General features: G+C 40.8%; 7 protein-coding genes across 7 annotated transcripts in view; 3 read left to right on the forward strand and 4 right to left on the reverse strand.

Annotated features, from left to right (window-relative positions):
• The window catches only part of frem3 (Fras1 related extracellular matrix 3), a 36,471-nt gene extending 11,326 nt beyond the window's left edge, over positions 1 to 25,145 (forward strand). The window contains exons 3-24 of the mRNA XM_030788145.1: positions 8,180 to 8,326; positions 9,348 to 9,578; positions 9,906 to 10,031; positions 10,432 to 10,683; positions 13,855 to 14,004; positions 14,222 to 14,431; positions 14,905 to 15,102; positions 15,432 to 15,596; positions 15,870 to 16,052; positions 16,377 to 16,507; positions 17,466 to 17,624; positions 18,018 to 18,321; positions 18,745 to 18,876; positions 19,254 to 19,585; positions 20,087 to 20,279; positions 20,594 to 20,698; positions 21,180 to 21,307; positions 21,947 to 22,081; positions 22,795 to 22,921; positions 23,360 to 23,547; positions 23,924 to 24,070; positions 24,585 to 25,145. Of these exons, the coding sequence (XP_030644005.1) occupies positions 8,180 to 8,326; positions 9,348 to 9,578; positions 9,906 to 10,031; positions 10,432 to 10,683; positions 13,855 to 14,004; positions 14,222 to 14,431; positions 14,905 to 15,102; positions 15,432 to 15,596; positions 15,870 to 16,052; positions 16,377 to 16,507; positions 17,466 to 17,624; positions 18,018 to 18,321; positions 18,745 to 18,876; positions 19,254 to 19,585; positions 20,087 to 20,279; positions 20,594 to 20,698; positions 21,180 to 21,307; positions 21,947 to 22,081; positions 22,795 to 22,921; positions 23,360 to 23,547; positions 23,924 to 24,070; positions 24,585 to 25,145 (4,304 nt within the window). The remainder of the gene's footprint in view (positions 1 to 8,179; positions 8,327 to 9,347; positions 9,579 to 9,905; positions 10,032 to 10,431; positions 10,684 to 13,854; positions 14,005 to 14,221; positions 14,432 to 14,904; positions 15,103 to 15,431; positions 15,597 to 15,869; positions 16,053 to 16,376; positions 16,508 to 17,465; positions 17,625 to 18,017; positions 18,322 to 18,744; positions 18,877 to 19,253; positions 19,586 to 20,086; positions 20,280 to 20,593; positions 20,699 to 21,179; positions 21,308 to 21,946; positions 22,082 to 22,794; positions 22,922 to 23,359; positions 23,548 to 23,923; positions 24,071 to 24,584) is intronic.
• A 3,838-nt stretch (positions 25,146 to 28,983) lies between these two features.
• Positions 28,984 to 44,667, reverse strand: LOC115824151 (probable E3 ubiquitin-protein ligase HERC4). The gene is made up of 21 exons (XM_030788257.1): positions 44,454 to 44,667; positions 44,226 to 44,340; positions 44,059 to 44,135; positions 43,613 to 43,834; positions 41,839 to 41,930; positions 41,455 to 41,585; positions 41,058 to 41,185; positions 40,611 to 40,684; positions 40,278 to 40,402; positions 40,057 to 40,116; positions 39,796 to 39,901; positions 39,498 to 39,690; positions 39,252 to 39,412; positions 33,110 to 33,202; positions 32,808 to 32,951; positions 32,160 to 32,326; positions 32,016 to 32,079; positions 31,875 to 31,933; positions 31,365 to 31,548; positions 31,155 to 31,254; positions 28,984 to 29,198 (listed from the first exon to the last, which is right to left on the reverse strand). Exons 1-21 carry the CDS (start codon positions 44,665 to 44,667, stop codon positions 28,984 to 28,986), a joined length of 2,724 nt encoding a protein of 907 aa, XP_030644117.1.
• A 1,809-nt stretch (positions 44,668 to 46,476) lies between these two features.
• LOC115824152 (probable E3 ubiquitin-protein ligase HERC3) lies at positions 46,477 to 56,773 on the reverse strand. Its single transcript, XM_030788258.1, has 20 exons — positions 56,536 to 56,773; positions 56,331 to 56,445; positions 56,161 to 56,231; positions 55,731 to 55,952; positions 55,365 to 55,456; positions 54,728 to 54,858; positions 54,326 to 54,453; positions 53,969 to 54,042; positions 53,608 to 53,732; positions 53,386 to 53,445; positions 53,182 to 53,287; positions 52,886 to 53,078; positions 52,642 to 52,802; positions 48,688 to 48,831; positions 48,079 to 48,245; positions 47,936 to 47,999; positions 47,792 to 47,850; positions 47,298 to 47,481; positions 47,068 to 47,167; positions 46,477 to 46,691 (listed from the first exon to the last, which is right to left on the reverse strand). Exons 1-20 carry the CDS (start codon positions 56,771 to 56,773, stop codon positions 46,477 to 46,479), a joined length of 2,649 nt encoding a protein of 882 aa, XP_030644118.1.
• A 1,989-nt stretch (positions 56,774 to 58,762) lies between these two features.
• Positions 58,763 to 67,551, reverse strand: LOC115824153 (probable E3 ubiquitin-protein ligase HERC3). The gene is made up of 24 exons (XM_030788259.1): positions 67,338 to 67,551; positions 67,103 to 67,226; positions 66,920 to 66,996; positions 66,505 to 66,726; positions 66,231 to 66,322; positions 65,879 to 66,009; positions 65,215 to 65,342; positions 65,011 to 65,084; positions 64,772 to 64,890; positions 64,395 to 64,454; positions 64,175 to 64,280; positions 63,763 to 63,955; positions 63,511 to 63,668; positions 63,298 to 63,375; positions 62,857 to 62,943; positions 62,682 to 62,768; positions 62,443 to 62,541; positions 62,188 to 62,328; positions 61,409 to 61,575; positions 60,951 to 61,014; positions 60,647 to 60,717; positions 60,315 to 60,498; positions 60,050 to 60,152; positions 58,763 to 59,063 (listed from the first exon to the last, which is right to left on the reverse strand). Exons 1-24 carry the CDS (start codon positions 67,549 to 67,551, stop codon positions 58,855 to 58,857), a joined length of 2,988 nt encoding a protein of 995 aa, XP_030644119.1. The 3' UTR covers positions 58,763 to 58,854.
• A 2,038-nt stretch (positions 67,552 to 69,589) lies between these two features.
• Positions 69,590 to 80,582, reverse strand: LOC115824154 (probable E3 ubiquitin-protein ligase HERC4). Its single transcript, XM_030788260.1, has 23 exons — positions 80,348 to 80,582; positions 77,838 to 77,988; positions 77,491 to 77,573; positions 77,043 to 77,270; positions 76,738 to 76,829; positions 76,438 to 76,565; positions 76,179 to 76,330; positions 75,971 to 76,026; positions 75,683 to 75,783; positions 75,525 to 75,584; positions 75,311 to 75,413; positions 74,910 to 75,090; positions 74,518 to 74,669; positions 74,261 to 74,392; positions 73,988 to 74,086; positions 73,588 to 73,761; positions 73,077 to 73,217; positions 72,814 to 72,980; positions 72,485 to 72,555; positions 71,763 to 71,829; positions 70,721 to 70,904; positions 70,110 to 70,212; positions 69,590 to 69,837 (listed from the first exon to the last, which is right to left on the reverse strand). The coding sequence occupies exons 1-23, from the start codon at positions 80,580 to 80,582 to the stop codon at positions 69,590 to 69,592; spliced, it is 3,108 nt and encodes a 1,035-aa protein (XP_030644120.1).
• A 743-nt stretch (positions 80,583 to 81,325) lies between these two features.
• ppm1kb (protein phosphatase, Mg2+/Mn2+ dependent 1Kb) lies at positions 81,326 to 89,152 on the forward strand. The gene is made up of 7 exons (XM_030787916.1): positions 81,326 to 81,459; positions 82,593 to 83,223; positions 83,346 to 83,446; positions 85,358 to 85,523; positions 86,183 to 86,327; positions 86,659 to 86,793; positions 88,911 to 89,152. The coding sequence occupies exons 2-7, from the start codon at positions 82,781 to 82,783 to the stop codon at positions 89,040 to 89,042; spliced, it is 1,122 nt and encodes a 373-aa protein (XP_030643776.1). The 5' UTR covers positions 81,326 to 81,459; positions 82,593 to 82,780; the 3' UTR covers positions 89,043 to 89,152.
• Positions 89,153 to 96,711: 7,559 nt separating this feature from the next.
• LOC115823992 (ATP-binding cassette sub-family G member 2-like) lies at positions 96,712 to 111,946 on the forward strand. Its single transcript, XM_030788049.1, has 15 exons — positions 96,712 to 96,923; positions 99,779 to 99,838; positions 100,113 to 100,227; positions 100,654 to 100,806; positions 102,457 to 102,614; positions 103,050 to 103,201; positions 103,869 to 103,970; positions 104,376 to 104,626; positions 106,535 to 106,617; positions 108,200 to 108,289; positions 108,673 to 108,797; positions 109,838 to 109,992; positions 110,449 to 110,538; positions 111,045 to 111,154; positions 111,799 to 111,946. The coding sequence occupies exons 1-15, from the start codon at positions 96,712 to 96,714 to the stop codon at positions 111,944 to 111,946; spliced, it is 2,004 nt and encodes a 667-aa protein (XP_030643909.1).
• The last annotated feature ends 554 nt before the right edge of the window (positions 111,947 to 112,500 follow it).

Here is a 112,500-nt window from a genome sequence, read left to right on the forward strand (position 1 = left end):
TGGGGGCTCGCGCAGACAGGTGTGTGTTTGTGTGTGTGTGTGTGTGTGTGTGTGTGTGTGTGTGTGTGTGTGTGTGAGATCTGCTCGCGGATCTCCTTTCAAAGTCGCCTCGACGCCCTGCCGTAATCCAAACCCATCCCCAGATAGCCTGATAACCCCGAGGCTTCCTCCCCACTCACAGAAGCCCTGGGGTAGACTGGCATTTTTCTTCTAAAAAAAAAAAAAAAAAAAAAAGGAAGGAAGAAAGAAAGAAAGAAAGAAAGAAAGAAAGAAAGAGAGAGAGAGAGAGAGAGAGAGAGTGGCTAGAGTGGCTGGATTACATTTGGTTGCTTCCACAGGGCAAATTCACTGTAAGAGTTTAATTTTGGATTAAGTAAAATGTTAGCATGAGAGTATGCATGTGCCTTTTGCACAAATGAATTTAACAATGTACTGGGTGCAAAATAACTCTGAAACTGTCTTGGAATTGGCTTTGGATAAAAGCGTCTGCTAAATGAATAAATGTAATTGTAACATCACATAAACTTATATGCAGAACTCCTCATCAACTTGTACCAGTATGCTGTGTAGTGGTGGTTGGAAAGGAACCGACCAGCATTTCAAAGAAGAAAAATAACCGTATGCATGGAATGACCAACACATGAACTTTATAATCGGGGGACTAAGCAGTGAAGTTTTGTGTACTGTCAGTCCTTAAGCTTTAATAAGCTTACTATATATTTGCCTCAGATGAATGAACTGGGTCACGCAGGACAGTAGCAGCACCCCCCCCTCCCCCCTCCCCCCAGCGGAGTACAGTCCTCCTTCCTCATGAGCCCTGGTTCCTGCCCTTCCTAACTGTGTTTTCTGATCTAACCTGTCAGTTGTGTCAACAGCCGCCGCAGGATTTACTGTCCCGTGGTGCCAAAGACTGCTCTTAAAGGCTGGAGCCTCCTCTCTGTCCGACTGGCAAAAGGGGTAGATTTATGGGATTGTGTGAGTGTGAGGGATGGGATGATGTACGGCCGCGAGGTTATTCTTATCATCCGCATATGGCAAAGCTGTTTCAGCGCTCTGGGACCTGTCACCGTGATGCTCGCTCTCTCTCTCTCTCTCTCTCTCTCTCTCTCTGTCACACATACACACACACGCATAGACACATGCTGCAACTCTCAGTTTCTCATATCTTGATTCTTACTGTGGTTCGTGCTGCTCTTTTGCTCTCTTCCTTGTTCATATCTCTGTCTTGTTCTCTCCATTGTCATGGGTGAGGTTTGTCTCTTTGCCTTGGTTTTTTTTTTTTCACCCCCACCCCCTTCATCTCCCTCCTCATCACTCACTTTCTCCCTCCCTCTCCCTTTTTTCCCCACACCCCCTTTCTGCCCATACTCCTATAAGAATCCTGACCCCCACCTCCCATCCCCACCCCCACCCCCGGGCCGTTTTTGGTCATTCCAGTTCGTGCTTCTGTGTCGTTCTCACAGGGTGACACAAGTGTCTAGTGGCGTTACCGGTGTCAAAGGGGACATGTTCGGCCTGTCACTCAGTCATTTTTCAATCTCCCCCCCCCCCCTCCTCCGCAGTCTCTCCACCAAAAGCTTGACTACATATCCGTCCTGTGGATACTTACACTACACAGCAATGTCCAGTGGGGCTGGAGGCACTAATGTTACTACCTCCTCTCAAGAAAAAAAAAAAAAAAAAAAAGAATCCTACCCTATGGAATGCTTGAAATCCCTTGAGGAAGCTAAGTTTAGCTTTGCGCTCCAACTAACTGACTCCAAGGGATGGAAGAAGAGCAAAGTGCTTTTCGAGATGGATGGATGAGTGTCTTTGATAGATCCACGAACATACCCTTAAAACTTTTAAAAGGGATCAGCCAGAGACTGGACACACACTGCACCAGCTGACCATCATGAGGTCATGTGAAGTTTTTTAATAAAGGTCATGTGACTTTTAATCGAGGTCAGTGTGCCTAGCCATGTTTGGGATGCTTCTCGCACCACGTGGCGGGATGTGGCGCGTATATAAATGGAAAGACAAACGAAGAAAAGGAATAACCATCATCCCTGTCACTCAGATGGAGGGATAAACTTAGCCGAACGGTGTTGCACAGCCTTGCATCATGCCGCGGGCTGTGAAGTGCGTCGGCCTCCTGTTTAGTTATCCCTCCTTAGCCCCCCTCCGGGCCCGAATTCACATACGGGGTTATAAAAAGACCCAGAGAAGAGTGTTAGCCAAAAGGTCACACTCTTTCTGTGTTTCTGTTGGTTCCCAGTACTTAGAGAGAGAGAGAGAGAGAAACACTTGTCTGCAGTACATTATCATCAATAAACCAGTAAAACTGAGATACACAATATGGCTATCAAAGACGGGAGAGGTACTTTAAAGTAAAGTAAATTGCAAGCTCAAGAAAATAGTTCATGTCAAATGTAACTTTTCCGCAAAATAGTTTGTCTTTCTTTTTGTCTGCTGTTGTTATTACTACTAGTTTTAGAACATGTCGTTTTATCGTTATCCGATATATATATCGCAGAAAACAGAAAAGATGGGCACCTGAACATTCTCCAAAATTAATCTCGCCATAGTTCTAGCAAAATTAGTTCGTTTCCTCAAGGAGTTATTGTATTGATACTGGAATATGCACATATAGTTACTGAGAACAACCAAATACGTCTGATAACATAGGAGCGACAGATTAAGTTACATCTCCATTATGTCCTCAATCCTAGGTGTTTACATGAGACCATCTTGAGAATCTTAGCAAATGTGTCCACTGGGTACTATTAAAATGGCAATGGTAAATTAGACTGACCTGAACATGCTAAGGTTACAGTACCGCAAATGAAGCCAAAGGGGGCCATGTCATTTAAGGATGGCTGCACCTCTGGCCATGCTGTAAACCATTCCCGTGCCCATGAAAACGTGAAAAGCTGTAGCCCTGCTACTGTTGATATACTGGCGAGCTAATTTGAAAGATTAGCATAAATCATAGAGGTTAATTTATTAAGGAGTTGAATGGGGCGTCAAATCGTAATGTCTCACCTATAAAGCATTTCATCCCAGAAGAGTTATATCGACAGTTTGAAACGTAAAGGTAATTGGAACCGCCACGGTCAACATCCAGCCTAAATGTTAGTTGTAAAGCCTGCTGTAAATTTATTCATAAATCAAATCGCGTGTAGGTCGCTCCGACTTCTATTCCTGTAGCTTTATTAAAGTTCCGGGCGACCTGGACCATGCGGAATGTGGCTATTCGTCAGCCAAGCATTCTCTCCTGCACGTTATTGCACTCATAAATATCTAAGGACACCCAGGGCAGTCTTCTGTGACCCCTTTACGATGCCTTGGTCTATTCATCCAGTTAGCTCCAGTGTTCTAGTACATTACTAACGCATCATTTGATGCAGGAGTTTACGACCAAACTAAGGAAAAGCTTTGTGTTTTGCGTTTCCAGTCCATATATATATATATCCACTGAAAGTGTTAGCATTATTGCTCTGCCTTTTCTTATTTTGTGTTATGAGCAAACTGCCTCATCCGAGAACGCATCCACCTTTGGTTTACTTGTTCATACCTTGAATTGACTTGAATCCTCTTTGGGTTCCTGAGAGGAAAGAGAAAGAAACCATGACAGTGGGGTTTTTAGGCCACCCAGACGGTGCCTGCTGTCTGTCTCAGTTGTTCCCCCTACAGGGAACAAAAGCTGACGTGAGGAGGGAGGAAAGGGAGGTGAGGGAGTGAATGAGTGTGTGCTCCGATACAGCTGTCAGAATCTGAAAAACTCAGGGAGAGCATGCCGTGAGAAAGGGGAGAGAAAGAGGGATCTTTTGCCAAATGTTCATACGGCTTGGGTCCACAGTGCGACCCCTTCCCTTGCCCCCTTGTCAAATAGCCACTGTAAACCAGCAGCTGTCAGTCATACTGGGTTGTAAAGCCATTTAGTCAATATCTCCAAGTTAATGGCCGGGCTGACAGAAAAGACCACGCTAAAAACAAGGCTTGATCTCAACAATAGATTCAAATATCTCTGCCTACACAGATCTTTCTGAACCACCATAATGTCCCTCAACATCGAAACATCCATTGTAAGGACCATTTATGCGTTTAGGGATTCAATTACACCGGAGGGCATCTGACTGTTTAAGCAGCAGCTTAATGCCTTGTTTCAAACTGTGAGAACCTAGCAATACCTAAGCACAGTCAGGTAGACAACTCATCACTAGTCAGCTGCTATTTATCAGTTACTCCAAAGGCTTGCACAGTAAAAATGGACACTGAACCTTTGCTTGGCAATACTGGGATTTTTAAAAGGCTATAACAAACAGCTTTTGGTTAGGCATGGGATTTTCTTCTCTGGCGACGGCAGCAGTACGTGCTGTGGGAGTGTTTGTCACTCTATCTGGTCACTCAGGATAGAGGGGTTAATGTTTTCAGCAGCTTTTTTTTATTTGATCCGCGTCGGTAATCCAACTCTGGTTTTTTAACACCCCTGGAGTCAGGCGGCTTAATTATAGACTAGATCTATTATTCATCCTGCTGTTTGGCAAATCTGCCTTTCAGTTTAGCTCTTGATTTATGACATTCACATGCGTGCTTAATAGCTGCAACCAGCTTCTGTTCAACTTTAAATCTATCCCACACCTGAACTGATCTCATGATTGAAAATTGATTCATTAATTTGATATTTGTTGAGGAACTTTCTTGTTATACCACAGAAAATGTATTGTCCTGTGTAAATTTGAGGAAGTTGTTCATAATCTCTCTGGTAGGTATAATGTACCAGATGAATGCCACTGAGACACTTAAAACCCAAAGGTGATTGTTAGATACAAGACTTAAGGGTTTTTTGTGCAAGCTGAGTTTCTATGATAATCCTCCCTGATACCATCTCACTAAACTCAATATCAGCTCACACTAATCTGGACAGTCTGCCTGGAAAAAGTCCCCGCCTCATGTATAGATACTTGACTCTGTGCTCTGCCTGTAAAACATATTCAGATGAAACAATTGTCCAGGACATTTGGATTCACTACTGGGATTCTTAAAACCAGAGGTGCCCAAATCCTGTCTTTGAGGGCCAAAGTCCCACTGCTGTTCTGTGCAACCAACTACACAGGGTCTGTCATTGGCTGAAGAGCACACTCACCTGTTTTTCAGCTAAAAATCAGCCTCAAATTAAGAGGTGAGACCAAAAAGCAGCAGGCTTTTGGCCCTTCAGGACTGAATGTGGGCACCTCTGCCTTAAACAATGTGTCTAAATTCTGCACTCAAGAGAGAATTCTATATGTGAGACTCTGGTGTGAATTCCCTTATTTTAGTTTTCAAGGTAAATGCGGAATAAAGTTAAAAAATTCAGATGAGTGTACATGCTACACCCATAAGACACATGAGAAAAGTTTGTCATTCACTCACAAACTAAATCAAAACGCTGAATCAAACACATTCAACTTGTCTTTGTCGTCACATGAATTGTCCTTAATGGTTTAAATAAATAAATAAATAAATAAATACTTGACAAATCTAGGGCAGACAAAACCAAATATGATAAATGTTTTCTGTGTTTTAGTCACAGCTGTCGGATGCCCATGCTTGGTAAAGCTCCATAATCAGGTCTGCAGGGAGAAGGGCAAAGAGCTGTGTGCAGTGTTGGGATTTACTATTTGTTTAGAAGTTAAACACTCATTCTCTGCAGGAAATGTACGTTGGAAACTCTGGAAAACATCTTGTTTCCTGGGATAAGGATGGGATAGAATTGTGCATGGTATAGAATTGTGATTTGGTTTTGGTTTTTGTATATGTCTGAACATATACTGTAGTTCTTTCTTAAATGATAGAATTTAAAGGGGATCTTTTTTTCTCAATTTTATCTTTAATCACTCTCAACAATTACAATAACAAAAATGTACCACATTAGGACAATGAAACACTGATGTTTTAAATAGTACATTCTTACATATGCTCTATATGCTACTACCAGGTCTTTCAAGGGAAGCACTTTAGGGAGAACCCCACTCCTGTGCATCACTGGTCTGTAGAGACAGTTCACAGCCATGGTGAATGCCGTTCAGTCCCATTTTGTGACAGGGAGTGCCTTGGGTTCATGTTTACATGGGGGTGTCAGGATGTAGGCCCCATCCCTTCCCTCGGTTCCCATTCATTTGCTTATTTTCATTCTCTAATGTCACATAGCAGAAACCTAGAGGCACCGTGGTTCAAATGACCAGGATGCTGGTTGGCTATCAGTACGAACATATCAATGAGCCGTATTTTGCTTTGTCTTCAATACTAATTTTTTTCCTTTGTAACCATGTCAGGTGTTTTGTCGCATCTCTTTAAACCTGCGCTACCTTCTGATACCCTCAGACCATGCGTATGTTTATTGTAGGACACCTGATTCATACTGTCGGCCAATCATCTTTTGACAGGCTGAATCAGAAGTGCTGCTCCCGGAAGAGGACATACACACCTATATGTTTGAATACACAAGGAATAATTTGAGAAAAACTCAAAACATCATGTAGTTACCATTATCCATACTTCACAAATTTCTTCTGCTGAACACAGTAGTGAGAAATGGTCAATTTCAGCCCTATGTCCTCAAAGGATTATCCTCAGACGTTTGCAGAGGATTTGAGTTTAATGTGAAAAGGCTTTTCTGACATTGACCTGACAGGTGCTGCTTCACTCCCACAAGGTTGCCCCACAAGGTCAGGTTAACTAACTTCAGTCATTGCGATAATCGTTATTCGGGTTCTATTGGCTTCTCCAGGTCTTCCAACCTTGACAAATGAGGAGACCTGGTCAAAGGTCATTATATTAACCAGGCTGGCGGCGGCTTTCTGACATGTTTCTGAGGTGTAAAGGACAAGGCCATTGCTAATCCCAGCTAAAGAAATTCAGAGTAGCTGGAGTAAAGGGAATAATTAAGACATGACTGATGACTTTTTTTAAGGGTAATATGAGTCATGAGACAGTAAGGCTTAAGGGTGGCACTAGGGTAAATGATCATTGATTGCAGAGAGCAAAAAGTTTACCCCACTATTGTGGACTTAATAGGATGTGTCTGTGTAACACGTTCCTGAATTATATATAGTTATCTTTTGAATGTCCCTTAACTTTACTCTCTTAAATTGCTCAGTTCTAAAAAAAAAAAAAACACTTAGAAATAACTGGGTAAAACCCTAACAAGATAAAACCAACAGCTAGTCACTGATAGCCACTTTTGACTTTTGACTCATCAACTGTTGTTCTGTCTGAGTGAATGATTTGTAGGGATTTTGTCAAGTTACTAAAGATGAAAATACCATGGCTGTTCTTATTTGATCTTCAATTCCAGTAGTTCTGTTGGCTTTCACTTTTTCCTTACCATTTAAGAGCTAAATTATACATGAGAACATGTTACTGGTAGGAATAAAACACAGAGGGACTTCTGTTTTCAAGGGGCAGAGAAGGTTGAATGGCTTTGCTACCTTGAGTTAAAGCGTGACAGTCATGGTAAAAAGCAGGGTTGGGAAAGGGTTAGGACCAAGACATGAGGTCAGAGTGACATCCAAGGTCTCCTGCTGTTTCTGTCATGGTTGTTGATCACAGTGGTAATTGAGCCAGTCCCAACCCTGCCCCCCTCAACACCCCACCTAAGTCTCTGCCGTCTGGACTTCAGAAACTAACCTGCCACCTGGGCTTTCTCAACCTCTTCCCTTCCAACCCATCCATCTATGAAAGGGAGGTGGGCCGAAAGACCTTTCCCTCTTCCTATAACCATGGCTCTTTCTACCCTTTTTAAAGTCTTTACCCTCAAGAATTAAGATCTTATACTGGACCTCCAGAATTTGATCACCCAGTCTAGATTTAACCTATTGAACTCCTTTTGTCTTAGAAAGCCGGTCTGGCATTATTAGTTGAGGATGGAGATTTGGGGAGATTAAGCTTTTAGAAGGAACAAGAGTCAAAGAGAATAGCCTGGAAATTAGAATCAGAGTTTTTAAAGCACCTCCACAACAGGGAATTGAGGAAAGACCTGGCATGTGGTATTGAGTTACCCACCACTTCTTTTGTTGGTATTTCCCTTTCCATTTCTGGGGCTCAGAGAAAACAAATCTAAGCTAGGGAAAGGTAATTGGCTCATGTTTCTTTTGGCGACTGAATGCAGTCTGTTTTTCTCTGCTTCCGGATTCATGCTTTGTCTGTATTTCAACAGGAGGAAACAAACTGAAACCGCAGCCATTCCGGCTCAACTGGGCCTGGATCTCTCTGGAACGAGAGTACTACCTGGTAGATGAGGATGCAAAGTTCCTGGAAGTGACACTCAAGCGAAGGGGATTCCTAGGAGAGACCTCCTTTGTCAGTAAGTATTGTCATGCTACTAAATAAATTCATCCAGTCCCTATTTATGAACTTGTTGAATTCATTAGCAACTTAAGATTCCGGGGCCCAGGCACTTATCCAAAGCCACCAGTTCCTTTGACAATTTCAGTTTCATTTTTTGGTTGTTTGTTTTCGTCGCCTGAACTCTCTCTTTGTAATCACCATCTGGGCTCAAGCACATCGTTTAGGGTCAGTGCTGGATCACGACTTTCTCAAAAAAAGAAAAAGTCCAGTGAAGACACCTTGTAGTTTAGTTCTTGCATGGTTTTATTGGAATGATTAGTGACAGTTTCAGAGGTGGACTTTAATCACTCATTTCGCAGAGGGGCATTTTGTTAAGTTATTCTTCACAGATCTGACAGTTAAGCCCCAGTTGGCTTTGGGTAGGGGAGGGGTGAGAATTTTTCTGCCTTGGTACTCCTAATATTTAAACACATAATACAGCTCTTCCTGTTACCTTCTCAATTGACTAGTGTTGGACTCTCTGTCTACTGGTTAAATAGGTTAAACTGACTGGTCAAACAGTGGAGGAAGTTTGTCTAACCTTCATGACCCTGACCAACCTAACAAACAAACAAACAAACAAACAAAAAAGGCAAACGCTTAAGACATTCTTTGGCGTTTACATCACAAGGACAACACATAGGGATGGAAGAGCCTGAACAGAACAAAAGAGGGTTGATTGTTGAAAAAAAAGGGAAAAAAAACTGTTGTGGATTCTCGTAAATCTTGTATCAATAATTAGGAAGTTCTGAATATAGCCTCTCTTTTTACATCTTACACTACATTGTAGTACCTCTTTCTACTACTTTGTAAAACAGTGAGCAAATAAGTGTAAGGCGAGCTGATCCCGCTAATTCCTTTCTGAGGGTCTCCACACAGAAAACCACTTGATGCTGTAACAAAGCCATGGTTTCCAAACTTCAGCTTGGTTCAATATTCAATTCTGGAATGCTATCTATTGTGGGTGCTGTCATGCTGGACTGTTTGTTTGTTTCCAGGTATCGCCACTAAGGATGGAACGGCAGAAAAGGACAAAGACTTCCGGGGAAAAGCCCAAAAACAGGTTCAGTTCAACCCGGGCCAAACCACAGCCACCTGGCGGGTCAAGATCTTCACTGACCAGGAGTTTGAGACCTCCGAGACTTTTGAGATCCAGCTGTCCGAGCCGGTGATGGCTGTCCTCGAGTACCCAGACACTGCTACGGTGGAGATCATAGATCCCGGTGATGGTACGTCCGGTGGCAGTCAATCTTTGGATCTGTCAGTCATTCTAAAGGCTGAATGTCCAACTTCCTATGACAAAATACAAAAACAAATCGCTGTAGGTTTGCAACAGCTCCCAAGGAGAGAAGTGCTAGCAGTGTCTGTAACAACTTTTATAGCAACAAACATTGTAAATAATAAGTAGTGTGTAATTAGTGGTGGCAATAGCACTGACGTAACAACACCTTGAATTCTTTATATAAAAGAGTTCGGGCATAGAACACAGGAAGACAAAACACATCATAGCAACAATATCAACTTTAGTTACATCACATACTCATATTTCCTTGCAGAGTCCATGGTCTACATCCCTGAGGCAGAATACCAGATTGAGGAGGACATCGGTGAGCTCTTGGTCCCAGTACGTAGGTCTGGAGATGCTAGTCAAGAACTCATGGTCATCTGTCACACACAGCAAGGTGAGAACTACATCAGAAAGGATTTTTTTTTTTTTTTTTTTTTTACATAAGACGGCCTTTATTTATCACCAAATGATTCTTCCCAACTTTTGTAACAGCAGGATAGTCCCAGGTAATTGCAGAAAATACTGCATCTACATTCTTTTCAGATTGCATTTATTTAATTGCCCTTTGACCCCAGGGTCACCACACAGTCCCTTTTCTCTTTGTCCTTCTAAACTGTCATTTGGACCTGCAAGTTAGTGCAGGTATTTGGGTCATTCTTCTGGGAAGCCTGACCATATGGTCTATTCAAAACGTCGAGTATTCTGAACAGCCACCTTGTTAATCATTCATTCATCAACTTAGACAGAAGTGGAGAAGCAGAGTTTAAGTCTGTTCCTTTACATCCTCTCTTTAGGCAGTGCTACAGGAACCATCCCTAGCACCGTCCTGTCTTACTCAGACTATATCACACGTCCTGAGGACCACACTAGCGTCCTGCGCTTCGACAAGGACGAGCGGGAAAAGACCTGTCGGATCATCATCATCGATGACTCGCTCTATGAAGAGGACGAGAGCTTTAACGTATCTCTCAGCATGCCCATGGGGGGCCAGCTGGGATCCAGTTTCCCCAGTGCCAAAGTGGTTATCCTGGCTGACAGTGATGATGGTGAGTGGAGGTTCTTCAGGGACCCATGGTAAACTGAGTTCTAGTCTTACTGCGTAGTTTGGATTTCATACAGGTTAACATGTTAATTTAGCTTCTGTTCGCGTAATTGCAAACATATCACTGCTGAGGTAACTGAGCCGAATGACTTGGATACATCAGAAAGAGAAGCATTCAGGTGCTTTGACACACTTGCTGAGTGTCTCAGTGCAGTGAGTCTGCCCAATGATGGTAGTATCATCACTTTTCTATTGTGGTTTGTGGAAAAGCTCTTAATGTTTTGTCTGTGTACTTGCATATTTGTGATATAGACTGTGGGCTGGCCTTCTGTTATATGCTCTGGGACCCATAGCATGAGACGTTCAAAGTCATGAAATTGGGGAGAGTGGTTAAGAGAACATCTAGACAGGTGTGCTTCTCAGGTAAAAAAAAAAGAGGAAGAAGAAGAAGAAGAAGAGGAAGAAAAACACATTGTGAATTCATCTTAGTATCTAAAAAAGGTGATGTTGACAAAAAGGAAAAAACTACAAAAGAACAGTTAAAAATCCAATAGCACAGTCTTTGGTGGAATAATGAAGAACTCTCATCTAGATACGTTTTTAGGCATCTTCCCTCACTTAAAATGGTCTCCTTAGCTATGCTCCTTTCCTTAAACCCGGCACCCCACCCCATCCTTTCCAATGTCATCTGTGGAATAAAAGAGCTATTGATGGGACCACTGAAGCCATAATCATTCCCAAAGACATGAGATGGATGAAAGAAAAAGTAAGAGAGAGCCAGGGGAGAATCAAAGGAAAGATAAGAGACAGGAAGGAGAGAGAGAGAGAGAGAGAGAGAGAGAGAGAGAGAGCGAGAGCGATCGCTCTTGGTTGATTTGTCCGTCTCCAAACTCAGCACTAACACAAAAGATTCTGTGTTTTCAAGCCCTATAGAATCTACTGTAGTGAGTACAATGGACAGCCCTAAATTGCTGTTACATGCTGTTAAAAAGGATTGTGTTTCTTGCTGTAGGAAAAGTAGTCCCTTTCCACTTAATCACCAGCAGTATATTTGAGAAACTTAATCGCATTCTGTTTGGAGATAGAGATGAGACTTTTGCTTCTACCATATTACTATATGGTTCCAACACTGATTTTGATGCTGGTCCAGAACAAACGAATTTCAAAGTAAACTAATTGTTAATGTATTTAAATTTAAATTAATATTTCAACCAGCTAATGTACAATTTCAAGTATGATTGAAAAACTTGATTTAGGAAATTCCAAGACATAGTTTGTTAATGTGGTTAAAACACATTTCCAGCACGAAAAGTAAATTGAGATTTATTATAAGCATTAAATCTATAGCTATGTCACGTGTATCGTTTAATATAGTACCAGATACATAATAGGTACAAAACAATGGTCAGTATGTGCATGTATTCTCTCTCAGTCTGTATGCCAGTCGCAGATGGCTGTGCCGTTAGAGTGATGAGAGTCGCTCGGGCTGTCACTGGTTTTTGTTTAACACGTCACAAATCTTTTCATAACTCGGGGAATTTAAAAACCACCCTCTACCTCCCCTATCTATGGGACACAAAAGCCATTCGTCGTCTTACGTTCCGCGTTTGTGATGACTCCTTTTGGCTTTGGCCTCACCTTACCCCTCCCCGTTCCGTCTTCCATCTCTCCCTTTATTTGGACGCTCTTTGAAGACATTGTGACGCTTCCAAATAGTCCACGTCTGACTCTGCGGTTGTACCAAAAAAAAAAACTATCAGCAGCAGCTCGGTAACCCGATAGACCAAAACAAAATAAACGGAGCATAAACAGAGACCAGAGTGGATGCCGTGACTACCCACAATCCTCTGTCAAGATAGATAAAAGGGCTAATCGGTGCAGTTTGTCTTGGCATGTTTTCATTTGATGACGTTCTTTTGTGTACATATGTCAAACTGCAGGTGCTATGGTTGATTTTACAAAGGATGGATGTAATTTTCTGTGCTTTCTAAACTTGTCTTAGTGACTATATAAAGTAACATCTTCTCTAACACCTGTGACTGTTCCAAGTTCAAAGGACATTTACCCTAGATATTTATATGATACAAATAAAACTTCAAGATCATAACCAATTGGTGATTCGGATAGCAGCATTTTTAAAACTGTAAAAATTAGATTTTTTTTTCCTGTTGGTGGAATTTACTCACATTCTAAACTGGTAAATTGGTTACCTCAGCGTTTTCCCTCTTCTCTACTGTATTGCTCATCTCAGTGACAGACACGAAAAGGGTAAACTCCCCACCCTGGTAATTAGCAGCACAACCCCCAGAGGACTTATTTATGTATAAATGATCTGTATACATTCCCAGACTTCACTTGTCCATCGAGACAAGAGACTATTCATTCACACAATGTGATCAACCATTGTGCACAAACTTCTTGGTGGTCCTGTGTGTGTGTGTGTGTGTGTGTGTGTGTGTGCCAGTACAGACATGTGTGTGCGTGTGTCTGTGTGTGTGTGTGTGTCTGTGTGGGAGGTGGGAGAGAGACAGAGACAGCGAAAGAGAGTGTTTGTCAGTCTGTGTGTGCTCATGTATATGTGGTTGGCCAGACCTGTGGTTTGAAAGTGAGCCAAAATCCGGCTTTTTTGTTGTGCTGGAATTATCTTATGGTGGGCTCCCCGTGTTTTGTTTTTTAAGGGGTTTTGCACTCTCTCTGTCTCTGTCTGTCTCTCTCTCTCTTTCCTCTACTTCTACTCCATCTCAAATGGAATGAAATTAAAAAAAGAAAAAGCAAGTGTATTGGTGGTGGTCGTGGTTGGGAACTTATGTAGTGTACTTAAACAGCACATTTGCAAAGTTTTTATTGTTCATCTTTATGTTCTCATCTCAAATGAACTATATAGGTATTGCGTTGCAGCATTCCACAGGCTATGATAGTAAAGTTTCAAAATGTGTGTCCTCTTATAGCTGGAAGCAGTGATAGATTTGTCTTTCCCCTTTAAGGTAAAGACTTTTGGTTGTGTCAAGTCCTGAGTTCAGTGGATCAGACTTACTGAGCCGGATCAAAGACATTCTGTGCAGAGACTTCCTGACCTTAAATTAAAAGCTGTAAAAGAATGAGGTGGACACTAAGTAAAACTGGGCACGTGTTCAAACGCGTGGAATCTCTCTCTCTCTCTTTCTCTCTTCCCCAGAGCCATCGCTGTACTTTGGAGAGCCCGAGTACACGGTCGATGAGAGTGCTGGGTACGTGGAGGTGAGAGTGTGGCGAACGGGAACTGACCTTTCCAAAATGGCCTCCGTCACCGTCCGTTCCCGAAAGAGTGACCCCACCTCAGCGGAGGGTAAGAATCTTAGTCAGACCGGGGTAAAGAAAATTTATTTTATAAAATTATTTTATTTATTTTCGTTTGATTTTGTTTTCTACATAATAGAATTTGATTTATTACAAACACATTATTCTTAGGAAAGAATGGGAGTTAATGGGCAAATGAGAGATTCTGTTATCACCTTAACTTCATTGCTCCCAGTCAGCAGGGAATTTTCTCTCTCTCTGTCCAGCGGGTATCGATTACGTGGGTATCAGTCGGAATTTGGACTTTGCCCCGGGGGTCACCATGCAGACATTTCGCGTGACCATTCTGGATGACCTTGGCCAGCCACAGCTAGAGGGACCAGAGACATTTGAACTGGTCCTAAGAATGCCAATGAATGCCGTACTGGGAGAGCCCAGTAAAACCATCATCACCATCAATGACACGGTCACTGATGGTGAGTCTCTAACACATACACTCACACACAAAGAAAAACACAGTCACACTCATAAACGCAGATAGAAAAACACACACACGCAGACACACTGCAACAGAGCAATGCCATGTAAACAAACTAAAACCACCACTGATTTGGAGGTGACTTTGTTTGTCTTTGAAAAGCAAATTTCCCTTTGGAATCTGAAGTCTGATCAGATTGGTTTACAAAGATATTTTTGCTAACAGATATGGGGTCAATTCCTATTAATTTGCTGACTCTCATTCATTCATAATTATTGGCATTGTAGTGGCTGATTCCAGAACAGTTGTCAGAGCTAAATGCTAATAAGACCAATGTTCTGACACTGTATTGGCTAATACTGGATCAGTTGTAAGAGTCAAATGATAATAAGACCAATGTGCTGACACTGTACTGGCTGATCCTGGATCAGTTGCTGGAAGGAAATGTTAACGAGACCAATGTACCGACAGTCCCGAAGGTGCAATTCAAAGAGGCGGAGTATCAGGTGGATGAGAGCGACGGACAGGTGCGTGCGATCGTGTACCGCAGTGGAGACATCAGCCAGAGGTCCACAGTCCGCTGCTACACCCGACAAGGCTCCGCCCAGGTCATGATGGACTATGAGGAACGGCCCAATACTGACGCCTCCATCATCGCTTTCCTGCCCGGTCAGTCTCTCCACCTCTGTCTGTCTGTCTGTTCATCAGTCTGTCTTTTCATCCACCCGAAATGTACCTGTGCAGTTAGTGCATTCATTCATCTCTCTGTCAGTCCATCCATCTATTCATACCTCTCTGCCTGATTCATGCATCATTCATCTCTCTTTCAGTAATGCCCCTCCAAATGAACTTACAGTTTTCTTGTTTGTTCTCACATTGTTTGTACGTGTGTGTGTCTGTGTCTTTCTCTCTCTCTCTCTTTCTGTGTGTGTGTGTGTGTGTGTGTGCGCGTGCATGTGCATGTGTGCGTGCGTGCGTGCGTGTGTGTTTTCACACAGGCGAGAGTGAGAAGCCCTGTGTGGTGACTCTGATGGACGATTCTCTCCATGAGGATGATGAGGAATTCCGGCTTATACTGGGAACACCGAAGAGCAAGTCCCCATACGGAGCTGCACTGGGAGAACAGAAAGAGGCACTGGTTACCATCACTGACCAGAAAGACAGTCAGTATAACACTACGCACTTGTCTCTACTTCTTTTGTCATGTCTTCTTCTCTCTCTTTTTCTTTGTCTCTTTCTTTCTCTCTCTTCTTTCTTTCTGTCCCACTCCTGTCCTTTCCTTCCTGGTGAGAACTGGGTGGCCTTCTCATTCCCCCATCACTCCCAGAAACACACTACTGAAATGGTGCATTAAATGCATTTGCTGAACAATGTGTGTGTGTGTGTGTGTGTGTGTGTGTGTGCGCCTGTGTGCGTGTGTGTTTTCTCCCTTTTAGAGCCCATTATCAGATTCTCTGAGATTAAATACAGTGTGCGGGAGCCTCAGGTTCCGGGGGAGATTGCCGTGGTGAAGATCCCGGTGTTGCGTCAGGGTGACACCTCCAAGGTGTCCGTAGTTAGGGTCCACACCAAAGATGGCTCCGCCACGTCTGGAGAGGACTACAACCCCCTGTCTCAGGGTGAGTAGATTAACACACAAAGACAACAATCTCCATAAAGCACTGGGCTTATATGAGCAACTAGCATATAATGGCCATATGGTTACATTGGTTAAAAAAAAAAAAGACTTTGCCTTTAAATAGAAATGGATGACATTAGAATAAAGACTTGGATGATTCATAATAAAAATATTGGTACATTTTCTATGTTTTCTCGATTAAAAAAAACCCCACTGAATTTTCAATCAAAGGGCAGCCCTAAATGTGTGTGTGTGTGTGCCTGTGTGTGCGTCTATGGTCTGTGCATGTGTGTATGCCTGTGTGTGTGTGTCTGTTATCTTGCAGATGTGGAGTTTAAGGAAGGAGAGACAGAACACGTTGTGGAGGTGCAGGTTTTGTATGACGGGCAGAGGGAGATTCGTGAGGCCTTCTCTGTCCACATGAAACCTGACGAATACATGGTGGCCGAAATACAGGTCAGAGATCACACACAACCACTCACATATAAATACACACACACACACACACACACAAACTCATGCATGAGCACACGCACGCGCACACACACACATATATATACACATATCTCATTCACACAAAAAGTCATCCATTCTGCATGCAAATACACACACACACACACACACACACACACACATATACACTCAGGTGCACACACACACAAACACAAGTATGGAAGCAGAACACACTTTATCTCTCACACACACACATATATCTCATTTGCAGATCACACACACACACACACAAGCACACACACACACACACACACACACACACACACACACACACACACAAACACAAGTATGGAAGCAGAACACACTTTATCTCTCACACACACACACATATATCTCATTTGCAGATCACGCACACACACAAGCACACACACCCACACTCGTGCATGCAAATACACACTCTCACACACACACCACACACACACACACAAATTTAACACGCCTGTCCTTTCCATGCTCAAATAGCCAGACGGCAGCTGTCTCTGTCAGCGACCTGCAGTCTCTGACTCCTCCAGCCTGCTTGGGTTTCTGCCCACTGTCTCCTCTGTGTCCCTGTGGGTTCACTGCCCTACAAAACTCACATTTATGACATATGAACTAACTCAGGACCAACGGAAACTGCACCATTTCTCTACACTACATACTCTTCCTTACAAAGGAGTTTGTTTTTGTTGGGGTTTTTTTTGTTGTTGTTGTTATTGTTGTTGTTTGAAAACAATGGTTGCACTGACAAAATAACAGTGTATTGATATACATACAGTATATTGACATGTATATGAACTGCTACCACAAGTAATGTTTTTTTTTCTTTCGCTTGGTCATTGTTGTGCCTTGTTCGTCTCGATGAGGTTACGTGTTTTATTTATTCGGGGTCATTGTTCTCTCTCTCTCTCTCTCTGTTCAGATGAATAAGGCTGTGGTCTACATTGAAGAAATGGACAGTGTAGCTGACGTCACCTTCCCAGCAATACCTCAGGTCGTGTCTCTGCTCCATTACGACGACACGGTGCGAGCGAAAGAGAACCCCCACCCGCCCAACGGTTACCCCGTTGTGTGTGTAACGGTGAGACGCCCTCCACCACACACACACACACACACACACACACACGCCTCAATGTGACGGATCCATACCAAAAAAATCAAGATTTCTGACCTTAATAAATACCCTCATACTACTCTGTGTCTGTGAAAAATAGGAGCCACATGGCTATTGCATTACTATTTCACAACTGGCAAAGCATGAAGACAGTTTAAACTTTTAAATTATTCTAAAATATGAATGTATCAATCGGAACATTGAAAACACTTCTATTTGACCGTTCAGAATGACACTCTAAAGGGGTTTGAATTCACTTCTACTGTAGATTAGTTTATAAGATGTGAATTTGCGTAATGTGTGTGTAATGGATATTTAACTTACAGCGTTTTTTCCTCTTTTCTCACACGCTCTTGCCAGGCATGCAACCCCAAATATTTTGACTTTGATAAGACAGGCTCGATCTGCACCGTGGAGAACATCAATGACACTCTGACTCAATACCGATGGCTCGTTAGCGCCCCCACGGGGTCAGACGGCGTCACAAGCCCCATGCGTGAGGTGGACACCAACACGTTCTTCACCAACACCAAGTCCATCACGCTGGACTCCATCTACTTCCAGGCTGGTTCTCGGGTCCAGTGCGCTGCCCGGGCCTTCAACGCCAATGGAGACGCTGGCCTCGAGCTCAGCTCGCCCATCGTCTCCATCAGTCAGGAGGAAGGTGAGGGGACGGACAGAGGCGTTTTGATCCACTGGTTTCAGTGGTGAAACTGGCATGCAGTGGGGTTTTTTTTGGCAACGTGTCAGTTAAAGATGCTGTCAGGATTTACCTGTGTAATTTGTGACAGCAGACGTTAGTGACCTTGTTTGTGGCGGAATTTGATGTGAAGTTCACATCGTGCATGGCTGAGTGTGATGTTTTATTTATGAGAATTTTAGATCCAGATTGGATTTACGTTTTTCACTTTTATTTTCCATCCAGTGTTGCCTTGACTTGTAGTTCCCTAGATATCACACAGTTTAAATCAAGCAAGTGCAGTTGTGTTGTCTTGTGTTAATTATACCAGACATAGCACATTATACGTATGACACTTTGTGATTATGAGTTTGAGTCTTGACTGAATCGTGTGTTGTCTCTCCGTAGGTCTTTGTCAGCCTCGTATCCCTGGTACAGTTGGAGCGGAACCATTCTCAGCCAAAATCCGATACACCGGCCCAGACGATCCCGATTACCCCAACCTCATTAAACTCACTGTCACTATGCCACATATGGATGGTAAGTCACTGCTTCGGCTACACGGGGAATCTTAACACGTGGCAGACATACTGTTATAATACATATAAGACTTACTTCAAAAGGTTCCTCACATTTACTATAGGTGAGGATATTTTGTTATTGGGTATCAAGGACACAATGAACATCTTTTTTGAGTTCTTTGCTTTCTTTGTCGTTTGAGTAAAAGAGTGAATGGTAACATTACACCTTCTTTTTAACAGTGTTTTATCGTCATAGAAAATTACATTCTTGTTCCGTGTCTCCTGCTAGCCTCTCAGCTCCTCTGTGTAACTGAGGCCAAACTCAAGATCTGCTGAACTGAGTGAACCTGGAAGATTTCAGGCTATGTTTAACATGGTTTCTCTCAAAAACCCCAGGTATGCTGCCGATCATTTCCACACGCCCTCTCTCCAACTTCGAACTGACACTGAGTCCGGACGGCACTCGGGTGGGGAACCACCGCTGCTCCAACCTGCTGGACTTCAACGAGATCCAAACGGGCCACGGGTTCATCACAGTCGCCACCAAAAACCCAGAGATCATCGGAGAGACGTCGCCGTACCAGTACAACATGGCTATGCGCAGTGCTAACTCTCTACGTTTCTATAGAAACCTTAATCTGGAGGCGTGTCTATGGGAGTTTAGCAGTTACTACCACATGAGCGAACTTCTCAGTGTCTGCGGGGGAACCATCGGAACAGACGGACAGGTAAACGCCCAAATATGGACATCCAGAGGGGGACTGGGAATGATGGATTTCAGTGTAGACCATAAGTATGAAATAAACCGATGTCTGTCTTTCTTCTTGGGGTGCAGAAACAATTGAGCCCTGAGCTCTGCGTGTTTTGTAGTGAATTGCTTTTACATGATGGTGAGAATGATCACCTCTTTTGCCTCGATTAAGATAAATACATTTTAATATGAATGAACTACAGTCCATACGATATTTACACAATTCATGTCAGATCATAGAGCTGGTCTTATATAGTATCAGGGTGTCAAGTGAGCCCAGTTGGGAGACTGACGATTGAGATATTTGGTAAACCTTGCGTTCTTAACTCTCTCTCTGATGCCTAATCAGTACCGCTGACTCATGAGCGCCTCCATCAGGCCTGACAGTGTCGGTGTGGTTGGTCAGAATCAGACGCAGTTGCCTATGCCACTCATTGGACCATACCACTGAATCTTTGTATCATCTGTACGTTTGTAGGTCCTGAACCTGGTTCAGTCCTATGTGACCCTGAGGGTCCCTCTCTTCGTCTCCTACGTGTTTCATTCTCCCGTCGCTGTGGGTGGCTGGCAGCACTTTGACCTGCAGTCTGAGCTGCGTCTCACTTTTGTGTATGACACTGCCATCTTGTGGCAGGATGGAATTGGCAGCCCTCCTGAGGCTGAGCTGCAAGGTAACACTATTCTGTCACTACACTACTGACATCTACTGGATGTCAGTGAGTACTGCAAATAATGCATGAATTATTTCACAGTTACTCGGTAGCATAACTGATAGTTTATGCACTCAAGATTACATTTCTGAAGATTTTGTATAATAGCCCTATCAGATCACTGAAACCTGTCCAAAGTAAGTATGATAATGATGTAAACTGTAGCACTGATTCCCATACACGTGTGTCTGACATACTGTAGATATGTTTTCTGACACCTGTTGACAATATGGTGCTAAATTGCCATGCGAAATGTGAACCCAAATCTCCTTTAGGTGCCATGTATCCCACCAGCATGAGGATAAATGAAGAAGGCCGTCTGGTGGTCAACTTCAAGACAGAGGCTCGTTTCAGGGGCCAGTTTGTCATGTCCCACCCAGGTATAAAAGCTCTGACTGATTGACAGGTCTCCTGACCAATAGGTCATCATCACTCTTACTGGGTTGCACTTCTCTCTGGAACCGTATCCATTTCAGCAGCTATTTTTGGACTGCAGCTTAACGAGCGTGACCTTCCTGTGTGTCGGAAATCAGGTCACTCTATCCAATCAGTGAAACTCAAGATAATTTATAACACTGGATAAGTGTCCAGTATGTGTATTAAGGTTGAATGTAACATAGTATGATTGTTTTTTAAAAATATTTACAGTGACAAAATAGCACTTTTTTAATGTAATGTATGAAATTATTTAGATCTAGTTGTATGTCCCCCACAGCCAAAAGACATTCAATGAGCACATGGTGCTTTCCGTTAATGTTAAAGATGAGAAGTTACGTTAAGGATCATCATTCGTTTGCTTCAACTCTGATTTGGTTTGTTGTCTGTGTGTTTTCTGACCTCCTTGCCTCCGCTCCCCTGTAGCATCCACCCTGTCGTCCATGGTGATGTCGGCAGACCACCCGGGCCTGACGTTCACGCTGTCATTGGTCAGAACTGAGCCCACTTACAACCAGCCACTCCAACAGTGGAGCTTCGTCTCCGACTTTGCTGTGAGTGATGAGACAATACTTTCCTGTGCTTTCACTCACTGCCTTGGTTATTGTTTAAACCAATGATATTTCAGAAAGACATGAAGACAGATTGTGAGCAGAACTTAATTATGAATGGAGATCTTATGCTGCTTTGTATTTCCCCGTGAAAAAATGAATGCTATTTTGTTAAACGTTTAATTTAGATACGTAGATGAGTGTGTCATATTGTGTACCATAGCTGTAGTTCAGAGATTATAGTTTGTGTTTGCTATGTGCAGACTAGGGATTAAGGATGGTGCGTTGTATTAAAGTTGTAAATTAGAGAAGGAAACCTAGTTTATTTTATCTGAAACTGCAGGTAAGAGATTGAAGGTGATATTTTTTTACTGTGTCTGTAGGTGTGGGCATTCGTGTGGTTTTGTATTTGTCTCTGGATGAAAGATTAAATCCAGGCTGTTTTCTGTGTGTGTAAAGAAGAGATTAAAGATAGTGTATTTTGTGTGTATTTTGTCTGCGTAGAGATTCATGCTTTTTTTGTGTGTCTGTAGATCAAAGATTAAATCGTGTGTGTGTGTGTGTGTGTGTGTGTGTGTGTGTGTGTGTGTGTGTGTGTGTGTGTGTGTGTGCGTGTGTGTGCGCGCGTGCGTGTGTGTATAGGTGAGGGATTACTCGGGCACCTACACAGTGAAGTTGATTCCTTGCAGCGCGGCACCAAATGGAGAGTTCAGCATTCCGCCCGTCTGTCATCCACGCGAGCCTCTCACCTTCGACATCGACATCCGCTTCCAACAGGTCTGTTGACTTAACCACCATTCATAATGACGACACGTACCCCACTCTACCCAGATGACAACGTTTTCCTGCATCTTTAAAATGCACAGACGTTACTCGAAAACCAAAATCCGCTTAATGTGATTAATGTATGACTTATGTGGTGAAACTTAATGCGAGGAGAAGAGGAACAAAAATAGGTTAACTGATAGCTTCAGATTTCATTTACCATTACAGAAAAAAAAACGGAGCAACAAAATGACCTCAACAGTAATATTTAGATCTAGATTTCATAACCACAGCCCTGTTGACTCACTCTGTGTATTTACAGAGATAAGTCACCTTTATCAGGTAGGATTTAGAGCCATTACTGAGAGGTTCAGATAGAGTTCTGTGATAATTTAATGACTCACTGAACACAATCTTTCCCTGAATCAGAAGATACAGGGCATGACTGATATGATATAAATGATACTGTTTGGTTATATGATCTCTGTTACATCTATTAACTCCCTCTCTGTCTGTCTCTGTCTCTCTACTATCACTCATTATTTCTCTGTCTCTCTCTCTCTGTCTATCTCTGTGTCTGTCTCTCTCTCTCCCTACTGTCACTCATTATTTCTCTCTCTCTCACACACACACATACACACACACACACACATTCTCCCTCTCTCTCTCACACACACACACATTCTCTCTCTCTCTCTCTCTCTCTCTCTCTCTCTCTCTCTCAGGTGAGTGACCCAGTAGCGGCAGAGTTCAGCCTGAACACTCAGATGTTCTTGCTGTCTAAGAGAGAGCTTTGGCTGTCTGACGGGTCCATGGGTTTCGGTGAAGGCACAGACGCAGCTTTCTCTGAAGGTATCAGACACCTCACTCGCTATTTGGATTTATAAGAACTCATTTCATATCATTAGAACATTTGAACAAGCTTTCATCACATGATGATGAATTCTCACAGAACATTATACTTGACCAGACTGTTTCCTAGTAGTTTACAATGTTTTAGTACTTAACTGATTATCCAGTAAACTGTTTAAGTATTTAACTGATTTTTTGGGGGGTGAGGAAGATGACTCATTGCTTCTCAAGGAATGAAAACATGTTTCAGACACACTTGTGACTGAAAATTAATCGCTACATCATCTGGCATTCATCATTTATGTTCAAGTTATGAACTTACTCATGACCCTGTTGCTCAGTTTACCTCATCAGCATACACGACACTTGATATATACTAAAGCTAGAGGTTGGTTTATATCTAGGCCTATATCAGCATCTATGGGTTTTTATCTCTAGGTTCAACCATATATGGGCGTGTGATGGTGGACCCCGTGCAGAACCTTGGCGACTCGTTTTCCTGCGGCATAGAGAAGGTTTTCCTGTGCACAGGAACCGATGGTTACGTGCCCAAATACAACCCAACAAACAAAGAATACGGCTGCCTGGCAGATGCCCCGTCTCTGCTCTACAGATTCAAAATCCTGGTACCACATGTCTCCGTCTCACTCATTCTCTCTCTCTCTCTCTCTCTCTCTCACACACACACTAATCCCTCAGTCTTGGTAAAGCTTCCTCTTAAGTTCACTTGAATATTTTACCTAATATGGGCAAGACTGTAGAGTCAGTGCAAACTCCAAGGGTCTTAGTTACGGCATATTGGTTTACCATAAAAGACAACAGTGAAGTTATTCATTTGACTTAATGTGTTTTAATCTTCAATTTTATTTTTTGTTTATTTTTGAAGTTATTAAACCTGTATCTGTAAAGGTAAAAAAAATGGAGAGATAATTTAGCTGCTGTGACCTGTGTATTTAATTGTAAATGTGTGTGTGTGTGTGTGTGTCTCTGTGTTTCCCCCAGGACAAAGCCCAGCCGGAGACTCAGGCCACCACTTTTGGAGACGTACAGTTTGATGCCACGTTGGCAGTGGATACGCCTGGAGCGCTACCCTTGGTCAGGCAGACTGGATCAGACGGCTTCACCCTGTCTTCATCTCCTCTGTTCCAGGTCAGAACATCACTGTCCTCCACACCATACATACAGTATATTACCAAATTATAGATTAAAAAATATTTACTGTTGTGAGAAATTAGGGTCCTAATGTTTGCATAGTCTGTGTCGAAAGTCATAGAGTTATCAGAACTCAGAATATTAAGGTTCCGAATTGTTCATTTGTCGATGAGTTTTATCGATGCATGTAAGGATGTATTTAACCAACTTTTCATCTTTTTACTGTCAAGTCCCTGTTGCTTTACAGGAGTTATATAAACGGAGGTTTGATGCACCTCACTAGTTAAGGTTCAAGATTCTAGCAGTTAGCATCCTCAACTGGAAGCAATGGGAACTTATGGGACCTTTACTGGCATGTCTATGCAGTAGACTTATTTCAGACACAGTGGTAAAAGGATGAAAGCTTTGTTAATCTATCCTGTCACTTCAAGTTCATTATAAAACCTGCAATCAAGCGAAGTAGAGAGTATTCGGTGAAAAACGCAAAGCCTTCTTTCTTCATCACCTTCAGGTCGCTGCCGGTCGGGAATGGTTCATCCATACCATCTATACGGTCCGTTCCCGGGAAAATGCAAACCGCAGCATTGGGAAGAGAAGCTTGGAGTACCACCACAGCTTGTCTTCGGTCCAGTCTCCAGAATCCGGAGCTCTTAGCCGTCGCCGCCGCGCGGTACCTGACCCAGAAGCCTTCGACATCGGCACCGAGAACAACCGCGGTACCAACATTCAGCATATCGCTCTGGATCGCTCGGACCGGCTCCGGGTCAGCCAGCGCCAACCGTGGAGTCGCGAGGGCTACGTAGAGCGCCCCCTGGTGGAGGGAAGCCTCGGCAAAGACCCCGGGGCCGATTCAACTCTCCCAGCTGGCATGCCCACGCTTCTGGGCGTGGCAGGGTTACTGCTCCTGGTGTGCCTGGTAGTGGTCCTTGTGGTTGTCTTACTTCGACGCAGAAGACGGGAGAAAGAATTCCCGCCTTACTCCACCTCCTCCTGCTCTGCTTACAGGGGCAACAGCAGCCACAACAAAGCGTTGGCAAATGGGGGATACGGCACAGACAGCTCTGAGGTTTAAACCCTGTCCAAACCAAGGCTCAACATTAGACCCAAGTCCCCACCATCTGCTGATCTGAAAAGGCATTAATACGGTCCCATTCAACCCACAATATGTTGCCTCCAACTACCAGTGAGCACTAAAGTAACCCTGAAGACAACCCAGACATCAGTTTTCAGACAGACAATCTAAAACGAAGGCTGAAAGTTGACCGGCCTCCTGGCACAATCCGAGTTCAGAAGCTTGTATGGGTGACGTGGACACGCCATCGAGCGCCTCCCGCACCCTCCTCACCTCTCCATGGCTAGATTTAAAATGGGTCTGAGCCGCCCGTCAACAGTGTTGTGTCTTTTCACAGTGTAGAGTGAATCTGTGCTTTGCTGCTAGTTCACATCCAGCTTTAGGGCTCAGCTTGAGTCTGTTAGGCTTTGAATCTGATACTGCTGACGCGCTGTCACCGTGGTTACCAAATTCTAGAGACTTGTGCTTATACTACGTTTAAAAGAAACAAAAGTTAAAAAAAAAAAAAAAAAGTTTTCTAATCTCATTCAGCAAACATAGCATCTGTAAAGTGACCTCAGGTAGCAGCAGCGTAGCAAAGCAGGCCTTCAATTTTTTTTTTTTTTTTTTTTTTTTACCTGTACTGAGTAAGGTAACTCAGTCAGGAATATTCTTCTCTGTTTTCTTTAAGAGAGGCAGTGTTCCCACAATGTCTGTTTTCTTGCAAATCTGTAAAACAGTCCTTTGTGTATTTGTGTGCGTATGTCTGTGTGTGTTAAACGGTAATCTAAATATGTAGATGTAGGAGATGGCTTGTTCAAACATTTCTATGATAAATTTGTGTCTTTTTTTTTTTTTTTTGTAATATTAATTATTGATGCACTGCTGTGTTCTAGATCACAAGTCAGTGTTCCCATGACGACAGACCATAGATGTGGTGCTATGCAAAGGGATTGTAAACGTGTCATTTTTAGTCACTCACGTGCGTGATTATTCAGAATGTAATGTAGTTTTTATACATTTTTTTTCTTTCAGGACTTAAAAAAATGTGGTTCAAAATCACACCGATGAGCATACGTTAACTCTAATGTCTATATATGTGCCTGCATATTTAAAAGCGTGTCAACACGAGAGATTATACACACGTAAGGTTGTAATCCAACCTGATGAAACTTGAAAAGTTGTGAACCACCCGTTTATTACGAGGCAAGTGATTTTTCAGATGAAATGTCTGGTTAAATGAGGATTTCTTTCGTTGTTGTTGTTTTTTTTTCTTTTTAAACGTGTCAAGTGTTTTCACTGCACAGCATAGGTGTCAAGTCCGTACCACTGATACCACTGAATGATGTCAGTTCACTGTTAAATGTATGAAATTTTAACTGCTAGATATAAAAGTACTTTTTTTTCTGAGCAGTGTCATCATGTCAAAATACAACCCTCTCCCTGGACGTAATCTTACTTATTCAATGGCTACTTGCCCAATAAATGAATTGTTTTCCACAACACATTGTTTAATTGGTTCCATCAAATGTTATTACACAGACTGTCCTCAAGTTACTGCTGGGGTTCATTCTGAGGACTGTGTGATACATTGTTGTCATTTTGAGTCAGAAATCCTTTTTTATTAGGTGAATCGTAATATAAACAATTTACATGCATGGATACTAAAAACATTGTTCTTGCTTTTGTTGGTTTGCTTTGTTTTACCAATTCACACAAAATTGACTGAATTCATGTTAAAACAATACTAAAATAATTAGTAAAAATGTTTCAGGTAAGTTACAGATGATGGCGGCACAGTTCAAGCAATGCAATGGTTCCAATTTAAAGACTTCGCAAAGAGTAACTGGAAAGACGGGAGTAATTTTACAAACTGGAGATTAGGTTTTAAATGAACAGAAATCGGGTGAACACAAAACTTAACAGAACTGAGAACAGGTGCAACACATGACTGAACAACTAAGTTAACCGACGAGGTCTTTACAAATAATAAAGTAAACACAGTACAGTAATTAGAAAATGAAATACAGTGAACAAAACGCAAGACTGAACTGAGACCCACACATTAAAAAATTTGGTTGCCTTGCGAAAGAATGGCCAGCCAATGTTACTGTACAGTTAATGGAGCTGTGGTCATGGACTCAAAAATACTATAATAAGGTTACTGGGACAGCAACTGTAAGTCAGAGCGCTCATAAAATGCATACATCGCAAGTTGAGGGCAGTCTGTATTTACAAAAGTCATCAATTAATCAATACACAACTCCACTTTCAACGACTTAGAAACCAAACTGATCGCATTAACAATCACAAGGCAGCCTTAAACATTAAATGCACATGCTGCCTCAACTATAACATGTTTAGCACTAGGTGTCGCTATTTTACCAACATCTACATGGTGTGACCACACTGTTTACATGAATTTCGTGCAGTAACTTCATTAGAGGTGAAATAGCCGTAAAGTCATTAAAAACTAAAACTGTTCCATGACAGTACAGAACTGAGTACTCAGCAATGTTGAATTCTAATCACTGTTGCTTCATATTGGTGCTATATCCACATTACAGTTTGCTTTGTCCTCATAAACAGATGTTATCTTATTGAGATGAGAAAACAGACATTTCACACATGCTCATTATATGTACACACACACATGGAGAGAGAGAGAGAGAGAGAGAGAGAGAGAGAGAGAGAGAGAGAGAGAGAGAGAGAGAGAGAGAGGGAACAGTTCAAGCCATGAGAGCACAGTACTGTGTACATTTCTGTCTTTAGAAGATTGTCATAATGGACCCAAGTGAATCAGGTGAACATTTTCTGTCATTTGTTGTAGAATTGTGGCCTTTTTAAATCACACATTATTAAGCTTTTATTAGTTGTGTTAAAAATTAAAACAAGGAAACAAAAAGCAGTAACATATTACCCTTAAAGAGCATAAAGACAGAGAGGATTGTCTGCTTTTAGAACTCATTTCCTGTTTGAAGGTTGATTTGAATCTAATTGGATTTAGATTTAATGTTAACCGCTTTCGATTAATCCCAAACTCATGTTGATGTAAGTAAACAGTACATGTAGTTGTGTGTTTGAAATGTATGAATATGATACAAATGACATACAACAGATGATGCAATTCACATTTTGGGCAATTGTAATGTTACAATGTGTCTAACAATTGTTAGTGATTATACAGTATGGCCATATTTACATTTAAAAACGTACTGAGTGTGGTAAGTGATTTTGACAACAAATTACATTCATAGCCACAATATAGTGCTTCATCTTAAAGTCTAACAAAACAAGCTATTCAAAATGTCCCAAAATAACTTCATTATTCTCATGGAATCCATAAGAAAATACGTAGTCCTATCCCATGAACACAGACATTAGTTCCAAAAGTGCATGGCATTCACCAAAAAAACCCCAACATGGTAGAAAAGGCAAAAGCAAAACAAAGATTCAAAACACATTATCAGTTACCTTGAACTGCTAATTAACTCAAAGCCCTGACTACTAACACTATGTTAAATTACTCATGACTGCTGCTATAATGATGATTGTCTACATGCAAACCATCTTCATACTCCAATTTCCTTGTCATTTGTCAGACAGTCTCTCTGCCATAAAGGCAAGAGAAGTCATCTGCTGACCAGTGTTAGTGATGTGAACTTTGTGGTGCTGGTTTTTGAAGCTTTGTTTGCACTCAGAAGATGCACATTTCTTTAAAAAAATGGCCAAAGAAACTCTAACTTTCTGCAAACTGAGTATAAAAGGTCATTAGATAAAACCTCATCGATGCAGAAACACAGAATCACATGACAAAATGCACTTAATATTACAAATTCAACTTCTGATGTTAAAAAAATTACTCCATTCCAAATTCATTGCAGTGGGTAATAGCATTGATAAGTTTGTCACGTAAACTGGTCACGTTGCTGTAGTTAGGAAGACGTAAAATCCTAAAGCAAGTTTGACCCACGGGGTGATGTTCATCTGGGTCAGGCAGTACCCACTTGCAAATTCGCAAACCCATTTTAGACAGACCTCCTACTGGCAGGAGATGAGTTCCGAAGACAAATTCTGATAAAACAGAACAAAATATTTAGTCAGAAATCAAATTTTTAAAACATACCACATTATATATGGGTGTTTGATCTGTTTTACATGTCCAGGGTGTCATACATAGATAAGTAGTAAATAGTCTAAAAAATATATGGTTTACATTGGTAATCACATTGCTTAGATTAACCAGTAAGAGAGGCTGGACACATGCACAAAAACTCAGGTCCTCCCTCTGAAAACAGCAGGTAAGGGAAACAGATAAATTAAAACTACACAAAGTAACAGCACTTAACCAAGAACTCAGAGCAACAAGGTACTCTTTCTCTCTTTCTCTCTCAACAAAGCATTCAAGGGCTCAGTCCTAACAAACAACCAAACACAAAATTTCACCAAACAGAAGTTAGCAGTATATGTCCAAACTTAAGACCAGGGTAAATTACCAGAACACAGGTGTGACTGGGAAGAAAGGGAACAAAAACAGGTGCAACCAATAACTGAATTAAAAACAAACTGAAACAAATGAAATAGAACACAGGCTAAGACAATGAAGACTTAACCCCAAATGGCCAGCAGAGGGGGAGAGTGAGAGCCAGGGTATGACAGCATCAAAATGCTCATATGGTGTGACTGTCCAGTACATGTTTTCATCTGTTCACATTTGAGTAAATCCAAGAAAATGTAAATAATTCCAAATTTTTAAGTTTAACATGTACAAACAGTCCCTGCATAATATTGGGGTTAACACTGGTTGAATAGATTTGAACTGAGAAAGGTATTATATGGTGTGACAGTACATTATAAGCGATATTAGAAGGAATTATTTGTGTAGAAAAGGTCATTTCTCATCCAAGGAAAACATATCATATCTGAAGTACATCATAAAGAGAAGAAGTGAGGTTTTCCATGACTTCTTCATTAGGCGGCACTTTTTTCAGAGCTCACAGTCGATTTTTGATATCTTCTGATGTGATACTAATCACACAAAAATGCTCAAATAATTTTGTTTTTGTATTTGTCATGGATAGATTAAGCATTACTGGCATGTGGAACTAGGTGTGCTCCAAGGATGCTAGCTGATTTCAGTTTGGCCTCAGATTGACTGAACTGCATGATGTAAAATTTTTTCACTAAGTCATATGTATCATCGAGATGTCACATGCAAAGGGAACAAGAAAATACAGGGAAAGAATTAATGCTGAGTTTGCAAGGAGAGAAGAAGTCATCACAGAAAGAAGGAGACTGATCAGGGCTGTCAGTACAGGACAAAGAATATTTTTAGAGAAAAGCAATGGACTCAAACTACTTAAATTTTTCCTTTTGCACCATTTTATGTATTTCCTGTTCTCAGAGGCCTAACTGCCAGTTCTCTTGGTTTAATTCATCTATCCTGGGTGTTTTATTTCTGCCTGATGTTAAAAGCTATTAGCTTATGAAAGCTTTTGGATACAATTTTTTTTCACATCCAGTCAAAAGAATTTTCTTTTATTTATATTTTGTTCTGTCAAATTCAATCTAAAAATAAATAAATTTATAAATAAAATCAACACATGCACAAATAAATATGCTTAATCGAAGCTTGGATTTCAGCAGACTGATGGCTGAAAAATACTAAGCAATGTGCTTACTTTAGGAAAATATGTCCGTTTGCTAGTTTTAATAGAATATACAATGTCACACCATATGGCAGTTTTAGGCTTTCATCTTGAAAAACATGAGAAAATTTAGTTTAAAATACAAAAAAAGCAATTGTCATGTGCTTTTCTGAGTAGCTAAGAGTACAAGAGTATGTACATACAACTACATATTTTTTTGTCTTATTCCTGAGGACTGTTTTTTTCAATTCTTCATACTTAAATTTCAACCTTGTGTGTGTGTGTGTGTGTGGATGAATGGATAGATAGATAGATAGATAGATAGATAGATAGATAGATAGATAGATAGATAGATAGATAGATAGATAGATAGATCACTTACTCAAAAACAGCTTCTTTTGGTCTTCCGTAAGCTCAAAGAAGACTTCCCAAAAATTCTGAATAACTTCCTCAGTCGGTGTAAAATTTTCATAGGTTACATTCTGTGCAAGAGAAGTGACAGATAATGGATGACGACAATAGATGAAACACCCCCCCCCCCCCCCCCCCCCCCCCCCCAGGAAAATAGACAAATATTTAATATATTAAGCACCTCCTTCAGTTGCGCCCACTTGTACTCAGTGTTGCCATAGAGAACAGCCATGAGCTCCTCTGGAAGAAACACTTTCCATGCGTCAATGGGACAACCCTGAGAAAAGCCTCTTGAAAAGTTTTCAAACTGCTGCTTCACTGACTTGTGAAAAACAAAGTCAATGTAAAGGTCCACATACTCCTGCCTGTGAATGATAACAGCAGATATTTTTCAGTGTTCAAGTATATTAAAGTTAGTAATTCAAAGCCATTAACCTTCCTAACTGCTAAACTAAAAAGTGCCAAGTGAGTTCCAAAGAACTAAAGCAAAACTTGCCACAACAGAAACGGTGTTGCACTAACTGGATGAGAATATGGTAGACATTACAACTATTGTTTTTACAGTGTTGTCCTAAAGCTCAAATGTAACAGCAATTCTCCAATATAAACCAATAGTGAAAGAATCTGAGAGGCCACCTGAACATGATAGTAGTGGAAAGACCACTAACATCGAGGACAATGGGTAAAATACCTGTTGACTTTGGTTACTGGGATCTGAGCTCCATTTAGAACAACCTCATGGCCTCTGACCTGAAAGAAATGAGGTTAAAAATGTATATGCGTCCCAAAGTGAGTACACTTTTCCTTCAAATGGCCAAAAATCTAGACGTACAGTGAAATCCAAATAGAGTTCTGGCACAACCTCTTCATCTTCCTCAAGTAACACATTTAAAGTCCTGTTTTGTGAAAAAAAAGAGAATTTTCAGTTTCAAGCACACTGAGTAAGTCTAGAAAAGGGAGATTATCATCAGTGTACCTGGCTTCAATGGGAAATAGCTCCTCCAGGTCTTGCAGAGTTGGTTTCTGACCCAGGAGCATTTTGAAAAGTGCCAAAGGAAAGCCAAAGTTCATCAAACAGTTATTGTACAAGGCCATCCCACAGAGAACGCCAAACAAGTAGACTTCATCTGTAGTGCCGCAGTCCTGGGAACAGGTTGAAGGAGCCGTAAACACCTAGAACTTCCCTAAACAGCTTCACCAAGATGTCTGACAACTAATTTTGATGGTCAAATTTACAAATTGAGCTATTTGAATAACTGGGCCCTATCCCAGTTATTTAGAGTACCCCCTTTCCTTTTGACCTTGTTCCCTTCATTAACAGTACAAGTAGCAATTTTGATGATGACTCCGTAAGTTGCTTACATGATGTTTGCTTGATACTGCACAAAAGAGGAGGTAAATGCTAAAAGCAATAAGAGTCCTGAGGCAGGGCCTGGTACTTATTTGATTCAGGTCTGATTTGTTTATAAATTTACTCAACCAGGAAGGAGCACAGATCAGTTTCCCTAACTAAATAGTTTGTCGCATCGCTGTTTTTTTTATTCACGTCTTGCAAGTTGTAAACATTTGTAAGGAAACAAAACTCAAGGATTTCATAGTTGTTCTTGTTCCAGTTAAAACACACCTCTGAAGTGAACCAGGGAAGACCGGATTCCTCAGAGATTTCCACAATCTTGGGTTGTGCAGTCAAGATATCCTCAGCAATGAGAGTGAAGAATTCCAGTGACACAGCTCCATCATCAATCCCAGCCTCCCCTTTAAATTTTACCTAAACACAAGAAATGTGAACAAGAAAACAGCGTTATTAAAATCATTGCATGAATGGGGTTTTTTCTAAATTGTATCTAAAAAGGAGGAACAAGAGTCAAATTAAAATGTTTAAGTGTTCAAATTTAACCTGTGTTTAAATTTAAGTGTTTAACCAACCTTCAGTGGAGCCCCTGGTTTGAAGGCATTTTTTCGCAGTGACTGAAAAGTATCTCCCAGTAAAGATTTCCTGTTCACTGTCAATGTATTAATCTGAAATAAGGACTTGAGAAAAAACACATTGGATGTGATTAGAATCATAGTCCGAAAGTGTTTCTTATTCAGCTTTCAAAATGAGTCGAAATGTGCAATCATTTTGCTAAATTACTGTCACTTGCACAAATGAATTAATATGAATAGTTCACATAATATATGCCATGGTATAGGGTAAAAAAAATCATTCAAAACATCTCTTTCCATTATAATTCTGCACCTCCTGAATTTTGTGCGTTCATATCAGGATCTGAATTTCCATTCCTTACAGTAACTCCACAAATCAAGCAGTGCCAAGACAACTGTTAGGAGAAGAAATGCTGGGTACTCAACTAGCACCTATTCTAAACAAATCAACGCTCGCAGTTTAGGTAAATACAAGAACTAATCTCATTAAGACCAGTCCCCTAACCTGATACCACCCTACATGTTGTGTATAGTGTGTAAGTATGCCTGTCGATGCGTGTGTGAGTATTTAACTAAAGAGATGCTTGCAGGACTACACGGCCAAACCTGGGGAATGTGGGTGGCGTCTCCAAAAGGCTGTTCCAAGGCGCCTTGATGTTTGTTTGTCGCTTGGCCAAGCCCAAGCTGTACCTTCGCAGTACAGTTGTGGTGGTAACAATCCAACAAATGGGCGAAATATTGTTAAAAAGACTTCAACAAAACAAAATTGTCCACCCAGAGGGGAATAACAGAAAAGAGTAAGAATACGCAGTGCACCAGTATGGTGCCCATATAAGTTCACAGCAAACCATTTAAAGAGTACTCAAGCTCCTCTTTCTCGTGAGAACTCGCCAGGTCCCTTCTTACAGATACAGCAAAACCCAGGTCGGCAGCACCCTCCAACATCTCATGTGTTTGTCAGTGCCTCTCTCTACTCCATTACTATCATATCCTAACAACAATATAAGGCAATATAACATAACAATATAATATAACAATAACAGAACTCGATTCATCCACAGTTGCTAACTGACAATAAGAGGCTTAACAGACATCAGCCTGAAAGCTGTTCACCACAGTGTAGGTCTGGCATCTCAGGTGCACCACCACTTCTGTGCACATCTGTAAATTTATATCATCACCACAGCGCAAAAAAACAAACAAACAAACAAACAAAGAACAAATGCACTACCGACTGCGACACTAGGCATGCTATGGTGCTAAACTAACTGTCACCACAAAACAGCATGCCACACTCATACTAACAAACAGCTGTCATTGTCTACAGAGCGAGACATGAAGACAATTTCGCCAACCAATGGTACACAACATCAAAATGACCCAAACTAACAACAAAGCTAAATAAGTTACAATGCTAACCTAACAGCTACCATAGCATTACAGTATTAAACCAACAAGCAGCACATGCACTTGACAAGTCTGTAGCCTAGCTGACCTGCAAACAAGCTTGAACCAAAGGGACACAAGACCCACTTCATCCAAACACTGCTACCAAATTAAGCCATTTATGTCACTCCACAAGTAGACAAAGAAACCAATGATACAACAATAGCAAAACTGCTAACTAGCAAGACCTACAGAGGCACAACAAGCACCAGGTTGCAGAGCAACACATTCAAACCACTGAGACAAGAAAAAAGCTCTTGTAGAGTTTTGGTTTCTTCCCCTCTCAACCATGGCCAAAAACAGCCCTGCTCTGCCTCCTCAGCCAACTCCTTCATTGTTTTTGTCTGCTTTGCTCCCGATGTCCTTTCGTAGGCACTGAATATATATGTCCTCGACTCAACCATTTCACCTTCTCTGGAGAGATAGGCTAACTGCCCTCCATCCATCCTTGCCTGCACTTGGCCGCCAGCTCTGCGTATTTCTCTCTTTTTCTCATGGGCTGCCTTCACACCTTCTTCCGACTGGACATTCAGTTCCATTATTATGACTGTTGCAGACTATATCTCAATATCTGGCCTTGGTGGGGTGATGGTGATTTTAGTGGGAAACTGGAGCTGCCAGTTGAGGACTACTCTCATGGTCCAGTTGTTTCCAAGGACCATGATGTCTTCACGTTTCCTCCATGAGACGCCCTGTGCTACCCCTCCTTGATTGACACAGTGCATCATAGATGTGTGTTGAGTGCACCTGGGGAAACCTAGGACACATGCCTTTTGGCAACATGTGTCTATGTAGCCATTCTCTAGGAGGTAGTAGGACAAGTCTCCTCAACACCACAGAAAAGAATTTCTTCCCCTGCACGTTCAGCAGAGAAATGCTTCTGAATTGGTTGACGTTACAAAACTCCTGCTCCTTGGAGATAAGGATGGTCTCTGATAGGATAAACTGATTCTTCCAGGCAACTCTGATCAAGTTTTAACGTTACTTTAAATTCATGGGTCACTTCTCATATACTTTGCATAATATGTCTTTTACTCCAAGGGCTGAGGCAGACCTTGCTTTTCCTTCCCATCTGCTTCATCTCACTTAGATAAGGAAGTGCAGTGTTGAACTGTGAATTTGGCTGAGCTGGACTGTGTGAATTTGGCTGAGTGTGGACCCTACCCTGGGGGGCCTAGTAGGATGCTCCTTTGCAGATTTCTGGTGCCTAATGCACTCTTTAAGTTCCTCTCCTCTGCTCTTCTTCTTCTTCAATGGGTTCCTGACATACTTGAAGGGATTTGTGAAAAACATGGCCCTCTCTTTCTCCTTGCTTTTTTTTCTCTGCTTCCAGATCCACACAGCCCTCCTCAAGTGCCCCAGAGTGACTTCATTCCTTTCTTCTCATGTTGATCTGTCTTCTGCCATGCACTCCTGAGTAACTGTTGTGCTTTCACCAGCTGCAACTCAGCCTCTATTCCATCTAATAATGATCTTTCCAACCCTGAGAATAAATATACTAGCAAACCAGTTTAAAAATAAGCATTTAACCAACCTCCGGTAGTTCCCCTTGGTTGAAGACATTGTTTTGCAGTAACTGGAAAGGGTCCCTCTGTAAAGTCCGTGTGTTTGCTCTCAGCGTATTACTCTACAAGAAGAATATGAGGAAAAGATCAGTTAAATGTGATTATAATCATGGTTTGTGAGTGTTTTCTTGCTCAGTTCTCAAAATAAATTTAGACACAGGTGCAAAGTTATTGCCATTTGTACTGTCATTATTGTCAATTAATATTTCCCACTGAGGAAGTTCATTAAAAATCCGGTTTGTCAAAGTCATTGGTTAAATAACGTTCTTATTTTCCTCTGAAAAGGAGGAGTAGCGGTGAAATTAAAAGTTTAAGAGTATTTAACCCACCCTTAGTGGAGCCCCTTGGTTGAGGACGTTGTTTTGTAGGGACTGAAGAGTGCCCCTCGGTAAAATCTGTCTGTTCACTCTCTGTGTGTTAGTCTGAAATAAGAACTTCACAAAAGACACATTGGTTGTGATTATAATTATAGTCCAAGAGTTCTTATTCATCTTTCAAAATGAATAAAGCTGTGTAGTCAATTGTTTCACGAAATTGCTATCATTTTTGTGAATTAATAGTACATGTATCATATATGCTGCGCTATTGGGTAGAAAGTATTAAAAACATGATGTCTTTCCAAAATGATGCTGCACTTGCTGAATTTTGCAAATTTGTTTTGTTTTGGGGTTTTTTTTGCATATTTTATACATGGCATGCTGTAACAACCTTGCCTCCTCCCTCGCTGGTTTCAGCCATTCCACTCTCAGCGTCACCGGTTTACTAATCACCGGTCTGATCACCCTCCCTCTGCACAACTGTCCTCACTTTAGTTCCCGATTATACATCTCACTATTTAAACCCCTCCGTCGGATCAGTCAGTGCGAAGTCTACACCTTCCCTGTGTTTACTGGGCCGTCTTGTGTTTCCTGTTCCAAAGTTTGCTTGCCTACCTGTTAACCCGTTTGCACTCTTTCTTTGGTCCCCTGTTAACCCTGTTTGAGTTGAGCCTCTTTCTGTTTGTTTTATTTATCATTAAAAAGCTTCAGTTTTCCGCACTTGTGTTGAGCACCGTTGTCACATGCTGACACATGCTCTTCTAACTCAAATTGTAAGATCAACGATCTTACAAGATAACAGTTTACATAGGCAAATTAAGGGGATTTCAGTGTGTTCATTTTTTTTTATTATTTTCCATAATAAACATAATGAAAACAAACAAATTAAAAATTTAAGAGCGTTAAACATACCCTCAGTGGATCACTTTGGCTGAGGATTATGTTTTGCAGTGACAGAAAAGCATTCCTCAAAATCTGTATGTTCGTCAGTGTGTTATTCTGAGGGAAATGTTTAGAAAAGATTGGACAAAATTATAATAATTTTCTTATTCAGCTTTCAGAATGAATTGAAAATTAAGTTATTGTCATTTTTTTGCCCTTTTTGTCAATTAATAACACACATGATCTGCACTACAGACATTCACTACAAACTTTTAAAAAAATGTCCCTCAAGATTGATTTTGTAACAACTGTTCTTCTTTTGTTTGATTGCTTGCTTGCTTGTGTGTTTTGGTCTATAATGTAAGAATATCTCTGCATATTTTAACAGAGGTATTCTTACAAGTTGTCATAATTTAAAATGTGAAATCTAGGACCTAGGTCATAAGAAAGTATGTCCACTTTTACTGCTGTTTGCTTAACGAACTATTACTAATTTTTGCATTCACATTATAGCCTGTTTCATCTTTAAAGAAATTATGTAATTTATACTGTGGTACATTTCCATTAATCTCCTTTTACATTCATGATTAAACCAATAAATGTGACTGCACGTAATATTTTTTTAATGTAACTAAAGATGAAATGAAAACAGATACATTTTACAGGGTTTTGTGAGAGAGTAAAAGATGAGGGTATATTCCTTATGGAGTACCTACCTGTGTAGAGAGACAGTGTAATCTGAGAAGAGCACATTTTCCACTCATGTTGAAGATGCAAGGAAAGGGCCTCAAATGAAGTAATGCATTCTGAAGTTTAAAAAAAAAAAACAAAATAAAAGGAGAAATTGACCAAATAAATTCAGAGATGGAAGATGTTAAAAAATATCAAAAGCTAAAGATTTTGTGAAACAACATACCTCATACTGCTGTATCTGCTGACTTTTTGAAGCTTCCCATTCTAGGTCTTGGAACAAGTTAAAACGCAGGTCCCTCATCATGACGTTTAGCTATGGAGAGAATAGGAGAAGAAAGGTTGTATGTTCTTGTAACTGTGTTGCATAAACACAGTAAGATTCAATTAATAAAAAGTGTGTGTGTGTTTGTGTGTTTAAAAACATGTCTACTGGTTTTCATTATTATGATTTACACACTTTTCATGTTTGCACACCTTTCCATCTATGTGCCCTTACCAGTTACCTCATTCGATTTAATCTTCAGCGCTTTATTATGTGTGAGTCTGAATCCTTACACTTACCATTTCATGGTAATTATTTTGCAGTTTTTCCAATAAATGAAAATTTACATGTTTCAAACTTACAAAATATGCTGTCCTCTGCGTATTCTGAACTTGCTTTAGAAACAAAATTTCTAGGTTATAAAAAGCTGCTTAAAGGTTGAACGGTTTTGTCTATGCTCAGGCATGATGTTTTATGGCAAATTCACTGTCATCGTGATATTTTAATCATCTCAGATGACTGAATAGTCACTCGCTAACCATAGACAACAACACTTAAATTGTTTTAGAGTGTTGGTGTGAAAATCAGCAAAAAATTACACACAAGACACAGGCTTACACAATGGAGCCTTTTATCTTTAATTCTTGTATTTTAATATGGTAAGAAAAGGAAAAAAGTAACAATTTATATCTATTAAAAAAGCCTCGTTATTCCAGATATGATGGGATTTTAACACAGTGAAATTTGATATATTACAAAAAATGACATATCTCTCCTCATTTGCAATATTGATGTACGTTGCACAATACTTACATATTGGAAGATAAAATCAAGTTCTTTTATATGGAAATGGTTGGTTTCAATTCTTTGGTAGTGTGAGCAGCAGGACTGAAAAAAAATAATTGGTAAGCAGTGATTACTACACTGCAATCAATGCATTAACTTTTGGTTTATCTTTAATGGTTGGTCTTATTTACCTCATACACTTTCTGCAGAACCTTCAGAGTTTTCTCCAGAGAGCTTGACCATTTGAGATGACCACTCATAGTCATGTCCAAAAGAAAGTTATGAGACTGGAGGCGAAATGTCTTAACTAGGTTTTCCAAGAAGAAGTCAGGTAGTCTGGACCAGTAATTTTCTGTTGGAATTGCACATTACATGAAGATAATACCTGTGTTCATATTAGAGGGAAATCTGATAGGAAATCTGGCAGTTGTTCTTACCTAGGACCTTCAGCCAATCAGGATGCAGGTTGAGAATGGCTGAGGCCAGTGACACAGTGAGGTCAGTCCCAAGATGATGCTTGCGTAGAACCCTCAGGAGTTCAGGTAAGATGAGGTAAACTCTCAGAGCCTCCACTCCAGCAGGACGAGGATTCAGAGAAGGAAGCAGCTTGTGCTCAACCACCTTTTTGACCTGAAGCAAACGGACCAGGTAAGGTTTACTGTTATTAGCATGGGCTGTTATTTCCCCACTCAAAAGAGAAAATATGCTACACCGTTTTCAGTGACAGTATAATACCTCAGATAAGACTTTCTTCTTTTTAGCCAGCTTCTCAAACGCAAGACGTGCCAAAGACAAATCCAGACCATCATACTCCACTGAGGACTGGAAATGCTTGTCACAACTATTAAAAAAAAACCCAAATGTGTCAACTGACAAGAGCAAAGTGTGGAAACCCTCTTCTCAGTGAAACACAGTTATACTAATTTTTCTTATAATATTCAATACATTGCACTTTGTAGTTAAATGTGAAGGCAAATAAGAGGATGCAATTTGTACCTTTTCTCAAGGAAGCTTCCGTTTACACATGCCTCTGACGAAAATATGTTGTTTATTTCCCTGCAATTTAAAAAATGCTTTTTGTTTCATGTATTAGTCAACTTTTGAACTGAACTGTTCAAAACTTGTCAGATTAACGTTGTATTAATCACAGTTATGTTAGAAGTCACCAGAAAGGTCTCTTACAAACACATGAAAGGGAGATATAATTATGGATTTACCTCTGGATTCTGTTCCATGTCTGAGTATCACATTCTGAAATCCAGCTGTCAATCAAGTCGTCATCTAACCTCACTATATGACCATCTGAGAGGGCTTTGGCATTGGTTAAGCCTGTTTCAGATCTCTGTGCAAAAGAATCCATGGTTTTCCACTGTTATCAAAGTTGTTTAGAAACCGTTAAGTGGAATTCATGTAATATTAACAGAGAATAAGGGGAGAACTTTCTTAACTATTCAGTAACCTCTTCTTTCTCCGCTCATTTGACAGGCTCCTTCCTTCACTGTAATTCACATATACTATTGTTTAAAAGTCTCAAGCTGTCAGAATCTTACCATTTGCTGGCACAGGGCAAAGGAGTTGTTCCCTCCAGCACAAATTCTCTCAAGTGACCTGTTGAACTTGTGTTCTAATAAGGAGTACACCAAAAATTAGTAAGTTTCCAAACAACATAGAATAATTAATAGTAAAGTAAAAGATAAGTACAATAAGATTTTTTTTTTTTTTTTTTAGTTCACAAAACTGATTCCACTACTTCTAAATTTAAAGCATTATTACTATTCTTACATTTCATGAAATGTCATGCCAGTGCTGTGGGTACAGAGTCCCACAAAAAGTTATAGTAATAATGCAACTACAATAATCTATATGTACAGTCTATATTGCCTGATTATTCACAGATCCCCTGATTTTGTTCCAATAAACAGTTTATCATGATCAAGGCAGGACTGCTGATCACAACACTGATTTATATCATAAGATTACAGATAAAATGTCTTTACCTGTTGACAGGTGAACGGGTAGAGGCACACACTGGTTGGTTCTCTGTCCGTTTCCCAGCTGTCCTTGCTCTCCACATCCAAAAGAGTAAATTTTCTCTGATGATTCGATGAATGCTAATGTGTGGTGCCTTAAGTTAAAGCATATGAAAAGAGTTTGTTTGAGTATTGGCGTTTAAAATTACATTATATTAATTATAAAATTCTTGATTTTCTTTATTGCAGTGAAACACAGTGCAATAAAGCTTATTCCAGTGGTGCCGTATATTAAAATACATAGGCTATATTATAAAATGGCAGTGCCATGTTTGATTACAGCACTGATGTTGGCTTTTGCAACTCTAATACACTGTCAATATGACTGTAAAAGACAAAACAATATTTGAAAATTATAAAGTACCTTCCACAGGCTATTTGAGACACTTTTGAACTCCACAGTTCAGCCACAATTCGAGGTCGAAGTTCATCTCTGAGTGAGTTATGTCCAAGCTGTCCATAAGAACCCGATCCAAACGTGAACACTAAACCTCCCTGAAAAAAATTGAAAAGTTGAATCACCATGAAAGTGTACTTTGAATGCATCTTTGCACCTGGATCTCATGTCTTTCACCTGATCGCTTAATGTACAACTTTTAATTATTGATAACTTCATCGCCATGTATTCTAATATTTTAAGTAAAAAAAAAAAAAAATCGGACCTTTTTAGAATTTTTTAATGACTTTATTAGCAGTCTTATTTGAAGGGACATCTACTGGTGTGAGAAATATGGAGAAAAAATACAACCTTTGTCAGAGTGGCTGTGTGCCCCCCCCCACATGAGATGAGGATGATTTTCTTTAAGTTCAAGCTGCTCACATTGATGGGAACGTCCCTGTCTGTGAAAAGACATTAAGAGTATCTCTGGTCCATTCCAAAGGTTTTGATTATTATTTTAAGAAATTGGTTCCAAGCTGCCAATTGGCTTGGACCAGTCTGCCTGAATGGTTCTCTTTCCCTTTGCAGTTACTGTATTGTACCTGTAGTTTCTACTAGGGGTTGCACAGAGCACTCAAGCATTCACATCCATTCTCGAGTTTCTGCACAACATCGAGCACTCATTAATCGTGTGATGCTAGATCTCACGCGCACTCGATTTCCAGTTAGAGCCCTTGGCAAACATGAGGAAGGATGCCGACAGCAGAAAAGTGTGACTCAGTTGGTTGTTTGTTGTATTTCATTCCTCACACAACAGGCGACCCAGCTCCTGGTCCAAGCGCTTGTCATCTCCCGTCTGGACTACTGCAATGTTCTACTGGCTGGCTTGCCAACCTGCGCCATCAGGCCGCTCCAGCTCGTACTTACTGCGCTCCACTGGCTTCCGGTAGCTGCCTGCATTCAGTTCAAGACACTGGTGCTGGCCTACCAGGCCACAAGAGGCTCCGCCCCATCATACCTTCAGTCCCTTATAACTCTGTATACCCCTACTACAACTCTCCGCTCTACGACCTCATGGTCAACTGACAGTCCCCTCACTTCGGGAACCCAGCAGCCGCTCCTCCCGACCACGCCTCTTCTCTGCTATTGCCCCGCAGTGGTGGAACGACCTCCCTCATACAGTTAGGACTGTGGAATCTCTTATCATCTTCTGCAGGAAACTGAAAACCCACCTCTTCAGAACCCACCTGTCCCCCACTGTGTAACCTCCCTTTCCAAAAAAAAAAACAAAACCTTGTTTTGTATCTGTGTTTGTCAAAGTATTCCAGGGGCGCAATACGAAGGAGTAAATTGACGCTCAGTCTTATTGTGATCTCTGTTCATGAGGTATTAGTAATCCGACTGATGCACTGATTGTAAGTCGCTTAAAAGCGTCTGCCAAATAACAAAATTGCAAAATTTTCATGATGCAACAATTGTGAGTTGTGGACGGATTTCTCAAGGATGGCTCTAACATCCAGTTTGTCATATAATAGACTACGCTACTACACTACCGCGGCTAAACAAATCAATGCAAATATGACTACTTTCATTTTTAAGTCAGTTAGGTTTACTATTGATGACCAGGTTTCACCGAATTTACGAGGAAAAAGACAAAAAAGAAAAAAAAAAAAAACAGCTGCTATATCTGTAACACAATAAGAACGCTTAGGCTACGTCCGCACTAAATGGCTGAAGACGCAGATTTTATGTTTAAAAAAACACTTTGTTGACCGAACTTTCTATCTTGGGCTACTGTAGAATATGGTAACAATAACGTTAATATAGTCGGTATCACCAATACTTAATCCCCAGCCCCAGTACTCAAGAACTCGAGTTTTTCAGGAAAGGAGTTCTCGAGTCGTAAAATTATGCGCTCGTGCAACCCCTAGTTTCTACTCCATAATAATACGCTAACACAAAACAGAGTTGTGCCGTGTATGCTAAACAAATTCCATTTTCAATAAAAATAAGTACAACACCCTCTAATAGGCCTAAGTGGACACTGACCACGTTATACTGAACTGCTTACAAAGATGTTTACAGTAATATTACATATAAGTCACGATTTTTAAACGTTTTTTCCTGACAAACTTTGAGAGACCTGTGTTGTCTCCGAGGCCCAGCTGTCCGGCGTTGTTTTTCCCCCAGCCAAAAACAGCTCCAGAGAGAGACAGGGCAAAGCTGTGGTCTCCTCCAGCACTGATCTGAACCAAGGGGATCCCTGACAGAGAACTGAGGAGCTTTGGAGACTGAGTGCTGGGCTCATCCTTCCCCAAACCCAGCTGACCACTGGAGTTCTGACCCCATGTAAACACGTGACCATCTGGGTGGATAACAGGAAGACAACAATGTCAGGCTACAGCTAATGAAGTAAAATTAATCTGAAAGTAATTGCTTAATTCAATTTATGACAAAGAAGTTGCACTTTTAAAGGTGCACTGATACTCTGTGAGAGAAAGGTGATGAGTCACCTGAAACTAATGATACTTTGAAAACAGTTCAAGTTTATACTCATTACTGTGGTGTTCTGATAAACAGCATAAATACCATTTGTTAGTGCAATTGAATGGTGGTCTCCACATGCAACCCGAGTCACCTGTTTATCACAGAGCTGTGGTAATGACCTAAGGTTGAAGGAGAATAATCTGATTTACATAATGAATTGATTTAATGGAAAGTAACATAAATGCCGGATTAAGAGGGGACCAACTCACCTGGGGACATTTAGTTTATCTATCCAGAGGACTTTGCCATCGTAAGACACAAGGACGGCGTGAGACTCCCCACAGCTGAGGGCTTTTATCTTGACCGTTTTCCAGTCCAAGTGCTCTGAGTTGACGAAATGAAACGACACGAAAATTTCTGCTTATAAAATTTGTCGTTACATAAGAAAAAGCAGAATCCGACCCAATAAATTATCAATCGTATCAAAACACACATACGTAGTTTCCCGTCTTGTGCGGATCCATCACCCTGAAATCTGATGAAGGAAACATTTCCATCGCCGCGTATGAAACCGACAAGTTTACACCCGATTGCTACATCTTGTATGCTGGATTTGGGGCACAAGTAGCGAATTCCTGCGTTTGTGGTTTGCAGGCTGTGCGGTTTAACTAAACCGTAGCCCGGTCGAGTATCCGCCCCCCAATAGTACATCCCCATTGTCGGAGAACTTGAGATCTTTTAGTTGCATAGAATTACTTCAGTGCCAGTCCAAAAATGATTTACCGATGCTGCTGTGACGGTGACTGACAGGTACGCTCTGACGTCTCTTATGAGAGGATCCCTGTAGCTTTTCAATATGAAACAGTGAAACGTTTATAACGGTCACAGTCCAGATTTATTGGAGCAGCGGATAAGGCACTGAGAATACTCGTGTTTCAGTATCCTTTTCCGCAAACATGAAACTTGCCCTGCGTTTCACGAAACGAAACTAAACTTTTCGACTAAATCACATTGCTCCGCTCGAGTTCGCGGCAATAACACAATCAAGGTTTCGTTTCATGAAGTACACTTTACGTTTCTAAAACCGGTTTTCAAAATAGACAGCAATTTTATAGCGTTCTTAAACGTATAACTCTCGCGGACACAGAGGATTGTTAAATGCAACACGTTTGTTATGTTTGGACTGATGCCATGCGTTTGTTTACACAAAGAGTAAAGTTACTTTTATATTTCCAGCCGGTGAGCTGTGACAGATCATGTGAATAGTCTGTGGTATGGTAAGAGTGAAAGTGCAGGAAAGTGAGAAGAAAATGATGCACATCAGATATCTATATAGTGAAGGCTACATTCTGAAGTTAGTGCTAATCAGCTTTGGGGTCAGCCAATAGCAATGGAAACAAGTTTAGCATGAGCTAAGATAAGCACACATGACAACAGTTGCTGCTGTCTTTTTTGTGGGTTGCCAGCTATGTTGTCTGTAGTGCCAAGCAACACGAGGCAATGGCACCTGAGAAAAACGGTAGGAAGGATATCTTTCAAGAACAACTTCAGTTCGAGACCAAGAGTGGATAAATAATCTTTAACAGCCACCATGAATGTGTTAACAGCATTATAAAGAGTAGGGATATTTGTAGCATTTAAAGTGCACATGGAACAATGAAACATTCAGACATAGAATCCTAAACTATTTGCAGTTAATACAATTAACAAAACACATATTATAGAAATCCAAAAACTGGCTCATCTGTTGACTGATTTTGGGTAACTGATGTCACACATTTTTTATTCGTGTGCTGATATTTTTATTTTTCACTTTAAAAAAAGAAAAAAGAAAAGAAACAGTCTTTAAAAGTGCAAAGTGTTTTGACCTAGCTAGTATTATTACTCCTGAATATAAATGACAGTGGTACTGACATTGGAATGCATACAGTAATGTGATATTTAACAGCATATTAGATCAATGGTCCCAGTATAGTCTGATTTTCTTATCATGGAATCTGAGAAAATATATAATCCTTTCCCATAAAGACAGAAGCATCAGATTTAAATTTTTAAAAGTTCACAGCATGTAGCTACATATCCAACAAAAGCTATCGAGAAAAGATAAAGAAAGGTTCCAAAGTGCTAAACCAAACTTAGTTTAATGCAAGCATTTCATAAATTATCTTAAATTGTTGATTAAATTAAGCTACAAAATATCTTAAATTATTAGCTGTTCCAGTAATGATGAGTGTCCACATTAACAAAAAAACAAAACAAAACACATTTGTCCCCAGTTCTGTGATAATTTATCGGGAAAACCAAAATTATCCCAAACCTCTGGAACAGATGCAACAGAAGTTGTCCGTTGATTAGCTATGTTTTTACAATCACATATATACATTAAAACACATATTTACAATACACATGCTTCTTTCTGCATACACATATTCAAGGAGTTCATAAAATAAACTTCGACTTTTAAGAAATAAATTAAACCGAAATCAACCCAAAGAGCACTATAAGATAACAAAAAAAAGTTTACTCCATTCCAAATTCATTGCAGTGGGTAATAGCATTGATAAGTTTGTCATGTAAACTTCTGATGTTACTGTAGTTAGGAAGACGTAATCTCCCAAAGCAACATTCACCCTTAGGGTGATGTTCATCTGGGTCAGGGAGAACCCACTTGGAAATCCTCAATTGCCTTTTGGACAGGCCTCCTACTGGCAGCAGATACGTTCCAAAGATGAATTCTGAAAAAATGGGATAAAATGAAACAGGGGACACAAAATGCATGAGGCCAGGCAATAGAAATACACTGAGACCCAAACAATAACAAATACAACCAGCCAGTGTAATTGTACAGCAGATGGAATGCTTGTCATTAGACATCACAACTAGATGTCACCACTCATAAAGAAAAATAAAATGAGATTAATGGGATGGTAATTGTAAGTCCAAAAGTAAAGGACAGCCTGTAATATATATATATATGATGTGTGTGTGTGTGTGTGTGTGTGTGTGTGTGTGTTTTATTTATTGTCTCTTATTACAAATAACAACTCATTATTGATATTCATTACTGATATGAACTCTCCTTGTGCATTTTTTGTACTGAGGCAGACTCACTCATAAACAGCTTCTTTTGGTCTTTCGTAAGCTCAAAGAAGACTTTCCAAAAATTCTGGATAACCTCCTCAGTCGGTATAAAACCTTCATAGGCTACATTCTGTACCAGGGAAATAACAAACCAATCGTTCGTACAAAACAGACAACTATCGTTCAAGAAATGACAGGAAAAGAGAAGCGGAACAGGTAAATGCACAGTAGTTAAAAAAAAAAATAAAAAATTTTAGGACCTCCTTCAGTAGCTCCCACTTGTACTCAGTGTTGCCATAGAGAACAGCCATGAGCTCCTCTGGAAGAAACACTTTCCATGTGTCAATGGGACAACCCTGAGAAAAGCCTCTTGAAAAGTCTTCAAACTGCTGCTTCACTGACTTGTGAAAAACAAAGTCAATGTAAAGGTCCACATACTCTTGCCTGTGAATGATAACAGCAGATATTTTTCAGTGTTCAGGATGTAAATGAATGCTACTGATGATAGCTCATAAATCGCTAAACCTAAAACTACAGTCAATTGCAAAAAACTACAGTAATATTTGCCACAAAAGATATGCTGTTGCTGTAACTGGCTGACACTTTGTCCTTTAGTGGGCCTTAGAACTCCTGGTTTTCGTAACAGTCCTAGCCAAAAGTCAAATTTAACTGTAATTCATTCATTTGAATCAATAATTCAGGTCTGGGAGACTGCTTTAACATCTGGGAGCATTAAGGACAATGGATAAAGTACCTGTTGACCTTGGTTACTGGGATCTGAGCTCCATTTGGAATAACCTCATGGCCTCTGACCTGTAAGAAATGAGGTTTAAAATGTATATGCGTCCCAAAGTGAGTTCCCCTCTCCTTCAAAGGGCCAAATGTTACAGTTACTTACAGTGAAATTCAAGTAGAGCTCTGTCACACCCTCTTCATCTTCCTCAAGTAACACATTTAAAGTCCTGTTTTGTGAAAAAAAGAGAATTTTCAGTTTCAAGCACACTGAGTAAGTCTAGAAAAGGGAGATTATCATCAGTGTACCTGGCTTCAATGGGAAATGGCTCCTCCAGGTCTTGCAGAGTTGGCTTCTGACCCAGGAGCATTTTGAAAAGTGCCAAAGGAAAGCCAAAGTTCATCAAACAGTTATTGTACAAGGCCATCCCACAGAGAACGCCAAACAAGTAGACTTCATCTGTAGTGCCACAGTCCTGGGAACAGGTTGAAAGAGCCGTAAACATGTAGACCTTTGAGAGGTTGCTGTTTACCTCTAGCTGCAGTTGTTATGTTATAAACAGATAATTGTATCAGATTTGGGTCAAATTGAATATTTTTAAACAATTTGTATGATTGGCCTCTGACATCGTTATTTTCAACATATATGTATTCATGTGATGTCTAATATTGCTTTGGCAAACTCAGTCTTTTTAGAACTCAGACAATGGAGTTTGGTAAACCAGCATGAAATTTAACAAAAAAAAAAGAAAAACAATTGAAGTTTTGCTGCTGGGCCCAGTCATTAAAATACATACTTGACCCAGGTTTGGTTCATGAACTCAAAACTCCAGGGAGTATAGCAAACTCACATGCCCTAAACAAAAATTCCTTTAACCCTAGCTTTTGAACTTCTCTGCTGTTCAGATTAAAACGCACATCTGAAGTGAACCAGGCAAAACCGGAATCTTCAGAGATTTCCGCTATCTTGGGTTGTGCAGTCAAGATATCCTTAGCAAGGAGAGTGAAGAATTCCAGTGACAAAGCCCTCCAATCAATTCCAGGTTCCCCATCAAATACCACCTAAATACACACACAAACACACATGCACATGTGCACGCACGCACGCACACACGCACACACACACACACACACAAAATTTTATGAGAATAAGTGTTAACATATACATTTTTCCAAAACCCTTAAGGTTTCACCTAAGCACAATAAATGAATAAATAAATAAATAAAAACAAAGTCATTAGAGTCATTGAATAAATATGTTTCAGCTCAATGGGCCTCATGCAAGAACATTTTTGCACACTGTATTACTGAATGTTCAAATAACTTAATTCTGTTTAGTTGTGTAAACTTAATGTCCTACTGACCCGAAAAGTTCTACTGATTTAAAAAATTTTGAGTTGTTATAACAATTTTGAGTCATGTAAACTAAAAACTTTTAATTAATTTCAGATCTCTTTTGGATGAAGTAATATGAACTCCAGATTATTAAGTCACTTAAGAGGCACCTCCACTTACATTAGACCTGGTGAACTTTCTACAGCGACTGAAAAGAGCTTTTAAAAAAGAGAACCGTCCCTACAGTCACCATTACAGCTAATTTGCATTTGATACAGTGCCTGACTGACAAGCCACTGGTGCGAAGCTACCATCTGTGCAATAATGACTGAGTGCCTTTAAGTCAGAATCTCACCTCTGTACGAAGATATCAGGACATAACCATCTTTAACTAAACCTCGGATATCTGGCACTGTTTCTGTGGCTGTGTGAGCAGGCCGGTGACTGAAAAGAACGTCACCAGCTCCCAGAGACAACAACCTAATTCTGGGTCAGAGTCTTGTAAGCAAAACATGAAACAGGCAATGTTTTAACTTAACCTTTAAGTTCTGTTGCCTTAATTTCATTTTAAATGAATTATTACATCATTAGTGCATATTACTAAAAAATTTGTAAGTTGATATAATAAGTACTTTGATTTAACTTCAGTTAAATAGTACAAGCAATTGTAACTTTTAAAAAAATTAGCTCTGAAAACTTCTCACTTTAGTGTTCTTCTCCTTCCCCCCCTCTGACTCTCAGGTTCAGCCTCGCATCGCAGCCTGCTTAGCTGACATTGCCTCCTGGATGTCCGCTAACCACCTCAAACTCAACCTGGAGAAAACTGAGCTTCTGTTTTTTCCTGCAAAGAACTCCCCAACGATTGACACTGCAATCACCATCGAGGGATCTGTGGTGTTCCCCATCTCAGCAGCCAAAAACCTAGGCGTAACCCTCGACAACCAGCTGACCTACTCCGGTCACATCGCGGGAGTAACTCGATCCTGCAGATTCTCCCTATACAATATCAAGAGAATCCGCCCATTCCTCACACAAGAGGCGACCCAGCTCCTGGTCCAAGCTCTTGTCATCTCCCGCCTGGACTACTGCAACGTCCTACTGGCTGGCTTACCGACCTGCGCCATCATGCCGCTCCAGCTCGTGCAGAACGCCGCTGCACGCCTGGTCTTCAACCTCCCGAAGGACTCTCATGTCACTCCACTGCTTACTGCGCTTCACTGGCTTCCGGTAGCTGCCCGCATCCAATTCAAGACACTGGTACTGGCCTACCAGGCAACAAGAGGCTCCGCCCCATCATACCTTCAGTCCCTAATAACTCCGTATACCATTACTAGAACCCTCCGCTCTATGACCTCTGGTCAGCTGACAGTCCCCTCACTTCGGGAACCCAGCAGCCGCTCCTCCCGACCACGCCTCTTCTCTGCTATTGCCCCTCGGTGGTGGAACGACCTCCCTCATACAGTTAGGACTGTGGAATCCCTCACCATCTTCCGCAAGAAACTGAAAACCCACCTCTTCAGAACCCACCTATCCCCCTAAGCCTAACCCCCCTTCCTTAAAAAAAAAAAAAAAAAAACTATGTATCTATGTTTGTCTAAGAATTCCAGGGGCGCAATACGAAGGAGTAAATTGATGCTCAGTCTTTTTAGCGATGTCTGCTTATGAGGTATTAGGAATCCGACTGATGCACTGATTGTTAGTCGCTTTGACTAAAAGCGTCTGCTAAATGCTAAATTGTAAATTGTAGTTAATTAACTTAATTTTACACCAATCAGTTGCTTTCATTTTTTTAAGTTCTGCTAACTTATTCAGGTTTACAGTGTATTCTTATCTTAAATTCCTCTTAGCTTTTTTTTCATACGGTGGGCTCGTACGAGAGTGCCACGTCAGATTCTAACTCCTAACTTCAGATAACTGTGTAAATGACCCTTCGTAAACATGATGAATGCCACCTGTGCATAATTCGGTGCGCGTTCATGAGAATTGTAAATTAGCATAATTAACACCCCAATACCATATAAGGCTAAAGACACCCTCTCTTCCAAAGGCCTGACGCACTAAGGCATCCAAAAGAGATAAGTCAGCCATGACGCCACTGGTTACATTTCCCGTTGACCTTATCACATACAGAGACAAATTAACCTTCTACTAGAGTATAATTTAAGTCGTTTTGCAGTTTGAGATGTTCATATTGATATTGTACTGTTATACAATAGCATCAATAGCCAAGTTAAATTAATGATGATATCGTTAGGCTACATGAATAAATTTAGAATTATATTAATTTGAATTGTAGAGCCAAACAGGATAATGTCAAAATAGTTATGAATACAAGATCGTCAAACTCAAAATTGCTTCAAAGTAATGAAATATGAAATCAACTAGTGAGAAATTTAGGTCTGGACCACTCGTAAATTGTGTTTGTGCTAAAGAGAAAATTCAAAATGCGAAATTATCTCCTAAATCATTCGTACAAGCCACTTAAGAATTGATCTGTTCCTTCAAGAGGTTCTTGCATGAGGCCCAATATTACCTGAAAAGGAAGAATCAGCATTAAATCAAAAAAAAAAAAAAAAAAGAATATTTAACCAACCTTCAGTGAAGCCCATCCGTTGAGGACATTGTTTCGCAGTGACTGAAAAGCATCCCTCAGTAAAGTCTGTCTGTTCACTGTTAGTGTGTATCTCCCATAGAAAACCTTAAGAAAAGACACATTGGAGATAATCACAAGCATGTAACACAAAGTAACATGATGACATCTAAAGACTTTTGTGAAAATGTAAACTTTTCATTATGCACTAACAACATCATTACTTATGTATGATAAGGGATGTGGAGGTTTGTGAAAATTCAGTTGCTCAGAATAAACCTATACCTGTTAATCAGTTTGGTTTTGATTTTTGCTATTTGTTTGTATTATGATACATCCTTACAAATAGCACTAATATAGTTTGAGAAATCATGGTTTACATTATATAATTATATTTAATTGAATTTAATTAACCCACACTCATTTGTTCGTGCTCAAACCTGAGAAGAGCACTTTTGTCCTCCAAGTTAAAGATGCAGGAAAATGGCTTCAAATGAGTTATGATGTCCTAAAATATAAAAGAAAAAAAAGCATGAGTAAAATAGAACTGCAGTCAAATTGCAGTTGTTTCTAAAATGTAACTGGGTTCAGAGAGGTTTGAAAGGACGATACCTTGTAACGTTCTATCTTTGAGCGTTCATACAGATAAAAGTGGCGCGGTGTGTAAAGGAGTGAATTCAGCTGTAGAATGAAATTGTTGTAGAATGAAAATTTTTCTGTTTAAAGGACAAAAGTGACATTTCTCCTTATTTTCAATATTAGCACATGTTGCATGATACTAACCTTAGTAAAGATGGAACTGACTTCTTTTACTTGGAAATGTCTGGCTGCAATTTTTTGGTGGTTTAGGCAGGTGGACTTAACATAAAAAATAAAAACCCATTATTAGTACTCTGCAGTTAATATAGTCACTTTATGCAGTCACATCAATGGTTGGTCTTATTTACCTCATACACTTTCTGCAGAACCTTCAGAGTTTTCTCCAGAGAGCTTGACCATCTGAGATGACCACTCATAGTCATGTCCAAAAGAAAGTTATGAGACTGGAGGTGAAATGTCTTAACTAGGTTTTCCAGGAAGACGTCAGGGAGTCTGGACCAGTAGTGACCTTTTGGAATCGCACATTGTGTGAGAACAATACCTGTGTTCATATCAGAGAAAAATCTAAAAACTTACAAAAGTTGTTCTTACCCAGGACCTTCAGCCAATCAGGTTTCAGGCTGAGAATGGCTGAGGCCAGTGCCACAGTGAGGTCAGTCCCAAGATAATGTTCGTGTAGAACCCTCAGGAGTTCAGGTAAGATGAGGTAAACTCTCAGAGCCTCCACTCCAGCAGGACGAGGATTCAGAGAAGGAAGCAGCTTGTGTTCAACCACCTTTTTGACCTGAAGCAAACGGACCAGGTAAAGTGTACTGTTATTAGCATGGGCTGTTAATTCCCCGACGTAAACAAAATATGCTACACAGTTTTCAGTGGCAGCGTGATACCTCAGATAAGACCTTCTCCTTTTTAGCCAACTTCTCAAACGCAAGACGTGCCAAGGACAGATCCAGACCATAATACTCCACTGATGACTGGAAGTGTTTGTCACAACTATTAAGAAAAACAAATGTGTCAAACAAAAGATTTCATGAAAGCCAAATAAGGGAAAATAGGAGAAATCAAAGATGAATCAGAAATAAACTTTGTACCTTGTCTCAATAAAACTCCCATTAACACATGCTGCCGATGAGAAGATTTTTTTTATTTCCCTGCAGTTAAAAACATTTCTTTTGGTTTAATGTATCAGCTGAATCTCACATGGATTCTTAAATTAGTGTTGTGCAAATTATACATCAATCAAATCCAACACAAACAAATTGCCAAAACTGTCTCTGACAAACATTTAAAGTGAGATGGAATCATGATGTTACCATCGGATGCTTTTCCATGCCTTAGAGTCACATTCAGAAATCCACCTGTCAATCATCTTGTCATCTAGTGTCACTATATGACTATTTGAGGAGGCTTTGGGATTGGTTAATCCTTTTTCAGATCCCTGTGCAAAAGAGTCCATGATATTCTCCACTGTTATCAAAGCTATTTATAGCTCGTTAATAAGCGGAATTCATGTAACATTAACAGTGAATCTTTTCTGAAGTATTCAGTGTTGTGTCTTTATTTAAAGAATATGCAAAGTGTGTTCACGAACTCATTTGACTCGTTTGACAGGTTCCTTCCTTCACTGTAATTCACATCTACTATTGTTTAAGTCTCAAGCTGTCAGAATCTTACCATTTGCTGGCACAGGGCAAAGGAATGGTTCCCTCCAGCACGAATTCTCTCAACTGACCCATTTTGATTGTGCTCTGATGAAAAAATCAGTCAGAAATTAGTACATTTCTAAACAGAGCACGGTAAGTTACAAAACAGAAGTCAAAGAAAAGGGCAGTAAGCAGTAATTTCATTAATGGAATCCTGCCTCAAAGATGAGCAAATTGGGATGAACACAACAGAGACTGTCTATATCTACAGTCTGTATTCACAGATCTGATAATTTGTTCAGATTATTAAAAGGTTGGTGTTGATCAAGGCAGGACTGTTGATCACAACACTGATTATATCATAAGATTACAGATAAAATGTGTTTACCTGTTGACAGGTGAACGGGTAGAGGCACACACTGGTTGGTTTTCTGACCGTTTCCCAGCTGTCCTTGCTCTCCACATCCAAAAGAGTAAATTTTCTGTGATGATCTGACGAATGCTAATGTGTGGTGCCTTCAGTTAAATCATATGAAAAGTGTGTTCATGAGAATCGACCTCGAGGATTACATCCATGATTATGTTGTTCAGCATTAACAATGAAACACACTGCAATGAAGTCTATTCCCGTGGTGCCGTGTATTAAAATACATATGCTTCACCACAGAGCACAACGTAATCATACATGGCAAGGCAAATAAAGACTTTTGCATCCTAATGCACTGACGAAGCTACAGGAAAAAAACAAAAACTATTATTACAAAAACTATTAAATAAGATTATAAAGTACCTTCCACAGGCTATTTGAGACACTTTTGAACCCCAGAGTTCAGCCACAATTTGAGGTCGAAGTTCATCTCTGAGTGAGTTATGTCCAAGCTGTCCATAAGAACCTGATCCAAATGTGAACACCAAACCTCCCTGAAAAAAATATAATAGATGGATTTAATTTCTTTCAGCTTTTGATCATTTAAAACATTTAGGTCTTTCATGACTGATGGAATGCATTGTATTTCAATAAATATCTTATGTTAGAAATTGTCAGCCATCATTCTCCTAGACTTATTGATGGATTTCTGAAATGAATGTTTATAGGAATACAGTAACAAATTATACTGTTGGAACTGAGGGTGTGTGTGTGTGTGTGTGTGTGTGTGTGTGTGTGTGTGTTTTAAAGCTGTTATCTCTGGTCACAGTGCATGTTGTGTTTTTGGAGTTAAACATATACTCTTACTACCAAAAGTCTTACAGACTCTCGTCAGGTTTCTTATCTGACTTTATATTTGTTCTTAATTCATATGCTTTTTCTTTTAAAAAGAAATATCTTACAAAAGTTTTAAAGGATAATATTCTTCCAAGGGACTTGTAACACCATACTATGTAATCAGCACTATCTGACGCATCTATCACATTAACCAAAACACAACCTTTGTCAGAGTGGCTGTGTGCTCCTCCCCACAGGAGATGAAGATGATTTTCTTTAAGTTCAAGCTGCTCACATTGACGGGAACATCCCTGTCTGTGGGAAGCCAAGAAGGGCATTCATTCAAAGTGTTGCAAATCTATCAAGCCTGTGGTTTCTGTGTCCAAGTTTGACTCTGACACCCAACTGAGCAATAATGTGAATGCAAAATATAAATTTCTCCAACCAGAAACATGTTTCTAAAAGTCTTTAAATGCATGTTTATATGTCTGTTACACAGAACTGCCTGCACATATGTTTTCATTCTTATTAAATAACATATAACCCAGTATTATCCCACAGTATTTCTGAAACAAATATGATGAGAGACCTGTGTTGTCTCCGAGGGCCAGCTGTCCGGCGTTGTTTTTCCCCCAGCCAAAAACAGCTCCAGAGAGAGACAGGGCAAAGCTGTGGTCTCCTCCAGCACTGATCTGAACCAAGGGGATCCCTGACAGAGAACTGAGGAGCTTTGGAGACTGAGTGCTGGGCTCATCCTTCCCCAAGCCCAGCTGACCACTGGAGTTCTGACCCCATGTAAACAACTGACCATCTAGGTGGGAGACAGGAAGACAATAACGTCAGCCTACAGCTGATGAAGTAAAATGAATCCAAAAGTAATTACTGTGACCAAGAAGCTACACTTTTAATGGTGCAGCTCTGTCAGAGAAATATGATGAACCACTTGAAATTAACGATACTTCGAAAACAGTTCAGTTTTATGCTGATTGCAATGACATCTGAGTAAACAGCATTAATACCATGTGTAAGCACTACTGAATGGTGGTCTCCACATGCGACCTGAGTCACCTGTTTGTCACGCAGCTGAGATCTGGAGATCAGGGAAAAATATTAGTGTGTATATAACGTATTTAGTTGATGGCAAACTACCTAAGTAGGGGGACCACTGGATTAAGAGGAGACGACTCACCTGGGGACATTTAGTTCATCTACACACAGGACTTTACCGTCGTAAGAAACAAGGACGGCTTGAGACTCTTGACAGCTGAGGGCTTTTATCTTGTCTTTTTTCAAGTCCAAGTGCTCTGAATAAATGAAATTAAATTGAAAACTTTTATAGTACAGTAATAGCAAACACTGTTATTTTAAATGTAAGCATTTAAAAACGTACATACTTAGTCTCCCTGCCAGAGCGAGTCCGTCACCCTGGCATCTGATGACAGAAACAGTTCCGTCGCCGCGTATAAAGCCGACCAGTTTCTTCCCAACTGCCACATTCTGAATTTTAGATTTGGAGCACACAAGGTGGATTCCTGTATTTGTGGTTTGTAGGCTGCCATGTTTAACCAAACCGAAGCCCGGTCTTGCATCCGCGCCCCAATAGTACATCAGCATCGTCTGAGCAGTAGACATGTCCTTCTAACCTCATAGAGTTACTTTAACAAGGGGTACTGAGATATTTACCAGTAGCGCCGAAGTCTATCATGAAAGGATCCGAGACGTTTTCAAGTATGAAACGCAGTTAAAAACAGAAGGAGGTTTGTCTTTAATGGTCTAATTTGTTCAAGCACACAATGCCTATCAGGCAACTGTCTCTGCTTTTTTGTATGTCATGTTTCGGTGTCCTCTGCCGTAAACGTGAAATTTGCACGACTTCCCGCGAAACGAAACCAAAATATTCAACCGGATTGCATTGCCCCGCTTCATTTTAAGGGATTAAACAGACAAAGAAGGCGATGATGACTTGAATGGGGCGCCCTACAATGTTGTATAACGCTTTCCAACACAACTCTCTCGGTCGACTGGACAAATACATGTCGCGTATTTATCAAGTAGGAAATAAGGTCTTCCGTTTGTTTACACAGCTGAGGGTAGATACCTTTCGTATTCCCAGCTGGTGAGAGGTCAAGGATCACGTGAATAATCTTTTGGTGCGGGTGGAGTGAAACAAATGAACGGTAGTACGCTGGTTTTAAATGTTTTATTATTCCTTGCACAGTAATACATTTACGACCCTAAAATTCAAAATATAATAGAGCCAATCGATGGAGAGAAAGAAATTAAAAACAAACAAACAAACAAAAAAAAAGGCCGGGTCTCAAGTAATGGCCGAGTCAAATTAAAGTCGGGGTGGCCGTCTGTTTGGGCAAATAAAGCCCGGTTCCAAATATAGGGTGGGTAAGGACAAAAAAAAAATTACAGAAAGGCTCAGGTGTTAAATTCTTCAAATTTACACAGCATTATTTACATCAGTCCAACAACATACGACCACTCTGTTGCTCACCACTCAGTTTATCAGTTTAACTTTATAACAGAATACCGACAGTGTTCTAACTCACATGGATTGTGGTCTCTGTAAGACTATGTGTGTTAATGGCCCATTACTAGTATTCAGGGACATCGCTGCCAAAACTCTGTCTTTCCTATTTCCAATGCGTTATTTCATCATCTCTTTGAGTTATTTCATATAACAGGACATCTTAACGGTACTTGGAAAAAGTCACGGAAGGGAAAATATGTCTGATTTTAGATGGCGTAGCGACGGTAGGGACATGTTGGCTGGTGAGCTGAAAACAAATTTTACCTTTAAATCTGTCATTATTTCAACCTGTTCACTGTTTATCTTCATTGATTAACAATAAAATAGATAAATCACAGAATAATCAGCACTAATCGATGTAAATATAGTAAGTTATTACCAATTTCATTTTGTGATAGAATTACTGTTCTTTGCAAACTATTGCATCACTTTCGATATCCACAGATGGTTTTAATCTGTCGGTAATTGTGCTCTTCGTTCTCTCTCTAAATTCAGGTAGGCTAATATTGGTAACATTAAAATGATCTGCGAAAATTCTGCAGGTTGAATGCTCAGGAAACATCCACTTTTCTGCAGTCATAGTAACGCATAAAATAATATGTCTCTAATAGTAGCCTGTCTCAGATAAAGGCCTTGTTCTTTCCTCAGCTGAGGTAAATAAAGGCCCCAGCCACTATTTGTGCATTTACAGTAATCACTTTACTGAGTAAGACTGTTGCCATTCTTATTAACATAACTACTACATCCACTGGACATAGATTTGGAAGCATTAATAATAATTTAAATAAATTAAAAAAAAAATCTTGATTCCACTATATAAAGAGTATTTCCAGCAACAGGAGTGTGCTATGCTTTGGACATGCGGTGCAGGTATTTGTGAGCATTATGCATAGAATACAGCACCCCATAGCACAGCTTTAAACAGGATTGGCCTGACATGACCACAAAGATCCAGACCAGCTTTATGCAAGGTTAGTGCTTCCCAAAGCTTGTTGCTTAAGGAAACTTATCTAAAACCCCAATGATACTGGAGGATCAATGCCCAAGTAACAGTTGGTTAATGTCCTGTGGACCAACACATCCACAACGTTCTTTTACCCACTGTCCTCTGAGGCCCACCATATCCTGAGAGCTCTTATTACTAAACAAAAGTGTCTCAACTCCACGTGCTTTGTTACTCCCAGAAGCCTCTCTTGTGCTCTAGAGCCTCCTTGAGTTTGGTCCTGAGTGTTTCTTTGGACTGGTATCTTGGGAGATCGAGAATGGAGTGGCAGGTGAGGGCTTCTGGCAGGTGCTCCTGGGTGAAGTTAATCCGGAAACGCACCCTCATCTTGATCTGCTTCATGCCCAGGATAGGTACGCGATCGTATCCTGTTAGGAACACTGGAGATTTGGAGAGAGAGGCTTGTGTCCATCAGTGTATTTTCAAATAAGGGCAGAACTGTTTGTCTAATATAATACAAAGAGTTCTATTTTTTTTAAGTAAATTTGTTTTGTTTTTTTTTTAATTTTGGGGGCATACATGTTCTACATTATTTGTCTAGAACACGTATGCCAATTTGTCGAGAACATGTAGGAGTGAATAATTAATTGGTAATCCATTTTAGAATAATTGTACGTTCACACTGGAAGCAGCAAGAGTGTTAAAATTCACTTTGGCCGCCCTGCCAATAATGCTGTTGAACGCTGTGGACACTCTGACGTAGATGAAATAGGCGGATACAAGTTCATTCGAAAAGCTTGGTCTTGCAAACTTTTTTTAAAGCGGCCACAAAGCAAACAAATGTGTATGTTTGTGCCGACTGACCACAGGAGAAATGAAAAATTACAGTGACATGTTTGGTGACAAAATAAACTAACAAAATAAACTAGTTAAAAGCCATTTGTGTGGTGTGACTTTTGTGTTGACGCTAAGTGCTAAGTCAAGTTTCAACCAGCAGTTTACAGGACACATTGACAAACCTTGGTCTTTAATTAACATTAATATAAATTTGTGTGTAGCTTGCATTAAAGTAACTGTGGTCCTGGTCCTTGATTTAAGTTTAGTGGGAACTAATGTTTGGTGGGAACAATAGGTTACACCATTGTGTTTTCTAGAATTCTCCAGAGCGGAGCACTTCTAGATTCCGATTGGTTACCACCTAACCATGTCATAGCTCATTACCATAAAGTTAACTGAACTTTAACTTTATTCTGACACCCACACCACCCAAGACACTCCACAGACAGATGCTAGCTCACATAGAAAATGAAAGACTTCTGGTTGCTTTGATGCTCTCACCGTTCCCAGTGTGAACGTAGGGTAATTGATTGAGCTTGCTGGGTGAATGTGACATCTGTGGAGAGAAACCTTGAAACATTGAACTTACAGAGAAATTTTTTCTTTTCTTCGTGAGAGAGTTCTTCAAACACCTCCCAAAACATGGTGATGGTTTGATCCCCAGCATGATATCCATCTTCATACTGCACATTCTGCATTTAAAAAAGTAGCAAATTATTAAGTAAAGTTATAGAAACCTGACAGGTTTTTTTGTTTGTTTTGTTTGTTTTTTTTGGTATAACAATTCCTCTGAAACCCAGATCTGGACTGAGACTAGAACCTCAAATTCAGTTGTAAAATATGTCATGGTTGACCTTTTTGAAAGTCTCCCAGTCGTAATCCTCCTTGCCCAGTATTAGTCCCATCAGCTCCTCCGGCAGGAAAACTTCCACAAACTCCCTGTCACACACTTTGAAGAATCCCCTCTTGAACTCCTCAAACACTCTCTCCACTGACTTGTTCAGTGCATAGTCCACATAACTATTGACAAACTCAGTCCTGTGGAAAATATATGCAAAAAAGGTGATATCAGTAACTTTATTTTAATATTTAAGATACGTTATTCACAATCAGCTATGTGCCACAGTTCTAGTTGAAAGGTCAAAGGTTAAGTTTAGAATGTCATTGCAGAGAGTTTATGTCATACTTGTTCGCACTTGTGACGACCCTCCCTGGTTCACTCAGATCAAGTTCCACGTCTGCACCATCCCACACCACCTTATGGAAAAAAATCAAACACTGAATTAGATCAACCCTCCCCTGGAAAAAAAATACTAAATTGTTAGGTAACTTCAGTGAATGGGATCGTTGGTCAGATTCCTTATTTTACAAAATGACAGCGAAACATCCACACACAAAAAAATTATACATGCAAGACATAAAAAAACTCATACTCATAAAAAAAACCTGAAACCTGTATAAAGCACTTCAAAGAACACCAAGATACTCACAGTGAAACTCATGTACATGTTCTCAGCATCATCATCTGCGTAGTCCAGAAGATACTGTAAGCTCCTAAAAATGTCAGCGGTCGGGATAATTAGTCTATTAGGGCCTAACAGATTGATCTACTGTTTCGACTGATTAAATGAACAACCTTTACAAACATCATAATATTTGTTCTATAATAATTACATTTTATTTTAAAATTTAGGTTAAGTATAATCAATTTTTATGAATAAAGCTGGTCTCTGGGTAGCAGATAGCTAAGAGCTACTTGTTGGTTCCAAACCACAACTAAATGTGAAATAGAGAATGCTTTTATAAGCACAAGGACATTGTGCGTGAGATCTAAATTCCTTTATCAATGATCATAATTAGTAATAATTTCTTATGAAATTCTGTGTCTTATGAAATTCTGTTTTAATGTGATCCATCGAGCAGCCTATTCTGATTGGCTGGTGCTTACTTTCCAACATCAGGGCTGAACTCCTTGAAGTCCTCCAGCGATGGTTTCACATCCAGAAGTTTCTTAAACAGAGCCAGAGGGAAAGGCAGGTGCACCACACTGTTGTTGTAGAAGGCCAGGCCACACAGGATCCCAAACAAGAAATAATCCTCCTCTTGTCGTCTAGGCTGGGTAAGTTTGTGGATAAAGTCAAACCCATGGTTTATTTCAACATTAAACTCTCTTCTCAATTTACCATCATATACGACCGACATCTGGGTATTAAAGGTTAATATCTGACCTGGAATTATGAAAATCACTGTAATTATCTGAGTCTTGACCCCACAAAAGTTAATGCTTGGAATATTTCCTGTTTCTAAATATGTGACTATTTCTATAAAAGTTATACACTGTTTGGAAATTGAACATTAAATGATCTTAAAGCCTAAATTTTCACCACTTTTGTTCTTATTCATTGCACTGCTGCACCCTAGCTTCAAAACATGTTTAAAACTATCACATGACTCTGATGGACTCAATCATTGGGTGAGTCAACACACTTTTACTGGTTTATTATGTTATCCATCACATAATGTATCCTTCCCGGGACTGCTGAAAGCAAGGGTTGCTCCTTCAATGTCAGATCCTTTCTAGAGCATTATTCAGCTGTGAGGCTTGTATTCATCCTGGTCTGCTAATTATGGTTTAATCTTTATTTTGGAAAGATTTTTATAGGCTATTTCACAAATATGTCTTCACTGAGTTGGGTATGCTTGTCCTAGAGTGAACCTTTGCCTTACTGTAGGAGGAAACCAGATCAGCGCCCGGTTGTCGTTGTACATGAACATTTCAGAGCTTGGTTTCAAGAGCTCATCAAACAAGTTCAGAAAGAAGTCTCTCTTGTTGACGTCCGACCTTTTCATGTCATCAACGTATTGCACCTGCATTCAAGGAAGAAAGGACAAATTTCCTCACAATGTGCCAAAAATGGCTATCTTGGTAACTTGTTTGTTACTCAGTTGTTAGAAATCTTTTTCTTGTAAATAGAAACTCACCATCAGCACCCCCTTCAGGAGATGTTCATTAGCATGTCTCAGCTGGTCAAAGGAGTCTTCCAGCAATGCCGTTCTCCTTAATATCATCGGAAAGCCCCCCTAATTTAACATGAAAATTTCCATAGTATAGGCCACAGAACAAGGACTGGAGTATATATTCTATGTAAACTACATAACATTTGTTGCTGCTCAGATGTTTGATAAAAACATGTATGTGTATTAGGGTACAAACTACTTACCCTGTTTTGAAAGTGATTCTTCAGAAGTGCACATTTAGCCTCCAGGTCAAAGATACAAGGACTTGACATCAGTCGCCATATGGTGTTCTGCAGTCCAGTGTAAACAAAGAGTGTCATGCATCTTAATTTCAAATACAGTCTTAAGAGTTCTTAAGACTTCAGGAGGAGTACATACCTCGTATAATTGTTTAGACGTCTGCATCGCTGTAATATGTGGAGACCAAACAAGTTGGCGTTCCAGGTCATCAAGTAAAGTCTGCAGCTAAGAAGAATGCAGACAAATGAATGATTACCAGTTGAGTTACTACCACAGGTGTATTTCAGTTTAAAAAAATTAAACAATTGATGTTAAAAGCCCAGGACATTGCAGCTGCCCCTCTGAAGGGCTGCATTCCTCCAGGACTTTGTTCAAGTTCTACTCTAACACTCTTGTGTGTAGTATTCCCGAGACTACGCAGAGCTTCGATTAACTGAATTAATTGTGTGTGTTGCTGTAAATGTTTGCACACAACACAGCCATCCAGGTGGAGGTTTGCCATCTTCTGGATATAGTATTGTCAGTTGAGACCTCAAAACAGGCTTCATAAACCATTCTGCATTTCTTCAAAGTACTCACCACCTCAAAGAGGAAATTGACTTCGTGAATGTGGAACCATCTGGAAATTTTTTCTTTTTGGTGAGTGTTGCATCCAACCTATTCACAAAAGAGACAGGACACCAGCATACACACCTGTCTTTAATGCAGATTAACATGAATGCATCTTCTATAAGAAAAAAAGCAGTGTTTTTTTGTTACATGTCTGTTTAAATAAAAGTCCATTATGTTTACCTTGTAGATTCTTTGTAGAACCTGCACAGTTTTCTGCAGACCTCCATCTTGAGCAAAGTTTCCAGAAACAATCTGGGTCAGACATTTTGCAGAAACTCTGCGAAACATCTTCACCAGGGTTTTGAAGGATGAATCTGAAAGCTTGGACCAGAACCTCTCTACGGGGCAGAAAAAATGATGCATCAAAACATACACTCATTTTCATCAATCACCACTGTATTTCAAGGAGTTCACAGTGAATCAGTGTCTCACCCAGGACCTTCAGCCATTCAGGATCCAGGCTGAGAATGGCCGAGGCCAGTGCCACAGTGAGGTCAGTCCCAAGCTGATGTTTGCGTAGAACCCTCAGGAGTTCAGGTAAGATGAGGTAAACTCTCAGAGCCTCCACTCCGGCAGGAGAAGGATTCAGGGAAGGGACCAGCATCAGTTCAACCACCTTTTCAACCTGAGGCAGTTTAGATAAAGTTTACTGTTATTACATAGGCTGTTAATTGCCATAAATATCATAAGAAAATATTGTAAGAAATTGTGCTACTTGGTTTTCAGGGCCTCGAAATAACACCTCCTGCTTTTCAACAAGTTTTTTCATTAATAGTCAATGGAAACAGCAGCATTTGCTATAAAGCTGACAAATAACAAAAAAAAGTGTTACTGTGTTCCTCACCTCTGATAACACTTTGTTGCTTTCGGCAAGCTTCTCAAAACCAAGACGCACTGAGGGCAAATCCAGACCGGAACACTCCTCTGATGTCCGATAGTGTTCATCACAACTATAGGCAAAAGCAAGAATAAATCTTTAGATATAGGAATCTATGGGAACTGTTTTTTTATAGCACGTTGTCAGTGTTGTGCAACTGATTTTAATTGGATTTTAAGTCCATTACCTTTTCTTCAAAAAACTTCCGTTTAAACATGCTGCAGACGAAAAGATGTGTTTGATTTCCCTACAGGTTGAAAACAAACAAACAAACAAAACATTTTAACAGGAAAAAAGGTCACAGATCTGAAAAGGGGAGACTGGCAGAGGAAACATGGTAAGTTGGAGGATGAACATGTACATCCTGATATGTTGAGGGTTTTCTCACAGTGTTCAGATAGATAAGAAAACTGATGGTTTGATCATGAGCCAACACTATGAACATTTACATGTATTCAATGAGCAGACTCAAATTAATGTCTTGGAAATCTAGCTTCCAGTACATAGGGACTTCAACATTAAATGAAAGCAAATGTTAATATTTTACTGGAAATTATCACTTGCCTCTTGGTCACTTTCCATGACTTTGAATCCTCTCCTGATACCCATCTGTCAATCATGTCCTTGTCCAGTGTTAGCAAGGCCTTACTGTGCAATGCATTGTTCATGTCTCCCTCTGATCCCTTCACACACACACACACACACACACACACACACACACTTTGTCAACTGGCGGGCACAACTTCAATAAATGGTCATGATGCAAATGAGAAAAAAGTCATTGTTCTACGTTCGTGTCTTACCAGAGGAGTGTAAAGAGCGATAGAAGTATCCCCTCCAGCGAGAATTCTGAGAGAACCCTGGTCCTGATTTAGTTCTGTCCATTTATGGTAACACACAAATGTTAATGTTTTTACCAAATTCTCTACGCAGCACAGTTCAACTTGCTCAACATCTGTTCCACTGTCACAGAAACGTATTACTACCAAATTACTGCAAGCAGTTACCTGGTGACAGGTGTACAGGCAATGGTATGCACTGATTGGTTGTCTGTCCGTTTCCCAGCCGTCCCTGTTCTCCACATCCAAATGAGTACATTGTCCGTGAGGACTCCACAAACACTAATGTGTGACGCCTTCCATTTAGAAGAGAAACAGGAAACAGTTATCAGACTACATTACTTTAAGAAAGGTCTTAATATCAAATACTGAAGTCAAATCAAAGTCAAAATGTTGTTACTTGGTTTCATTTAAGGTATCTGCAAATAACAGGGGGACAATAATGTGTTAGCAGCTCATTTCTCAGAATTATGCTCCTTGCTACACCTACATCTGTATTACACAATCACATCTTTCTTTTAGAGTTTATTAATCTAATATCATTAAATTGTCTTTTTATCTTTTAATGGTTCAGATCGTTTAATCAACTGACTTTTACATGGATTTTACATGTGTTTATTTTATACTTTTCTGTTCCTCTCACTTTTTGGAAATTTGCTTTGCTATTAAAATTCATATTTTATGTGTCTGTTTTTTAATTAGTATCAAATTTCAGTATCACTACTAGTAGTGACAGTATTAACAGTGCAATGAAAAGTAGCACTTGTAGTAAGAAGTCAGATTAATCATAAGATCAATGTAAATTATAGATTGAATCAGACAATGAATCTACCTCCCACAGGCAACCTGTGACACCTTTGACCCAAGGAGTTCAGCCACGAGCCGAGGGTGAAGTTCGTCCCCGAATGAGTTATGCCCAAGTTGCCCATAGCGACCTGATCCAAATGTGAACACCAAACCTCCCTGGGAAAGTAGCAAACTGTCATGAGTTGAATTGTCAGTTGACATTGTAGTATATTCTTTCTTGTCTCTTATATCTCTGAAATATGAACAAATGATTTGTCCTAACAATTGCAGACACAAAATATTTTAACCAAAAACCTTATAAAACAACATACAGTCACTTAAAAAAAAACCTTAAGAAACTATGCCAAAGTTTCCCAAATTCTGTGCTAAGCTACAACCTCTGTCAGAGTCACGGTGTGCTCTTCCCCACAGGAGATGAAGATGGTTTTCTTGAAGTTCAAGCTGCTCACATTGGCAGGAGCATTCCTGTCTGTGGAAAGCCAAGAGCAGGGTTATGTAAAACATAAATTACTCTGCATGACTTCAAAAGTGGCCTTATTTCTAAATAGACGTTTATGTTCATATTACACTTAACTGCTTGAACATTCTTATTAAATGACATATAACCCATTATTGTTCCACAGTATTTCTGAAACAAATATGATGAGAGACCTGTGTTGTCTCCGAGGCCCAGCTGTCCGGCGTTGTTTTTCCCCCAGCCAAAAACAGCTCCAGAGAGAGACAGGGCAAAGCTGTGGTCTCCTCCAGCACTGATCTGAACCAAGGGGATCCCTGACAGAGAACTGAGGAGCTTTGGAGACTGAGTGCTGGGCTCATCCTTCCCCAAGCCCAGCTGACCACTGGAGTTCTGACCCCATGTAAACAACTGACCATCTGACAGGAAGTACCAACCAGAGATGGGATAAATATCTAAGTTAAATGTTGAGATATGTGACAGTAATAACTTCACATTGACAAAGACGCAAACATGTTTCATAACAGGCAAGTGTGCAAAACATCTGTAAATAAACATTTAAAACATTTTAAGCTCATTTTGTAATTTATATACATAGTATGAAGTAAGTACCATTTGTAAGTGCCATTGAATGTTGGTCTCCACAAGCTACCTGGGTCACCTTTCTATCAGAGAGGTCTGACAGTGGACTGTGCAGGAAATAAAATGAAGGAATGAATTCATCTGAGTATGCTGAAATACTGAGTACTGAGTATACTTGTAGTGCTGAAAAAAACTTAGACAAGACCCACTCACCTGGGATGGAAGGGTGGACTGGACATATCCACAAAGAGCACTTTGTCCCCGTGAGCAAGCAGGACTACATGATTTTCCCCACAGTGTATACTTTTTATCTTGTCTTTTTTCGAGTCCAAGGGCTCTGAATGAATGAGACGAAATGAAAACATTTATCGATAACGTTCGTCACACAAAAGAGAGTAATGTCAAACAACGCAATATCACACTGTCATGGAAATTGATGGTCACATACTCCGTTTCCCTGCTTGCGCGAGTCCATCTCCCTCAGATCTGATGACCGAAACTTTGCCATCTCCGTGTATGAAACCGACAATTTTCTTCCCGACAGCCACATCTTGAATTTTAGATCTAGAGTTTAAAAAGCGAATGCCTGCATCCGTGGGCTGCAGTGTGCCAGGCGGAACGAATCCGAAACCCTCTCTCGCGTCCGCCCCCCAATAGTACATCGTTATTTGTAGAGAACTCGTAGTCGTTAGTGTTTGACACGAACACTCCGATAGGTAAACTGTTCTAAGTACTGCGCTCTCGGGAATGGTTTTTATAGGGGAGGAGACGAGTGACGTATGGAGTGCAATACAGTGAAGTCAGGAAAGCGAAATCGAAAGTTAGGCAGAATTGCTAGTTTATTTACCTTTATCAGCTGACAACGGCTATTCATCTAGACCCGGAAATACCATCTACTGTTTTCGACTAGTGTTGCTGTGTAGGCTCCTGTTCTCTGTAGCGAACAGACTTTTGTGCGACTTACCATGAAACGAGAGTTAAGCGTCGCCTCTTTGCCGGGTCGAGCTTTTATCCCAAAAGAGAACAAAAGCATGGATCTTTTCTCTGAACAGTTATAAAGGAGTCTTTGAACGGTTATAAGCGTGATAAACATGTTTAACCGTCTTTAAATTCCGCACGAGCTGTTATGTTTAGGCAAACTGTGTAATGGAATTGCCACTCTTAAGTGTCACTCCTATGTCTAAATTACGGCTGCGAAACATAAAATACAGGAGATACACGTATTAGACATGGATATGGACGGTACACTATAAGGTGAAACGGGTGAAACAAAATTTTAGTTATAGATCATAACAGTTTTTTGTGGATATCGATCTGTCTTGGGCTGGATGACGAGAGAGCGTCGTAATTGCTTTGTTTACATGTTCTGTGCCACAAAGAGAGTTTATAATATCTTGAGGCAGATGTATGGTAGTCTATGGCACGATATTCTGGTAGATGTTTACTACATACAGATCTTAATGGGAAACAGGAAATGTGACAGTGCATGCCCTTTGGAAGATAACTGCTTACACGGGACACGCTGACGTGCGGAATCGAAACAATCAGTAAAATTCGGTTATTTCCCAGTGGTCATAAACGCTCTTGCATACTTGACACTACTGTATGAGTTCTGAACGTATGAAAATATCTTTCAGGTACTGGTTTGGTGCTGATCAGTTCTCTACATAATGCTTCGGTCCACTGGTTTCCTTTAGACGCTTTGCTTTATTTTTTTTACCATCTAATTTTTAGCCATACAAATTAGAACAGTTTGCACGTACGGTTTCAGTTGTACAGAGGAGAACAGTTTGCTCAAGCAGACAAACTTGTCCTTTCCCACTGTAAAACCAAGCATACAAACTAGCACAGAGTCCAAAACCCCCGTCAGACAGAAAACAGCTTTTACTGTATGGTTTATTGAAGCAGCACAGCGCATCTACTGGGTATGCTTGATTAGGTATCTTTAATGCAAAAGAAATAAAATGACATCTTCTTTAAAAGTTACACATTTCTCAGTATCTGTTATATGAATTATAGTGAGTGACAAAGTAATTACTTAGTGAAAACATCATTATCAATCCACCCATCCATCCATCCATCCATCCATCCATCCATCAATCAGTTTCTAGTCTACAGTTACCAGAGGATTATTATGCTCTCGCTTTTACAACTCCATGGCACTGAATTCATCACTAGCGATACCTGTCACTCTGCTGTTATACTTGTTGCTGGAGGCGATCTATAGTTAATATTATGGGGGCTTTTGACTCACTTGTAGACCACTCTCTTATTTTCCTTCAACAGTGTTGCATTTGTAAAATACTGTCAGATACTGAACTTAGCCATGGTACTTCTGCTACAGACAGCTCCTTAATGGCCTCATGCTTGGTTTGTATTGTATTTTGCCTGTCTTGGCAGTCGCTTTGGATAAAAACGTCTGCTAAATGAATAACTGTAAATGTGTAAATGTCTTGTTCTTTCACCTATTGGTTAGATTAAGTATCAGTGATTATTAATGGTTACAAGAGAGAAAGTCCTTCAGAGGTGCGTGCTACTAGAAGATACAAGAAATTCTGTTTGCTGGAAAATTTGATCTATTAAAGCATTGCCTGAGCAAAAAAATAAAATAAAATAATGGATAACTTATTCTATTCTATCACATATCTGCAAGCATTTGGCCCACAATGTATTTTTTTTTTTTAATTCTGTTATGCAGATCTACTTTGAAGATGTGTCTGCATCCTCAGTGACTGTTTCTTCCATCCAAAAACCTCTCTTATGGTTAAGAGCTTCCACAAGCCTACTCCTCAGCGTCTCTTTTGATTCGTACACTGGGAGCATCAACAGGGTGTGACAGGTGAGGGACTCCGGAAAATGCTGTTGGGTTGAGTTGAGCCGGACAGTTATGGTCATCCTGATTTGATCCATACCCAGGATGGGCACACGGTCACAACCGGTCACGAACACTGAAGAAAACAACAAAAGGATCAAAGGAGAAGCGTAAGCAAGGCAGAGGATACAACTTGTCCAACTATTTTGTTTTTTTTACAAGAAGCTGCTGAATGTCATCAGATTTCTAGGCCCTTTTAATCTTGAACGTTTTACACGTTTAAAATCTAAACCATTCTGTCAGAGCACATCTACTCAGATAAAATTGGTTAAACTCTTAAATGACGTGTTGGCTGCATTGCTTCAACCACACTAATACACTTTATTCAAATTTTCCTCATGAACTTACAGAGAAAGGATTTCTTCTGCTCATCTAACAGCTCCTCAAACACTTCCCAGAATTCAATGATCTTGGGGTGTCTGGCATGGTAGCCTCCATTATAGGTGGTATTCTAAATTGAACAATTCATTGTAATATGATAAAATAACTATATTATATTGCAGTAATAAAATCACAGTATAAAATTAACATTGTTCAGTTTCACATGGCGAGACTTACTAGTGCTACTGACAAATATTAAAATTGTTAGCATGTGCAAAATGATGGGCCGTGACTGGTATGTAAACGATTACAGATCATCGCATGAGCTCTTCAAAAGCCAGATTTTGTACATGTTAAAGTCTGTGATAAACCTAATCAATGCCTTGTGGCTGCAGACTTTCAGAACCTAGAACCAACATCCTTAGCTTGTGGCAGTTAAAAGGCACAAAAACTATTTTTGCTCTTCTGAATTTCTTGACCACAGTTAGGTTTAGGTTCAGGATTTTCCTCCATCAGTGCAAAAGACTTCTGCAAAACAATCTACCTGAGGGTGCACGTCTAAGAGTGTAACTCTGGGATCTCCAAGTCTGCAGCCTTACACTTATCAAATCAAGACTGTATGAATGAACACTGTGGACCTGTTTGAACGTGTCCCAGTCGTAGTCCTCCTTTCCCACCATCACTCCTCTCAGTTCCTCAGGATGGAAGAACTCCACAACATCCCTATCGCACACTTTGAAGAATCCCCTCTTGAACTCCTCAAACACCATCTCCACTGACTTATTCAGGGCATAATCCACATAAGCACTGACAAACTCCTCTCTGTCAAAAAGAGAGACACATTCTGTGGTACAGAGGTACAGAATGGGAGAGTGATTCTTGTATGACCTCCAACGATGATTGATGTTACTTGAAGGATCATCACTACTGAGTGCATTCATGTAAGCGAAAGGACATTTTGCTAGCGTATGCTACCAATGGAACAGCCAGCCCTCCTCCTGCAAAGCAACAGAGGATGAAGACTTCTAGTTCTGTCCTAATTAACATTCGTAATTCTTGTTTTTCAGGGCCATTATGAGCCATAGTCTTTTTTGGCAAGGCTGCATTTTCTTTTATAGATATTTGGCCCGTCAAAGGTTTAGGGACATCTGGCTATTTGTAGATAAGAATAATCTTCAACCCTTAACACAACTACAGACTGACAAGTTTTAACAGAAAGCTGTTTAGATCTTGCCATTTTGCTTTTCAAAACTGAAAGGCACAACTGACAATTTCACTATGTGGTTTTAAAAGTTGTTTGAAAAAAGAAAACTGTCAAATCAATAATTAGGTACTTTTCATACCATAGAAGACACTTTGATGATCATGAATGTGAGTGTTGCATAAATATACCCAGAGTATTAGTAAAATAACTGTTTTATGTTAACAAAACTGTTTCAGGTATTTTTTTTTTCTTGTTCAGTTGAAAAGTAACAGAGAAAATCAAACGCTCCTCAGAAAATGAAAAAAGAGGCAAGATTACCCCAAGCTTTTACAGAAGGAGAAATAACTGCATGTTGTTAAAGCAATATGTCATCATATGACTGGAATTGGTTCAAGAGAAGGGTGGAGAAGGGTGAAAAAAACCCATGATATTAGCATGTAATAAACATATAAAATATTGCAGTGAAATATAGCTACTTATTGGAACTTGTGACTTGTTTTCCTTTCTCAGTCTGATCCAGTTCCACGGCCTCTCCATCCCAGACTATCTGCAATTAGAAGAACCATCACAAAATATGACTATATGGATGTATGGAAAAACAACCCTCAAACCGTTTTGATTACATTATCAAATGAATGATGCATAATGGTGAACGTATCAAAGTGACAAAATTAATTTCTCACGTGTCTTGCATGAAATTATCCTAAGAAGAATCCATGTCATGTCAAAGTAATTATGTAAATTGTCCATTAAGTTTTGGTCAAATCTAGAAATATTTTCACTCCTTAAAGTGTAACATGTAAGTTTCACTCTCTCACATTATTTTGTTTTCTAGCAGACCTGGGTCAAATAAATATTTGAGGTGTTTTTATTCATAAACAATGTTTTTTATTGTTTAAATGAACCTGTACTCTTACATGTCTTGTATCCTGTTTTGCTAAATGTACTAAAATTCTGATAGGATTGAATGTGTTGAAGCAATCCTGAAAAGTTGAATGAGAGACCAAGGTCACAAGGAGAGGGAAAGAGAGTGCTGAAGAGTCCTGGAACTGAGACCGGTCCAACAGTAAAGAAATTTTGTTGACTCAGGTCTGATGTCTGTGTACAGTATCCATCTTTCTTTTGTTTTTGTTTTTTTTGTTTTTTTGCACTAATCATACACTTATGTTGATTCCTGCTTCTGTTCCTTGTTTAATACCTACGGAAAAAGTCATGTTCATGTTCTCAACATCGTCATCGGTGTAGTCGACCAAGAGGTATCTCAAACTCCTGTAAAAAGAATGGACATAAGAAAAATAGTTTATTTGAAGTTGTCTGATGGGATAATCAGGGAAATAAACACAGTCTGAGAACTGCTGACACTACATTGACATAGCCAGCATATATTGATTTTTTTTTTTTTTATCTCATAGCCAGCATATATTGATTTTTTTTTTTTTTTATCTTCTGACAGGTGAACATTGGGTATGACAACATCATCTCTGAGAGTAATACTATTAAGAAGAAGAACTCTGGTGAATTTCTTACTTCCCAACAACAGGGCTAAATTCGGTGAAGTCCTCCAGAGATGGCTTAATGCCAACCAGCTTCTTGAACAAGGCCAAGGGGAATGGCATGTGCACTATATTGCTGTTGTACAGGGCTAGTCCACACAGGATCCCAAACAGAAAGTAGCTCTTGGCCTTAACTGTAGGCTGATAAGATCAGAGATGAGGTGAAGACACTAAGGTAGGAGAATGTGCATTAGAATGGTCCGACTAGATGAATCAGAAAAGAATACGGTGTTTTACCTTGGCAGGGAACCAAATCAGAGTTTGAGAGTCGTTGTACATAAACATCCCAGATTCAGGTGCCAGAAGCTCATCAAAGACATGAAGAAAAAAGTCCTTCTTGTTTACATCTGTCAGTTTTGAGTCTTCAGCAAACTTTACCTGAAACAAAATATGAAATTCCAATTTGGAACATCAATGGCCAAAGAGCACCCTGCAACTCTGCCTTTCTTTGGAACAGGAGAACAGATGGGTGTCAAATAGCTCTATGATGAATGTGGCAATGTCCAAGTTCTCTTCAATGCTCCCTTACCTTTAGACCTTGTTCTCTTAATTACCAGGATAAGAAGCAGTTTTGATTGTTTGGTCTTGATTTAGCACAATCAGTTACAATTTTAGTGACTTGAGCAGAAAAGGACAAACATTCAAGGAGCCATAAAAGAGAAGTGGAACAATTCCCGGTCATTCAAATACTTCAGATATTTATTTTGACCCAGGTTTGCATGGTGAGGAGTACATGACATTCTCCTACCATCAGCGCCTTTTTGAAGTTGTCATGATCGTTGCTAGCGAGTTGTCTGAAGGTGTCCTCCAGCAATGCTGTGCGTCTAAGCTTCAGCTGAATGATGGGTGTCGGGGGCTCCCATGTGAACAGATTTTGAAACTGTCCAGAGATAGCATCTTCATGCATGTATTGGTGAGTTAACTGAAAAGAACAGATTTTGCTCAGATGGAAACATTTTTGCATCAACTAAAACTAGAGAAGGAGCAGTGAGAGACTTAAATTTTTAAATAGAGATTGTTTTGAATATTTTATAGCCTGTCCCACCCTCACTAAGAAAAAATATTTTCAGAATAATAAAATAATCTGAATACTGTAGGTTGTCAGAAACACAATACTATGAAATTGTTCTGTGAAATTCTTATTGTACCTTTGTTACACATGCATCGTGGTTGAAAATCCTTATCTTGCTTTGCAGATCAAGAAGAAAAGGGTAACGGCAGAATATGGCAGGTGTCAAATCCACCTCCTGTGATCAGAAATTTATTGATAGATATCATATATCAATTCAGTTTTGACCAGTGATCAGCTTTTATACTCCTTAAACCAGACAACTATCTGTGTAAACATATGACACGAGCACAAGCATCCATCTGTTTAAAAAAAAAAGAACTTTTAACTTTTTTTTTTTGTAATGTTTCACCTGCACTTGACGCCACTTTATCTGACGCCAGAGTGTCACATCTTGTTCAAGCAACAATGGTGTTGTACCGATCTCTTCAATGTAAAACTCTGTTAGAGGAACTTTCCTGGCCGCTTCTGCCCGTTTGTTTGCCTTTAAACAAAAGGTATTAAAAAGAGACCATTCTTTAACAAATACACATGGAGGGGAAAAAAGGAATTTGAAATTCCCTGTATCACTGAATGAAGAGGTACTTCTGATTAATAGCCGACACTGACTCGATGAAGGTACTTGAGAACTTCAAGCACAGCCTTCACACCAGGGGTGAAATTGAGCCACAGTTCAGATCTCAGGAGAAAGGACAGGGCCTGCTTCCACATCAGAATATGTTTGGTCATCACAGGGGCTCCCATGGTTGACCACCAGTCCTCTATAGTGACAGAGAATTTATAGGTCAGTACAGACTGCCCATGTCTTCAGCCTATCATAATGCCTAAGGGCCTAGTATGACTGAAGCGCCATTGACTTGGAAATATTTGAAACCATTGGATTCACTTCAACAATAGATGCTGTAGACAGATATCAGATAACAAACAAAATCTTGTAGGAGTATTAGCATGGATTCAAATAACATTTTAACACCCATGGGTTTCATATCCCGCGGCCTTACTCAGGGTTTTCATTGCTGAGTCGTGGAGATTGGTGAGAGCTACTGCCAATGGCAGCGTAAGGTTTACAACGTTCTGGTCTTCATGGAGGAGAGGACAGGTGGGAAGAATCATGAAGATCTCTGGGGACCTCATTACCGGAGAGGCAAAGACAAGATTTGCAACAAGGGGTGTGATGTTCATCTGTTGGTACATAAACAAGGCTGATGGTTAAACTCATGAGTGTCTGAATAGTTACGGTATTAAATTTGATCTTGAGTGCTCTTTAAGATTTTCACTGTAAGTACTTTAAAAACTGTTTTTGGTTGTAATGTATATTCTAAAGTCACGCTGTAAGTTACAAATAAGCTGCGCATGTTCAAACTGTTAGGTCTTTTGAGAGCTCCAAAAATCGAAACTGAACTGATTTCTTGATCCAAGAAATTTCCAGCAGCTTTTTGAAGACCTGGCTAGCACGGTTCACATCAACTTTCACAAGGTCTGCCCTATTTCCATTCAAAGAATCACTGTTGAAAAAGACAACAAAATAAATTCACTGAAACATGCGTGGATAATCCAAGGAACATTAACAATGTCTAAGGAAGGGTTTGAGAAATAAAATCCTTGTCATACTAAACCTGTCTTTCATGAAGCTGGCAACAAGATTTGAACTGGTTGAAAATGTCAAGCAAATCTCCCTGTTGAAACACAAGGCAATAGGAAAAATGAGTTATTTGAGATATTCATCAGAAAATGTAGATGAACTGCAGATGGTCAGATTGGAAAATAAGTTAACCTTTTGGCTTCTCCGATGCATCTGTCACTATCTGCTAATGCTAGCCACCTCTGTATTTTGGCATCGTCTAGTTTTCCAATTGGCTCTCCAAGAACAGAGGTCTGTCAAAGACAAACAGCTCACACAAATAAGAGTGTTAACTCAGAACACACTCCTCAGTGTTTTGACTAGACCAAAAGCTACTATTTGATTTAAGACCAGTTTCTTTCAATAGCTGAAGACTGTTAAAACAACTGTTAGACATTGAATTCATATCAAAGTACATAACATGGGTCAGTAATACATCACCTGGATTGGCGAGAAAAAAACGAAATTGGAATTCCATCCCGAGGCAAGTTTGATCTCTGTTTACAGAAGACATGTAAATTCAAACACCCCAACTCTCGATGAAACAAGTTGTAAAACAATGAGACAAAAACTGAAGTGGATTTAGATAAATAAAATGGCTGACTTGTCCTCCAAATGAGGGGACAAGGTCAACCATTTGGTTGAGTACCTGATTGTAGTTCCAGTGCAGGGATATTCCAGGGACAGTCCAGGGCTGTGGGTCGGAGACTGCCCGTTCTACTGCCATTCCCTAATTGACCTTTGACCCCACTGCCAAATGCCAAGAGGATCCCAGATGACAGCAGAACCAGAGTGTGGTGACTGTGAATGACGGGGGATGTATCAGCAACACGAATAAAACCAAAGTGATGGTGTATCTTACTCAACTGACCCAGGCAAATTTTTGTGCATGCAGAGGCATACATCACCTGCCACAGGTGATTTTCTTAGCTGGCTTGTTGATATCATCCACCTTTCGGGGTCTGAGCTCCCTGTTGGTGGAGTTGTGTCCAAGCTGACCATGGGTTCCATCGCCAAATGTGTAGATCTCACCATCCTAGAGACCAGAGTATATTTAGAATGCGCAGTTGTCAATCCTCAGCTCTTAGCCCCGAACAAAACCATGCACTGGTGGTGAAAGTTTTACTTACCTTACTGGGTCTTTACAAGATTTTACAAATTTTTGCTTCAAAGTATGTGTGTGTGTGTGTGTGTGTGTGCATATCTACCTTTGTGAGGACAGCAGTGTGTGCTTCTCCACAGCTGATGGTGGAGACACCCAGAGACCGGAGAGCTGGGACAGCACACACAGTGAAACGACCTGTGAAAAGCAATGAGAACTATTCCCACCATTCAAAACATGTATAACTCAAAGAGAACCCAAATCATGGCACCGGTTGTCGTGGCAATATTCCGGAACTCCTAAACTGTATCTTCTCAAACAGTCATTCATTCAGTTTTGATCTGGACTATTCTAATACTCATCAAACCAACGGAGATGTATTTCAGAATTGGCGATTTCATTCAGAATTACCATTCTCATCCACCCTGTTGAGGCCCAGTTGTCCACTCTTGTTAGACCCACAGCAATACACCAGACCAGGGAGTGTGAGGACCAAGGTGTGGGCCCCTCCAGCTGAGATCTTTGTTACTGGAACCCCAGTGAGGGATCGCACCAGGGCAGGTACCAGCTGCCTGTGTATGGCCTTTCCCAGGCCAAGCTGTCCATAACTGTTGAGGCCCCAGGAAAACACCTCACCTCCTATTAGAAAGAACGAGCCATTATACATTTGGTCACTATACTGTTGTGTTCAGGTCATCTGGGGGGAGCTGGGGGTATTAACCTTTCTGTAGTGTGCATATGTTTCAAATACTGATTTTGCCTTATTCAGTAATTTACCTCATTACACTTCTTTAGGCCTCTCACATGTAAAATTGTATTAGCTCGTGTTTGATATTCAACTTTTTTTTTTAAAACCTACCTTTTGAGAGGGCCAAGGAATGGAAATTTCCACAAGCAACCTGCACAACTGGTATCGGCAACGGAGAGGGTATTGGTACATTTCTGGAATGATTAAAAAAAAAAAAAAAAAAACAGGCAGAGAAAACCCCAAACATTTTACAGTGCCAGAAAATATAAGAACACGTCATTTTCACAAGTTATCAGAATGTTCAAAATCTGGGATGTTACATTCTAGCAGCAAATTCCTCTTTGTTTCTCGGTCAAGGTTGCCATGCAGATGTTTGTATAATGAGATTTCCTGTCATGTTTTCCCAAACTCTGATTTTTAGTTTACTCATGAAAGAGTGTGTTAATGCTTTGTCTTACACTGGCGTGGGCACTTTTGAGTCCGTTGTGTTGATGCCCAGTTGACCGTCGCTTCCTGCGCCCCAAGAGTAAACCTGTCCAGACTCACAGAGAGCCAAGCTGTGATCCTGACCGCATGCTACAGCCACCACCCCACCCAGGCCCTCCACCACTGAAAAGGACAAAAAAAAAGAAAAAAAAAGACTGAAATAGCAAAAACATAATCAAAGCTTATTAGAGGCCTCTTTCAAAGAATTGTAATCTGATTATTTTTGTCTTTAGTTGTCACGCCCTGGTTCTCTCTCTCTCTCTCTCTCTCTCTCTCTCTATCTCTCTCTCTCTCTTTCACTCTCTCTTTCTCCCTCTACTGGTCAGTTTTATGTCAGGTTTGTGTTACTCCCTGGTTCCTTAGTTCATCTTGTTAATTGACTCATTAGTTCCACCTGTTTTCAGTTAGATAGGCCCTGTTCAGTCCTGTTTACATACTCCTGATTTTCCTGTCATTCCTTATGTGGAACTGAGTTGAGTCGCGATGTGAATTATGTAAGTTCCAAGAGGCCTTTGTAATATGTTTCATTCCACTGAAACTGAGACAGCCCTGTGCATGCATCCAGCCTCTTCTACAAACCGTGACATTAGTAATAAGTGAGAGGGGCATAAAATATGCATGCTTGCTTTCAAGTGTGTGTGAATAATCTGAGTCCGACGTACCTTATTGAACAGTATTGAACTTAGCCAGTGTACAATTTCCAAGGATTTATTAATTACTCATGGAAAAACAACAACTGAAACCCTTTTTAAGAACATTCTGTCCAGAAATGTGCAAAAAATAAAATGCATGACAAAAATAAGTACATTAAACAGAAAGAGAAAGGTTGCAATATAATGAGACTGAATTAATTCAGATGAAACATATCTTTAGAATAATCAGTCAAAACAACCTGTTAAAACAGCATCAGTCAGCACTGTGAACACCTGGAAGCACTGATTTAAAATGACTCATAGAAACCGAAGAATCTAGCTGGAGGGAGAACTGTGTCCTGTTTCAGATGTATTTTGCATAAACGCAAATTAAATTAAAAAGCGTGTTTGGTGCATAAATGCAAAAAAAAACCCCAAAAAACAGTTTAACAAGTTCTGAAGTAGCAGTTGTAGTTTCAGGAACTATCTGGCCTTGGGTATGAGAGTGATGCTACAAAATTCTCATTGAGAACAGAGTTGTGAGGTAAGAGAAGAGGTTGTGAAGGAAAGCTTTGTAGATAAATGAAACATAGTACTGCTCTCTATATGAGGACAGTCTCTTGAAAGGAACAGCACTAATTACTAAAAGCATCAGTAGTTACAATACAGAGTTCACTGTGGTGAACCACCTCTAGTAATTTCATTGCTCAGGTATCTCTACAGTCCCATCAATGTAATAACCCTAACCCATCCCTCACACTGACCCTAACCTCACCCCTACCCCCATCCTACCCCTGACCATTTTAACCCTCGCCTGACCCCAGCTCTAATCATATTTTGATTTGACTGTTGTGGCCTGTAAAGCCCTTTGAGACTGTAAACAGTGATATTGGGCTCTAAATAAACTTGAACTTGAACTTGAACTTAATCATGATCCTATACTTTTACTTTTACTTTTACAATGACAAAGCAATTTTCTGTTATCTAAAGAGACACGTGAGAATCTGAAAGATTAGAAAAGCGGGCCACAGAAATAGAATTGTGATTAAAAGATGCATATATTTGTAATGTGACATGAGGGGTCCTTGAGTTTATCTTTGTTGATTGAGAGAGTCAGGATGTAGGACCCTGTCTTAGATTTCTGAAACTCTTTCAGACTTTAGAAGAGTTTTTTTCCTTTTTGCCACTGTCTGAGAAGAATAAAGTGAGAAAATTTGCTTTTATGGTAAAACCTGATAAAAAAAAAAGAAAGAAAAGAAAGAAAGGGGCAGAGTATGATTTACGCTAAGGTTTCTATTAGGCACATGCCCATCAACAGAAACTTGAACAGCAAATGAGAAATATTTTGAGCCTGGATTCAGGCAAAACTGCTCATTCCAACCTTGAGTGATACAATCTCCTTTTTTTAATTTGTCTTTTTTCTTTCTTTCTTTTTAAAAACAATTTCTTTCTGAAATGAAGATCGGGTTTATATTTTTATATTTTGATAATCTGAATTCTAGAATATGAAAATTCTTGTACACCTGTTATGAGATCGGTGAAAACCTACCTCATTTTCACCGAACTGAGAGCTAAGAGGTGAAACGAAACTGAAACTTTATGTCGCATCAGATAACAATGACCAGGCGCCTAAATACCAATGTGACTCTTCAAAACTCAAAAATAATAAGTCTAACTGGATATTCAGTCAATACAATACAGCCTTCGTTGTGGAAGTAATGAAATGTTGTGCAAGTAATGAAACCAACTTGCGTCAAGAGCCTGTCCGTTGAATACATCCAATTTGTTGCGTCTTTAATAGCTAATAAGCATTTGTGATTAAGCATCTGTGATAAATGATCATTATTTACCAGGAAGTTTAGTGTCTTTGCTTTTCTTTCTTCCAAGTTGTCCCTTCGAGTTGCGTCCGCATGACAGGACCCGTCCATCGACCGTTACAAATAACGAGTGCTGTTCCCCACAAGAGAGATTTAAAAATTGCTCAGGGAGCGAATTAACAAGTGTTGGTCTGACAAAAATGGGATCAGTTTCTTCGCGCACGGGTAGGACGAGCTGTCCTCCCGCACCGTCACCCCAACAGAACATCCCGCAGCGCGACAGATGCCCCTGCTTCGGAGGTACAGATGGATACCGTTTTTGAAGAATAAATCTCAGATGAATGCAGCACAGTGGTGGCACGGCTGGAACGGAGTGACATGCCCATGCCACCAGGAGTGCTTATTGCCTGCCTACCCCCTCCTCCTCCTCTCTCTCTCTCTCTCTCTCTCTCACACTCACTCTCACACACACACACACACGCGCGCGCGCGTACATACATCATTGTGTTACCCCTTATTTCCTTGATTCATCGTTCATAAGTACATTTTGCTAAAGGAGAGTTATAAATATTTTTTAGCTCTAACTTGATATTTTTAATAATGGCGCAGTGGTCTGTAACTACACACACTGTAAGACTGTAAATAATGGTAACAATCGTTAAAGGAATATCGATGCCATAATCTTTAGACAGTTTTGGCTTGTTAGAATGCATGGCTAGAATACTTTTCAAGATAGATAGATTTCAAATGTCGATCTGTAAGTTAAGGGTTTTCAAGGCTATCTGGTTAGGGGTTGAATAATTGTTATGACATAGCGAATAACAAGGGAGTGAGGTGTTTTTACTCAGCGGAGGCGCGTCCGAGCTCGTCCCTTGATTGGCTCTAAGACACGTACACGCGTTACATGCACTGAAACATTATTGGTCTTCTGTCCTGACACTCACGAACATCTTTCTAACACAGAGAACCAAACCGAGGTGGGCATTGGTTTACAATAGATCTTTCTAGCATTTTGGTTGGTAGGTTGGACAGTGGGCGCTCCATCCTTGTTGAATGTTAGCATTGTCCGTAACAATTTGTGTGTCTTATGTTAGAGGAGGAGTATGTCGATTTAAACGGAATAATCGAACTTTCAGTGATATAAGGTAAGAATTTAACACCACAAGTACAAAACTTAGAAATAAGGAATGTTTGTGGGGAGGGTTAAAATACTCGTTCGGTTACCTAAGGCTTGTTAGCTAGAGGCTGCTAGTCCAAGTCAAATCATTGAAAGAGTTCATTCATTTTAGAATTTTTGATATGCATTTTTCGTATATAACAACATCAGTAACATTGCTCTTCTAAAAGATTTGCAGACAGTTGCTATGCAGTTGACCGTGGGCACGGTTAGGTAGCTTTTTACAGAGAATAATCTAGCATAAGCTAACATATGCTAACTGCGACTACATCGCTGCTTTGTTGCGTCATACAGTCTTTTCACAGTCGGTTTGGTTTTAACTCGAGGCAGCAAAATGTGTCTGTCCACCCATAAAGTTGGATTTGTATTCATCACGCAGCGTGGGTGTAATTAAAATACACGTAATTACATTTAAATAGAAGTCGAGCAAACCCATTGTATAAACGTTATGTAGCATACCGACATGGCGCTGTTTATGCAACTATTAAGACAGCCCCGCCCCTCGTGAGAAAACAGTAGATTTATCCGCTTGTGTCCTGATTAATTATGTAGTGTTTTCTCGTTATGCGCCGCTGGGAGAAGTCTCAGTTTGGTGCTGTATCATCGTCACCAGAGTGCGAATTATACAATAACAGTCGGGGGCGGGGGGGGGGGCAACTTTTACTCCAGGGCTATAAACCAAAAGGATATATAAATGTTTCGACCTCCCCGAACTGTTGTTTTTACCTCTTTTTTTGGGGGTGGGGAGGTCAGACCCCCCAGCCCCCCCCCCTCCCTAATTTGAACCCTGATCGTCACAAACTGTGACCTAAAATAAAGAAATAAATCAGCAGTCCTTTTTAATCAGTTGTGGAAACAATCTGGATACACGGTCACACATTAACCTAACAAATATACAGGTCACCTTTCAAAATACTGCATGACTTTTATTTGCGTTTTGTTTCCACCAGAAAGGACTTTGGAATGGAACTGCGCATCTGGCTGATGATTGTCGCATTTCTCTTCTATTTAGGAATGCTGGCCATCCATTCAGGTTGTTGACAAAACAAATGCCTTCCAACATGATTACTCAGTAACTCTAATTCCTCTTTGCTGTTCCAGACAAAACCTCTTCAGATCTCCCGGGACCAATCGTTCGTTTATCCGGCTCTGTCAGGTTCTGTGACCTACTTGCTTCCTTCTGCGTATCACCTCTGTTGGCTTGGTCTAAAGGAATACTTAACAGACCAAGCACTGGACAGCCGCTTAGTATTCGACTGTGAGAGTGTGTGTGCCAGTACTCCTGAAGTATGTCGGTGGCTGCTCTCGTCCGATTGGCCGGGCCTGGGATCTCCTCCCACCTCTGTCAGCGGGCTGCCCGGCGCGTCGCACACGCCTTGCGCGAGGACCAGATTCGGACTCTCCACTGCCCGACTTCTGGCCGGCCCAGTAACTCCCGGTTCGACCCGGACAGCAGCGGCCGTCCCACCACCTGGGATTCGTTTGGCATCTGGGACAATCGCATCGACGAGCCCATCCTTCTCCCCCCCAGCATCCGCTACGGCAAACCCATCCCGAAAGTGAGCCTCTCTAAGGTGGGCTTCGCCTCCCACATCGGCCGCCGCAAGGAAAACGAGGATCGGTACCAGCTCTCGGAGATGACGGACAACATCCTCTACTTCGCCGTGTTCGACGGGCACGGCGGGACAGAGGCGGCCGATTTCTGCCACAAATACATGGAGAAGCACATCAAGTGAGTGTGTCCTGCTCTGGAGGCGCAGACGGGATACAGCGACACACACAGAATCCAATATCGAAACGTCCGTAGGGCGCAGGCTCCTACGTTTTCCTTACGTTGTTATGTTTATCTTTCAGAGATGCTGTGGCGAAGGAAGACAACCTCGAGCTGGTTTTAACGCGGGCGTTTCTCGAAGTGGACAAAGCGTTAGCACGACACCTTCACTTCTGCGCAGATGGTAGGTACCGCCGTTAGCCTGTTTGTCCATAAACAATGTCCGCCTCAGGGGTTAAATAATAGTGTCCTTTCACATCGTTAATTAAATCAGGTAACTGGCTAGCTGTTAAGCTATAGAAGAGGTAACACTTAAATGCTTAGTCACTGGCTTATTAGTGCAGGAACGCCAGGGGACCGTTATTTAGGTTGTTGCTTGATAAATGTTTGAAGGTACAGTGCCATGAAAAAGTTTGAGAAAATCTCAGTGTTTACTGTTTTTGAAATTTCAGGCTAGAAACGACCTTACTTTGCCCTCTAGAATTTGCAGCTCTTATTCCTTCAAACATCTTGAGGCAGAAAAGGAGTAAGCTCAGAAAAAGTCATGTAAACAGGACAGTCGAATAATTAGTCATGCATGTATGCATGCATGCATGATCTTTGAATTAAATGATTGACTCAGACTCATTCTTGGGACTGTACCATGTCAAACAGTATTAGTTTAATACAGGTATACATTGTACTACTTTATCATCCCTTGAAATTCAGTGGCCATTTCTCATGGAGGAAAAACCAGAAAAACACACATTAAGTCCCCTTTTCACTATGTAATGCTTAATTATATATAGATATATGTTTATTTGAAAAAGCTTTCGGCAGCTCAGTGCTTTAGTCTGTTGGAATTAGTAGAGTAGTAAATCGACCTCATGGGTTGGGCAGTATCGGTCATTGCCTGTCTGGTCCTCTAGGGGGCCTCAGTGTGTGAAATGTACAATTTTGCACTGTGTGTGTGTGTGTGCGTGTTATCTATGACAGCTGCCGACCCGGTTAACTGCCTATAAGAGGTGCAGGTCTGGTGGACCTTTTTGGAACGCGGCGGGACCTTTGATTGGTCCAACGGGTCCTAACGTGGACTTCCGGAAGGTTCCTTAACTTTCTCTCCCTTTCTCTCGCCCTCTCTCTCTCTCTCTCACTTTAACTGTTGCTTTTTGTTTTGTTTTGTTTTTTTTTTCCCTTTTGCATACAGTACTATTAATCAACTGACTCGTGATTGCTTATGCCAAGTGTTAAAAACAGTATTTTCAACAGTATGTTAATGGTATCTAAACGTTTACAAAGTGCGCTAGCTCTTAAGCTTTGCTGCCAATGAATGCCACCTGAGTTAAAAAAAAAATTTACTCAGTTGTTGGTAAAAGAAAAAAGTGAAAATCATGTTGGTTTATCCTCGTACGCAAGCAATCCCTTCTTCCATAGATTACTCTTTAATACCAGACACTTTGAGTCATACACTGAACTAAAAGTTGCTGTTTCCAGTGTTTCCAACTGCAGAACAAAAGCTGTTTTTCTCCCCCTTAGCTGTTATGAACGGTGTGTGTTTAGTATGCCTGTTTATGTGGTTATACTCCTGATAAACAGTCAACATTGTCCTAAGGGATGCAGTGTAACTTGCACGTTTGACTCTGTCTCTCTCTCCCTCTCTCCCCCTCTCTCTCCTTCTCTCACTCACTCTCTCTCTCTCTCTCTCTCTCTCTCTCTCTCTCCAGTCCATCATTCTGTTGGAATAGTCCTTCACACCTCCAGCCCCCAATCTCTCTTCTTCTCCCTCTCTCTCACCTCTCTTTCTTCTGCGGAGTAGATTAGAAATGTGTGCGTGTGTGCGCGTGAGCATTCCCAGGAGAGTGTTTTGGCTCGTGTGTGAATATCATTCAGCATAAAAAGCTCTCTCTCTTCTCTCTCACTTCTCACTCTCTCTCATATTCTCCTGTGTGTATATCCATGTGTATTTGTGTATTACTGAGTACTTGTGTAGATGTGTATGTACAGTACCACCCTGTGTGTGTCTGTGTTTGTGCGCGTGTGTGTGTGTGTGTATGTGTGTTTGTGTGTATATATTTTTTCTCCTTGACCTCTGCCCTGTTTCCTGATGCGTTTACAGGCTCGCTACTCAGTGCTGGTACCACTGCCACGGTGGCACTGCTGAGAGATGGCATCGAGCTGGTGGTGGGCAGCGTCGGAGACAGCCGCGCCATGCTGTGCCGCAGGGGCAAAGCCCTCAAACTCACCGTGGACCACACGCCCGAGAGGAAAGACGAAAAAGAGAGGTAGCCTACGAACAGAATCACCCACGACGACCCCTTTGTCCGCAGGGACGGAGCGGTTTCTGAGAGCGATCGCTCGGTTGCACCGCGTTTTATAATCTTCTCAGCCTGCCCGAACCACTTTTTTTTGTCTCTGCCCCCTGCAGACCTGTGCTCAGTTTCAACTTTTGGGAGATGATCAGTGCAGTTCTTTGAGTTGAAGTTTTAGGACTGCATCCCAACAGGATGCTGGTCTGAAACCTGAGTGAAGTGTCAGGAAAGTGGAATCCTGTTCAGTGCAAAGCAGAGAGATAGATTTGACTGATCCTCCATGGCCACGGGAGTGTGTTGTGCTTGGGTTGTGTTATGGTTGTGTATTTAAGCATGAATTTAGCCAACAACAACAACGTTTACTACCTCACTGACAGGAGGTAAAGGAAAAGAAGAATGTGATTTGTGTTTTTGAGAATTCTTTTGTTCAGTGGAAATGCTTTGGGTAAAAAACAAAAACAAACAAAGGGTGTAGAAGAAAACAAAACAAAACAAAACAAAAGGCCCGTCTGTGAGTGCTGGAGATGTGAGCTCACACCAGCGTGTTTGCCTTAATCAGGTGTGTGTGTGTGTGTGTCTGTGTCTGTGTGTGTGTGCGCGTGTGTGTGTGCGCGTGTGCTGTGCTTGTGTAGGATCCGTAAGAGCGGTGGGTACGTGACCTGGAACAGCCTGGGTCAGCCGCACGTCAACGGGAGGCTGGCCATGACCCGCAGCATCGGAGACTTCGACCTTAAGAACGCCGGAGTCATTGCAGAACCTGAGACCAAGAGGATATCAGTGAGTTAGTTCTCTGAGATTACCGATAAAATGCACCTAGAGGCATGTCTGTCTGTTTGTTTGTTTGTTTGTTTGTTTTGGTGGATGATGGCGCAGTTGTCCAACATGTATTTCTGTAGGCGAGCTCTACAATGTCTGTTATACTTTCAAAAAACCAGCGTGAAGTGCGTCTTTGATAGTTTTTTTGTTTTTTTTATTGGGCGCTAAAAGGAAGAAGTAGGTGTCAATTTGAAGTCAGTAATATGATACTCAAATGTGTGTTTGTGTACGTCTGCCTGTGTGTGTGTGTGTGCGTGTGTGTGTGTGTGTTTTTGTTTTGCCCTCTCCTCAGCTCCATCATGTTCACGACTCGTTCCTCGCCCTGACCACCGATGGCATCAATTTCATCATGAACAGCCAGGAGATCTGTGACGTCATTAACCAGTGTAACGACCCCAAAGAAGCAGCACAGCGCATCTCTGAGCAGGTTAGTCCTGCCCTCCACTCCTCACGGTCCCTCTCCTGTCGTTAACATGAGATAAGACTCTGCTCCCGAATCCACATACTGTCCAGCAGGGATCTGAGAAGTTCTAGGAACAGGTGACGCTGTTTTTTCACAAGCTTTCTCACTGCTCAGATTTCATTCATTCTTTCTCACTGTTTGTTCAGTGCTAGGGAGGAAGTGCTTTGCTATTAAGGGCTTTTCATTTTTAGAAATAAATAGAAATATTCAAATTGCCCAAATGATCATGATGATGATGATGATGATAAAAGGTGGACAAAGTACACAACCCCATTACTTGAGTGAAAGTATAGATACTCCTGGTCAAATATTACTCCAATAGAAGTAAAAGTTGTTCAGTTAAATTTTAACTTGAGTTAAAATACTGGAGTACTTGCTTTTAAAATTACTTAAGAAAAGGCTTGTGGAATTTGCTACAAAGCCCAAAGAAACACAGTTGAATCAAATGCTTCCTCTATAAAAGACAGTGTGTAGCCTTGGTTAAGTAGTCCCTGGGTTAACTCAGATTGGCTTTAAAGGGATAAACACGTCATAATGTTGTAGGCTAGGTTAATTTTACTTCTACTACATAGCATTGCCTGAAATGTGAAACAGCTGGATGACCCTCGTCACCGCTTGATTCCCGCCCCTGCCCCCGCCCCCTCGTCTTATTGGGTCCTACCTGAATCCACTGCCTTCGCGTGACCTTACTAATCGTACTGTGGTTATCGGACGAGATTAAAACATATATTTCTCAAAGGACTTTTGTCAGTAACGTTATCTCAGTATTTTCGCCAGCTAACTATTAGCATGCATCACCAGTGGATTCACACCCAGGGTCATGTCCCAAATGGTTTCCAAGCTAACTGGTTTTCGTTCGTGTTCACACGCTGTGTTAACAGTAGCAGTTGAAGTCTGCCTCTGTCACCAGATTCGTCACACATTCACAAACATATCAATCGCGATTTTCAAGTCGCATCTCATATCTACTGCGGCGAATGTGGTTGTGAGTGAGCAGTGAGCACTACATCACAGCCACCTACGAAAGAAGTTAGGCAGACACAGCGCGTGAACGCGTACGGGAAGCAGTTAGATTGAAAACCAGTTGATTTCAAAAATCTCAGACATGGACTTAAGAGAAAACCATGGGGTCTTTGGTGAGGAACCTTTACCTTTATCATCTTTACCTGCCGTGGTAGCAGCCAACAGTAAAACTGCCAAGTTCAATTGTTAAAAAAAAGTGCCGCACGCAATTGACTGACAGCATTGGAGTAGTTTGCTGTGATTGGTTTTTCTCCTGTGATGAACACAATGTGGCCAATCGCATTTAAGCAGAGAAAATTAATCCTCTGGCTTCAAAGCTACGCTTCAAAGTAATGAGTAACGAGAACCTTCATAGAAATGTAGTGGAGTGAAAAGTACAATATTTGTCTTTCAAATGTAGTGGAGTCATAATTTTTTTTTGGAAACTTAAGTAAAGTACAGATACTCCAAAAATGTACTTAAGTACAGTACTCAAGTAAATGTACTTCGTTACTGTCTACCCCTGATGATGATGATATATAGAATGTTAGGCCAGCATCTAAAATGTTTATTTATGTATGAATGGGCAGAAAGTATCCATTAAAATGTATAAAACAATGTAAAAATCACATCAAGCAATACCAGTAAATTACAATACGATGCTGTGATACTTGATCTTCATGGAGCCAAGAAAGATTTATACCTTCATAAAGCTGACCCAACTTCTCTTCAGGTCACTGTGCTGCACGGACATGTCCAGAGCTATGATAAAATGCATTGTGGGTATTTTTCAGCCGAAGGTCATCAAGGTCAACCACTTAACCAACCCCCCCCCCACCCCCCCCACCCCCCCCTCGTCGGCCCGTGTTTGTGCCAGCACTACACAGGGGCGCCTGATTCAGCTGATCAGCTCATTACAAAGCAGTGGGTTATTAGGGTCAGTCAGAACCATGCTGAAACCAAAATAGACATGACATGGGAGGGGAGGTTACTTAAGGCCAAGCTGGGAAAAAAAAACGCAGACACAGAGGCCTGTATCTGGATGAGTGAGATGTTTTGCGTTCCTCTTTCCCTCTCAGGCTCTTCAGTACGGCTCAGAGGACAACAGCACCATCATTGTCGTGCCGTTCGGCGCCTGGGGCAAGCAGAAAAGCTCCGACGTGAGTTTCTCCTTCAGTCGCAGCTTCGTCTCCAGCGGCCGCTGGGCCTGAGAGGAATGACGCGGCAAGACAACGAGCGTGAGAGAACGGAAGAATGAAAATCCAACCTGAGCGAGTGTGTTCGTGTGTGTGTGTTCATGTGTATGCGTGAGTGTGTGTGCGTGTGCAGCGTGAGGACATTTTGTCTGAATCAACCAATGTGCAATACTGTTGCTTCATTGTATGGAGGGAACAAGGAATGCAGTGCTCCTCCAGCAAAGCAGCTATGCCTTTCGGGACACAAGTAACTGTTCACAGACCAGTCTTCTTTGGGCCTTGTGTGGAGAAACTGTGGAGCGTCTTTGGAATGAAGAACATGTTCATTCAGAGGGAACACATACAATTCACTCAATTTGCACCAAACTAAAAAACAAAACAAAACAAAATAAATAAATAAATGAAAACACGCAGGAAATCTGCTCAGAGAGCAAGGCAGATGTTCTGACCTCCCAAGTCAGAAGAGCTGATGTTGCAGACAGTATCTGGATTATCTGTTTCAGATATAACAGGTAGTCTCGCTTGGGGCATATTCCACGAAGCACTTTCTCGCTGACGGATTTGTAGGACTTTTGAATGGATACCTCAATTTTTGGACTGTTCTGAGTTCAAGAAATCGGTTTTGAAATGTCACATTGAAGTATGACTAGGAAGTGCGGCTGTCTCTCAGAACCTTTTTTTTTTTTTTTTGGGAGGACATGGTAGGTCCTCTTAGTTGGTCAAGAGTTATTCCCACTACATCTGTAATCCAGTCTTTACAGAGTAACTGCATGGTTCTCTTCATCCACCCACTAGTGCTGTAACCAAAACCCACGATTTGAATCATAACACATTGACCTCCCCACTTCCAGACTGGACAAGCTCATCAAGGTACTGGGAACCTTCTCCAAACTGGTATCATTCAGCACTTCTTTTTTTTTTTCTCTCTTTAAATCTGTGTCAGTATTGTCAGAGGAGACATTAAACGGTGCGATTTGACGGTTTGACCGGGGGAAACACACACACACACAAGGACGTGGACTTTAGTCATAATATGATCCATACTTGATCAACTCTCACTGCTTACTCTCAGAGACAGGAATGTGGATATGATGTATTATCACGCGTGTGGAGAGACATACGTTTCTGTTTTAACTGTCTCTTACTGTAGGGTGTTTGGAACAAAGCCAAACAGTAAAAGGTGTGCTCTTAACTGTTACGATCCTTCAGCGTATTGTTGACACAGCTTCCCTGATTTGGAGCAGCTTTCTTTAAAAAAAAACAAACAAAAAAAAAACATACAGCGAAACACGAGTCGTGTTGTCTTTTACTCTTTGTTTCCATAGAACCGCAGCGTTTAAGCACCAGAACCAACCATCAATTCCATTTTAAACCGTATCTGTACCAACTGCTGTGGAGAGTGGTCTGTCCATACAACATGCATTCCAGTCAATATAATTCAGTTAAGTGACCATCACATGTCAGGGTCCCCACAGAGAGCAGTTCTCATACAATGGGGCACAGGCTGTGTCTCAGTGAAGATTAGGGTGTTTTGACCCAGTAATGTGTACCCCCTCCCTGCCCCTCTTTGAACCTCTCTTTCAGACATGCACAAAAAAAAACAGTTTTACATGGATGCTTTTAAATGTATCGACTACAGACATGCTGTTTTTGTAATGTGTGTTTTGTACGTGAGTATATTTATATATTTTGAATCAAACACCTGTGGTCTTTGCCTTATATGCTATTGTATAGATTTTTTTTCTTTTTTAAATATTAAAAAAAAAGAAGTATTGTGAAATGTATTTTTGAATTAGGATTCAGCTGAATTCAGTTGTTTTGTTTTTGTTTGGTGTCTCCCCACTCCCCCTTGAACTTTTGCAGACGAACACATAGAATGAAAGATGCTTCCAACGCCATGTCTGTTTTAATGCACTGTACCGTGTTCATGTAACGGAGCCGTGTGTTGGTGACCAGAGAATGTTAGGGAAAGAGATTCAACTATTTCTCAGCGGGCGGAAACTAACCTCGATAGGAATGGAGCAAACTGAGGGAAACTGTTGAATGTAAGAAGTGTGGGGGGCGAGTTACCCCCCAACAATATGTCCTGATTGGTGTTATGTTTAAGCGATATACACACATATTTCTCCTCTTTATGTAAATGTCGAGCCATGCTTCTGTTTCATCATTGTTGTGTTGTAGCTGTTTTTTTCCCCCTCCTTTAACAATTTTGTTTGCGTTCACCATAGAATGCCAAAGCACAGATGTGTTCAGCACATCTGCCGGACGTTGTTAACTTATTCCGATTAATGTGAACCTTTCGGTTTTTTATTGGGCTGCTGTTAGTATTGAACACACAAGTCAGCGTCTTCAAAACGGATCTCGTGTGACTACCGTATAACCTGCGTTTCACCTTCTGGCTATAGCATTACAGTAAAATGATGATTAATGTCACGTTCAGTATCTGTACTGTCCTGTCCAGAGCTTCAGTGAGAATCGTAAGACAACTTCTTTAATGGCGAATTTCAGCAATCGCTACAGTCTTCAGTATATTTAGGCCTACCCAAACCACTTGTTGAACTTTCTGATAATGCGGTTAATTTCCTGTGAAGTACCTGTCAATAAAGTTCAAACGGAAACACCTGTGTCGACCTCTGTTCTTCCCGCCCAAAAAAAACTATTTACGTCTTAACATTTATCTGCCTGTCTTCTGTTCGAGATGTACTTATGAAAAGATGCACTTAGCTTCTTAGCAGAAACAGAATTGAATTCTGCAGCTATTATTATTACTGGAAAACTTCTATACATTTGGATATCTGAATGAAATGTGATGATCATACCCAACGTGTTCCAACGTTACATTCTGTCCAGAGAGTATATTAAATGGTAGAGTTGTATTTGTTAAACGTAGACGTTGGTGAACGACTGTCCGGGCGCTCACATGGTAGCTTGGCTTTGGCCCACAACTGAAGCCAGATAATTTTGGAATTGTCGGCTTTCATTTAAGGCACACGGATACCATTTACTTGTTTGGTAATTTTCAGTTTAAATTCCACAACGGCGTGTTTCTCTGGAGTTCTGCCTCTTGGCCTGTTCTGTGGACAACTTGGAACATACACTTCTCATGACAAAGTAATTCCACATCTGTCGTACATATGCAAGTACAAATCAACCTGATTACTAACTGGAAATTGCTATGGTTACCTCCTCTTCAAATCGTTTAACGTTAATTTCTTCAAAACTTCTGCTAGATTTAACCAGACTGCAACACAGCTTGGGAAAATTCTACCAATGGTCATTGATTGTTTGACTGTAGGTATCAGTTAAGTCCGAAAGAGGGCGCAGTTGTTGTAGATTACATCACGAAACATGTTACATCACGATACTGTATGGAAATATCTTGAGTGTGCCAAGTAACCGATTGTCCGTTGAAACAAAGCGAGGAAGACGTAATTGTATTTAAAAGGGGCTGACATTGCACCATATTCGATATCAATGTCCAAAACAGCACCAGCGTATTTTTGAAGGGTTTAACATGCAAAGGCCTGCAAGCATACTCGGACTTCATTTACCCTGTTTTTTATAATCCCGTTTACATGTTTGCGCAAAACTTTTGTTTGATTTAAACACATGTATAATCTGTCTTGTGGGTGTCCGGGTCAGCCATACTTTGCAGGAATACTTCGTGCAACTGGAGATATAGGGTTTTGTCAACGCCGTTACTCTGCTTGCCTGGGTGACAGGCCCAGTATTTAGTTTACTTACCCTAAAATATATCTCTTGCTTTGTTCTATTTCCACAAACAGGACAGCGACAGGGATTTTAAAAGACAAACCACGGCATTGCCCTGTTGGACCTACAAATCGTAGTTAGTCCTATAAGAATTTCTTCAGTGAGCATCGGTGTATATATTCATGTAAGATGTGAACATGTATCAGAGGTGAATGTCTAAGGCGTGGGCAAATCACGTTTTGCTACGTGCTCTTATTCATAACGTCTGTTTGCACATAGGCTAGTTCGTCTAAGCTCAAGATATAGGCACAGCCCTGTCATAAAAGACATGTTGTAACAGGTAGGTAAATTTCTCGAATTGTCTCTCCGTGGTATTATCGTTTTTCTCTTAACATGTTTTTCTTTCCCTTGTTGAGTACTGTTTTACCTTTATATATGTGTGTATATATATCTATATATCTATATCTATATCTATAGATATATATATATATATAATGATAGCTGCCGGTGAAATATTTAAAACGTCAGTTAAATTGTAAATTAGAAAAATACGTCAAATCTTTCTGTACCGTGTATCCTAAGTAAAATGATTGTTCTTATAATGAAAAGGGGCTGGGTTACAAAAGGCCGCTATAAAAATCGGTTTCTTAACCTACGAAGCGGATGTTATGAAAACCAGTTCACAGCATCATTTTTCTTATGTAAAGTCTACATTTGAACTCATTCGCCCTCATCAAGTTCCACATTTGTTTACTTAACCAAACACGTGGGTTTTATAGCGGAGGCAGAGGGAGAAAGGAAAGGAAAGCAATAGACAAGAGACGGGGTGGAGAGTGCGGGGGGGTTGACGTGCAAACAGACCTAGCATGCAAAATACAATTGGCACGCACACTGGAATGCACAGACGAACGCACCAAACAGGTTACTTCGTGGTATTCGAGTAATCATTCAAAATTCTCCCATGTTTTGTGCCATGAGAAACAAGGTAAGATGTGAGAGAGAGAAAGCGAATGACGTCCGAGTGCCCGGTGAAATCAATTCCGTCACACTCCGTCTAGGTATGAGGGATTTTGTTGGGGGAAAGTGAGCAAGTTGGCGCGCCACGGTCAGACTCGCCGGCTGGTTTTTTTTTTTTTTTCCTCAGCTGTCGTGACCTCCCCTGTCTACCATCTTCACACAGATGCGGTTATGACACGTCCCGTCTTAAATTAAGTTCATAGTCATGTTGTGACAACAATAAAAATAATGCATCTGTCACCTTAATATACAATTTTCGAAGTTAGACATTAACAGAATGACAATAACTGTTTATTGTTGGTTGTAACTCTTGCATTTTCCACTGCTGTTGGCATTTTTTTTTTGTATCTCTTCCGTATGTCGCACATGGCACGAGGGTCATTAAATCCAACTTGGTGCTTTCTCCTTAGGTTGATATTAGGTCATCACTCTCCACAGTTCCCTGATTGAAACGTTTGCCTTTTGCTAACCGTCTAAACTCCCGTTATTTGCATGTTGAATCTTGTAGGCTATTGGCCTAACTTCGTGTGTGCCTTTGTTGTGTGTCACAAATTTTATATTGGCTTACAGATCTTTGCTGAAAAAGTTTTTTCCCCCTGTTATCCTCAAAGAGGGTTTTTTAAAGGGGTGTGTTAATGTAGCCGTCAAAAAGAACAAGTGCCTTTTTTTTTAACTGAAAGCACAACAATAGCTTATAACGGGGTAGCGTACTACTGTCCAGTCAAGGTTCTCTCATTCTCTCAGTCCTTGCAGGCTTACAGAGATTCCCCGGTTTGGACGGTTAAATAATTTAACTATTTTACCGTAAACACAAGCACATTTTAAGGTTCTTTTTTTTTTTTTCAAAAAGTTGACATATTTGTGCAGCTTCTAAAAAAAAAAAAAAAAAGTCGTTGTCGTCAGGTTGTACGTCTTTACAGTGGAGAGGTGCCAAAAAAGACTTATAATGAGAGAGGGGGGTGAATAGCCGATTATCATCTCACGAAAAAAATAAAATAAAACAATGATGTGCCCTTGAACAGTTTCTTAATCCTTCTGCTTGAGTAAGTAGCTGTCGCCTTTACCCCTTTACCCTCCCACCTCGTCTTTATACAATATTGGCCGAGCCTATATAAACGCTTTCCATGACGACGTGCAGACAAATGCCCTCATCGTTTCACCTCAGACAGATGGTGTACTGATTGTGAGTAGAACGGACGAGAGGAGAGGCACGCGCTAACATCGTCTGAAGGCAGAGTTTTTAGAAAGGTAAGCAGACTGTGTGACTATGGACTGCACTCTGTTTTCGGGTTCTCGCATTGTGCATGTGTCCGCCTGGGTGCCTGATTTTGGTTTAAACGGAGTTAACGGTATGCAGGAAGCGGTCTACCTAAGGAAACATGTTACAAGCGGATGTGTTCTGCTTAGTTCGTCTTGCAGTGAGCACGTAATGTCATGCCGGCGTGTTTCAAAATTTGAAGCCGTAACAGCTTCTGTCATGTCTCCCAGTGAAAACATCTAGTAATTCTGTTTCCCTCTATGATTTCGGAAATGTGCTTCTAGAGCTAGTCATTCTATATATTCATTTTGAGTAAAATCGTTAGACGAAAGTTTTCCTTTTGCTGAATAACGCTATGAAATGAGGAAGTTTCGACTTTCCCCGACATTGGACAGTCAGGGTCAGGGGTGTTTGTTGTCAGAAAAAGGTAATCATTCGTCTTAAAACTCTGCAGTGAAACAATTAGGAATTGTTATCAAGATGAATTTTTCATGCACTTGCATAATAGTAGCCCATTCTTGTTAAACCTAAACGGTGTAATATCGGAAAACTCTTCAAACCCGTAATATTTTCCCATTTTCTCTCCAGTCTACACTTTACAATCAGCAGTACTGTTAATCTTTCCCTGGATGTCCTGCAGCGTTGATTTCACCAGTTTTCCACTGCAGCAGAAATGATTCGAATTGCTCTCTCCTACGACTTTGGTACCCGGTTAACGCTAACTGTAATCTCTGCACTGCTTACTTTGAAGTCAAATAGCAACATTTACCCCGTAAGCGAACGAATATTTCGCTCCTTCTACTGCAGCTGAACCAGACACCATAGGAGTTACCGACTTTGAAATTTTTACCTCGCGCAACACTCTCGAGCGCAGCCTCGCAGGTCTCATGATTCTAATTTTTTTTTTTTTTTTTTTTTTTTTTAGAATTTTCCAAATTAAATATTCTCAGATATGCACAGCGGGAACAATGTACGCAGTGTCAGACATTTCCCTACATCTGAGGAGATTATGTAATACATTTTCTTTCAAGTGGTTCCCCATCATTTTTGTTGGCAGTAAAGGTTCTCAGAAGTCCACCGTCTCTCTCTCTCAGGATAACTGTGCCAAATCCCTGGATTGTCCTCTGAGATAAAGTGTTAAATTATTTTGTCTAATTCATGTCAAATCAAGGTGAAACTTAGTTCCTCTTAAATTGTTTCAAGCCACCAGGAACGGGTTCAGAGTTGGTTAGTTGGTTCAAAATATCTCTGCAGTGGTTGGTTGGTTCATTATACCAAGCACTGATCCAGAACTGAGAGACTGTCTTTTCGTCTTTTGCTGGTTTCTTTAACCTCCCTGTGATTTCTCCTTTTAAAGCTCTAGATAAATGACATATCTCACTCACATTTGCACTTTTTTTTTTAAAGCCCTTTTTCATTTTTTTTTTAAATTATTGCAGTTAGTAATATTGTTGGATACTTATCCTGCCTTCTGAAAGGCAAAGCACCAATGTACTGTCTTAGGATGGCAGTAGACAGTCCTTACTGCTGGGGCTTTTGGAGTGTACTCGCTTTGCTCTGAACTTCCACATGCATAGCTGACTCATCTAGACAGAGCTTTTCAGTTCCGATTTCTTCTGGGCTGCATATTCAGCTGTTAGAAACAACTAATGTAAACTCTTTTTTTTTTCCCCCTCAGAGGGTAAAAAAATGTCTAAGATGACAGACCGGACCAATCACATCAACATTCAGATGGTGCAAGACTTGGGCACCAATGGGACGGCCGGGCCAAAGGTTGTCACCACGGGAACCGTAAGGCCGCTGCACGGCGCCACGGTCAGCTTCCATAACATCAATTACAGCGTGGACCTAAAGAGTGGGCCCCTCTGCAAAAGGAAAGTCATCCACAAGGAGATCCTGGTGGACCTCAGGTGAGCCTTTACTACACCTCTGAATCCAGACTCGTGAAAGCTAAAAAAACGTTCAAGCTGTTCTTCTGCCGTCATCCATCTCATCAAGTTGAACGGTCCTCTTGAGTTTACCCCGTGCTTACCACTGCATGTCTCTGATTTCTGATTGGCCGATGAGCACAGACACCTCTCTACCTGGTAGAAACCAGCCCAAATCGAAGAGGCATTTGTGAAAACCACCAGCATTTTGGCTTTTGAGTACCAGAGATGAGCAGGGTCTAATTATGAGGAGAGAGGTGTTTGAATTAAAAAAAGATTCAAGGTAACACTTAAGCAGTATCCTAGATGCTCTGGGTATTTACGACTTAAATTGGATTCAGACTCTGAATTCTGGTTCAATAATTCATTCCTTCAGAGTGGAACAGGTCCATAACCTGACACATCCCGTAGGTAGACCATGATATTGTTACTCAGATGATAACTCATCAAGGCATTGGTGAGAATGGTTCTATAGAGAATGAGATTAATGTTTTAATGGTTTTAGATTGTTATTATTCCTCAGTTTGTGTTACTGGAGGAGGTAATTGAATTAAGATGAGGGAGCCTGCTGGTTTTGGACTTATTTTGTGTGTGTGTGTGTGTGTGTGTGTCGCTTAGGCCTTTAACCTGGGTGAAATCCGGCAGTTGTGCCAGGTAGTTTCCATAAGCTCTTTAAGAATTGTATTTGCTACTCATTCTGTCTGTCGAATCTCAACATTTCTCATTGATGGACGTGGAAAAGAAAAATGTCCTGGCATCTGACTGAAGAAAAGGCAATGGTCTAATGGTCCACAGAATCCCCCTAATGAACACCATCTCAAACCAGCCAAATCTTCATTCATCCGGCTCATTGGAGACATCCTTTCTTTGTGAATTAATAGTCTATGCAAAAGAAAACATTGGAATTACACTAATGATACTTGGATGCGTAGACCACTTGGAATGATGGCCAGCGAAAAAAAACCCAAAAAAAAAAACCTCTCAGTGTTTTTTAGCTGATTGCTTTTAAACACATTTGACATTTCCCAGGGCAGAATTTCACACACAGTATTTTTTTTTTTTTTTCCAGGGCTTGAATCTCTATAGTGTTAATTATATGATATTAAGCATGGTTTCCTGCGCGTAATCTCTTCGATACGGCGGAGAGAAAGGCTGCCAGGGGAACAGATTTAAACGCTCTCACGTGATGGTCCTCGGCTCGAAACTTTGGCTCTCTTCGTATTTTACAGCACTGGCTCACTTAGGTGTGCCCAGCGTCATCTTTGGGCTGAAGAAAAGAAAAGTTCCTCTTGTGAGCCTTTTTTTGGGACTGTAAATTATTCTCAACTTTTATCTAAATGAAGTTTTATCTAGTCGTTTAGGAATTATTAGGTTGTTATTATTTTATTTATTACTCATGGGCAGCCGTCGTCCAAAGGTTAGCGAACCGGGCTCGTGACCGGAGGGTTGCCGGTTCGATTCCCAGGACCGACATCCACGTCTGTGTGCCCTTGGGCAAGGCCCCCTGGGCGCAAGGAATGCTGCCCACTGCTCCTGCGTCTGGTGTGTGTGTGTTCACTACTGGTGTGTTGGATGGGTTAAATGCAGAGGACAAATTCACTGCTCACTGTTCACAGTGTGTGTGTGTGTGTGTGTGTGTGTGTGTGTGTGTGTGTGTGCGCGATCACAGAGATTTGGGGTACAATAAATTGTACATAATATTTTTCTTTTTTTAGGAATGATCTCTAGGATCTGCTTAATAACAAGAATTTTCAAAGTAACAAAGCACGTTTGATGCTTTGTATTGTAATTGCCGTCAGCATGCCGGGATGAAGCAGAAAAAAACCCATGAAGTTTAAATGTGTGAATATAAGGAATGTGAAATATTCCTTTCCTGCGTCACCGTTCTGCTCCTGCATAATTGTTCATCTGCCTGTTTGAATTATCTGTTGGAGAAAATGAGCCTTCCCCAGTGCTATTTTAGTTTCTTAGTGTCTCACACAGGGTAGGCAGGTCATGCCCAATGCATGACTAAGCTTTTTGACTGCTTGGCAACATACCAAGTCACGATAACTTCCCACCTGCACCAGACAGGTGACACGACACTGTATTTACACGCGATGGTTTGGTAGCAAGTTTATACAACATTTATACAATCGTTACGTAGGCAGAGAGAAATGTGAGTGAAAAAAAAGACTGCACACAGATCAAGGCAAACGTTTCTTTCAGCTGTCAAAAACCAAGCCCTTTTTTTGCATTAATAATTAGCCCTCCACCATGACTGCTTAATGCACTTTGCTATCTCACCTTTATGTAAAGTGACTTGCATTGTGAAAAGCTGGATTATACAAGACTCGGTCCACAGATGGCTGAATTGTTCTGTTTTGTGTAGTCCTCAGTCACTGAAGGCTTCAAACTTCATTTTGTTTTCAGCCATCGTGGATTTAACCTGTTAAAACCTTTCAAAACTTTGACTTTGTCAGCGATTAATCCCTTCTTTTTAATTAACTCATCAAAAAATCCAGTTTGGGCAACGTACTAATATATTCCAACAAATCGCAGTTTTGAGATGAGTTTTATGTTTTTGATTTCTTTGTAAACGAGTTCTTCTTTGTGTTTGTGTTTATTAAAACGAACATTCTAGGCCTATCTTGCAGCAACCGCCTTGATGAATCGTCAGAGAAAGAAAGAAACAAACAAAGATCAGTCCTCGTGTATATAAAAGGCACTTCACACAGAACGTAAAAACAAGATGTTTATTTGGCGCTGTTTGTCCCACAGGCTCCAGCAAACACGAGCGTTTCTTTGAGCAAACTGGGTCATGTGAACCTGACTTTTGCTCTTTTTTTTTTTTGCAGTGGAATCATGAAACCTGGATTGAATGCTATTCTGGGCCCTACTGGGAGTGGCAAATCTTCGTGAGTACATCCTCAGTCAAAATGAATAAATTATTATTCATGTAACTACACTGTGTCTGACTTGTAAAAAATGCATACGACTGCACATTAAAAATATATTATATACAAAATCAGGAGTGATCTATGTTGTAGAGGTACAGTTTTTTTTTTAAAGTTGACTACAAATAAGCAACAATTGGCTGGACTGCCTTTCTAACCGAGAAAGCTATGATTTTATCGTTTTTGTTAGCATAACGTGATATTGGTATGAGTGACTAATTTTATATTCGGGCAGTTTTCTGGACGTGCTCGCAGCGAGGAAGGACCCGGCCGGTCTGTCTGGTGAAGTTCTGATCGACGGAGCTCCACAGCCACCCAACTTCAAATGTCTGTCAGGCTACGTCGTCCAGGTAACCGTAGTCACCGGACGCCTTGGCAGCTCGAGCACTGGTCTTAGAGTAGACTTTTAAAAATTCTTATCTGCTAGTAGTCTTGAATTATGTCTTTGATAATATCATTGCTTTCAGATTAAAGTACTGATGTGAATGTTTTGGCCAGTAGACCTGTGTGTTCCGACGGGAATGTTGAACTGAATCTTACCCTTAAGTGTTCTGTCTGGCAGACCTGACCTTAGCTTTGTTAGTCCTGATTCTTTATTCTGAACATGAATGTTGGTGTTTAGTCTGGAACTGAGTTCAGAATTGGTTCTCTATCTGATTCTTGTAGTTCATACCTCTTGCAAAAAGTCTTGTCCAAAAGTACTGTCCAAACATTGATGCTGAAAGTTCACACAAAGTGTGCGTGTGCGTGTGTGTGCGTGCGTGTGTTTTGTTCAGGATGACGTGGTGATGGGCACACTGACAGTCAGGGAGAACCTGCGGTTCTCTGCAGCGTTGCGTCTCCCCTCCACAATCAGTGAGATGGAGAAGGAGGCCAGAGTGAACCATCTCATTCAAGAACTGGGACTCAGCAAAGTGGCCGACGCAAGAGTAAATGCACAGTGTCGCGCTCTCTCTCTCTCTCTCTCTCTCTCTCTCTCTCTCTCTCTCTCTCTCTCTCTCTCTCTCACACACACACACACACACCCACACCCACATACAAACCACAAACTTTAAAGGAAATACCCACTAACCTCCTAGGTAAACTCTAGCTTATTAAATTTACCTTACACACGCACAGAGTTTAGACACTGTGTGTACTTAATGTTGTCACAGTGTCAGTTAACGCACACACACACACACACACACACACAAACACCCCAGAAACCAAGCTCAAAACTCCTTTCAGTAGTTTAATATTGTAAAATAAACTCTCCCACACTGGTTTAAAATCTCTGCAAAAACCCTGAATGAAAATGTCTGGATTGTCAGAACATTGTCTGTGTGATGGTGTGTGACTGTATATGAATAGTAGTGTGTTACTGTATGTGAAGGGTAGTGTATGTGAATTGTAATGTATGGTTTTATGTGAATGGTCGTGTGTGATTGTATGTGAATGGTAGTGTATATGAATGCTAGTGTATGGTTTTATGTGAATGATAGTGTGTGACCGTATGTGAATGGTAGCATATGGTTGTATGTGAATGGTAGTGTAGGTGAATGGTAGTGTATGTGAATTGTAATGTATGGTTTTATGTGAATGGTAGTGTATATGAATGGTAGTGTGTGATTGTATATGAATAGTAGTGTATGGTTTTATATGAATGGTAGTGTGTGACTGTATGTGAATGGTAGTGTATGGTTTTATGTGAATGGTATTGTGTAGTTGTATGTGAATAGTAGTGTATATGAGTGATAGTGTGTGATTGTATGTGAAAGGTATTGTGTGGCTGTATGTGAATGATAATGTATGTGAGTGGTAGTGTGTGGTTTTATGTGAATGGTAGTGTATGGTTTTATGTGAATGATAATGTATGTGAGTGGTAGTGTATGGTTTTATTTGCATGATAGTGTATATGAATGGGAGTGTGTGTGGTTCTATGTGAATGGTAGTGTATGGTTTTATGTGAATGATAATGTATGTGAGTGGTAGTGTATGGTTTTATTTGCATGATAGTGTATATGAATGGCAGTGTGTGTGGTTCTATGTGAATGGTAGTGTATGGTTTTATGTGAATGATAATGTATGTGAGTGGTAGTGTATGGTTTTATTTGCATGATAGTGTATATGAATGGCAGTGTGTGTGGTTTTATGTGAATGGTATTGTATGGCTGTATGTGAATGATAATGTATGTGAGTGGTAGTGTGTGGTTTTATGTGAATGGTATTGTCGGGCTGTATGTGAATGATAATGTATGTGAGTGGTAGTGTATGGTTTTATTTGCATGATAGTGTATATGAATGGCAGTGTGTGTGGTTTTATGTGAATGGTAGTGTATGGTTTTATGTGAATGATAATGTATGTGAATGGTAGTGTATGGTTCTATGTGAATGGTAGTGTATATGAGTGGTATTGTATGGTTGTATGTGAATGATAATGTATATGAGTGATAGTGTGTGATTGTATGTGAAAGGTATTGTATGGCTGTATGTGAATGATAATGTATGTGAGTGGTATTGTATGGTTTTATGTGCATGGTAGTGTATATGAATGGCAGTGTGTGGTAGTTTGCAGTGCTGAAACAGCTGTGTTTGTGTAGGTCGGTACTCAGCTGATCAGAGGGGTTTCGGGAGGGGAGCGGAAGAGGACCAACATTGGCATGGAGCTGATCATAGACCCCTCTGTGCTCTTCCTGGACGAGCCCACCACAGGCCTGGACGCCAGCACCGCCAACTCTGTCCTCCTGCTCCTGAAGAGGTGTTTTACACACACTCACACACTCACTCACACACACATACACTCGTGCACAAACACACACACACACACACACACACACACAAATACACTCATAAAAACGCAAATACATACATGCATTTACATTTGTGAAACTTTGCAACACACACAGTCGCGACCACATGTATGACAACCTTACACACTATAGACAGATACTCACATTTATTACATGTTTATTTGCACATTCACATGTAAACTCAGTGCAAGCTTTCACATACACACCTACATCCCTGCACACATATGCAAACTATGCTTTCTTTTATTACAAGTGCTTCCTCCACGTGAGGGTTATGAAAGACAACTGTCAGGATATTGGAGCTTCTGTGATGCACCCTGGAGGCGTGTCTCTATTTAAACTCTGCTCCACCTGTTAAAGACCTGCCCTCTCTCCTCTCTCAGGATGGCCAATAACGGACGCACCATCATCATGTCCATCCACCAGCCGCGCTACTCCATCTACCGCCTCTTCGACAGCCTCACCCTGCTGGTCAGCGGCAAGCTGGTGTACCACGGCCCCGCCCAAAACGCCCTGGACTACTTCGCTCACATTGGTACGCAGCGCACACATGCACGCACACACACACACATGCACACATGCGCGCACGCATGCACACGCACGAACGCTCGCACGCACACACACACACACACACACGCACGCGCACACGCGCACACACACACACACACACACGCACGCGCACACACACACACACGCACACACGCGCACACACACACACGCAGTCAAACACTCAGCCGCGAGAACAGAATTCGTCACTGATGACTAATTATCTCTAATTATTTAGGCTCAGAGGGGATTGTAATAAATAATTATAATAAATAACTAATTGTCTCTACTACAAGATTATACTGAATAATTCGATATAGAATTAAGATGTATAGTGGACTTACATCTAATATTGTAATGTCTGCGTTTACCCAATTAATGATACGTAATTAACTAACATGTAAATTTAAGAGGAATTATTTTGTCACTGTGTTAGAAGCATCATATCCATGTAACTGGTTTGCTGCTTAGTGTGTTTGTTTATGAATTTCTGCACCAGCTCAGCAGCTAGTCTATTGACATTGTGCAGGCTGTGTTCTGTAGCCATGAATGGTTCGAGGCTTCCTGGAATAAAGATTCGAAAAAAAAAGTATTGTCTTCATGCATAGGTTTGATTATCGTGACTATAGGCTGATGATTAATGATTGGTATCCAAGGTTACCCCTGTGAAGCCCATAATAACCCTGCAGACTTCTTCCTGGACGTCATCAACGGAGACTCCATGGCAACCACAATGAACAAGACAGAAAACTCCGGAGGTACTGGCCAGTCATTCGCTCTTACATGTAGAAAAAAATTATTCAAATTGTACATTTTTTAAAACTCATTAGTGGTAAAATAGTGTTGCCCCATATTAAAACATGTCAAAAAGCAACAAAGAATTGACTGATTTAGTGTATATTTGATTGAAGAAGAAAAAAAAAAACAGAAAAAAAAGATGGTTAAGTTAACTTCATGAGGCAAACTGTCCCCAATTCATGCCACCTTTAATTTCCATTTACTCAGTCTTGTTTTATTCAAAAAAACTGTTTAGACAGCTTGTCCTGAATCAGTTGGTGTGTTTGTCTCAGAATAGTTACAAATTGGAAATGGGTTGAGTATGAGCTGACCCAGGATCAGATTGTTCATGTAACAGACTGAACCCTCTGTCCTCTTTCTGATAGAGCTCGTATTCGAGGAGCCCAGCAGTAACAGACAGAGCATTGAAGACAGGCTGCTAGAGGAATACAGAGACAGCAGCTACGCCCGTGAAACCAAAGCCGAACTGGAGCGCATCGCCCAAGGCAGAGACTACACCACCAGGCCCAAGTCACGCACCGTCACCTACAACAGCTCCTTCTTCCACCAGCTCAAATGGGTGCTGAAAAGAACCTTCCGGAACTTGATGCTGAACCCCCAGACGTCCGTTGCACAGGTTGGTGCAGTCGTAGAACAGTTGGACGGGTCTTGCAAAAGCCCTCGGAAAATGTTCGACACTCTGACATGGAAAGCTCTCTAACAAACAAAAACACGTGTGTTAAGATTTTCAAAACTCTCCTCGATCCTTCACGTTCTGACATTTTTATTTGAGAAGTTAGGGCAGACTTTATTTGTTTTTCTTATGCCTCATTCCAGGTTTTGGATTTTCAAATATGACCTAGTGTGCGTTTCTAATAAGCCTCTGTAGGGGCTGTATTTTAATGTCCATTAATTATAGATCCATGCAGCTTTGCTTTGGGTATACAGGTTTAAAAAAAAACACTCTACGGCTCTCTCTGTACCACTTCATACTCACAGTGGCGAGGCATACATGTCTGTTTGGTGCCAAACGTTGAGACATGTTGCACCAATTTGCCCCCCACACCCCCACCAATCCCTCATCCCTCAAAGCTCAAAGCAACAGAAAAAGAAAAGGAAACACATTTTTGGGATCCTGTCGCTATCGACCTTATGACAGGACTTATCTGGCCCTGACTAAGTGACTTGAGAGTAAAACCTAGTCTTAATCCAAACCTCTAATCCCATCATAACCCCACTGCCTCCCTCTCGCCAATCCACTTTCCCCTGCCCCCCCCCCCCCCCCCCAGGCCCCTCCGACGAGGGACATTACCTCTCATTAGCCGCCCATGCCAGTGAAAAAACTCTTAGCGGAGCCCTCACTTTAAGAATTGTTAGCAGCTAATCGGGACCTCAGATAAATTGGGCTAATCCGTGGAGCCGGTGCTAAGCGGCTTTGCATTGACTGTTGTGACCCTTCTCTTGCCCCCTCGCATCAGGATCTGAAGTGATATCATATCTCGCTCGAGGTTGGGAGTTGGGGGGGGGGGGGGAGAAAAGTTCCCTCGGGGGTGGGGTGGGGGGCAGAGCTGTCACCTGACTGGGGCCCTGGGGGTCTGTCTGCGCGGCATGGAGGCGACAAGGCTCCCACATGAGGGGCGAGAAGGAATGAAAGAAGACAGAGGGAGAGAGAGAGAGAGAAAGAAAGAGGAGGTTAAAGGAGAAAGAAAGGGGTTGGGGGGGGGGGCTATTTGCTTAGCCTTTCACCCTGGGAACCACGTTCACACTGCCCGGACACTTGTCAGCCTCTATAAGTCGTCAAGAGATTAAAACATGACTCTCTCCCTCTCCCTCTCTCTCTCTTTCTCTCACCCTCTGTCCCCCTCTCTCTAGAATCGTGCTCTGTCTCTCTCTCTCTCTCTCTCTCTCTCTCTCTGTCACTCTCTCTCTCTCTCTGACACTCTCTCTCTCTCTGTCACTCTCTCTCTCTCTTTCATTTACTCTCTGTTTCTTTAATGCTCCTCCTTGCTCCTCACTTGCTGTTTTTGTCGTTTTCCTCCTTCCTCTCCTTCTCCCTCTCTCTCTCTCTCTCTCTCTCTCTCTCTCTCTCTCTCGCCCTCACATCCTCAATATGTCTCAACGATAAGCCAGTTTTCCATCAGTAACCTGGTCTTTAAGGTGTACAGAACGTGAAATGCCAATCACGTCGACGCCAGCACTTTGACAAACACAGTTGAAAGATGATGTGAGAATCAGACTAGATTGTTCTCAGTATTTGTCTTATATGAACTATAAATTAATAGACCGGTACTCTGAGCTTTGTTTTGCTAAGCCTTGCTAAGTGTTAAGTCTCGCCTTCCAAATTATACGTCAAAGTCAAAGCTAGGTTATCTTTGCAGAGCCAATGTTATTTTACATTTGACCGGATGGTTACTGGGACTCTGAATTTTAAGTGTATGTATCCTCAGTCTTATTCAACTGAAAATGATGAAGATAATCTGCGAAAAGCTGACTCTGATGGTGTGTTTTTGGTGCTGACATTTCCCTTCTTCCCTCCGTTTTTTAGCTGGGAGTCACCGTCTTCTTGGCTCTCATAGTTGGTGCCATTTTCTTTGGAGTCAAGGACGATCAGAGTGGCATTCAGAACAGGTCAGTGAATCACCGCGTCGTCAGACTCGGGTTCACACGCCGTACACTTGGGATGTGTTTTCTTTGAGGGTGAGACTGGAACAGGTTTGATCCAGAGTTCTCTGTCACTCACTTCCAGAAAGGGACAAAATGTAACTGTTTTAATGGAAGAATACTTGGTAGGACTGCGGTTCACAATCAAAGAGGAAACACATCAGACAGAGTGGTTCTGGTCAGGAGTGATAACTCACAAAGGTTCCTTTTTTAACAAAATCAGTCACTCACAACACAATCAATCATTTTGGGTGCTAGTCCCAAATACAGGACAGATAATGGAATCCAAATATACAAGGAGTTGCAAATGACTTTCTTTCTTTTTTTCTTTTTTTTTTTTTACTTATCCATCAATTTAAACGTTACCAAAACCATGTGACATTTTAATGACCTTTTATCAGACCTTTAGAACCGAAGGGGCGAAAACCCGACACAGTAATCCTGTATGCTCTTACCCAACATTGACGTGTTTAATGTTCTGCTGTCCGTGGTACACGATGGCACGATAGCGCAGGCGTCAGACCACACGGACGTGCGATAAACAGTATGACGGGAGACGGAAAACCTGTCCATTAGCTTAATCGTGCTTTTCACTTTATTCGATTGGACGAATTACGGCGCCCGCCGACAGTCCCGAGACGTGAGCTGGAGCACTCAAGGAGAATTCGTCAGCGGCTGTGTTACCGCAAATCCGAACTGGTTCGTTTTTTTCGCCTCGCATGGCACCCCAGTCTCCAGCAGCCTTTAACGTTACTAAGCTAATTGTCTGTGGAAAGAGCTAGAGGTTCCATTAGCTGCTAATGGGGAGAGTGCTTTTCACACTAGTAGTCAACTGCAGGATGATGTGGAGCGCTGCTTTAACGCATACATGAGTCTATTAGGCTTTTAGAAACAATTACAAACTGCTTTTTTCTCTTTTCTCTTCGTTTTTGTCCCCTCTTTTTTTCCCTTTCATCAGCTCAGATAACCAAAGCTGAAATTTAAAGGCCCGAAAAGGTGACACTTTTTTAATTAAGCAAATCAGTATCACTGTTTTTTTTCCTCATTAAATATAACTGAGATGGAAAGTGAAATTCAATCTGTCCTTCTGACTGGATGCCTAGATAACTCTTAGGTGTTGGATCTGATGTGATTGTGCTGTTTTGCATGTGCTGTAATTCACTCATGTTACTACTATGAAAGTGTGGTCTTTTGTCCAAGTCTTTTCCATAAGAATGAGTCTCCGTTCTGGAGAAGCTGTCAGTCTTTACAGTAAAGGGCTGTTCTGTTTCCATTTTCATTATCACTGTATCAATAAGAAGTCTGTTCACACAAGGTTGCCTGTCATTTTGCCCCGTGCTTGTTGACGAGAATACTGTTTCTAGGCAAATTTTCTAACAGTCATGACAAATCAAATTCACTGTTTTAAGCAACTTGTTGAAAAGTTTTGTCCAAGATTTTGTTCTGCAGTTTGGGAGGACAGGTTTAAAGAAGCGTGTGTCAGCAAAAGTGTGTGTGTGTCTCTCTCTCTCTCTCTCTCTCTCACTCCCTCTGTCTGTGTGTTTCACAGGTTTGGTGCTCTTTTCTTCATCACTACCAACCAGTGTTTCAGTACACTCTCCGCTGCAGAACTGTTCATCACAGAGCGAAAACTCTTCATGTGTGTATGACATCACACTGTGGTCCTGTATTTTAGGATTACATGTGTGTTCATCTGAATTCATGGTTCTGACATGTACATATCTATATGTGTGTCTGTGCATGTGTGTGTGTGTTTGCGCGCGCGCACATGTACATGTACATGTGCATGTTATCATGAGTTTGTATGCATGTGTGGGTATGTTTGTGTTTGTACTTGGATTTGTGTGTGTGTACATGTGTGTGCATGTGTGTGTTTGTATGTGCAAAGCAAGTTCATTTGTATAAGGGTGAGTTTGCGTGTGTGTGTGTGTGTGTGTGTGCGCGCGCTCGTGCATATGTCCGTGTGTGTGACCGTTGTTGTGTGTATGACACTGACTCTCGGTATCTGCTGTCTGTCCTCAGACACGAGTACACCAGTGGATACTACAGGGTCTCTGTTTACTTCCTGTCTAAGATCCTGTCTGACATCATCACCCTGCGTACCATTCCCGCCATCGTCTTCACCTGTGTCGTCTACTTCATGATCGGTGAGAGAGAGAAAAAAACACCCTCTGTTCTCTTTCACTGAAATATTTAACCTTAGCACCTTCACTCACGACTACAGCACATCATTCTCAGTCAAAGTCACCTTTTCTGTGCTGAAACTCTGTGGGGTTTTGTTTTGTTTTTTTGTTTTTGTTTTTTTTTTAGTGGAGAAAATGTGAACGTTGAGGTTGTTTTCACGATTGGCACATTCTTTATGTGTCTTTTCATATTCGTGTTTTCCTGGAAAGCGCTGATTGTATCTGAGGTTAGATGGTGGAGGCAGATATGGTGGTGACTGAAATTCCGACCTCACGTGAACAGGTTTTTGATCCACATGCAAACTCAGAACCATAAAGCCACAGAGGGAAGTTTTGTATTTGTATTTGTATTTGTATTTGTGTAGGGTGAACAGGATAGAGCTGGAGTGGGCGGGCCCAGTGAAATGTAACATCTTTAGAATAATTGGGTGAAATTGAGGTGGAAAAAGCCAAACAGGAAATGTAGGATGGGTGTGTGTTTCCATTTGTGGTTTATTCGTTCAACATGCCATATAAGTTCAATCAGACATGTTCAAATAGTGTTTGTTTAATGATACTGCTCTTTGTCTACACGTGCCTGTGGGTATCGTTGGTCAGTCTGTTAATTGTGTGTAGCTGGAGGGAGTTTGTATTATAGACTCTGCACAGACTGCAGGAGAAGAAAGTCATTCAGTGCTTAATTTTGTTCAGGAGTATGTTTCAGATCACAGTCCTGTCATAGTTTCAGTCAAATGAATTGAATGTGACTCGTGCAAAACTCAGTTCCGCTAAAGTTTGTCACGACTGCCGCTTCACAGAGTAACACTGGGAAAACCGGGACACAAACACGTCTTTCAGTGTTCAAAACTACAGTTTTCAGGCAAATGAAAGGGGAGAGGATTCCATCCCTTCAAGACACAGATCTACAAAATCCTAGTGTTAAATGTGTGAGAATAAACTTGTTTGTCTGTGTCTGTGTATCTGTGTGTGTGTGTGTGTGTGTGTGTGTGTGCGTTTGTGTGTAGGTTTTAAGGCCACTGCCTCGGCATTCTTCATTTTCATGCTGACGGTGACGCTGGTTGCCTACACGGCAACGGCCATGACCCTGGCCATCTCAGCCGACCAGTCAGTGGTGGCCATCGCCAACATCTTCATGACCATCAGTTTCGTCTTCATGATGGCAAGTTCCCACCAAGTTCACACTGATTTCACCTCGAAACAGAACTCGAGCAAAACTCTCACTGCTGCGCTAACATTTATTTAGTTCACTTTCCTCTGTTTTATCCAACCCTTGTCTTCTGACAAACTTTTTTTTTGTTGAATATGTGAACTGTTGTATTCATTCATTCATTAATTCATTCATTCATTTTCTGCGCCTCGTACCCTAATTAGGGATGCGGGGAACTGTCTCATTGTATAATTCATACTGATGTTGAGAGGGATTTTGAACTAAGAGAACTGCTGTTTCCAGGCCCCTGAATAATAGATAGTAATATTACAGTAATCATGTCTAGGGGTTTACTCCTGTCAATGTGAGTATGCAGCTGTGTAGCAGTCAGTGTGCGTTTGTGTGGATAAGGGTGTGTATACATATGTATATATTTTTGTGTAAATGTGGTGTGTGTTGTGTTGTCAGATATTTTCGGGTCTCCTGGTCAATCTAAACAGCGTCATGGATTGGCTGGCCTGGCTGAAGTATTTCAGTATCCCTCGCTACGGACTCACGGTAAGAATCTCGATCCATCTCCACTGAGACAAAAGAAAAAAAAAAAGGTTACAAGCTGAACTGATTAAGAATATATCTCCTACTAGTTCTGATTCTAATAAAGAAAAATCAATGAAGTCATGTTAACAGTGCCTGAGTTTTGTAAAAACATGTTCATTAAGTCAAGGATGTTCTGAAGTACTGCTTTACTTAATGGGAACATTGTTGAGGTGACTTAACTTATTCTCTGGAGAGGAAAACTATTTTTAAAATAGTCTGGAGTATGAAGGCCTCTCTGAGAGAGGTTGGAGTGTGTGTGTGTGTGTGTGTGTGTGTGTGTGTGTGTGAGTGGGTGGGGAGGGTGGGTTTATGTGTTTGAATGCATGCTAATGTGTGTGTATGTGTATATAGAGGTAATACATGTAAGTGCAGTAGTGTGTGTGTGTTTGTGCAGAGATCTTGTGTTTGAATGCGTGTGTGAGAGAGAGAGAGAGTTAAAAGGCATGTGCTGTGTGTTTGGTGGACAGGCTTTGGAGATTAATGAGTTTGTGGGACTGAAGTTTTGTGAGGACCTCCCTCCCTCAGCTGGCATGACTGCTCAGATAACCAATGGCACTGGCGGGCTTCAGGGACTGACGTGAGTGAGAGACACATTCACCATCACACACACACAATCACACACACACACACACACACACACATCATCATCATCACACACACACAATCACACACACACACACACACACACACACACACACACACACACACACATCATCATAATCACACACACACACACACACACACACAGTCTATGAGTGTGTTAAGTCTTGATAACTTCAGAAAATGTATAAGAGAAGCAGTCTTAACCACAAACATGTAACTTGATTTATGTACTTTTATTTTAGCCTGTGCTGCATACATTCGCCTTATATGCAGCACTGTCTGGGAGATATTTATCTTCTTTTAAAGGTTTTAATGGTTTTCACTAGATCAGTTCATATTACTGTAAAAGAAGCAAGTCTTTAATGCAGTCTGGAAGTGGGAGCTATATCTTCTCATTCAAATACCTATCTAGTGCCACCTAGTGGCAGGAGCATTGAATTACAGTGTAATATTTTTGATGTTGTGTAACCAGACACCGGTTCAAAGTGTAGAATCAGTGCCATCTGTTGAAAATATGGGAGCATTGTTGCACCTGATCCTAGACCAGCATATCTGCACAATCTCTGTCAAGTCCATGTAGGGGTAAAATGCGGGTATGCCTCCCATCTTCTCCTCCAGGTGCACAGGTGAGCAGCATTTGGAGTTCCAGGGGATTGTATACACGACCTGGGGTCTGTGGCAGAACCACGTGGCCCTGGGAGTTATGACCATCATCTTCCTCATCATCGCGTACGCAAAGCTCCGCTTCCTGAAGAAATTCTCCTGAACCGTTCAAAGAGAGTTTGTCGTCTTCAAAATGTTCTCCTTAAACTCATTGTTAAAGAAAAGCGTGTGTGTGTGTGTGTTTTTAAAAGTCTGGAGGGACTAGTTATAGGACATGAAGTTGTGCTTCTGAAGGAAATGGAGGTATGTAAGAGTTATAAAAAAAATAGTATCACATTTATACATAATATTTGTTAATTTATGATTTGGAATCGATTTGCATCATTTTCTGAAGCTGTGTGAGAGACTACTGCTGTTTTTTTGACTGTAGCACTTCTCTAGTGTGATCTGAAGTTATATTCATTCAAAATGATCCTTATTTTCATTTAAATGATTGACACTAAGTAACAAGGCTGTATATAGTGAAAAAAAGAATCACGTTTTTGTACTGAAATTTTGTATCTTTTTTCCAAAGCATTTTTTAATATATGTATCCGTTACTGGAAATCAAACCATTTTATAAATGTTTCCCAGTAAAAACAGTCTGGTGTCCAGTGTGTTGTATAAATCTGTGTAATTTAAAGGTGACTGAAATAGGGTTGAGGTTTTAACACTGAA

This window comes from Chanos chanos, chromosome 11 (genome assembly GCF_902362185.1).
Source record: "Chanos chanos chromosome 11, fChaCha1.1, whole genome shotgun sequence".
In the NCBI taxonomy this organism is placed as follows: domain Eukaryota; kingdom Metazoa; phylum Chordata; class Actinopteri; order Gonorynchiformes; family Chanidae; genus Chanos; species Chanos chanos.

What these genes read in the sequence shown, in the direction of transcription:
- LOC115824151 (XM_030788257.1), bottom strand. Translation starts at nt 44,667, where the DNA reads ATGTACTATTGGGGGGCGGATACTCGACCGGGCTACGGTTTAGTTAAA. An exon ending in TTCAATTGCACTAACAAATG is followed by an intron (nt 43,835 to 44,058) that starts GTATTTATGCTG and finishes TTATCCACCCAG; the next exon opens with ATGGTCACGTGTTTACATGG. An exon ending in GGGCCTCGGAGACAACACAG is followed by an intron (nt 41,931 to 43,612) that starts GTCTCTCAAAGT and finishes GTCTTTTCACAG; the next exon opens with ACAGGGACGTTCCCATCAAT.
- LOC115824152 (XM_030788258.1), bottom strand. Translation starts at nt 56,773, where the DNA reads ATGTCTACTGCTCAGACGATGCTGATGTACTATTGGGGCGCGGATGCA. An exon ending in AGGAGAAGGTCTTATCTGAG is followed by an intron (nt 53,079 to 53,181) that starts GTATCACGCTGC and finishes CGTTTGCTTCAG; the next exon opens with GTCAAAAAGGTGGTTGAACA. An exon ending in CCATTTCCCATTGAAGCCAG is followed by an intron (nt 48,000 to 48,078) that starts GTACACTGATGA and finishes TTCACAAAACAG; the next exon opens with GACTTTAAATGTGTTACTTG.
- LOC115824153 (XM_030788259.1), bottom strand. Translation starts at nt 67,551, where the DNA reads ATGTACTATTGGGGGGCGGACGCGAGAGAGGGTTTCGGATTCGTTCCG. An exon ending in AGTCCACCCTTCCATCCCAG is followed by an intron (nt 66,997 to 67,102) that starts GTGAGTGGGTCT and finishes TTTCCTGCACAG; the next exon opens with TCCACTGTCAGACCTCTCTG. An exon ending in TGAATGGCTGAAGGTCCTGG is followed by an intron (nt 63,669 to 63,762) that starts GTGAGACACTGA and finishes TCTGCCCCGTAG; the next exon opens with AGAGGTTCTGGTCCAAGCTT.
- LOC115824154 (XM_030788260.1), bottom strand. Translation starts at nt 80,582, where the DNA reads ATGTTCTGTTGGGGTGACGGTGCGGGAGGACAGCTCGTCCTACCCGTG. An exon ending in AAGAAAATCACCTGTGGCAG is followed by an intron (nt 76,331 to 76,437) that starts GTGATGTATGCC and finishes CGTCATTCACAG; the next exon opens with TCACCACACTCTGGTTCTGC. An exon ending in TGATTTGGTTCCCTGCCAAG is followed by an intron (nt 72,981 to 73,076) that starts GTAAAACACCGT and finishes TGATCTTATCAG; the next exon opens with CCTACAGTTAAGGCCAAGAG.
- ppm1kb (XM_030787916.1), top strand. Translation starts at nt 82,781, where the DNA reads ATGTCGGTGGCTGCTCTCGTCCGATTGGCCGGGCCTGGGATCTCCTCC. An exon ending in CTGAGACCAAGAGGATATCA is followed by an intron (nt 86,328 to 86,658) that starts GTGAGTTAGTTC and finishes CCCTCTCCTCAG; the next exon opens with CTCCATCATGTTCACGACTC. An exon ending in CACAGCGCATCTCTGAGCAG is followed by an intron (nt 86,794 to 88,910) that starts GTTAGTCCTGCC and finishes TTTCCCTCTCAG; the next exon opens with GCTCTTCAGTACGGCTCAGA.
- LOC115823992 (XM_030788049.1), top strand. Translation starts at nt 96,712, where the DNA reads ATGACAGACCGGACCAATCACATCAACATTCAGATGGTGCAAGACTTG. An exon ending in TGTCAGGCTACGTCGTCCAG is followed by an intron (nt 100,228 to 100,653) that starts GTAACCGTAGTC and finishes TGTTTTGTTCAG; the next exon opens with GATGACGTGGTGATGGGCAC. An exon ending in TGTCGTCTACTTCATGATCG is followed by an intron (nt 108,798 to 109,837) that starts GTGAGAGAGAGA and finishes GTTTGTGTGTAG; the next exon opens with GTTTTAAGGCCACTGCCTCG.